The following is a 106507-nucleotide window of genomic DNA, read 5'->3' as shown; positions in this document are numbered from 1 at the left end:
AACACAACATTGTAAAGCAATTATACTCCAATAAAGATGTTTAAAAAAAAAAAAAAGCATGTCGTATACAGCATAAAGTTGGATCACGATAAATATAAAGGCAGGTCAGTGATGTGGTGACAGTGATGCTGTGGCCGGGCAGTCAGGGAGGGCAGCGTCTGAGCAGTCTGGTAGGAAGAGCGAACTAGGGGAGACCGGGCACAGGCAGAGATGGTACATGCCACAGCCCTGTGGTGTGCCTGCACCAGGGCTGCTGGGGGAGCAGGGAGGCTGGTCCTAGAGCCCAGAGACAGACGTGAGTGGGCTGGGGGCTGTGTGTGTAAGGCTTCCAAGGGGGTTGTCAGGGCACGTCCATGGCTCCCACAGACATCCACCAAGGAGAGCAAAGGATCCCCCACGGTGGGACTTTGTCTCTTCAGACTCCCAGGGCAGGGATGTTCCCCTCAGACCCCCAGGGTTGGTTGTGGCCCCCTTGGACCTCCAGGGCACAGCCCCTTGGCCTGGCCTCTTCTTATAAGGGCACTAATCCCATTCATGAGGCCTCCATCATCATGATCTAATACGTCCCAAAGGCCTACCTCCTAATACCATCACACTGGGATTAGAGTTTCAACATATGAATTTGGGGGCGGGGGACACAATCAGTCCATTTAAGATGAGATTAACATTTAAGTCAATAGACTTTGAGTAAAGCAGACTGCCTCCCATAATGTGTGTGGGCCTCATCCAATCAGTTGAAGACCTTAAAAGAAAGGACTGAGGTCCCCCAGGAGGAAGGAATTCTGCCTCCAGACACACTTGAACTCAAGACTGCAACATCAACTCCTGTGGGAATTTCCAGCCCACCTGCCTTTCCTGCCGATTTGGACTTAACCCCACAATCAATCAATCTCTCTCTCTCTCTCTGTATATGTCTGGAGAACCCTGACTAACACGGTGCCTGAGATGGGATTTGAACCTGGTTTGGACTCCAAAGCCCTGGAGTTTAATCACTACCCCATTCTGCCTTCCAACTGTTTGTTTGTTTGTTTTTTGGCAGTGCTGCGGCATGTGGGATCTTAGTTCCCCCACCAGGGATCAAACCGGAGACTTTGACAGTGAGAGCATGGAGTCCTAACCACAGGACTGCCAGGGAATTCCCCCTCAACTGTTGATAGTGCTTATTGACTGACTGGAAGAGTAATCTAGGGCTTGACTGAGCAAAGCACTAAGAATATAAAGTCCAGAGACTCTCATTACCTTGCCTAGTGAGGGGCATCCTGGGGGCTGAGACCCATGTCTTACCGATTCCACATTAGCACCAGCTTTCCCTGCTGGCAGAAATCAATGTCCCAGCCATGCAAGCGTGAACTGCCTGCTTAGGCCCCTTGATGCTTCTACTTTACTTTGGATGCAGACCTGTTTGTTTGTTTTTGGCTGTGCTGCATGGCTTGCGGGATCTTAGTTTCCAGCCAGGGACCGAACCCGTGCCCCCTGCAGTGGAAGCATGGAGTCCTAATCACTGGACCACTGAAATCCCCCAGACCTGTTTTTAATGTGTTATTTCTGTATATAAAGTAGCCAGCTTACTATTTTTTTCCCTTTTCACTGAATTTTGAAAAATTGCACACCACTTATGTGAGCAGTATAAACTGGAAAAGGCAGGTGCCTCTTTAGGAAACTGTGGGGTCTGAATATGTCTGTGTGTCTCTGTGATGTGTGTAATCAGAATACATTTGTGTGGGTTTGGGTATAGCTTCCTGCATCTGCACAGTGTCAACAATGCTTGTGAAGCATCTGCAAACCCATTCATTCATTTAGTAATTCAACACATCCCTGAAGGCTGAGTTTGAGGGGAAGTGAGGAGCAGTAGAGCTGGGACCCTTTAGGCTCCTTGCTGTCTTAGCTATTTGTCATTACAACCAAGTTACTATGAACCTAGTTATATTCTCCATTTAAGTCAAAGGTATTGGCATTTTTTATACAAACAGCTCTCACAAATCGATATCAAAAAAACAAACAACCCAATCAAAAAATGAGCAGAAGACCTAAATAGACATTTCTCCAAAGAAGACATAAAGATAGCCAACAGGCACATGAAAAGATGCTCAATGTTGCTAATTATTAGAGAAATGCAAATCAAAACCACAATGAGGTACTACCACCTCACACTGGTCAGAATGGCCATCATCAAAAAGTCTACAAATAATAAATGCTGGAGAGGGTGTGGAGAAAAGGGAACCCTCCTACACTGTTGGTGGGAATGTAAATAGGTGCAGCCACTATGAAAAATAGTATGAAGGTTCCTTAAAAAACTAAAAGTAAAATAACATACAAGGGAATCCCCATAAGGTTAACAGCTGATCTTTCAGCAGAAACTCTGCAAGCCAGAAGGGAGTGGCAGGACATATTTAAAGTGATGAAAGGGAAAAACCTACAACCAAGATTACTCTACCCAGCAAGGATCTCATTCAGATTTGACGGAGAAATTAAAACTTTTACAGGCAAGCAAAAGCTAAGAGAATTCAGCACCACCAAACCAGCTTTACAACAAATGCTAAGGGAACTTCTCTAGGCAGGGAACACTAGAGAAGGAAAAGACCTACACTAATAAACCCAAAACAATTAAGAAAATGGTAATAGGAACATACATATCGATAATTACCTTAAACGTAAATGGATTAAATGCTCCAACCAAAAGACATAGATTGGCTGAATGGATCCAAAAACAAGACCCGTATATATGCTGTCTCCAGGAGACCCACTTCAGACCTAGGGACACATACAGACTGAAAGTGAGGGGATGGAAAAAGATATTCCATGCAAATGGAAATCAGAAGAAAGCTGGAGTAACAATTCTCATATCAGACAAAATAGACTTTAAAATAAAGACTATTACAAGAGACAAAGAAGGACACTACATAATGATCAAGGGATCAATCCAAGAAGAAGACATAACAACTGTAAATATTTATGCACCCAACATAGGAGCACCTCAATACATAAGGCAAATGCTAACAGCCATAAAAGGGGAAATTGACAGTAACACAATCATAGTAGGGCACTTTAACACCCCACTTTCACCAATGGACAGATCATCCAAAATGAAAATAAATAAGGAAACACAAGCTTTAAATGATACATTAAACAAGATGGACTTAATTGATATTTATAGGACTTTCCATCCAAAAACAACAGAATACACTTTCTTCTCAAGTGCTCATGGAATAGTCTCCAGGATAGATCATATCTTGGGTTACAAATCAAGCCTTGGTAAATTTAAGAAAATTGAAATCGTATCAAGTATCTTTTCTGACCACAATGCTATGAGACTAGATATCAATTACAGGAAAAAAAATCTGTAAAAAATACAAACACATGGAGGCTAAACAATACACTAGTTAATAACCAAGATATCACTGAAGAAATCAAAGAGGAAATCAAAAAATACCTAGAAACAAATGACAATGAAAACATGACAACCCAAAACCTATGGGATGCAGCAAAAGCAGTTCTAAGAGGGAAGTTTATAGCAATACAATCCTACCTTAAGAAACAAGAAACATCTCAAATAAACAACCTAAACTTACACCTAAAGCAATTAGAGAAAGAAGAACAAAAAAAACCCTAAGTTAGCAGAAGGAAAGAAATCATAAAGATCAGATCAGAAATAAATGAAAAAGAAATGAAGGACACAATAGCAAAGACCAATAAAATTAAAAGCTGGTTCTTTGAGAAGATAAACAAAACTGGTAAACCATTGCCCAGACTCATCAAGAAAAAAAGGGAGAAGACTCAAATCAATAGAATTAGAAATGAAAAAGGAGAAGTAACAATTGACACTGCAGAAATACAAAGGATCATGAGAGATTACTACAAGCAACTATATGCCAATAAAATGGACAACCTGGAAGAAATGGACAAATTCTTAAAAAGCACAACCTTGAGAGATTGAACCAGGAAGAAATAGAAAATATAAACAGACCAATCACAAGCACTGAAATTGAAACTGTGATTAAAAACCTTCCAACAGGGCTTCCCTGGTGGCGCAGTGGTTGAGAGTCTGCCTGCCAATGCAGGGCACACGGGTTTGAGTCCTGGTCTGGGAAGATCCCACATGCCGCAGAGCAACTAGGCCCGTGAGCCACAACTACTGAGCCTGCGCGTCTGGAGCCTGTTCTCTGCAACAACAGAGGCCGCGATGGTGAGAGGCCCGTGCACCGCAATGAAGAGTGGCCCCCGCTTGCCGCAACTAGAGGAAGCCCTCGCACAGAAACGAAGACCCAACACAGCCAAAAATAAATAAATAAATAAAATAAAATAAATTAAAAAAAAAAAAAACCTTCCAACAACTGATGAGGATGAGTATAATTTTTGTGACTTTCTGTCTGAATTAAAAAAAAAAAAAATCCCACAAGGACTCAGAGGCAAAGAATATACAAATCAATTTTCACTGCAAAGTAAAGGAGCTGTTACAGTGGAGGATTACTGGACTGAATGTCAATATTATGACATAGTATGAGTGTGTTTCATGTTTGGTAATTGCAATCATTGTTGATTTTGTTGTGGTCATCCATGTACAATGCTTGGTGTCAGTCTATTTATCTCTTGTAAAAATAAAATACAGTGTGTGTGTGTGTGTGTGTGTGTGTGTGTGAAAAAAAAAAAAAAAACCTTCCAACAAACAAAAGCCCAGGACCAGATGGCTTCACAGGCGAATTCTCTCAAACATTTAGAGAAGAGCTAACACCTATCCTTCTCAATCTCTTCCAAAATATAGCAGAGGGAGGAACACTCCCAAACTCATTCTACGAGGCCACCACCACCCTGATACCAAAACCAGACAAAGATGTCACAAAGAAAGAAAACTATAGGCCAATATCACTGATGAACCTAGATGCAAAAATCTTCAACAAAATACTAGCAAACAGAATCTAAAAAAAAAAAAAAAAAAAAAAAAAGTTCATGAAGAACCTAGGGGCAGGTTGGGAATAAAGATGCAGACCTAGTAGAGAATGGACTTGACGATACAGGGAGGGGGAAGGGTAAGCTGGGACAAAGTGAGAGAGTGGCACGTACATATATACACTACTAAATGTAAAATAGATAGCTAGTGGGAAGCAGCCGCATAGCACAGGAAGATCAGCTGGGTGCTTTGTGACCACCTAGACGGGTGGGATAGGGAGGGTGGAAGGGAGGGAGACACAAGAGGGAAGAGATATGGGGATATATATATATATGTATAGATGATTCACTTTGTTATAAAGCAGAAACTAACACACCATTGTAAAGCAATTATACTCCAGTAAAGATGTTAAAAAAATAAAATAAAATAAAAATAAAAACCTAAAAGTACAGCTACCATATGATCCAGGATTCCACTCCTGGGCATATATCCAGAAAAGATGAAAAGTCTAATTTGAAAAGATACATGCACCCCAATGTTCATAGCAGCACTATTTACAATAGCCAAGACATGGAAACAACCTAGGTGTCCATTAACAGATTATTAGTTTAAGAAGATGTGGTATGTTTATACAATGGAATATTAGCCACAAAAAAGAATGAAATATTACCATTTGCAGCAACATGGATGGACCTAGAGAATATCATACTAAATGAAGCAATTCAGACAAAGACAAATACTATATGATATCATTTATATGTGGAATCTAAAAAGTAATACAAATGAATACATATATAAAACAGAAACAGACTCACAGATATAGAAAACAAACTTATGGTTACGAAAGGGGACAGGGAGGGAGGGGGAGGGATAAATCAGGAGTTTGGAATTAACAGATACAAACTACTATACATAAAATAGATAAGCAACAAGGATTTACTGTATAACACAGGGAACTATATTCAATATATTGTAATAACCTATAATGGAAAATAATCTGAAAAATATATATATATAACTGAATCACTTTGCTGTACACCTGAAACTAACATGACATTGTAAATCAACTATACTTCAATTAAAAAAAAAAAGATATTGGTATTTTTTAGAGCAGGCTGGCTGAAAGTGACATCTTTTTTTTTTTTTTTGCTTGTACTTTTTTTTTTTAATTTTTAATTTTTTAAAAATTTCCATTAGAGTTCTGAAAATGCTTATTCATTCAGTTCAGCAGTATAGTCAGTTACCAGAAACCTGTACTTGTCAGAGTCTTTTCCATGAATTTCTTAAAGATGAAACCCTTTTTTAGGAACATATTTGCAAAAGCATCAGAGTACACATAGAACTGTCTGTAAATGACAAAAGACTTAAAAATGACCACAGTTAAAAATTTGATGAAAGTTCATAACAATGCAGTTGACAAGAAAATTAGTTATTTCTGAGATATACATTTTAAGGTAATAACTAGGATTATGACTTATAACATTATACCAGAACATATAAGATTTTTAGAAATTTCATGTAATGTCTGAAACATTTATATTAACATATTTCCATACAAATAACCCAATGAAAGTTTAGTATTAGTTGTTTTGTTTGTTTGTTTTTTATACTGCAGGTTCTTATTAGGCATCAATTTTATACACATCAGTGTGTACATGTCAATCCCAATCGCCCAATTCAGCATAACACCATCCCCACCCCACCGCAGTTTTCCCTCCTTGGTGTCCATATGTCCGTTCTCTACATCTGTGTCTCAACCTCTGCCCTGCAAACTGGCTCATCTGTACCATTTTTCTAGGTTCCACATACATGCGTTAATATACAATATTTGTTTTTCTCTTTCTGACTTACTTCACTCTGTATGACAGTCTCTAGATCCATCCACGTCTCAACAAATGACTCAATTTCGTTCCTTTTTATGGCTGAGTAATATTCCATTGTATATATGTACCACATCTTCTTTATCCATTCGTCTGTTGATGGGCATTTAGGTTGCTTCCATGACCTGGCTATTGTAAATAGTGCTGCAATGAACATTCGGGTGCATGTGTCTTTTTGAATTACGGTTTTCTCTGGGTATATGACCAGTAGTGGGATTGCTGGGTCATATGGTAATTCTATTTTTAGTTCTTTAAGGAACCTCCATACTGTTCTCCATAGTGGCTGTATCAATTTACATTCCCACCAACAGTGCAAGAGGGTTCCCTTTTCTCCACACCCTCTCCAGCATTTGTGGTTTGTAGATTTTCTGATGATGCCCATTCTAACTGGTGTGAGGTGATACCTCATTGTAGTTTTGATTTGCATTTCTCTAATAATTAGTGATGTTGAGCATCTTTTCATGTGCTTCATGGCCGTCTGTATGTCTTCTTTGGAGAAATGTCTATTTAGGTCTTCTGCCCATTTTTGGATTGGGGTGTTTGTTTCTTTAATATTGAGCTGAATGAGCTGTTTATATATTTTGGAGATTAATCCTTTGTCTGTTGATTCGTTTGCAAATATTTTCTCCCATTCTGAGGGTTGTCTTTTCGTCTTGTTTATGGTTTCCTTTGCTGTGCAAAAGCTTTGAAGTTTCATTAGGTCCCATTTGTTTATTTTTGTTTTTATTTCCATTACTCTAGGAGGTGGATCAAAAAAGATCTTGCTGTGATTTATGTCAAAGAGTGTTCTTCCTATGTTTTCCTCTAAGAGTTTTATAGTGTCCAGTCTTACATTTAGGTCTTGAATCCATTTTGAGTTTATTTTTGTGTATGGTGTTAGGGAGTATTCTAATTTCATTCTTTTACATGTAGCTGTCCAGTTTTCCCAGCACCACTTATTGAAGAGACTGTCTTTTCTCCATTGTATATCTTTGCCTCCTTTGTCATAGATTAGTTGACCATAGGTGCGTGGGTTAATCTCTGGGCTTTCTATCTTGTTCCATTGATCTATGTTTCTGTTTTTGTGCCAGTACCATATTGTCTTGATTACTGTAGCTTTGTAGTATAGTCTGAAGTCAGGGAGTCTGATTCCTCCAGCTCCGTTTTTTTCCCTCAAGACTGCTTTGGCTATTCGGGGTCTTTTGTGTCTCCATACAAATTTGAAGATGATTTGTTCTAGCTCCGTAAAAAATGCCATTGGTAATTTGATAGGGATCGCATTGAATCTGTAGATTGCTTTGGGTAGTATAGTCATTTTCACAATGTTGATTCTTCCAATCCAAGAACATGGTATATCTCTCCATCTGTTGGTATCATCTTTAATTTCTTTCATCAGTGTCTTATAGTTTTCTGCATACAGGTCTTTTGTCTCCCTAGGTAGGTTTATTCCTAGGTATTTTATTCTTTTTGTTGCAATGGTAAATGGGAGTGTTTCCTTAATTTCTCTTTCAGATTTTTCATCATTAGTGTATAGGAATGCAAGAGATTTCTGTGCATTAATTTTGTATCCTGCAACGTTACCATATTCATTAATTAGCTCTAGCAGTTTTCTGGTGGCAGTTTTAGGATTCTCTATGTATAATATCATGTCATCTGCAAACAGTGACAGTTTTACTTCTTCTTTTCCAATTTGTATTCCTTTTATTTCTTTTTCTTCTCTGATTGCCGTGGCTAAGACTTCCAGAACTATGTTGAATAATAGTGGTGAGAGTGGACATCCTTGTCTCATTCCTGATCTTAGAGGAAATGCTTTCAGTTTTTCACCATTGAGAATGATGTTTGCTGTGGGTTTGTCATATATGGCCTTTATTATGTTGAGGTAGGGTCCCTCTATGCCCACTTTCTGGAGAGTTTTTATCATAAATGGGTGTTGAATTTTGTCAAAAGCTTTTTCTGCATCTATTGAGATGACCATATGGTTTTTCTTCTTCAATTTGTTAATATGGTGTATCACATTGATTGATTTGCGTATATTGAAGAATCCTTGCATCCCTGGGATAAATCCCACTTGATCGTGGTGTATGATCCTTTTAATGTGTTGTTGGATTCTGTTTGCTAGTATTTTGTTGAGGATTTTTGCATCTATATTCATCAGTGATATTGGTCTGTAATTTTCTTTCTTTGTAGTGTCTTTGTCTGGTTTTGGTATCAGGGTGATGGTGGCCTCATAGAATGAGTTTGGGAGTGTTCCTTCCTCTGCAATTTTTTGGAAGAAGTGACATCTTTTTTAACCATTAACTCCACAGACTCTCTATGAAGGCTCACTATGGCACCTTCACTTTCTGCCCCTGACATGTGATTTTGTAGATGTGGTGCCTATGAGCCCACAGGTTGGCATCACCCAGACCTGGGTTTGGGTCCAAGTCATCCATTGGTCAGCTGTGTAATCTTGGCTTCATGACTTAATGTCTCTCAGCTTCCCTTCCCTCATCTATAATACTAATCTGAGGAAAATAACAGTTCTGTATCTACCTGGTGGGCCTGTTTGGGAATTTAGTGAGATGATATGTACTATGTGCCTTGCATAAGTGCTAAAAAATTTTTTTAATAAATATTTTATTTAATATTTATTTAATAAATAAAAGCTTCCATAATATTATTTTCATCATTGTTACTCATCTCCATATATATATATATATATATATATATATATATATATATATATATATATTCTTGATTCTTCAAGAACCATTTTTTCCCCTTCTCTTCTTACCCTCCACATTATTCTAAATAGAACTTAAGGCAAATTTCAGCAGGTTGATGAGAAAAATAAAGGGAAAAATGAAGATGTGAACATAAAACAGAGGCAGTGAAGAGACTGATATAGAAATGGACATCCTCACTTTGGTGGGTCACAGGATTAACCCTGAGCTTCCTAGCAACCAATGAGGAAAGGGAAACTAGATCAATTAAATAGTTCAACATTGTGTCCATGAGATAAAATAAGCTAATGACTCAGGAAAAACACACTCTGGGCAGGATTTTTTCCTTCTCAATGTACTTCTTCCTTGACTCTGTGGTTCATTTTGCTTAAGGGAAGCCCATTTATGGAAAAGTGTCTGAATGTGACATAGGTTCTAACACTTAGTAGAGGCCCACCCCTGACTATCTTCAGCTGATCCAATAGAGAAGACCTAGTTCCTGGCCCAGAGAACTAATCTTGCAATAGGCCTGTGTTTCTGAAACCAAAAGTGTCACATGCAGATAATAAACAAGATATGTGCACACTGCGGTGAGGTTGTTTTGTAGCAACCCGTTTCCTCTCTTTTGCAACTTCAGGTTCAATGAAATTCAACGTAAACATGAGTCATGGAGACCCAGTTCTCAGACTGATATGATTTATGTCTGGGTCCTAAGTTAATTTGAATTTCCACTTCCACCTCTTGGAGAGCTTATCTAACTGAACAATTGGCAAAGCTTTATTGAGCACGTCTTACGTGCAAGGCGCCTGCACTGGGCCCTGCCTGGGAATCCAGGCTTCCAGTAAAGAGGTCAAGGAGGAAGTGCAGGTAATCAAGGCTTTGGGAACTCAGAAGAGGGAGCTTGCAAACTCAGGGAGCTGGAGAGGCCTGGAAACTTCTTGGAGGAGGTGGGACTAGAAGGATGAGAAGGGGCAGGGGAAAAAAGAAGGCACGGGTGATGATGAGGACCCAGGCTAGGCTGGTCCAGTGATGCTCAGGCACGAGGAGGAGGCTCGCCTACATGGAGTGGAGGTCCATGAATGGGGAAGGGGAAGAGAGTGTGGATGTCAGGCTGCTCTGTGCAGCCAAGCCTGCTGGAGCTGCTCCCTGAGCCCCCCACCATCATCCACCTAGCACAGGGGAGAGGGAAATACATACTTGTTCCTCATGACAACCCCCCAGAGGATCTTCGGGAGCAATCTAATACGGGACTTTCTGAAACAATTTGTTACTTGGGGGTTTATGGACTTTTTAAAGTACATGGTCTCACAGCCACATGTAAATCAAGGAAGTTAGAACACACCCTCTCACCATATACAAAACTAAACTCAAAATGGCTTAAAGACTTAAACATAAGTCATGACACAATAAAACTCCTAGAAGAGAGCATAGGCAAAACATTCTGTGACGTAAATCGTACCAATGTTTTCTTAGGTCAGTCTCCCAAAGCAAAAGAAATAAAACCAAAAATAAACACATGGGGGGGCTTCCCTGGTGGCACAGTGGTTAAGCATCTGCCTGCCAATGCAGGGGACATGGGTTCGAGCCCTGGTCCGTGAAGATCCCACATGCTGCGGAGCAACTAAGCCCGTGTGCCACAACTACTGAGCCTGCGCTCTAGAATCCATGAACCACAACTACTGAAGCCTGCACACCACAACTACTGAAGCCTGCGCGCCTATAACCCGTGCTCTGCCACAAGAGAAGACACTGCAATGAGAAGCCCGCACACCGCAACGAAGAGTAGCCCCCACTCGCGGCAACTAGAGAAAGCCCGCGCGCAGAAACAAAGACACAACGCAGCCAAAGATAAATGTTAAATAAATTTTAAAAAATTAAAAAAAAATACATGGGACCTAATCAAACTTATAAGCTTTTGCACAGCATAGGAAACCATAAACAAAATGAAAAGACAAGCTACAGAATGGGAGAAAATATTTGCAAATGATGTGACCAACGAGGGCTTAATTTCCAAAATATACAAACAGCTCATACAACTCAACAACAAAAAAATGAACAACCCAATCGAAAAATGGGCACAAGACCTTAATAGACATTTCACCAAAGAAGAAATGCAGATGGCCAATAGGCATATGAAAAGATGCTCAACATGGCTAATTATTAGAAATGCAAATCAAAACTACAATGAGGTACCACCTCACACTGATCAGAATGGCCATAATTAAAAAGTCTACAAATAACAAATGCTGGAGAGGGTGTGAAGAAAAGGGAACCCTCCTACACTGTTGGTGGGAATGTAAATTCGTGCAGCCACTATGGAGAACAGTATGGAGGTTCCTCAGAAAACTAAAACTCGAATTACCATATGATCCAGCAATTGCACTCCTGGGCATATATCCAGACAAAACTGTAGTTCAAAAAGATACATGCACCTCTATCTTTATTCACAATAGCCAAGACACGGAAACAACCTAAATGTCCACTGACAGATGAATGGATAAAGAAGATGTGGTACATATATGCAGTGGTATACTACTCAGCCATAAAAAAGAATGAAATGATGCCATTTTCAGCAACACGGATGCAACTAGAGATTATCATACTAAGTGAAGTTAAGTCAGAAAGAGAAAGACAAATACCATATGATACCACTTACATGTGGAATCTAAAATATGGCACAAATGAACTTATCTATGAAACAAACAGAACCATGGACATAGAGAACAGACTGGTGGTCGCCAAGGGGGAGGGGGCTGGGGGAGGGATGGAGTGGGAGGTTGGGGTGAGCAGATACAAGCTTTTATATATAGAATGGATAAGCAAGGTCCTACTGTATAGCACAGGGAACTATATTCAATATCCTATGATAAAACCATAATGGAAAAGAATATTTTAAAAAAGAATGTACATATATGTAAAACTGAATCACTTTGCTGTACAGCAGAAATTAACACAACATTGTAAATCAACTATATTTCAATTTAAAAGAAAGTACATGGCCTCAAAGGAAAAAGAAAAAAAAAAAACACCTTGTCTCTGAGTGTGGCTGAGGGTCAACATTAACATTTCTGTTGATGGAAATTGCAGGATCCTAGACACCGACTTTATGGGAAATCTGTAGTGTCACTTTGGATCATGTCAAGACTCTGAAATTGGTTGCAGGAATATTCTTTTTCCATTGGGGGAGGGGATGGAAATAACTATGATTATCTTTATTTGGGCATCTTGGGAAGAAATTAAGGAAGTGTCTTGACCCTCAATGTGCTGGTGTCTGAAACATTTGGTTCTTCTTCAAGCCACTAGAGCACATTTTTGAAAGAAAGTTCCCAGTTAGATGGGGTTGGGGGAGTGCTGGGCTCAGGAGGCTGCATCTGCAGAGCTCTTACAGTGGCTAAAGATTTAATCTCATATTATCTCTATTCTGCATGTAAGGAAATGGAGACTCAGAGAAGTTAAAACAAAAACTTGCCCAAAGTCATAGAGCTAGAAAGTGGCAGGAGTCCAACTTCAAACTTCAGGCCACTGCAAAGCCCAGCCCTCGCTCTGGCACCTTCCTTAGGAAAAAGAAACAAATCTAAAGGCAACCACAAATGGAATCACTAGGCGAACTCTACCAGTAGAGGATTCCTGGGCCCTTTTCCCAGAGATTTGGGTGTAATGAGTCTGGGGCCCAGGCACCTACAATTTCAACACCCCCAGGTGATTCTGATGACCAGCTAGATTTGGGGACCCTCACTGTCTAAGAGCCTTCACTGTAGGTCTGCCCTGGGTGGCGGGTGAAGGGTCACTACTGGGAGCCTCCCTCCGAGCAGCAGGGTGGAGACGCACAGACGATGGACTCTTGATGAGGAAGATGGGGCAAGAACAAAAAAAGAGGAAGATGTTTTTTCTGTGGAAACTTGTGTGAGAAGGAAGATGAGCACAGAAGAATGTGTCACACTTGTAGGCGCAAGAAGCTGTGGAAACTACTGCTTGCTGACTTCAGCTCCAACCTCCACCCCACTGCTGGTATCACACGAAGAATCTGAGCTGCCCTCCAGGGCTGGGGGCAGAGGTGTGGGGAAGGAAAACAGGCCCCAGCATGGCTTCTAGTCTGCGCCGTGCTCCCCCACAGCTCGTCCACAGACTCCTGTGCTGCAAAATGAAGGCGTTGGACTCCGTCCTCAGCCTATAAATCTGTACCCACTATGGGGGTTCTTAACCTTTTGGGGGACCTCCTTAGAAAATCTAATAAAACTAACTCCTGAGGAAAAAGCACATGTACTCAAATTTTGGCTAGCAATTTCGGGGAAATTAATGGACTTCCCAAAGCTCATTCATGAAGCCCTAGGGGTACATGGCCCCCCCCATTAAGCCCCGCCAGTCTGTCTGGTGCCTCTATGACTGCATTGTCCAGTGCGGCAACCTCTAGCCACACGTGGCCACTGAGAGCTTGAAATGTGGATGGTCTGAATAGAGCAGTGCTGTGAGTGCAAAGTGCACACTGAATTCTGAAGACTTCGTATGAAAAAAGAATGAAAATGTCTCAATAATTTTTATATTAAGTATATATTAAAAGAGAAGTTGGATATTTGGGGTTAAGTAAAGTATTTTATTAACATTAATTTTGCCTGTTTCTTTTTACCTTTTAAAAGTGTGGCTAGAACATCTGAAATGACATCCGTGACTGTCGTGTGTCTATCGGGCAGCGCTGCCCTGTGATGCCATCCTGTTGGCAGGGACTCCCTGCCCTTTTCGCTCAGTCAGCATGTGCCCTTCACAATGTATGCTTGCTTCACTGCAACCCATCACTTCCTCTTTCTAGAAGATGCAGTTACAAGAATGGACAGGGAAATCTTTGCAAGCACAAGCTGTAAGTCATGTCTTCCCAACTAGATAGAAAGCTCCTTGAGGGTAGGGGCATGTGTCTAGTTCTCCCCAGGGATGGGAACCCAGCAAATAGAGTGACCTATCTTTGGCCATTTAAGAGACAAGAGTTCCAGGTAACATTGATGTGTTACTTCCTAGGGCTGCCCTAACAAAGCACCACAAGCAGAATGGCTTAAAACAGAAATGTATTCTTTCACAGTCCTAGAGACCAGAAGTCAGAAATCAGGTGTCAGCAGGGTCATGTTCCCTTGGAAGGCTCTAGGGGAGGATTTTCTTTCTCTTTTCCTAGCGTCTGGTGGTGGCCAGCAATCCTTGGCTTGTAGATACATCACTCCAATCTCTGCCACTGTGGTCCTACGGCCTTCTCCCTCTGTCTCACATCTTCCTCCTTCTATGTCCAAACTGTCCTCTTCTCATAAGGACAACTGGATTCTCCAGTATGACCTCATTTTAACTAAATTTCATCTGCAAAGACCCTATTTTCAAGCAAGGTCACATTCTGAGGTTCCAGTGGACATGAATTTTGGGGACACACTATTCAACCCAGTACAATTGGTGAGTATCATTTGTGGGAAAGATATTTCCAAAGAATCTGGTTAGTGATCAGGTATTTTTCCCCAGCATCTTCTAACCCCAAGAAAGGGCATATCACAGACAAAACTATAATTCAGAAAGATACATGCAACCCTATGCTCGTAGCAGCACTATTTACAATAGCCAAGACATGGAAACAACCTAAATGTCCATTGACAGATGAATGGATAAAGATGTAGTATATATACAATGGAATATTACTCAGCCATCAAAAAGAATGAAATAATGCCATTTGCAGTAACATGGGTTGACCTAGAGATTATTATACTAAGCAAAATAAGTCAAAAAGAGAAAGACAAATACCATATAATATCACTTATATGTAGAATCTAAAATATGACACAAATCAATATATCTATGAAACAAAAACAAACTCACAAATATAGAGAACAGACTTGTGGTTGTCAAGGGGGAGAAGGGGTAAGAGAGGGAAAGATTGGGAGTTTGGGATTAGCAGAGGGAAACTGTTATATATAGGTTGGATAAACAACAAGGTCCTACTATATAGCCTGTGCTATACAGTAGGACCTCGTTGTTTATCCATTTATATTCAATATCCTGTGACAAACCATAATGGAAAAGAATATATGAAATTAAGAAAACACTCCCATTTACCATTGCAACAAAAAGAATAAAATATCGAGGAATAAACCTACGTAAGGGGACAAAAGGCCTGTATGCAGAAAATTATAAGACACTGATGAAAGAAATGAAAGATGATACAAACAGATGGAGAGGTAGAATCAACATTGTGAAAATGACTCTACTACCCAAAGCAATCTACAGATTCAATGCAATCCTTATCAAACTACCACTGGCATTTTTCACAGAACTAGAACAAAAAATTTCACAATTTGTATGGAAACACAAAAGACCCCGAATAGCCAAAGCAATCTTGAGAAAGAAAAATGAAGCTGGAAGAATCAGGCTCCCTGACTTCAGACTATACTACAAAGCTACAGTAATCAAGACAGTATGGTACTGGTACAAAAACAGAAATATAGATCAATGGAACAGGATAGAAAGCCCAGAGATAAACCCACGCACATATGGTCACCTTATCTTTGATAAAGGAGGCAAGAATATACAGTGGAGAAAAGACAGCCTCTTCAATAAGTGGTGCTGGGAAAACTGGACAGCTACATGTAAAAGAATGAAATTAGAACACTCCCTAGCACCATACACAAGAATAAACTCAAAATGGATTTGAGACCTAAATGTAAGACCGGACACTATCAAACTCTTAGAGGAAAACATAGGAAGAACACTCTTTAACATAAATCACAACAAGATCTTTTTTGATCCATCTCCTAGAGTAATGGAAATAAAAACAAAAATAAACAAATGGGACCTAATGAAACTTCAAAGCTTTTGCACAGCAAAGGAAACCATAAACAAGACGAAAAGACAACCCTCAGAATGGGAGAAAATATTTGCAAACGAAGCAACTGACAAAGGATTAATCTCCAAAATATATGAACAGCTCATGCAGCTCAATATTAAAAAAACAAACAACCCAATCCAAAAATGGGCAGAAGACCTAAATAGACATTTCTCCAAAGAAGATATACAGATGGCCAAGAAGCACATGAAAAGCTGCTCAACATGACTAATTATTAGAGAAATGCAAATCAAAACTACAATGAGGTATCACCTCACACTAGTTAGAATGGGCATCATCAGAAAATCTACAAACAACAAATGCTGGAGAAGGTGTGGAGAAAAGGGAACCCTCTTGCACTGTTGGTGGGAATGTAAATTGATACAGCCACTATGGAGAACAGTATGGAGCTTCCTTACAAAACTAAAAATAGAACTACCATACGACCCAGCAATCCCACTACTGGGCATATACCCTGAGAAAACCATAATTCAAAAAGAGTCATGTACCACAATGTTCATTGCAGCTCTATTTACAATAGCCAGGACATGGAAGCAACCTAAGTGTCCATCGACAGATGAATGGATAAAGAAGATGTGGCACATATATACAATGGAATATTACTCAGCCATAAAAAGAAATGAAATTGAGTTATTTGTAGTGAGGTGGATGGACCTAGAGTCTGTCCTACAGAGTGAAGTAAGTCAGAAAGAGAAAAACAAATACTGTATGCTAACACATATATATATGGAATCTAAAAAAAAAAAAAAAAAAAAAGGGTCATGAAGAACCTAGGGGCAAGACGGGAATAAAGACACAGACCTACTAAAGAATGGACCTGAGGATACGGGGAGGGGGAAGGGTAAGCTGGGACAAAGTGAGAGAGTGGCATGGACATATATACACTACCAAATGTAAAATACATAGCTAGTGGGAAGCAGCCGCATAGCAGAGGGAGATCAGCTTGGTGCTTTGTGACCACCTAGAGAGGTGGGATAGGGAGGGTGGGAGGGAGGGAGACGCAAGAGGGAGGAGATATGGGGACATACGTATATGTATAACTGATTCACTTTGTTATAAAGCAGAAACTAACACACCATTGTAAAGCAACTATACTCCAATAAAGATGTTTAAAAAAAAAAAAGAACATATATATATATGTATAACTGAGTCACTTTGCTGTACAGAAGAAATCAACACAACATTGTAAATCAACTATACTTCAATAAAACTTTTAAAAATTAAGAAAAAAAAGGGCAGAACAGAGTACTTAGTGCATGGAAGGCACTGGTCTAGACTCTAGGGACACAACGATGGACATGACACAGTCTTTGCCCCATGGAACCCACTTTCTAGTGATGGAGACAATCAATACATCCATACAAGGACTTCCCTGGTGGTGCAGTGGTTAAGAATCCACCTGCCAATGCAGGGGCCACGGGTTTGATCCCTGGTCTGGGAAGATCCCACATGCCGCAGAGCAACTAAGCCCGTGCGCCACAACTACTGAGCCTGTGCTCTAGAGCCCACGAGCTACAACTACTGAAGCCCGTGTGCCTAGAGCCTGTGCTCCGCAACAAGAGAAGCCACCGCAATGAGAAGTCCGTGCACTGCAACGAAGAGTAGCCCCCACTCGCCACAACTAGAGAAAGCCTGCACGCAGCAACGAAGACCCAAAGGAGCCAAAAATTAATTAAAAAAAAACACATCGGTGCATAATATCATGTCAGGTTGTGGTAAGCAAGATAGAGGGGTAGAGAATAACAGGGTAATAGAGGTGCTAGGCTATTTCTGATAGGATGGGATGGGCAGGGAAGACCACTCTGAGGCAACATTTGAGAGAAGAACTGAGGTGACAGTAAGTCACAGAAGTACCTAGGGGCAGAGATTCAGGGAAGAGACAAGAGCAAGTGCAGATTCCCTGAAACAGGACTGTGTTTGATGAGTTCAAGGAACACAGGGCAAGCACAGGTGATGTGGGTTGCCCACGAAGGTGCCAGGGCCAGGATGGAGCAGGGAGAAGGCCTGGGCTGGGGGCCTGGCATCTGGACCCTCCGTCCAGAGCTGCTGGACTTGGGTGGGGCTGGCAGTGGGGAGGGGCCTTCCAAGGCCTCTGGCTCAAGTGTTTCACTTCCTTCAGCCCCACTTCCCCCATTGTTTGGCTGGGGTGGAGGTTGGTTATCCCTGGATCTCACTGAATCAGTGCAATGCCATTGTCATATTGTTTTTTCCAGACAATAAAAACGGAATTGGGTCTTTTCTTTGCTACGTGCTCTTGAAGCTCAAGGTCCTAAAACCCTTTCTTCTATTTCTTCCTTGCTTCCCCCAGGGATTGGCCTGAGACGTTTCACTCTGTGTCTCCATGGTTTGAGGCTGGCTTCTGCTTTTCTCTGGAAGGAGGCAAGTAGCCCCCAGGCTCCTGCACAGGTGGGCTCTCCACCTATCTCACTCCTCCACCTCCTTTGAATCTTCACTCAGATGCCATCTTCTCAGGCGAGCCGCTTGAATTATTTAAGAAGTGTGCATCCCACTGCAAACTGCCTGTCCTCTTTGCTTTGTTCATTTCCCCCATAGCACACTGCGCAATTCCCCTGAGCGTGATGTGTCGTTTAGTGCCTCCCCCCACGCCCCACCCCCATCCTGCTAAACTGTAAACTCCATGAGGGCAAAGATCAGCACATTTTCTTCACTGATATAGACCAAGCACCTGGTAGAGTGCCTGGCACATGGTAGGTATTCAAATATTTTGGATTGAAATGAATAAACAAGTGAATGTGCTGTGGAAAAGAATCTTAAATAGCTGAATTAGAAGAGCCCAGAATAATTACTCCCTTGTACATTCCCCTACAAGGGAAATGAGATGCAGAGAATAGGAAGGAATTCTTTAGGATACTTCCAGAGTGTGCCAGGCTTGGCACCAGAAGCAGAGAGGCAGTGGGGAGTAGAGCTGGATGCAGAGCCTGCCCTCAGGGGTTCACATTCTAACTGGGGTGGGTAGGTCCCATCCTTGTACAACTCCAGGGAGCACCATTTTCATAGAACACCATATAAGTGGTACCCCTGGAGTTCTTTCAATATAGTTGCCTGGGGGTGAGGTAGGTGGGAGAGGCTGGGGATGGACCATGTTATAGGGCTCACAAGAAAGAGGGGACACAATTGTGCAGGATGTGACAGCTCAGAGGGAGGGCCCAGCCCAAGAGCATCACCAGTCCAAGGCCAGGAGGAGCACGGGTCAAGGATGGCCTCTATGGTGTTCTCTGTGCCCAGCACAAGGCCTAGCCAGGGCCAGCACCCAGTAGCTGAAGGCTTGATGAGTGGGCAGTGATACCCAGGCTCCAGTCTCGCTCCTGTGCCTGACCCCCTAACCCAGTGGGGCTCACTCCCCTTGATTCTGTTCCTCTAGCTGGTGACTCTTCACTCTGGCTGCATGAAGAATCTGAGTTTAAAAAAAACACACACCGGATGCTGGGGTGCCCTCCTCAGGGATTCCAATTCAAGTGGTCAGGATGGGGCAAGGTATCACCTCACCAGGTGATTCTAATATGTAACCAGTTTGAGAACCACTGCCCTAGAAGTCCCACTATTGTCTCAGTACTGTGGAAGGATCCAGGTTAAAGATTCTTAACCCTGTAGCTCCACAAACAGAATTCCAAGGAGTCTGTGGACCTGAATGGAAGTAAATCACACCTTAATTTTCACCAACCACTAACTGGAATTGAGCATTTCTTTCACTTTGGATGTGGGTGTCAAACAATAGTGTCAACTGTGCCTGTCACTTTGTCACCTATAGAAGTCACAAATATTGTCATATCACTTTATGGTTGTTGAGGGTATCTTGAAATATCATTTAAGTTCATCCCTACTTCAAAAATAAGGTAAGTATTACACTTGCCTTAGACTTTGTTATTTAATGCACCAATATAGATGCACATATAACACTATGTCACAAGTTTTGAAATATTCTCATTACTGGTATTTAATTTGATCATTTCCATTGAAATTCTATGTATATTATATGCATTTTAAAACAGTTTTCTGAGAGGGGGGGGTCCATAGGCTCCCCCAGATGGCCAGAGGGATCCTTGATCAAGGCAAAGATATACCTTCAGAGGAGGGTCCCTGCTGACCCCAGAGGAGAAGACAAGTGGCATGTAGTAGAAACAATAACTTGATCTCTTGTCCTGTGTGGCCTTCCGGCAAAAGTCACACCATTCGTGGTCAGGGCTATCTGACCTGCCCTTGGGTTGGGCGCCCTGGCTTATTCACCCCCATGTCCCATCTCTTGGCAAAAGTGCCCCTTCACCCCCCTTGGCAGCCCTGGAGGAGGCCCGCCTGTTGATGCCGGGCTGAGGCTGCCCTTTCTGCCGCATCAGCCCGCTGGGGAGGGGCCAACCCAGACAGCGAGGAAACGAGAAGAGCTTGGACTGGAAGAGAGCACTTGTTCCCTGAGCCTTGGCTAGTGCATGTTGACCGCTGGCTCCTTGCTGCCTTCTCACCACTCCTTCTTACCGCTATTATTAGTGTAATCATCTGCCAGAGGGAGGAAAGGGGAGACCCATTGATTTAGAGCCCTTCTTCAATTCAGCAGACGCAGGGCATCCAAGCCTGAGCCAGACATAGTCCCTGCCCTCAGGAGCTCAGAGTCTGGCAAGGGAATCAGAGCAAAGAATTCAGAGTAGGAAGAGATTAAAACCTTATAAGGTTTGGAGGCGAAGGCTGGTATAGGTGTGTAGAACAAATCAGAAAAACTAAATTAACTTTAAATGGTGCTGCAGGGCTGTTGGTGGGTTGCTCAGTGGAGCCAAGGCTGTTTAGTGGAAATGAGAAGTAGAGGCTCAGGCAAGAGCTGGAAAGAGGAGTCTGGGCCCACTTCCTGGGCTGCTCAGCTTGTGCTGAGAAGACACCATTTCCAGGCCGCCTGTATGCAAAGGCCTGTGGCCTACTTTCCATTCAGATTTCAGCGACCTCGAACGCTCCAGGTCACCATGGTTTGGTTCTTGTTAAAATCCTGCACATTTTCTCTGCTTGAGGAAGAAGGTCTTGGATGAGGAGAGGCTGGAGTGTTAGCTGCTCAGCTCACAGCAGTGTCCCTGGGGCCCATCCCCCGCCCCATGGACATGCACACTGCAGATGGCATGCACACTGGTGACCAGTCGGTGAGAGGTGGCAGTTTCACCACATGGGAACTTGACTTCTTGGCTCCACAGTCAAAAACAAGGCATTGTGAAACCACAAGAATAGTAGTTGTTGGTGGCAGGCAGCCTGGAGGGGGGTCAGAGAGCTCGGGGCAGATGTCTGAGCTGGGAGTGGGAGGTCACTGAGATAAGAGCCTGCATAAAACCCTGTCAAATGGCATGGCCAGAAAATGGCCCCCATGGGGCCCAGAGTCAGAGAACAGGGCCCCCAGACATGACCTTCATCCTCAGGGGGTCAGGGAATTATTTTAGCCCCTGGTGAAAGTTACAGACACTTCTCTGCAGGAGAATGCATGTGCACCATGGAAATCTGCACAGCATTCAGAGGTTCTCAACCAAAGGGTGGAAACCACATGTTTGCAGGAGAAAGACATAAAGCCAGAGGTGTGGAATGAATTCCCCACGACCCATCACACGGCTGGTGGCAGAGCCAGGGCCCCAGGTCTGATGCCCTTTCCCCTCCCTACACTGTCTCCTTTGGAGGGGAACTGGGATGGAGAGCGGGCCACACTTCTGGTTCCACACCACACCCAGGAGGCTACTTGGTAGAAATACACACAGGATATCATGGGCACCAAAGGTGGCAGAGGCCTCTAGTTCTCCCAGTTCTCACCCTCCCTCTGAATACTTGACTTCGCTGCAAAAGACCAACAGGTTTTCTCCCTGAGGCATAACCTGGGAATGTTATAAAGAGTCTTCTAGCCTCTTCTGTAGTCAATACCTTCCTCCTCAAGCAGAGAAAGTTTTCAGAATTTTAACAAGAACCAAACAACGGTGACCCCACAGTGTCCTCTTTGCTGAAAACTGGGAGGGAAGTGGGCCAAAGCCTTCACGCCAGGGCTGCCTGGGAGTGGTGTCTTCTCAGCATGAGCTGAGCAGTGCAGGACAGACCCCCTCCCCACACACCCTCCTCGGCAATGGTGGAGGGGCTGCTGGTGACAAAAGGAACCTGCAGAGGATCGCCCACAATCTCTCAACTGCCTCTACCTACAAACAAGGAGGAAAGGGTAGGGAATGTGCTTCTAGGGAGCTAATCCCTCCCAGAGTTGGGGCTGATCCCCAAAGGGCTCAAGAGTGATTCAGGCTACAGGTATCTGAGGCTGGGGTTCGAGAGGGCTATGCCCAGAGGTCCTGGATTTTCTGAGTCAGTGTTCATTTCAGATTTGCTATTTCCTTTCAGCTGTTGTGTCCTGGTTATTGGTTCAGAAAACACGTCATTATAAAGGGGCTAGGGCAAAGTCCTGGGGTGTCTGCCGTGGGCAGGGCTCAGTGGTATCCGTAGGAGTGCGTGGATTCGAGAGTTCTGTCCCCAGCATTCACTCTCTGGGTCTGATTGCCTTCTGTTTAATTTCAGTTCAGCGTGGACCAGTTCATTCCTCTTCTCTGTTTTCTCTCTTCCTTCTCACTCTTTTCTTCTGTGTTGCCTAATTTTAGCCACGACCAAAGGGAAGTCACCTCCCTCTTCCTGCCTCCAACCATCAATTTTTTATTTCATGGTCAAATTTGACCAATTTGGGGCAAAATATAGACTGATTAGTGAAGAATCTATCTTAGAGAATATTTGAAAAGGGGACTCTAGATAAGAATGGTCTATAATTGGCATGTCCCTTGACTAGTCTGGAGTCTTAAGAGAGTTTATTCTCTTTAGGTTTTCTTAAATCATTAAGAACCCCCACAACCCTGGATCTCATTTGCATAATTTATTTGCTCTCTCTCAGGAGTTTACTAAGTGAAAGTAGATTTCAGGTCCACCCCTGCCAAAATGAGTGCGATTCCTCTGAGTTCCGAATTTTATTTGGGGACTCCTTCTGTACAGAATTCTCCTGGTTTGTAAGTGCCTTTGAATACAAAACGGACATGAAGGAGAAGTTGCCACGGCCCCTTTTCAACACCCCAGGAAGCTCAGGTACCATGATGAGACTTGCAGAGATGATAAGCCTCCCCACATAGCTGATGCCTCTCAGAATTGCCACAGAAAAAAATTGGAAAGTCACTTAAAAAAATAATATATATATATATATACACACACACACACACACACATATGACTTTTATTTTTGGATTCTTGCTCATTGCAATAGAAAAATTCTGTGACCACTTCTGATACAAATAAGCAGCTCATCTTTAATGAAGCCCACATGAAGAAAAGATACTTTTCAAAGGCAAACATATTATTCCTCGTATGCTTCTGAAGATTAACTATGAAAAAAAAAAGATTAAATATGGGACATGAACTGCTGATGTGTGGTCACCTTTGAAGGGCACCATCGAGTTGGAGGAATTTTTAATGTCCTCTGTCATAACTCTTAAGTAATGTGCTTAAGTCAGTCCTGGAAACTTCCTAGGAACAGAGCACTGTTTAGGAGTTTTAGTATTTCTCGGACTGGTGGGCTGATGATGAGGCATGGCAGTTTGGAAATTACACAATTTCTGCTCACATGCATTTCTTAATAGTTCACTGAATACAGTTAAATGAATACTTTTTGTTCCCGTTGATGCTTCATAAAAATAGCAAAAGAAGCATCTATGCGGTTAGGAGAGGAAAAAAGCCCAAACAGCAAATTCTGTTCCATTCAACCCAACGTATGTGATAGTGATCAGAGGACATCTGTGAGAGCTCATTTTCCTTTTGACCTTGTGTACTTCCTGTGCTCAGCTACCTCAGCTGGGCGTGTTGCCCCTGCTAGGCTCCAGCTCCTCTGCAGCACTGCCATGATGAGATTGGTGGCAAGCACGGGCTATGGGTGTCTTCCTGGCACAAGCAAGGCACTTCTGCAGCTCACTACAGATCCACCATGGCTCTGAGAGGCCGCTGCCCCACCAGCATTTCACAGATGAGGAAAGGAGGCTCGGCCACCTGCCCAGGGCAGGCGGCTCTTGGTGGAGGAGCAGAGCTTAGGACCCAGGTCTGTCTGTCTCCAGAGCTTGTGCTCCTGCAGCCCTACCACCCACTCAGTGACTCGGCCTCCATTTGTTTTGTTCACCAAAATTTTTTTTAGCAGTACAGAAGTGAGAATGTCTGGCTTCAAGATGCCCGCAATCTGGTTAAGGAGAAAAGATGGATAAAAAGCATTTCCTTCTCTGTATTATGAGGAACCTGGCCTTCAGGGATTCTAACTGGGGCACCAGACCAAATGAGCTGAACTGCAGGACCCTGGAACAGAGCACTGTGGGAATTCTACTTCATTCTGGCCAGAGCTGTGTGTATGGGGCAGTGGTAGGGAAATGCAGTGGGAAACAGAGCAAGTTGGAGGGACTAGAATTTGTACTCCTGAATGATGGGCAAAGTATACAGTATAATAGCAACCTCAACAGCTAGTATTTATTTGAGGTTTACTAGGGCCAGGTTTTAAGTGCTTTATAGATTTTGATGCATTGAATCCACCTTACACCCCTCAGAGTAGGTACTATTACTCTGTCCATTTTTCATATGAGAAACGGAGGCATAGTGGGTAGGGAACTTGCCCAAGTCCCCTAGCTGGTATGTGGGGAGCAGGGATTTGAACCTGGAATGGCTGACTCCAAGCCTAAGCTCTTCCTCACTACTCAAGGAACAGGATAAGATAAGGCATACCCTCTCATAGACTTCACCGTTACTCTTGCCAAAACTGTAATTAATTGCTGTTTTCTCCACTAGACTATATCTCTGAGAAAGCAAGGATTAGGTCTATCTTGGTCTCAGAGGTAATTTCAGTGCATAGACTAGTGACTGGCACATAGAGGGACTCAAAAGTTTTGAAGAATGGATGAAATGCTTTGGAAAGAGGATTCCTTTTCATGAGCAAACCTCACCCATCCTCTGGGTCCACCATTCAATGCTGGGGAATATGAGCAAATCACCTCACTTCCTCCCCACCTCAGTTTCCTCATCAGCAAAGTGAGGACGATAACAAAGGTGAAACTTGAGAAGACAGTCTGGCAGTTCCTCAAGAAGTTCAACACATAGTTACCTCATATATGACAGCAATTCTACTCCTGGTATATACAAGAGAATCGAAAATACAGTTTATGTCCACATGAAAATTTGTACATGAATATTCATAGCAGCATTACCATAATAGCCAAAAAGTAGGAACAACTCAAATGTCCAACATCAGATGAATGGATAAATGAGGTATATGTATACAATGGAATATCATTCGGCTATTAAAGGGAAAGAAGTACTGATACATGCTACAACATGGGTAAACTTCAAAAAATGATTCTAAGAAGCCAGTCACAGAAGGCCACATATTGTATGATTCCACTTATATGAAAATGTCCAGAATAGACAAATCCACAGAGGAAGAAAGTAGATTAGTGGTTGACAGGGGCTGGGTGGAAGGAGGAAAGGGGAGTGACTGCTAATCGGTATAGGGTTTCTTTTTGGACTGATGCAAATGTTCTGGAATCAGATAGTGGTGACGATACTAAAAAACTACTGAATTTTAAAGGGTGAATATTATGGTATGTGAATTATATCTCAAAAAAATAATGGAAGTGAAAACAATATACTAAGTTCTGCATAAATTTAGGTGGGCTATTTTTTATGTTTAGTAGGAACTTGGAAGTCTGAGCATAAATCTCAAAATTTAAGTTTCTGTTTGTTTTTTTGCTTTTGCGTTTGATCTAGTTCAGGTGTTGATATTAAATCGAAAGGCAAGAAGGAGACAGGAAAGATGCAGGTTTTAGACTGGGTTCCGCAGGCCTAATATGGGGGGGATGGTGAAAAGAACACTTGGGCTGGGGACCAGCCAGCTCTAGACTCACTCAGCCTAACATTCCAGAATTCTCGCTGCCCTTTGCCACCATCTCCTCTGCCGCCATCCTTTTACAAGCCACTGTCATCTTGTGTCTGAACTACTGCAATTGCCTCTTAATTGCTTCACTCACTCCAGAAATATTTACTGAACACCTACTACTTTTGTTTGTTTGTTTGTTTTGTCCACAATGAGCAGCTTGTGGGATCTTAGGATCTTAGTTCCCTGACCAGGGATTGAACCCGGGCCCTTGGCAGTGAAAGCAGAGTCCTTACCACTGCAAACCAGGGAATTCCCCTGAACACCTACTAGTGTTGGCACTGTTCAGGTACTGGGGATCGGCAGTGAACAAAACATACAAAAATCCCTGCCCTAAAGCAGCTGACATTTCAGCAGAGACAGACAATAAAAAAATGAATATGCAACTTATTTGATGTGTTAGAAAATGGTAAGTACTCTGGAGATAAATAAAGCACAGGATGGAGATGGGGAGTGGTGGGCTGAGGAGTTGCAACTTTAAATTTGGAGGTGGGGAAGGCCTCATTGAAAGGATATCATTTGAGCCAAGATTGACAAAGAGGGAGTGAGTCATGCGGCTTTCTGGGGGAAAAGCGTCTAGGCAGAGGGAACAGCCAGTGTGAAGGACTCAGGTAAGAGTAGTCTGGAGTGGTCCTGTTTCTAGAAAAGCAAGGAGGCCAGCAGTGTGGCTGGGGGAAGGGAAGGAAGCAATGAGGTCAAAGAGGTAAGGCGGTGGGTGGGGGGGGGGGCACTAGGGTCTGAAAGGCATCCATTCTTTCCTTTCTGCAAAACCTTCCAGTGGCTTCTAGCTCCTACTCTATAAGCCTCTCAGACCCCAGCGCCCCCTCACTGCTTTGCCAAGTTCTTTCCCACCTCAAGATCTTTTCCCTTGTTGTTCCCTCTGCCTGGAAAGCCCTTCCCCTCCCCTATCTTCTCCTGGCTGGCTTGTTCTTATCATTCAGGTCTAATCTCAAACATCACTTTTTCTGTGGACCCCATGCAAAGTACCCCCTCCCCCTTTATCCCATTACTGGTTTTATTCTCTTCTTGCTTTCTGATGACCTAAAATGATCTTGCTTGCTTTACATGCGAGTGGTCTGGCTGCTCCTCCAAAAAGGACACACATGAGGTCAGGAACCTCCTCTGCCCCTGAACAATACCTTGGTATCCCTGGAGACTTCCTCCATAGTTATTTATTGAATGGGTGAGAGATTCAATGACTTCATCCTCCTGGGAATTTCTCTGATTAAAGGCGTGGCTTCTGGGTGTCACCATAGCCCCTAAGTTTTCCTGAGGGTCTTATTACTGTCCTATCCAGACAGCCTTTGTCCTAGGGGAAGGCTGATTGTACCTTGGGCTGGGGCCATCATTCTTTCCCTCTATCTCTCTTAAGAACAGTGCTTTGTGTCTTCCACCTTCTATTCATTCTCAAGTACTTGCAAAGTCACGCATGCTTTCCTCCTCCTAATCTTATTTTAGCTGGCCCTGTCTCTAAGAACTTGGGAGGCTTCTGAAATCACTGATCCCTGAGATTTGGGAGGGCCTCAGGGACCACCTGGCCAAGAGAGTCTAGAGAATTCATGTTACAGATGGGGAAACTGAGGCCTACAGTGGGGAAAGAATATGTCCAGGAGAATTGGTGGAAGAGCTCAGGTAGAAAACATCAGACTAGGAGGTCTAACTCTGTGGATTCATTAAAACCCCTAAAATTATGTAAATAATTTAATGGTTACAGTCATTTTTCTGAAAAGATTGTTCATCTGTTGTCTTACGGGGTTGCTGTAGAGGCCTTAGGAGTTAAGAACACTTTGAAGAGCATGGACTCCTTCGAGAAAATTATAACTGGACTCCTTGGGCTGTCATGTTACCATTCCCCTAAGTACATAGCAGTGCCAGCTCAGAGTCGACGCTCCAGAACTATCTATTGAATGAGTGAATGAATGAGTGAATGGATAAGGAGTGAATAGATTAATGGATTGACAAGTGAAACCACCTTCTCCATTGCTCTTTTTACCAAGTCGCAAATGCAAGAAGTTAACCTGAGCCCCAAAAGGACTGAGGACCTAGGACCCCTGTCCCTCTAGGATGATCTCCAGGCTGGCTGCATGTCTGTGCTCTCTGGGGCGGGCAGACCTGGAGAAGCAATCTCTGACCCTCCCTTGGACCGGACTGTCAGCTGACCTGAAGATGGTCCTATTGTATGCAAAAGACTCAAGCTCTCCATGTCTGACTTTGCCGGGGATCTAAAAACACAGCCTCTTGCTCAGCTCCAGCCCTTGGCGCTGCAGCTTGGGCAGGGACAAAGACAGGGACAGGAGCCAGAGAGAGGTGAGTGGCTCCAAGTCCAAACTTTCCTGCCTTTTCTGGGTGCGGACTAGTGATTCTACTGGGAGTGGTTGGCTTTGGGACACAATAAGGTTCATTAAAAGAAAATCACCACGCAGATCTTTGTGTTTTAGACCTCAGTCACATTGGCCCAGAAATACCCAGACCAAGGGTCTGGGATCAGCTGAGAAAGGAAGAGTTGGACCCTCAGGCTGGGAAGGCTGAGAGGTGGAGAGTGCGTGGGGGGCTGGGGGCTGCTGACTTGGAGATTTTACTGTTGCTGCCCTGATTCTGAGGACAGCTTGGCAATGACTTTCATTGGGAGCTCTGAGACTTTCCTGCAGCTGCTGTTCTGAGACCAAGAGCAGCTATTGGGAAAGAGCACCAGTCTTGGAGTCTGGAGGCTTGGACCTGAACTTAGCTATTAGAAGTTGAAAAAGTCCGGTCTCTGGAGATGGATCTGGGTTTAAACTCTGGCTCTCTCTTTGCCTGGCGTATGACAGGCAAGTTGCTTCACTTTCTGAGCCTCAGTTTCCTCATCTGTAAGAGGAGGACGCTGGTCCATTTTGATCCCCACCACCCTGTAAGCTCCTTCCCCGGTACGTGGGGACATGCTCAGGAAGAGGGAACTTTTCATGGTCCATTGGATTGCTCTAAGGCACCGGGTGCCCTCGACTGCCCCTGGATTAGGCAGGGCCCTTTCCCTTTGTTTAACGTTGAGGCTCCTGCCTTGCGAGGGGCCTAGGAAAGTGACAAGCTTACCATGAGGACCCTCCCTTCCTCCTTGTTCCTCATTTTCTTCCCCTTTCCCAGCTGACCCCCACAGCATCATCATCATCATCATTATTATTATTTTTGGCCACGCTGCACGGCTTGCAGGATCTCAGTTCCCCCACCAGGGAACAAACCCGTACCCACCGCAGTGGAAGGGCCGTGTCCTAACCACTGGCCCGTCAGAGAATTCTCCCCACAGCACTATTTTGAGGACACTATTTACCAAATCTTTTTAGACATGGATGGTGAGGAGTTCTGTGCCCGTCACTCCTTTTAATGGCTTCTCCAGGCTCCTTGGTGACCCCAGGGAACAAAGGTAACAATTCAGGGGTACAGGGTAAGCTGGTGGCCCAGCAGGAAACAGCTCTACTTCTCATGCCTGGATTCTATAAATACAGCTGGGGATTGATGATTGAGCAAATCAGCGATTACCGGGCAGCCACAGAACTCCCTTCTCGCCTACAATCCCGAGGCTGGGTGCAGGCCTAGAGTGAGGGGGGTTACAGTAGAGATGGAATGATACCAGAGGACGTTTCTCATACCCCACTTATTTTAGAGAAAGCTTTCTGGGTATCTTAAAGCTCCCAGATGATCACAACGTACGGCAAAGTTTGAGAACTAGGAAACTAGAGTAAGGGAGCTAACAAACCCACATGATCGACATAAACAACAGGGAGAATAGAAAGGCGGCGAATAGGGACAAAAGTGGATCAAGGAGCCAAGGAACCTGGCCCTAATCCCGCTTCTCCTCTGGGATGTTGCAGCCTTGGCCAAGGCACAGCCCACCTCCCCGAGGGGCTCAACTCCTGACTGGCACGAGGAGGGGCCTGGGCACAAACCTTGGTTAACATCAGAATCACTGGGGAGTTTATGAAAAAGAATACAGGCTCCTAGGGCCTAATTTAGGAGGTCTGAGCCTGGTTCTGGAATCGTGTTTATTTTTCCCCCCAAATTCCGTAGGTGATTCCAGTGTGCAGCCAAGTTTGGGAACCACTAGCTTTAGCTAGCGTGCACCAGAATCACTGGAAGGTGTTTCTTAAATACCAATTGCTGGGTCCACCCCCAGAGTTTCTGATTCTGTAGATTTGGATTAGGCTCCCAGAATTCACATTTCTAACAGCTTCCCAGTTGATGCTGATTTTGCTGGTCTGAACCACACCTGGCCCACACCAGACAAGGAGAGTCAACCTTGGCTGGACACTAGAATCACCTTGGAGCTCTTACAACCCTCAATGCAGAGGCTGCACCAATTAAATCCATCTCTTGGTTGGTACCCGGCATCGGGATCTTCCTTCCAACATTGCATTATGAAAATGTTCAAATATATGGTAAAATTGAAAGAATTCTACAGTGAACAGCCATACACTCACCACCTAGACTCCGCCATGGCCATCCGACTCTGCTTCCTTAATCACACATCTACCCATCTACCCATTCCCCAAACACAAGTGTTTCTTAAAGCTCCAGTTACCCAATTTCAGCTGAGTTTGAGAACCAGGTGCTAGTTATTTCTGGGCTCTTCCTCTGTAAGTCTCTTTCTGGCTATGCTCTGCAGAATTTCTGCCAAGAAAATAGACATTTAGCACCTACCGAGTACGATTAGGGATCTCTTTTCCTTGAGCTGAGTCTGGTGGGAGATTTCTTTTTCTGAAATGTTTTAAAGCCAGAGAAATCCAGGCCAAAGAACCTAGTGTATTTAGTATGTGGCCCTCTATTGGTGGGGAGGGTCCCGCTGTTGTCCCATCACCAGGACCTGACTGGATCTGGATATGACTTGCCTTGGATCCCCTATCTAGTAAAGACTGGGAGGGGATGAAGCTTCCAGAGAGGGCTCCTTTGTCACTGATTCCAGGGTACTGACCAAGCTGTCATTGTGAGATCTATGCCTGCCTCCAAGCTCAAGGCTTTGTAGGGGCAAGTAAACTTTCACAATACGTGATAAGTGCTCTGCCAAATCCCCCAAGATTTCCCAAGTGCTGGAGATGGCCTTTGAGGCCAGCCCTGGAGGGGAAAACAGTTTCTGCTGTGTGGAAGAAGCTTCTAGAAGGGCAGTATCTGACCAGTAACCATTCCTCCTCTCACACCACTGGCCACACAGCTGATCCTGTGGGACCTCAGAGTCTAGAGGAAGAGGGCAAACCCACAAGCACATAAACTTGCCCCAGGCTGCCTGAGGCCTGGAGTTTCCAGCTGGGCTGTGTACCTTTGGTTTTTCTTTTACATCCGTTTCTGGCAGCTGGGTTAGGGTGGGGACCAGAGCCTGGGGTTTTATGGGAGAGACAGTCTTGGTGGGGTAGAGTAAGTGAATGTGTGTTCTTTTATTTCCAGAAAAACAGTGCAGGGATTCCCTGGAGGTCCCAGTGCTTAGGACTCCGCGCTTCCACTGCAGGGGGGCCCGGTTTCAATCCCTGGTCGGGGAACTAAGATCCATCAAGCCGCACAGCGTGGTCAAAAAAACAAAACAAGGGGCTTCCCTGGTGGCGCAGTGGTTGAGAATCTGCCTGCTACTGCAGGGGACACGGGTTCGAGCCCTGGTCTGGGAAGATCCCACATGCCACGGAGCAACTGGGCCCGTGAGCCACACCTACTGAGCCTGCGCGTCTGGAGCCTGTGCTCCGCAACAAGAGAGGCCGCGACAGTGAGAGGCCCGTGCACCGCGATGAAGAGTGGTCCCCGCTTGCCGCAACTAGAGAAAGCCCTCGCACAGAAACGAAGACCCAACACAGCCAAAAATAAATATATAAAAATAAATAAATAAATAAAAGATTTAAAAAACAAAAAAACAAAAAAACAAAACAAAACAAAACCCAAAATACCAAAACAGTGGAAGAGTCAATTAACAAGGAAATCCAAGCCATGGTTCTTCTAGGGCTCCTTTCCTCCCCACTCTGTTTGGAGTGAGAAGTAGAGAGCAGACAGGTCCAGAGAGAGGCCAGCCCATGCTGTAGCTCTGTCATGCTGGCCACAGGCCTGAACTCTGTCTCCCGTGGGTGGGCTAGAAGTCTGGGGTTTCCTGGCTGGTCAATAGGGTTAGGGAATTCATTCTGAAGTAAAGGTGGGTTTTCCCTCACTCGTCAATGAAATCAGAAGACTTGCTCTTTAGAAATACAACTTTGTGTGGAGGTAGTTTCAGCTTGGCTAGTGACTGAAACTTGGGAGCTGGGACTTCCTCAAACACTTGACTTCAGTCATTTTAAAAACGTAGAATTCTTTTGGGACCCTCAGACATGAGTCCCTTTTGCTGGGGCTTTTTAGCATGATTGCATTTTGCTGAAATGGTTTGCTGGTGTTCCTTGGGACTTTATGGGCCAATGGGACCTTGAGCTCTGGGAGGACTGTGGCTGGTGGCCCCTGGGCCCCGATGCTCTCAGCACAGGACCTGGGTGGAAGAGGTGCTCCACAGGCAGTGCTGAGTCCATGAACACTGCACTGTTTTCCACAAATCCAAGAAGAAAAAACAAGTGGAAGTCCAACAATAGGGGAATAGTTTGTAACTCTGGCACAGGAAGCAGGATAGAACAGTATGCAGCTTTTTGAAAGGGCTAATTATGAAAACTAGGCAGGAATATATAAGAATATAAATGGTGGAAAAATATTATCTGGTAATTATGTTGTGACTGCCTCTGCTCTAAAACATGATGTGTATGTTATGGTTAGGAACTGAAAGGAAAGACAAATGGAAATAGTTGTGCTAAGACAGTGAGATTATGGGCAGTGACTATTCAAGGTTTTTCTTAAATTTTAACTGTTGCATCATTATTATAATATAAAAACCAAACCTCTGTGGGAGTGTTCTATGGTAGGCATAACCAGGACTTGGGAGGCCAAAGTCCTTTGCTTGTCCTGGCTAGATGGAACTCCTCCAGGAAGGGTCTGTGTTGTTCATGCCTCACCCTCATGGCCCCTCATCTTGCACACAGTAGGTGCTTGATAAATACTTGCTGAACTAGTGGCTCAGTGGGCAGCTTATTCCAAAGGTTTGGGTCTTCTTTGAAGGTACCCAGAAGTATTTTTTTGGTTGTGCCGGGTCTTAGTTGCAGCAGGCAGGCTCCTTAGTTGCAACACGTGGGCTCCTGAGTTGGGGCAGGCGGGCTCCTTAGTTGCAGCATGCGAACTCTTAGTTGTGGCATGCATGTGGGACCTAGTTCCCTGACCAGGGATCGAACCCAGGCCCACCTGCGTTGGGAGCGTGGCGTCTTAACCACTGCGCCACCAGGGAAGTCCCACCCAGAGGTATTTAGATTGGAGGAGAAAAAGACCTGGGGAAAGAATCATATCTGATCCACACACCACCAATCAAAGGAAGTTTAAGTACTGTAACCTCTTGTTTAGATTGCATGTAAGTTGGTTCTTTTCAGTTAAAGTGGTTTAGTAAGCGAATAACCAAATAATTTAATTTTCTTAAACTTTAAGCTTTTTTGTGTATGCATAAAATCACAGAAAGGAGGGGAAAACCCCTTGTCCACATGGGAGCTCATTCTGGGTTCAGAGAACAGCGAGTGAAAAAGGCCAGCCCTCAGGGAGGAGCGGCTGACTGACCTCTCCTTTCCACCCAGAGCTCAGAGTTGAGAACTGCAGGTTGACCTCCCTCTTGCTCCGAGTGTGGGCCTCTGTGAGGTTGGGAGGTGGGCATTTGCTGCCATTTTCCCTTCCTGAGTCCTGGTGCATATAGGTCCACAACTCTGCCAGCCTCTTGGGGGCCGTCGTGTCAGCACGTGGGGGAGGACTTGGCCTGGGGACAAGGAACTAGTAGGGTGTTTTTGGTTTGGCTTGGCATTTGCTAACTGGTAAAGGTCCTGCCTCTGAATAATCCCTCACTAACCACCCCTTGACTGAAATACAACTACTAATTCATTCTTGAGGGTAGGGTTTTGAGGGCTCCTGCTCAGGCACAGGTCTGGACACGGAGCCTCTCTGAGCCATTTCTCCAATGGAAAAAGTACGACTAGGTGGCTCAACACTGGGGGAAATTAACCACTGAATCCAGTTGGCGGATATTGGGAGCTATTCATGATGTGCCCCCAGCAAGGGAGGCCCAGAGCAATTCTATCTTTTCCAGAGAGTCTATCTGGACTACTAATTTTTTTTAAAAATAAATTTATTTATTTATTTATTTATTTTTGGCTGCATTGGGTCTTCGGTGCTGCACATGGGCTTTCTCTAGTTGCGGCGAGCCGGGACAAGCGGGGCTACTCTCTGTTGTGGTAGGCGAGCTTCTCACTGTGGTGGCTTCTCTTGTTGCGGAGCACGGGCTCTGGGTGGCACGCAGGCTTCCAGCATGTGGGCTTCAGTAGTTGTGGCTCGCGGGCTCTAGAGCGCAGGCTCAGTAGTTGTGGCGCACGGGCTTAGTTGCTCCACGGCATGTGGGATCTTCCCGGACCAGGGCTCAAACCCATGTCCCCTGCATTGGCAGGCAGATTCTTAACCACTGCACCACCAGCGAAGTCCAATATTTTCTTTTTAAATATTTATTTATTTAGGCTGCGCCAGGTCTTAGTTGCTGTACACTGGATCTTCATTGCGGCACGTGGGATCTTTAGTTGGGACATGTGAACTCTTAGTTGTGGCATATGAACTCTTAGTTGCGGCATGCATGTGGGATCTAGTTCCCTCACCAAGGATCAAACCCGGGCCCCCTGCATTGGGAGTGTGGAGTCTTACCCACTGGACCACCAGGGAAGTCCCGTGGACTACTAATATTAATTAATATATCCAGCCAGTTGGTTACTCAACTAGCAAGACCCTCAAAGAATGGAATACAGCACAGTAAATGACTCACTTCTTACCCATTGTTTTCCAAGCAGTGTACTAAACCCTTTACACACGACATTCTCAATCTTCCCAACAACCCTGTGAGGTGGTTAATATCACTACTTTATAGGAACAAAAACCAAGGCTCAGAGATGTGATTTGCCCAGTATCATGCAGCTAAATATGGTAATGCTAATTAGTAGCTAACAACCATTGAGCACTTACTACTAGAGGGCTTCCTTCTTCAACTCACTTAATCCTCATAATGTCCTTGTGAAGGAGATGGTAATCCCCCATTTTTAACAAGTGCAGAAGCTGGAGTTCAGGAAGGTTAAATGCTCCCCAAGGCATTCAGCTAGCAGATGTCAGAGCAGGGATAGGGACACAGGCAGCTCGGCTTAGCCGTGCTCTGAACCCCCATGCTGTGTACAGTTAAGTGTTGGATTCAGCTGTGTCTGGTCCACAAAAATGTCCTGAGAGCCTGCTCTGTGCCAGGCACATATGGCTACCCATATCAGACCCAGTCCCTGCCCTCACCAGCTTCCATGCTGGTGTCATTGCACCCAGATGGTGTGAAGACAGGCCAGAGTGGGGAAAGTGTTGGGACAGCCAGGAATAGGACATCCAGAGGACACTGGGCCCAGGCAGAGAGGGGTCCTGCCTCCCATCTCCCTCTGCCTGCAGAAGGCAATCAGGGGTGACCCTAGCCTCATCCTTTGTGGCTGCCCTGAGATAATAATTATCCTCTTTGAGGGACTGAAGCAAGAGGTTGGGGGTCTCTAGGACCTGCTTATCTCCAGGACTTGGACCTCCGTGGGGTCTTGCCTCACACGCCCATCATTAGTTTTTCCCTATCTCTGCTTCACATACACACTGCAGATGGATCCTATCAGAGAAAGCTCCTTCTAATGAGATTTTGAGGCCAGGATTAAGAGGCCTGAAATTGCAATTTCTGCGAGGGAGAAATTGTGCTTGACTAGGTGGTTCTGCCTTGGGAAGGTATGGAGGGGTGTGACGTGATCTGATCTGTGTTGTAACAAGCTGGCTCTGGCCACTAGGTGGTAACAGGATAGCGCGGCCTGTGTCCGGACTCTCTCTCTGTCTAAGGTCAGCCCTCTGGGAGCCCAACTCAGCCTGGGCTCTGGAAGCCTGCCCTGGATTGGAGGGGTCCCCTCCGTTCTACACCTCTGGACCTCGGCCTCAGCTGATCAAATTCTGTCCTCAGCTTCCTCACCAGTACAATCCTCAGTGGACTGTGACGGCATTAAATGCGTTGATATGTAAAAAGTGCTGAGAGCAACGCCTGCTCATCTTTTACATGTGAGTGATGGTTACTGTAAATACACGTGGCCTGTGACTAGATATGTACAGAAGCCTCAGTCCATCCCGGCTCCCTCCCCTTTACCAGCGAGCCTTGAGCCTCAAGTCTCACCTGTGGGGTGGGGCTGGTCAGGCCAACCTGGCAGAGTTGTGTGAAGATCAGCTCTCACACCCACACCCTGCCTGGCACGAGTAGGCCCCTCCTCACTCAAGATTTTTAAAAATGGGTTTAAGATTTCTCAGGAAGGTTTTGCTCCTGCTGTTTTTCCTTCCGGACTTCCCAGTTGTCCACCCCTCTCACTGCCACCAACCCCCAAGCTTCCCATCCTCCAGTTCCCAGACCTAGTGTGTCTCCTTGTAGCTTCTGTCTCCACTAAGATTCCCCTCTGTTCGCTATTCCAGTTCTCCACCTCTACCTTTAAGGACTACTAACTTCACTCACCACACCCATATGGTAAGAACGCCTGCTTACTGGGCATCAACTGGGTGCCTGTCTGGCTTTGTTCTTTATTGCCAGGTGCCAGGTCTTCACATGAATTCGAATGTGCTTGTCTGATCCTCGGTGTTCCTTGGAGGTTGGTGCTATTATCATCCCATTTAAAACATAGAAAAATTGAGGCACAAGTGGTTAAACAACTTGCCTGGATCACAGCTAGGATGTGTCAGGTTTAAACCCAAGCAGTCTCAGTCTAAGCCCCAGCTCCCAGCCACTCCATTTTCTTGCCACTATATGACCCTGGTGTTTAGAATCCAGAAGAATTGGGAAAAGGAGCATCATTTTTGTCCTGTGAATGTCAGAGTTTTATTTGTTTGCTTTTTTTTTAATCAAAAATTTTTTTACTGCAGAGTTGGACGTCTCAAATTTCCCCTGGGTATATTCTGCTGGTGTTTCATCTCCTTCTAAGGAGGGTATTCTCTAAATCTCTTTGAACACTCTTATACTCAGAAATTGGCATATTTTCTCTTGCTCTGTCACCTGTAGAGATGGAAAACTGCTGATCAGCATGTTCTTTCTCATGCTTGAAAATAGTCTTATGATGTCTCAAAATCTCTCTTAGCAAGAAGGACCTGGCCCCTTTTCCACTGGGCTGGTTTCCTGTCCCCGGCCCTGAGAAAAGTGTTCGGAGTTTACAGCCTCTCTTCTTCCACTGGTTACGTGCTGAGGGTCACACCTAGGGTGCACATGGGGTCCTCAGAATTTTGTTTTAGCTTAATTTGTTATTTTCATGTTCCAGAACATTCAGACAGGAAATAAAAGTGGAAAGAAGTAGTGAAAAGAATTTATCCCTAAGACCTCCTCTCCTGACATTTTTGTACAGATTAGAATTTACTTTGAACCCAAGGGCCTGCCTGTGTGCCAGGCACTGCTCGCGAGGGCCTGTGGCAGGAACACAGCCCTCACCCTGAGGTTCTTACCGTCTGAGCTGGTGAGCATCAAGAACAGCTTTGAACGATTTTCATTTCACCCACTATTTGCTGAGCATCTGCTGTGACCAGGGGTTCTTCTGCACACTTGGGGTACATCAGCGAACAAAGATCCCTGTTCCCATGGAGCTTACATTCTAGTGGAGAAGGCAATTAGTTGATAAATGCTATAGAAAAAAGAAAAGGAAGGGGGCTGGGGTGCAGGGTGTGGGTGAGGAGGCGGCAGGACAGTATTAGATGGGAATCAGGGCCTCCTAAGAAGGTCAGATATGAGTCAAGACTTGAAAAAGGGATTTATCCATGAGGGTATCTGGGAATCCAGCATTTCAGGCAGTGGAAATAGCTAAGGCCTCAAAGAAAAAAATCCAACACAAACATCAGGAAGGGGCCAACTGAAAGATAAGGAAGCTGAGAAAAGGCCAAGGGGAGGGAGGAAGGAGGCCTTGCATGCCTATGTTAATTGCACCGTGGCTGCCCCACTGGGTGGGATGATTTACCTGACCCAGGGGACCAGGCTCTGCCCAAACCTCTGGGCCAAGGGAAATTAGCCTCGATCCAGGCTCTTTCACAACTAGGCCATGGCCTTGAGTAAATCGCATACTCCCTGGGCCTCCGTGGCCACATCTGTCAAAGAAGACAGGCAACATCTAGCGGCTCCCTGGTCTCCTGCTTACCAATCCCCTGAGTGCACTTTATAGTAATAATAGCAATAACAATAATAGTTATAATAATAATGATAATAATAATAATAATAATAATAAAGTTACAAGTAAGATGGCAGTTGCAGCATTTTTCCGGGGTGAATAAGAGAATTATTCTTATTTTTGAGACTTTATAAAATCAAAACCAAAACCATCTAACTTCTGTGGTTTCTGAGGAAAAGAAAGGCAAGAGTATGGCCTTTGGTCAGGAAAAAAAATGAAGTGAAAGAGGCAAAAGGCTTCCTCTCACCAGCATTTAACCGTCATCCCTTTGTGGGAAATGGGCTCTGAGGCCCTCTGGGCTGCTCCCTGAGAATATTTCCTTAGCTGAGCTTCAGAACATCCGCAAGCAGCCAACTGTCAGTTTGGGAAGGTTTGGAAAGTATTATGTAAGGTGAAAAAACGGTCTTTGACAAATTAAAAGTAGATAAAACCTGGCAAAGTTTCCTAGCCTTTAGGCTGCAAGGTCTAGAAATGCAAAATTGTGTTCTCACAATCTACTGAGTTGCTAAGAGGGGTTTGAGAGCACCGTATTTCCAGACACTTGGTTTTACCCAAACTCCAGGATTCAGGGCCCAGTGTGTAGGGGCTTTCCCTACCCATGACAGACAGGAGTGTTTGGTTTTTTAGTGCTAGGGCAGAGTTGGGGTGGACCTGCTGGGGAAATATGACTAACAAGGAAAAGTCCCCCCGGAAAGTACACCCGGAGAGCTTATATGAGGGGTTACAGAACTGGTACAAGTCAGGGTCTGAAGTCTGATTGCCAAAAGTCAAATCCCACCTGCATTTATACCTCTCTGTGCCTCAGTTTCATCATCTATATAATAGGTGTAAAAATGATGCCTACTGCAGAGGGCAGTTATGATGATCAAGTGAATTAACATGATGAAGTCTTTAGAATTATACATATGTCCTAAAGAAAAAGCCAACAGTGGGTGCTTTTTCTTTGGGTTACATAGGTTCTTCCTAACCAATGTCTGAGTGTTTTTCATTGAGAACTCCTATTTAGGGACATTTTTGGTGCAAGCACACTGCAGGTCATGCAGCGCTCTCTCTCTCTTTTGTTTTTTTAAATTTTTTGTTACAGAAATATTTTATTATTTTTTTATTGAATATAGTTGATTTACAATGCTGTGTTAATTACTGCTGTACAGCAAAGTGATTCAGTTATATATATATATATATATATATATATATATGTACTCTATTTTAACAATATTCTTTTCTGTTATGGTTTATCATAGTATATTGAATATAGATTTCTGTGCCTCTCTTCTTTCTAACCAATATTTTTCTTAATCTTAAAAGGGCCTCCAGGGCTTCCCTGGTGGCGCAGTGGTTAAGAATCTGCCTGCCAATGCAGGGGACACGGGTTCGAGCCCTGGTCTGGGAAGATCCCACATGCCACGGAGCAACTAAGCCCATGAGCCACAACTACTGAGCCTGCGCGTCTGGAGCTTGTGCTCCGCAACGGGAGAGGCTGCGACAGTAAGAGGCCTGCGCACCGCGATGAAGAGTGGCCCCCGCTCGCCGCAACTGGAGAAAGCCCTCGCACAGAAACGAAGACCCAACAGAGCCAAAAATAAATAAATTAATTAATTAATAAAAAAAAAAAAGCAAGTTCTTTAAAAAAAAAAAAAAAAAAAAAAAAAAGGGCCTCCATTTTCAAGGCCAGCACTGTCTAATAGAAATATAATGCAGGCTACCATATATGATTTCAAGTTTTCTGGTAGCCCCATTTAAAAAAGTAAATGAAACAGGTGAAATTAATTTTAATAATACATTTTAACCTAATATATCTAATATTATTTCAACATATAATAAACATAGAAATTATTAATGAGATTTTATATTCTTTTTTTCTTACTATATCTTTGAAATCCAATGTATATTTCACAAATACAGCACATCTCAATTCAGACTAGTCACATTTCAAACACTTAATAGCCACATGTGGCTACCATGATGGACAGTACAGTTCTAAATGACAGGAGGATGGTTCTTGGCAGTGAGCTTGGATGGGCTAGTCATTCTGGGCCCTGACTCTCTTCCAGTCACCACTATGATAACCAGAAAGGCCTCTGGGAAGGAATGTCTTCTGGTCATATGGAACAAGGAGGTTCTTGATGCAAGCCCTAAAAGCCCAACAGTGTGGTTTGAACTGAGATCTATTGAGCAAGCTCTTGCTTGCCCCTAACGGTCTTTTTCTCCCACCCCACTAACCCCATCCTCCACCTCCACTTGTCTTGAGGATTAAAATCTAAAATAAGTTTATTAATGGTTATCACCCCCTATTAAAATGCAAATGTTGGGATAATACCTTCATTGAGTATCACCTGAGACTAAGGTAGATGAGATAGAGATGAGGATGGGAAGTAGAATGTCTTTTTTGGGTTCTGTTTGGAAGCTCTGGGAAGTAGCATCATAGGAAAGCCAGCAATGATAGGAAAGCCTTGCAGAACTAATTCTGCAGGGTCTTGGCCTTTAATGAGCCCTACCATCATGAGTCACTTAGCTCTAATGGGAAGCTCATTAACCAAAGGCAGCAGCTATGAGAGTGAGAGCAGACACCAACATTCTGAGCACCTTGGGTTCATATTTTTCTAGGTGAATGAGTCTGAATATAAAAACGACATCAGGAGTCCCTTAAAGTAAGAATTTTGCAAACTTGTCCTGCTCATCCATTCCTAGCAGCCCAGAAGAAGGAGAGACCATTCCTTCTCCCCATAGGGAAATGCTCTTTGATTCCACTGAAGGAGATTTCAGTTTTGTCTTTAAAGTAGGATGTGCCTTGGGAAAGGCTGGCTTGATTTCGCTCTTCATCTCTCCCTCTCCCCATTCTTTTGTTTTAGGGTGAATTTGCACATCTTTCCTCCAATCCATTATTATAAGTTTGTTTGAAGGGGGTCTCATTTTCCTATTTCCAAGTTCTTGGAAAGAGTGAAAGGGACCTCACTTCCACCCGCATGAGCCAGTAGTATTATTATCTCTGTGAATATTCTAAAATCTGAAAAGAAACTCTATTCTTGTTTCATCTGTGATGAGATTGGACTATCTACGTAACCCACAAATGTTCTTTCCCTTCAGCCTTCCTGACTGCCACTTTTCCCCAACCTATAGTATTCCCAGCTACATTGCCTTGAGGAAAATTACTTTTATCAGGCAGTTCCTGAGTGCTGATCTCTGACTCAACTTCTTTAGTCTCATTGTGTCCCAACGGAGGTTATCCAAAGAATGCTCTCCATTAAAAGTTTTTTTTTTAAGTTAACTTTTATCAACAATCAAAATACTTTTATTGGCACTTCCCTGGTGGCGCAGTGGTTAAGAATCTGCCTGTCAATGCAGGGGACACAGGTTCGCTCCCTGGTCTGGGAAGATCCCACATGCCGCGGAGGAACTAAGCCTGTGAGCCACAACTACTGAGCCTGTACACTAGAGCCCATGAGCCACAACTACTGAGCCTGCGTGCCTAGAGCCCGTGCTCTGCAACAAGAGAAGCCACCGCAATGAGAAGTCCGCAGACTACAACGAAGAGCAGCCTCCGCTCGCCGCAACTAGAGAAAGCCCGTGCACAGCAACGAAGACCCAACGCAGCCAAACATAACTAACTAACTAATTAAATAAATAAATAATATATATTTTATTGTTTTTTCCTTGATGACTAATATGATACATAATTTTATTTTACAAAATTTGGCATAGTCTAGAAAGGATAAAGGAGAAACATTTGTCATCCTACTGTCTAGAAAGCACCACTGTTAACTTTTTGGAAAGCAACAGTTATTTGAGCTCATTATATTCTATACTAGTCAAAACTATATCCCTGGAATAATCTAGGTGTGAAGATAAGACTAGCACATACAACAAAATAGAAGTATTCAATACAGATTTCATTCATTTATCCATTCATTCATTGCCTTATGGGAATGTACAGAAACATGCTAGCCTCATCTAGAAGTTTAGTCCATTTGGAGATGTCATCAAATAAAAGTCATCAAATGTAGAGTATATCATTGAGGTCAGAAGAGCAACTGATTCCAGCAGTGGATTCTATCTCTTTGGATGGAGAGTAGGCAGTATCTTTTCATTCTTTAGTGGGGGTTAAAAGTTAAGATTTCCCATGAGAAAATTTTTCACTACTTCAATGTAATAACTGTGACCAAATGGTGAAGCTTCTAAAAAGCATTTAACTAAGAGATTTTGTTCATTTTTCATGTTTGTTACCAAGGACCGCCCCCACCCCACCCCACCCTGACCCTGGCCAAAAAAAAGGAACCTAGAGTCTGGCAAAAAAATAAGAACCAACTAAAGTGTAGTAACTTAATTGGTAAATGTGGTCCGCCTCAGAAGATTGAAATCAATAGGCCGTTGAAGATCTGGTTGATGTTCTGTGGTTACAAATTAAGGGGCAAGAACTTCTCTCTTCCTTAGTAACCAATACCCTTAAATATAATTGCAGGTAAGTGAGTGGAATTTCAGTATGTGTGTGTTTTGGGGAGTAGGAGTGAAGTCGGTTGTGAAGCCTAGGAAATACTGAGTTTGGGAACTTGGATAGTTTGCTAGTCTGCAGAGGGAGCTCAGAGTCTTCGGGTGGTGAATTGATGGGTGGGTTATAGAATTGGCTGGAATCAACAACAAAGTTAGTTCTGGGGACCCTCGTGGGGCCAGGTAGTGCCACAGGGTAAGGTGTAAAATAAAAGCCATAAGAGGAGATGAGCAGGATCCCAGTGTGCAAGCAAGAGGTATGTGCTACCTGAATTACCAAAGGCAGGACATGGCAGGGGTAATCTCTGGAAGGAAGGTGATAAGGGATTTGTACTTTCCTTTAAGTCCCCTTTTGCCATTCCTCAACTGCCCACTTTTCCATAGTAAGCATTTATTAATTTTTAATACAAAAATATAATTTAATAAAGATATGAAAAATAATTTAGAATAGTATTGATAGATAGTATGTCTTAAGAAAAAGATAAGACTTAAGAAGTCAAATAAGGAACTCCTTTCTTGATTCATTTTCAGATGGTCTTATTCCCCCTAACCATGTGTCTGCTCCCATTCCCTCATGTCAGAAATATTTCCTAAGAGATTTGTTTCCAGTATTTTTGATGCCTGTGAAAATATTCCCAAGAAAAGTAACACATACCCCTGTTCCCAGTTATTTATATCAATAATATTCAGCAAGTTCCATTGCAACTTTTGGTTCTTCAAAGCCCTATAATTTTGGAATTGGAATGTCATATTCTACTAGACTCTAGTTAGTATTTGAGAAGTTCTTTTATGCCTCTTTTTAAAAATAGAATTTATTTTTTAGAGCAGTTTTAGGTTCACAGCAAAGTTGAGCAGAAGGTACAGAGATCTCCTACATACCCCCTGCCCCTTGTTTTTCTTCTTGTCAAATTGTAGATCCAAACTATGGGAGGAGGGGGGTCCTTCCCCTCCCCTATCTCCAGTCCAAGACTAAAACACTCAAGTTCCCAAACTTTTTTTAAAATAAATTTATTTATTTTATTACTTTGTTTTATTTATTTATTGTTTCTGGCTGCGTTGGGTCTTCGTTGCTGCGTGCGGGCTTTTCTCTAGTTGCGGTGAGCGGGGGCTACTCTTCGTTGCGGGGCGCGGGCTTCTCACTGCGGTGGCTTCTCTTGTGGAGCACGGGCTCTAGGCACGCGGGCTTCAGTAGTTGTGGCACGTGGGCTTTAGAGCGCAGGCTCAATAGTTGTGGCGCACGGGCTTAGTTGCTCTGCAGCATGTGGGATCTTCCCGGACCAGGGATCGAACCCGGGTCCCCTGCACTGGCAGGCGATTCTCAACCACTGTGCCACCAGGGAAGCCCCAAGTTCCCAACCTTTTATGTACTTGGCAACACCTGGGGCAGCTTCTGGAGTAGGACTGTAGAAACCTTCAACAAGGGGCACCTGCTCCTGGGAAACTGGATATGTGGCTACAGTGATGAGAAGGGTGGATCAAGGAACAGAGCTGCTGGGGATGCCTGTGAGCCTGTGTCCTCTCCCAGGGCACTCATCCTGTGGGTACCCATCCACTGATACTTGGTGAGAGGTCTAAGAACACAGTGGTAGCTGCTCGCATTGTACCAGAAGCATCAAGATACTTTTATGTCTTAGATACTGTCTTCCCATGCACTAAAGGGAGGGGGTTAGGAATGAGAGTAGAACCGAAAGAATGGGAAACCCAAAGGATGACTGAGATCCAAGAATAAAGAAGTGGTTTTTTAAAGAAAAGAATTTTTTTTTTTTCCTGCAAAGTCCTCTTTTAAGTCAGGAGATGTTTTCTTATTTATATGGACTCCAAATAAGATAAAGATACCTTTTTAAAAGGTTGATTTTTTAAAAGTGTCTTATTATGGAAATTCCAAAAAATATATTAAAGTAGGGAGACTAGTATAATAAGCCCCCAATTTTCCCATTGTTCAGCTTCAGCAATCAGCAGCCCACGGCTATACCTCTCTCATCGCCCCTCCTCAAACTGCATTATTCTGAAGCAAATTCCAGTCATTTTATCATTCTAAACAGGAATATTTCAGTACATGCCTCTAGAGACCAAAAAGACTAAAAGGAAGACTGCTGATGATTACAAATCTTCATCTTGTTTCTTCCTCATTCTTCCTCTGTCACTGGACTTTGAACTAGGAAACCTGATTTCTAGACCTGGTTTTGCCACTCACCAGCTGTGTGACCAGCTGCAAGTCCTGTAACCTTTCTGGTCTTGTTCTTTTCCCACCTGAGTGGGTGAGGTAGATGATTTCTAAGGTCTCTTCCAGTTCTAGAAATAAAAAATTATTGGAAAATTCATTCTTTTAGCCTCCAGAGACATAATATAGATTTGGTACAGGATCTATTTCCTGTTTGTTTGGGGTTTTTTGTGCAGTGCCCAGTTCAGAGTTAAGACCTTCTCAGTGAGGAACCAAGAAAGCCCCAGAGGCTGCTGAGTGGCAGAATCTTTAACTTGGAGCTTTAAAAAAGAACTGAGCCTTGGAGCCATCCCTTGGAGTCGTTTTGTGCTGCCCTCAGTATCTCCTCTGACAACCTCAATTTGTCTTAAGAACTGTTCTGCTGACTCGTGATTCTGGGGAGGTTCAAGTGCTCCAAACACATCCCCCTTTTCCAAAGGCCACCCTGATACCAATAGCTGGTGAAAGGCAATGTTTACATTGCTTTGGGGCAGGGGGGTAGTTACACTTTTAGACAACAAGGAACTGATTTCTGTCCTGTTCCAGGATGACCGTTAAGGCTTAAGGATACCCATTTTACAGGCAAATCAACTGAGTGTGAAGTAAAGTAGGTGCATTTATGGTTGCCTGGTGAATGAAGGAGTAAGTCTAGAATGGAATTTGTCTTTTAAAAATACGGAAAACTTATTGTAGAGGTTGAGGTTTAGGGATACGTCCTGCTCCTCCACAGTTTGAAGAGGACTAGGGAAATGAAGCGGGAGGAAGACCATTTGGAAAAAGAAACTTGGTTGTCAGTGTAGTGGAAGCAGAGTAAATGCTTATGAATGCTGCAAATGTTTTTAAAAAAATCACCACGGGGCTTCCCTGGTGGCGCAGTGGTTGAGAATCCGCCTGCCAATGCAGGAGACACGGGTTCGAGCCCTGGTCTGGGAAGATCCCACATGCCGCGGATCAACTAAGCCCGTGAGCCACAACTACTGAGCCTGCGCGTCTGGAGCCTGTGCTCCGCAACAAGAGAGGCCGCGATAGTGAGAGGCCCGCGCACCGTGATGAAGAGTGGTCCCCGCTTGCTGCAACTAGAGAAAGCCCTTGCACAGAAACGAAGACCCAACACAGCCAAAAAAAAAAAAAAAAAAAAATCACCATGACCCAGAGAATTAAAAAAATAAAGTACTCAAATGGGAAGAGCCTCCAAAATTACCATTTTAAAGCACAAGCTCTAATCAGATCTGAGGCGTTGCAGCAGCCTTGTTGAAGCTATTGACGGGGATTATTGTTTTGGTGCCAGGGTTTTAAATTGGGGGATAGGATTAAAAGGGACCAAAGGTGAGGGTTGTTATTTCAAGCTGAAACCAATATTCCATGGTGGGGAACTCACTGGGTTTGTGAGTTTGGGAGTTGGTTACTGCACTCGGAGGAGTTCCGGTACACACGTCCAGCTGGTTCTGAGGAGGGTCAGAATGTGCATTCTTTGTAGCCTTTGTGGACTTGCACCACAGCTACTCAGCAATTAGATCCTGAGGCCCGTCCTTAGCAGGAAATGGTAAAGGAATCAGCAGGAAGGCGAGAACAAGGGAAGGGAAACTCCTCCCTCCTGTCAAAGGACAGGCCAGAGTGAGGATGAAAATGGAAAGTGGGCATTGTAGGGTTAGACGTGTTGAAATGGAGAGAGGTTGAATCTTGACTGGAAGTAAGGGGAAAGTACATGCCCCAAGGACAAGGGCGTGTGATAAACTGTTGTGTTTATTATGTGACTTTAATAAGGAGCCTCTACCTCGTGTTCCTCAGGCCTCAGTCAGCACACAATCCCCAGGACATGGGGAAAATGCTGTTCCTTTACTTTGTTTTTTTGTATTTTCTGAGGTCCAGCAGCCCACTGACAGGACAACCTCCCCTTGTTTTTGATTTCCGGCTTACTCAAGGCCAGAGGACCAAAAGTCAAGTTGAAAAGTTTTACCAGGAGAAAAAAATTAAAGTATTTCTTATAAAATCATAAGAAATACTCGGTGTGAAGGAGCAGAGGACTGCAAAATCATTTTTCTGTTTTACCCAGTTCTTTGTAACCGAAAATCCTCACTAGATTCTTGAGGCAGAGGGAAAGCTGGTGAGCCAGCGGGAGAAACTGAGTCCAATAAGAAGAAACCGCTCATCTGAAATCTGACAACACTTTCTTGTAGATTAAAACTCAGCTTTGAAGTTTCACTTCTTGAGCTTCGCTCAGTGAGTTATGCTACTCCTGATGAAAAAGAAAATTAAGAATATTTTATGTTGAAGGGCATCAGTGATGAAAAGGCAGCATGGCAGCATCTAGCTCCCTTATCTCATCAACTGTGCAGTGGGCTCTTAATGTTAGCAATCTCGTGTTTAGATTGTTACCTGAAGAAAGAAAAAACAAAGTGTCTGTTACCAAAGAAAGAAAAAACAATCAGTAGAATGCTGATTCTACTCAGCAAGTGGCAAACAACAAAACTTTTGAAAAAGCAGACCTGGGGAGAGTCCACTGCAGTTTCATAATGGGTATGAATAGTTATTTTTCTGCCTTTTTTTTTTTTTCTAAATCTTTCTGGGGTTTGATGTGGATTTCTTTCTATTTGTTCAGGAAACTGTGACGTGTGTTCTGGGCAGGGTTTGAGGTTTTGGAACCTTTTCTAAAAGGGACAGAGAGCACCCTGCTACACTTCCCTGTCGTGAGGTTGGCGTGCAGACGGTGGAGCTGAAGCAAGGTGGTCACCATGCAGGTGCTCCTCCAGTACAGTAGGCTTGTCCTGGCTCTCGCCTTCATCCTGATTTTGGGTTCTTCAGTTCAAGGTAAGACCCAGGAATCTTGTCCCCCTATAATCTTCCTTGTAAGTCCTGGGGTCCACACAAATGCTTATATTCACTTTAAGATATGGAATGTATTATACTGTGGGAAAGGAGGCCAAAAAAAGAAAAAAAAAAAAAAAAGGATTTGGGGTAGCTGAACTCCTTAGTGTGAGATTGGTTAAGTTTGGTACCAAAAAAGGTTAAACTCTGAGGCAGGTGTGGCCTTATAAGTTCTTAAAATGATTGAAATGCAAACTATTTTATTGTCAGATGAAAATGGTTTATAAATTTTTAAACGCTTAAGAAAGGAATATAGAAAATGACCTACCCCCTAAGTGTCTACATCAATCCCAAGTTTTAACATAATATGGTAGTGTCATAATTATTGTGACACTGGGAAATACTATTTTTAAAATCAGAGTAAATTTGCGTGTATTTTTTCTCCTTTTTTAAACTTGGTTCTTAGTGAAAATTCAATTATATTTAGACATAGTTAATGAAAACCATCTCAGATTTTAAAGAGAGGCCAAAGAATTTTAGTAATTGTGTTGTTGCTCAGAGAAACATCACATTTGGAAATTTCTTATTAGGTCTATCATTTAGGGTTGTTTAGTCAGAATGAAACAACTTAAAACCTTTAATGACTAAGAAAATGAAAACAATCAGTTTGTAGGAAAAATACAATTTCTTCTCCTTTGGTAAATAAGTGATCATGTCTGAATAAGGCAGAAAGTCATGGCCTGATAAGTAGATGGGAGAATTTATAGTAGAAAAACACTAAGTTCCTCCAGATCGTAAAGGAAATATTGAGTCATGGTGATTGCACATATCCTGAATTTGTTTCTTCGAAGTTACTTCTAGTTGTCTTGTTTTTACTTCTGGTGGAAATGAAATAGTACACATGATCTCAGATACATTCATTATGTATTGGAAATTTATAAAATCACTTTCTTCTTGTTATGCAATTATTGAAGAAAAAACCAGTAAATAATGTTGCTGAAACTTTTCCATTAGTCTATTTATTTTTTAAGGTATAAAACATTGTTGAATGTAAGGAACAGGCTTTACTTGGATCTTTTAGGGAAAACCTTCAGAAAACCTTCATTGTTTCAGATGAAATAATTCCCTCATGTGTTCTGACAAGATCCAGGCAGTCAGGTCCATGTTTGTAGCACAGACTTGAGTGACCTGTTGGTGCTGGGTCTACCCTGACCAGAGCTCTGTGAGTCTTTACATCTTCAAAATTTCCCAGAAATGTCACATTCCCCACTAAGATTCAATAGGGAAAACTAAAATGAAAACAAAAGCGTTCTTTATGTAATAGGTATTCTTCAGAATGTAGTGAAGAAACTATTATAAAATTTTATAAAGTACTAGTATTTATGTCATCACCAGGTAGGTTTAGCTCTTTGTTGGGAAAGGAACCAAAAAAGAGAGAATGAATGGACTGAAAAACTAGGGAGTTTCCAAAGGAGAAGTGCAGTTGGTATTGGAATCAAGGGTTAGTGTTCACATCTGAATAAGAAGGGAAATAGATGTCCACCCACAGCTGCGTGTGTGAGTGACATCAGCTCAAGGCTGCAAAGAGGTCACTATTTCATCATACTTCTATGTGATGCCAGATATAATTCTGTAGCATTCTTTCCCCACTTAAAAACTTTTCTTTTCTTAACCCATTGATTTGACTGAACTGATCAAATGCACTAGGCTTTTGGCTTGTTTTTACTGAAACAAAACATCTTAGGTTATTGTATTAGTTTGCTAGGGCTGCCATAACAAAGTACCACAGACTGGGTGGCTTAAACAACAGGAATTTATTTCCTCACAGTTCTGGAGGCTAGAAGTCCAAGATCAAGGTGTCAGCAGGGTTAGTTTCATTCTGAAGCTTCTCTCCTCAGCTTGTAGATGGTCGTCTTGTCTCTGGCTTTACATGGTTCTTTGCGTGTGTCTATGTCCCAATCTCCTCTTCTTATAAGGAAACCAGCCATACTGGATTAGGGCTAATCCATATGACCTCACTATGTCTTAATTATCTCTTTCAAGGCCCTATCTCCAAATACAGTCCCATTCTGAGGTACTGGGGGTTAGAACTTCAACACATTGAATTGGAGGGACACAATTCAGCCCATATCAGTGACTATAAGCGAAGCTGAAGTAAAGACATGCTGTAAAAGTATGTCTACCAAGTGCAAAGAGATGGAAGTTTGGCAACGTGTGGGAGACCCTGGAGAGGACAGATGGCTAATCAATTTAATGTAGAGCTCCAGGGGATTATTGATGAGGCCTGTGACTCCTACTCTTATTGCCTCTCTTCTTAAAAGATGCCCATAAAGAGGGAAAATGGAAAATCCATGAGCAGGTGTGGCCAAGGGGGTCATTGCCAGACTATGTTTCCACTCTACACTGCCTCTGAGATCACGATAATGATATTGAGTCCACCTATGTGCACTGCTGTTTGATTGTAAAGTGATTCACATCCATTCTCGGGTAAACGATCATCACATTCCCTGGGAGGAGGAATTAACACCAATTTATAGAGGGGAAAATTGGATCTTACATTCATCATCTCATTTGCTCTTTACACCAACCTCTTGCAAAAAATTTATGAGACTTGCCCAAGGCCCATTACAACTAATTAATGGCAGAGCTGGTCATCTGATTTCAAGTTCAGAGTTAACTTTCTACTGCAATTTAGCTGTATTCTAGGTGGATTAGAGATTTTCTTTATTTAAAACAACCTTGTTTTGACTCTAGCCCTTGCTACAAAAACCACTGAGTTGAGGGACAGAGAGGGAGAAATTGAAAGTAAACTTGGAACTTTTTATAGCTTGTCAAACCATGCGAGGGTGGGGGAACTTTATTCATCTTGTGGAATTGATTGGCCAGTAGGAAGCAGCTCCAGCTTAGATGGTGATGTGTGTTTGAATGCCACCAAACTATGAATGAAATGGTCTCCCTCCCCCGCTCCCCACAACATGGCAGTTTCTGCTTAAATTTTTCTAGCACACTTGCAGCAAGTCTACATTAAGAATAGGAAATCAGTAAATTGAGATGATGTTGGGGAAAAATTGATATTACAATACGATATTACTGGGGTAAGTTATTTGCTCTGGTAATGTTTACTTATAGAAAGTATTTTGCTAAAGCAGGACTAGTGACTCTGTGTGTATGTGTGAAAGAAATAGGGGCAAAGACAGAGACAGAGACAGACAGAGAAAGGGCGGGGGTGGGCAGTGAGGGAAGTGATTGTAAATAAAAAACATTCTTCTCCCTTGAATCCATCACAAAATTAACCAGGAGATCTGTAAGTGGGGCCTCTTAGGAAGATAATTTTTCTGTCCATGAGCATACTCCCTTTTATTTTTTAAATTACGGTAATCTTAAGATTTGTCTCAAGCAAGATGGAATCAAGATACTCCCACACATCGGGGGCTGGAACTGTTGAATTTTCACATTCTGCCAACACCCTTGAATAAATATGTCAGGAACTTGGTATCTGTAACCATGTTCTTTATTTTAAAGCAGATTTAAAATCCCCAGTCTGTGTTGATCATTTTATAATGTATAGCAATACAGGACCATTACGTTATGCACCTGAAACCAACATAGTATATTAGATCAATTATACTTAAAAAAACCCAAAACCCCCACCTCTGGACTTCCCTGGTGGTCCAGTGGTTAAGAGTCTGCCTTCCAATGCAGGGGAGGTGGGTTCAAACCCTGGTCGGGGAACTAAGATCCCACATGCCGTGGAGCAACTAAGCCCACACGTTCTGGAGCCAGCCCACCACAACTACAGAGAAGCCCCTGCACCGCAACGAAAGATCCTGCGTGCCACAGCTAAGTCCTGATGCAGCCAAAAATAAAAATAAATAAATAAATAAATATTAAGAAAACACCTAAAAAAAAAAAAAAAAAAAAGAAAACACCTAATATGATTTTATTTATATTAAATGTCCAACTTGCTTAAAAATATAGAGATAAAAAGTAGATTGATTAGTGGTTACTTAGGGATGAGAAGCATGAGATACAGGAGCTGGCTAGCTAAAGGATAGGGGATTTCTCTGTGATAATAAAATTGTTCTAAATTTGTGGTGATAGTTGCACATACCTATGAATATGCTAAAAACCACTGAATTTTACATTTTAGAAGAGTGATTGTGTGCTATGTTACATACATACCAATAAAACTTTTTTTTTTAAATGATTGCATTTTTTTTTCCAATGAATTAATTTATTTATTTATGGCTGTGTTGGGTCCTCGTTTCTGTGCGAGGGCTTTCTCTAGTTGTGGCAAGCGGGGCCCAATCTTCATCGCGGTGCGCGGGCCTCTCACTATCGCGGCCTCTCTTGTTGTGGAGCACAGGCTCCAGACGCGCAGGCTCAGTAGTTGTGGCTCACGGGCCCAGTTGCTCCGCGGCATGTGGGATCCTCCCAGACCAGGGCTCGAACCCGTGTCCCCCGCATTGGCAGGCAGATTCCCAACCACTGCGCCACCAGGGAAGCCCCCCCAATAAAACTTTTTTAAATTAAAAAAATAAAATCACCAGTCCCAAACAGGATAAATATTTCTGTGGGGGAGGTGGACTTCTATCTTTGATTTCTTTATAAATTTTGGAACAGCTTTATTGAGATAGATTTCATATACCATACAATTCACCCATTTAAAGTGTACATTGATGGTTTTTTAGTATATTCACAGATATGTGCAACCATCACCATAGTCTATTTTAGAACATTTTCGTCACCCAAAAAAAGAAACCCCTCTTTATAAATTTTAAAAGCTGAGATTCTAAACTCTAGAGGGAATTTGTATTTTAGAAGTTTTCTAATTTACCAGAGTTGTGTTTCTTACACCAGTGAAAAGATGAGATCTTTCACTTAGATGCTTCCTCATTAAACTATTAGGTTTTACTTTTCTGTTTAACTTCTTATCTATGCAAGCACTCGTTTGATATTCAGCCATCCGTGACAGTAGAGAAGAATGTCTAGACCTGCTCTGTCTGAAATGGTAGCCACGGGCTTCTTGTGGCTACTAAGCACTTGAAATGTGTGAAATGTGGCGAGTCCAAAATGAGGTATGGTGTAAGTGCAAAATACACACCAGATTTGAAATCTTAGGATGAAAAAAAGTGTAAAATATCCATTAATAACTTATATTGATTATGTTAAGTGACAATATTTGAATATATTTGTTTAAGTAAAATATTTTCAAATTAATGTCACCTGTTTTTTACTTTTTAAAATATGGCTGTTGTAACATTGAAAATTCCATACGTGTACGGATGGTTCCTCTTGTTTCGATTGGACCGCACTGGTCTAGACGGCATGGGGTGTGAAGACATCGCCCTCTGCTGGAGCAGATGTTGAATTTTTACCTGACTCACAATGATGACGCTTCTAAGTAATAATTCATTAGATGCCAAGCTTAAGCTTCTTCAAGAAAGAATCAGAGGAGAAGGAGCTAAAATGTATTAAATACCTACCATGTGCAAAAGCTTGTGCTAGATGTTTCAGATACTTTTATCTTGTTTAAACAGGAACTCTTTGGGATACTATTATGGGATACTGTGGTGGAACAGGAATTTAAATTTGGTCTCTCTACAAGCTGTTCACTATCAGAGATAGGTCGATAGGTCATTGTCATCCTCCTCCTCATCAGAGATACTAGCATTTAAAGAGCTCTGACGGGACTTCCCTGGTGGTCCAGTGGTTAAGACTCCGTGCTCCCAATGCAGGGGGCCCGGGTTCGATCCCTGGTCGGGGAACTAGATCTCCCATGCCTGCCTCAACTAAGAGTTCACATGCCACAACTAAGAAGTCCGCATGCTGCAACAAAGATCCCACATGCCACAACGAAGATCCTGCGTGCCGCAACCAAGACCCAGTGCAGCCAAAATAAATAAACAAATAAATGTTAAAAAAAAAAAAAAGAAAAGGGAGAGATTAATTTAAATAAATAAAGAGCTCTGACCATGGTGCTAGGTACTATTCTACGAGCCTAATATTTATATCTCATTATTAGAGCTACTACTGTCCCCATTTTATGGATGAGGAAATTGAGGTACAGGGAGGTTAAGGTTACCCAGCTAGTAAGGGGGAGACATTGTGATGTTAACTTGACATCACAAGTTGATGTCAAGCCTTACCTCCTGCCTCCAAGCAGTGACAGAGTTAACCCATTCTGGATGACTAGCGTCTCAGACCAGAAATTGTAAGCTATATTCAGGAACTATGGGGAAGATTGTGATAGAATAGTAGTTCTAAAAGAAAGAATGAATGAAAGTAAGACAGACAGAAAGAAAGAAGGAAAACAATGGGAGAACATTTACTTTCTACATTAGAGTCTTTGTTTTGTTTATATTTTAAAAAGAATATTGTTTATTACAGCAATTTAGAAAACAAAGTGAGAAAAAAAATCACCAGAGTCTACCACTATAGTTATTTCTGTGTATTTCCTCCCATTCCTCACCCCCCCCCCCGATATCTATTTATGTAGTTGCATTCACAACTATTATGCATAGAGTGGTATTCTGCTTTTTAAAAAATATTTATTTATTTATTTTTGGCTGTATCAGGTTTTAGTTGCAGCACACAGGATCTTTTTTGTGGCACACGGACTCCTCTCTAGTGGTGGTGCAAGGCTCCAGCACACGCGGGCTCAGTAGTTGTGGCACAAGGGCTCTCTAGTTATGGCTTGTAGGCTCATAGTTGCAGCACGCAGGCTTAGTTGCCTTAACCACTGGACCACCAGGGAAGTCCCCTCTGCTTTTTTTAAACTCATTTTTGAACATAGATTTTCCTATGATGCTACATAGTCTTTTCCATAACTACTGCTTTTTTCCCATTTGTTTAATATTCTCTCATATGAATGCCTCATAATTAATCTGAGTATTTTCTCTTGTTTTGATTATTTAGTTATTTCCTGTTTCCCTATTTTAAATAATACTAAGGTGAACAGCATCATGAATTCTTTACATATTTTCCCTCTCTCTCTCTCTCTCCATATATATGTATATAATGTATATCTTAATGATGTAATAACTTAGCAATGCTGTATTTATAAAATTAATCCGAAATATTAGCTAGGACAAAGTTGAGTGTAAACAGACATGATAGAGATTCATGAGGAAAGAGGACATTTTGCAAAAGTTCTGTGGTTCTGCAATCTTTTAAGAACAAAGTCCTTGGCCATCCCATTAAGATGTAAAGTGAATTTGACCTCAGTAGAGGCTTCACTTTTCAACCTCTGATAGTTGAGAACAGGACACAACTTGTGCATACTCTCCTAGAAATACAGATACCCAGAGGGAAAAAAAGCAAAACTCCAGAACTTAGGGTCTTTGGGAGGGCTGGGTAATGAGATTAGGAGTAACTTTTTTTGTTTGTTTGCTACATTTTTCAAAATTTTCTATAATGAACGCACATTCCTTTTCTAAGATAAATATTATTAAAAATTGCAACAAAAGCAGTCTAGATGTAAGGAATATCTAAATAAACTCTCCATTTCTAGGAGAGAGTACTATAAAAGGTAGAGAGCCCTCTGGACCCTGAGTTAAAGTCAGGAAACCATTGACAAGTTGCTGTATGTATCCATTTACATAAAATTCTAGAAAATGCAAACTAATTTATAATGACAGTAAGTAGATTGATGGTTGAGGGGGGCTGGGGAGAGTCAGGAGGGAGGGAGGGAGAAGGGCAGGATCACAAAGGGGTACAAGGAAACTCTGGGGGATGTTGAATATGTTCATACCCTTGATTGTGGTGATGGTTCCACGGTGTATCCATTTGTTGAAACAAATTGTGCACTTTAAATATGCACAGCTTATTGAATGTCAAGTCCACCTTAAGAAAGCTGTCAAAAAATAAAAATAATTTTGAATAGATAATACATACATATGGCTCAAAAATCTAAAGGTTCAAAAGGATATGCAGTGAAAAGTCAATGCTCTTCCTTCCACTGTCTTCCAGCCACCAATTCCCTCCACAAAGATGATCAGTTTGCTGTGTATCTTTTCAGAGATGTTCTGTGCATGTAAGCATATATGTAAATATAGTGTGAAAAAACACAAACACACACAAATGGTAACAAACAATTCATAGTGTTCTTTACTTTTTTTAACTTAATAATATACCTTGGAGGGAATTCCCTCGCGGTCCAGTAGTTAGGACTCCAGGCTTTCACTGCCGAGGGAGCATTCAAATCCCTGGTCGGGGAACTAAGTTCTTGCAAGCCACATAGTGTGGCCAAAAAAAAAAAAAAACCACACACACACCCCTTGGAAATTATTCTATATCAGTGCCCAGAGAACTGCCTCATTCTTTTAATAGCTGTACAGTACTGTAGGCTGTGCCTTAATTCATTAACATTTAATTTTCCAGTCTTTGCTTCGCAAAAAATATTGCAGTGATTATCCACAACACTGTTTTTCACTTTATTTTATTTTGTTTTCTTAAATAGTTGTCATCATGTGCATCTCAATCTGTACAGAACAATAACGTGCTGGGCTTTAAAACTGTTGCAGGAAGGGGGACCCCTTCCAGGGCCCAAGAATGGGCTCTTGTCTAACACTTAGAAATGAATTGTCCAAGGAGACACATGTGCTGACAAAGCAAGAGACTTTATTGGGAAGGGGCACCCAGGCAGAGAGCAGCAGGGTAAGGGGACCCAGGAGAACTGCTCTGCCATGTGGCTCGCAGTCTCAGGTTTTATGTTAATGAGGTTAGTTTCCAGGTTGTCTCTGGCCAATCACTCTGACTCAGGGTCCTTCCTGGTGGCAAGGGCATCTCTCAGCCAAGATGGATTCCAGCGAGAAGGATTCTGGGAGGTTGGTAAGACATAAGGACTGGTGTCTCTTCTCTCCTTTTGACCTTTCCTGAATTCTTCCCATTGGTGGTAGCTTCTCAGTTCTATGTTCCTTACCAGGACCTCCTGTTGTAAGACAACTCATGCAAGTGGTTACTCTCATGCCTGGCCAGGGCAGGTGGTTTCGGTCAGTGATTCCCTTAACAAAACTACCTTTCCTGCTTTTCAAGAATTTTAGATGTGTCCCTTCAGGTTAGGTTATTATTAGTTGCACTTGTGTGAATCAAGTTTGTACTTGAGGTGGGGAGATGAACCTTTGGAAGGGTGGTGAAGTATTTCTCACCACCAGGCCTCCATCCTTGCTGGACTGAGGAATGAAGAATTTATTTCATGAATTAATAAGGGATCGCCTATATAACCTCTTAACACAAGATATGGAGCCTTTTGCATAGACATTAAAAGAGACTGTGACAGACCAGCTTTTGTGAATAGAGGAGCCTTGATTTTTTTTTTTTTTTTAGAAATTCGCGTTCTTTTATTTATTTATTTATTTATGTATTTATTTATGACTGTGTTGGGTCTTCGTTTCTGTGCGAGGGCTTTCTCTAGTTGTGGCAAGTGGGGACCACTCTTCATCGCGGTGCGCAGGCCTCTCACCATCGCGGCCTCTCTTGTTGCGGAGCACAGGCTCCAGACGCGCAGGCTCAGTAATTGTGGCTCACGGGCCCAGTTGCTCCGTGGCATGTGGGATCTTCCCAGACCAGGGCTCGAACCCGTGTCCCCTGCATTGGCAGGCAGATTCTCAACCACTGCGCCACCAGGGAAGCCCGAGGAGCCTTGATTTTTGAAATCTCTGACTAGATGTGAGGGCAAAGAAAGAGGCCAAGTTTTTAACCTACTTTTCATTCCCAAGAATACCCAAGAATTTCTTTTCAATACCCAAGAATGGCCCTAAAGAACTAGGGCTCTGTAGTATCTCGGGTACTAATTGGTACATTCCTTAACCTTTCTGAGCATGATTCGACTCATCTCTACCAGAACAGTCAGGATTCGGGGTCAGATACAGGTTTGAATCCTGGGTCCTCTACTTAGTACCTGTGCAGCCTCAGTTTTCCTTTGTATAAAATGGAAATAATAGTACAAAGATAATGATAGTTAATATTATCAAGTGTTTACCGTGTACCTGGCACTGTGTTAAGATCTTTACATGCATTTTCTCATTTAATTTTTGTGACCAGCTTACGAAAAAGAGACACTCTTAGTACCTCAGTTTTCTGGTGGGGGCTTGGGGAAGTTAAGGTTTCACAGCTCACCAGTAGCAGAGCTGGGACTTCACTCCAGGCAGCTAATAGCCAAAGCCTGTTCTAACCTAAAACTCTAGGCTACTTTAGAGGGGTGTTGTGAGAAGGACAAATGGTGTGTATAAAGGGCTAGCAAATAGTGGGTGCTCCTGTGATATTAATGATCATAAAACCTGTCCACACCTTACCTACCAAATTTAGAATCTATTTAATTAAAAATTTCTTAGGGACAGAGTGATTAGAAGCTGTGTAAGAGACATTTATTGACCATGTGGGTTCCTTGTTTGGGCAGGTTCTCCTGTGAGGAGAGCCAGATACCAGTGGGTACGCTGCAATCCTGACAGCAATTCTGCAAACTGCATTGATGAAAAGGGACCAGAGTTCGATCTACTTCCAGGTGAATCCAACAGAATCCTATCTCCAAGGACTGACCCTTTTTCGTAAGTGGACTTTCTTGATTTTACTTTCACCATCCGCTGCTGAGATCTTGGCATGGAGGTGGGAGGGTTGCCAAGAGTGTTTTTCTTCAGGCTCTTGCTTCCATGGTTAGGTTTTCACTGCACAGTACAGGGTAAAACTGTACTGTATTTACTGGTATATGAGATGCACAAGAATACATGATTCACCTACCTTTTTAAGAATTTTATTTATTTTTTAGAATTTATTTATTTTTGGCTGCGTTGGGTCTTCGCTGCTGCGCGCGGGCTTTCTCTAGTTGCTGAGAGCGGGGGCTACTCTTCGTTGCGGTGCACGGGCTTCTCACTGTGGTGGTTTCTTTTGTTGCAGAGCATGGGCTCTAGGCATGCGGGTTGAGTAGTTGCGGAGCGTGGGCTTAGTTGCTCTGTGGCATGTGGGATCTTCCCAGACCAGGGATCGAACCTGTGTCTCCTGCACTGGCAGGCAGATTCTTAACCACTGCGCCACCAGGGAAGTCCCTATTCACCTATACTTTTGCAAGGTCTTTTTCTTGTGGCAGAAACAAAAATTGAATACTTTTCACCAATAGGTATTGAAAATGATTGAACATTATTTTATTAATGTAAATAGAGCACATTGTATATTTATATTAAAATCCAATAGGAGTCTATCACCTGAATGGATAAACAAAATGTGGTACATCCCTTAAGTGGAATATTATTTGGCCATAAGAAAGAAGGAGGTACTGATAAATGCTACAACATGGATGAATCCTGAAAACATGCAAAGTGAAGGAAACCAGACACAAAAAGCCACATATTGTATGATTCCATTTATGTGAAATGTCCAGAATAGGCAAATCCATAGAGACAGAAATAGAGTAGTGGTTGCCAGGGGCTGTGAGGGAGGGAGGAATAAAGAGTGACTGCTATTAGATACAAGATTTTTGAGGGGTGATAAAAATGTTCGTTTAGATAGTAGTGCTAAAAAAAAAAGAAATTAGGGAAAGGAAGAATAAGTGGCCATGACTCATAAAAAAGAAAGTCAAAACTCTTCTTTTTTTAAAATTAAATTAAATTAATTTATTTTTTATACAGCAGGTTCTTATTATCTATTTTATACATATTAGTGTATAAATGTCAACCGCAATCTCCCACTTCATCCCCCCCGACTTCCCCCTTTGGTGTCCATAAGTCCAAAACTCTTCCTGATCAAATAAAACCTGCCTTATACTTGCAAAAAAGATCCAATAGGAATTCATAAGTAACAAAAATTGAATTGTATTAAAACCCATTATTTCAATGAATATCAAAATTATATGTAGCAAAGATACATTATGAAAAGAATTATCATAAAAGTTTTAATCATCAGGCTTAAATAGAAAAATCACTCCCTTGAAAGCCACATAAATCATCATGCCCAAACCAGGTAAGCCTATCATCACTTTGGGGATCCTGGTAACCCCCTTCATCACTGAAATTATGTCATCACCATTCTCAAAATGCAACTCTGCAACCCTGTGCTTTTAGGTCCACGGCATAAAGCTTGAACATGATAGTACAGCATCCTCCATTATTTTAAGTCACGGATTTCAACAGTAATTCATTTAAATCTAAGATATTAGAGGAACAACGCAAGTCCTCCAAAACAAATATTTTACACTATTTCTTCCCTCCTCAAATATGTATGATCTTCCACACTCTTTGACATAAATTGTAGCAATATTTTTTTGGATCCATGTCCTAAGGCAAAGGAAACAAAAGCAAAAATAAACAAATGGGACCTAATTAAACTTAAAAGCTTTTGCACAGCAAGGGAAACCATGGACAAACAAAAGGACAACCTACTGAATGGGAGAAAATATTTGCAAGTGATATGACTAATAAGGGGTTAATATCTAAAGTATATAAACAGCTCATACAACTCAACATCAACAAAACAAACATCCCGATTAAAAACTGGGCAGAAGATCTGAATAGACATTTTTCCAAAGAAGACATCCAGTTAGACAACAGGCACGTGAAAAGATGCTCAACATCGCTAATCACCAGAGAAATGCAAATTAAAACCACAATGAATATCACCTCCCACCTGTCAGAATGGCTGTCATCAAAAAGATCACAAATAACAAATTGCTGGCGAGGATGTAGAGAAAAGGGGACCCTTGTACATTGTTAATGGGAATGTAAATTGGTGCAACCACTGTACAAAACAGTGTGGAGGTTCCTCAGAAAACTAAAACTAGAGTTACCATAGGATCCTGCAATTGTACTCCTGGGTATATATCCAAAGAAAATGAAAACACTAATTTGAAAAGATATATGTACCCCAATGTTCATAGCAGCATTATTTATAATAGCCAAGATATGGAAGCAATCTAAGTGTCCATCAGTAGATGAATGGATAAAGAAGATGTGATACACACACACACACACACACACACACACACACACACACACACATTGGAATACTACTCAGCCATAAAAAAGAACGAAATTTTGCCATTTGCAGCAACATGGATGGACTTGGAGGGTATTATGCTTAGTGAAATAAGTCAGAGAAGACAAATACTGTATGATATCACTTATATGTGGAATCTAAAAAATAAAACAAACTTGTGAATATAACAAAAAAGAAACAGACACACAGATATAGAGAACAAACCAGTGGTTACCAGTGGGGAGAAGGAAGGGGGAGGGGCAAGCTAGGGGCAGGGGATTAAGAGGTATAAACTACTGTGAATAAAATAAATAATCAGGCTTTCCTGGTGGTGCAGTGGTTAAGAATCCGCCTGCCAATGCAGGGGACGCGGGTTAGAGCCCTGGTCCGGGAAGATCCCACATGCCGCAGAGCAACTAAGCCCGTGTGCCACAACTACTGAGCCTGTGAGCCTAGAGCCCGTGCTCTGCAACAAGAGAAGCCCCCGCAATGAGAAGCCCATGCACCGCAATGAAGAGTAGCCCCGGCTCGCGCCAACTGTAGAAAGTCTGCTCACAGCAAGGAAGACCCATTGCAGCCAAAAATAAATAAATAAAAATAAATAAATAATCTACAAGGATGTATTGTACAACACAGGGAATGTAGCCAATATTTTATAATAACTATAAATGGAATATAACCTTTAAAATTGTGAATCACTATGTTGTACACCTGAAGTGTATATAATATTGTAAATCAACTCTACCTCAACTAAAAAAAAAAAACTAAAAAAAAAATCTCTAGGATCTTCCCTTTCCTCAGCCAGCAACTTTCCTTCTTGCTCTGACACTCCTGTTAATATCGATGCACAGCCCCTGCTTCTGTGACAGTCTTGGACACTTTTGCTCTCAGATCCATTTCTTCTCCTTCCATCTCCCTGCTCTGTACTGGGTGGGGTGGTGAGGGCTGATCCCTATGGTCTGCATTTCTCAGGTTCCCAGATCTGTGGCTGAGTTTGGCCAGTGGGATGCCTGGAAGGGAGACTGGTCAGCGTGGGCGGCAGGGAGAGACAAGGATGTTTCTTCTCATTCCTGCCTTGGGTGGCGCCTCTGGCAGGGCTGTGTCTCATCCATGGCTTCAGCTTCCACCAGATGCTCTTGGTCCCTGGGCTCAGGTAGTACCACCTCCTCCACTGTCCCTCTAGCCCAGGGAGGGAAGTATTTTCTTGCTGTTCCTCATCTCTGGGTTTCCTTATTATTCCCTATTTGGCTTTGCTTCTCTTCCATCTCATGTGTAAGCAATTCCCTGTCTTAAATATTTAGATAAGTTTCTTGACTGTACTCTGACTGTGGCAGCTTCTAAGGCCACCCTTCCTTGTGCTGGGCATCCTATCCCCATGCACCTTCTCCAGGACTTTAATTCTGCAGTTAACCCTCTGAACCCAGCATCTTCTTCTCATCAGTATGCAGACATTCTCTAGTATCTCCTACATTTAGGTAAAATCCCCTCTTTGACTCTGCATCCTTCCCAGCTGTTGCCCCATTCTCTGCTCCTCTTCACAGTAACACTTCCTGATAGGGTTGCCGATGCTTACTATCTCCCCTCTCCTCTCCTCAACCCCTTCTGGGTCTACCTTCACCCAGAGTGCTTGGTAGAAGCACTTACTTTTTTAAAAAATTTAAGTTCTTTTTTTTTTTTTTTTATTGAACCTGGGCCCTCGGCAGTGAAAGCGTGGAGTCCTAACCACTGGACTGCCAGGGAATTCCCAATTTAAGTTCTTTTTTATTTTCCTCCACACTGGCAAAAGTTCTGAGGGAGCTTAAAGTTTTTTAAACATTTTAACTATCCCTCTTTCCCACCCCCCACTTCTGATTCACAAAGCAAAGGAGAGCAGGAGTCCCAATTTTTAATGGTTCCCCATCTCCTCATGTTATTTGATCCAAAAACTATATTCAAGTTTGTAGCAGTCATAGTTATTGTACATGTTTAGGAGGGAGGGAGGCAAGAAGGGATAGGGAGAATGGTGATCCAAAAGAATAAAAACAGAAACCAAATAGGTCACAATTACTTCCTGTTGACACATCTGCTGGTTACTTCTCTATGTTTAGCTTACTTGACTTCTCTCTCTCTCTCTCTCTTTTATTTATTTTTTTGCTGCGCCACATGGCTTGTGGGATCTTAGTTTCTCGGCTAGGGATTGAGCCTGCGCCCTTGGCACTGAAGTGCAGAGTCCTAAGCACTGAACCGCCAGGGAATTCCCACTTGACTTCTCAGTTGCCTTCAAAAACAGTTGACCACCCTTCCTCTGAAATACTTTTTTCTCTGGGCTTCCATGGCCCCACCTTGTCTTGGGTTTCCTTCTACTTCCCTGGCTGTTCTTTCTCCTGTGATTAATATTTAATATGTTGGGGTGGCCCTAGCTCTGTCGTGGGCTGCTTTTGTATCTGCATGCTTTTTTTGGGTGACTTCATCCTGTTCCATGGCTTTAAATACTATGTGTGTGTGTGTGTGAGAGAGAGACAGAGAGAGAGAGAGAGAGAGAGAGAGAGAGAGAGAGAGAGAGAGAAAGAGAGAGAGAAAGAGAAACTACCAAATCTGTGTTTCCAGCTCTGATTCCTTTTCCCTGACCCCGCAGCTTAAACTATCCAGCAGGTCACCCTCTATTACATTATTCCACTTTGTTTCTCTGCATAACATTTAGCCCCACCTAATATTTTCCTGATTTACTTATTCACTTTTTATTGTCTGTCTCCCCGCCAAAGTTATAAACCTCTGAGCAGGGACCTCATCCATCAGTCCCCATTCTATCCCAGGCACTCAGAACAGGGATAAGATATTCGATAAATATTTATCACATGCAGGCATGAAGGAAACTCTAATCTGTTGTATGGCCTGTGGTTTATTATTTTCATGCAGAAAATGACCCATAGGCTGTGAAACTCAACTTCTGTCTCTGATGCTTTGTTGCCTTATTCTGCCACTGATGGGTGGCATCATTGCTCTGGTCCTTTGGTGCTGAGTGGACTTCAAACTACCCCACTGAACCCAGTTGAATGAATGCACTTATTTGCGGGGAGGAGATTGAACGTTAACATGCTGGCAAATATAATGCTTGACTTGTTACAAAGAATTTCTTAAGCGTGAGCTTTGTTGAAGCCCTGTGAAGTTATTAGAGATTTTGCAGAATTTTTAAAATAGGAAAAATATATATCTAGGCTAACTTACTTGTGTGTCCTTTCTTTAGTGGGAGAAAGTGTAAAAATGGGATCTTTTCTGTAAAAAATAAATGACCCCTTAAGTAAATTCCAAATATAGGATTGCTATCTTAGTGATAAGAAAATTATCATTTTTATATGCATCTGCAATGAGTAGATGTGGAACTGATAAAGGCAACGAATTAGATACAGTAAGTATTGTAAATATGTGGAAAGGTCTGACTTATTTTTTGTTTTAAAACATTAAATAACTGGGAAACTTTTAACTTAAAATTTGAGCAACTGAGTGGCTACATTTACTTTCGTATCTTAAAAAATTTATTATGATTATCTTTTCATATCTCAAACTTTAATGCTTTTTTTCCCCATTTTTCTGTCATGCTTCAGAATGATGAAATCCAGGAACCTGAATGATGTCTTCCCTCTTTCTGAGGACTTTTCAGGATCAGGCTCTGGAAGTGGCTCTGGAAATGGCTTCCTACGTGAAATTGAACAGGAATACCAACCAGTAGAAGAAAACGATGCTTTTTATTACAACTTTAGGCCTCTGGAGAGAAATTTGCCCTCAGACAACCAGGACTTGGGTCAGGATGGACCAGAAGAGGATTTTACTATATAAAAGAGAGGGTTTCCCACCTTGATGCCAGGCAATGTATTTGTGTTCCATGGTTAAATGATTAATTTGAGGACAAAAAGCTTTATAGAAAATTTAAAACATCTGAAAAGGAAGTTTAGTTTTATTATCTTTTTTTTCTCATGAATTCTTAAAGCCTCCTTTATCTATCTTAATGTCCTGGAAAATACCTGCATTTCTTTTGTATTGTATTCAACAACATCACTATGAAGTTAACTAGACTCCCCATATGTATAAAATTGTTTTAAAGAATAAATTATACTGTTCTTAAAATATTTAGTTTGAGAAACAAATTGACAGGCACTATTTCATATCTAAATCTTCAGGAAGCTGACTCTGATTATGAAATCTAGATATGCCTCTTTTTTTGTGAAAAAATACAGATGAAACATACAGTGAATGTACAGAGTGGGTATTTGACATGTTTTACAGTGTGAAGTTAACTGCTCTAATAGTACCCCTGGAGGTGTTTGCAGAGCTAGTGGACAGCGTTTGCTTAGAAGTGTGATTGCTGTCACAATTAGAAACTTAACACCCAGATTAAAGCACAATTGTGCTCTCAATACCTCATACTGCTTTACTTTTTTTCCTGGATATCTATGTATTTTCAAACATTATTAAAGCAGAAGTATAATCAAAGGGTCAAGCTGTCTGGGCTCTCTTGTTCATGAAGTAATTATTTGTTCAAATGTTTCTAGATTCCCATCAACAAAATATCTGTAAAGTTATTTTACAGTGAGACCAAATTTTGTAACTGGAATCAAATCCTGTTAACTAGCAGATGAAGAAAACAATCATGCTACAGAAAGAGGGTTACTCTTGTCCAAACACTTCCTCTTTTTGAAGGCTATACTATACTCATCTCTGTTCCCCTTAATTCTGAAAAGCCTGTCAGCATCATTGTCATGGATCCTGTTCTGTACCATCTAGATCCCCTCTTCAGAACTGAGGACTTATTCAAATTAACCTCTGTGGAAGAGAGACACCTTGTCCAAGCCCACACCTCTTCCCACGGCAGCCTGCCCCCAATGCCTGGTTGATGTGGGCATATGAGTGCCAGACCCCTTCCCTGAACTTGGAACAATTCAGCAGGGCAATCACAGATTCAGACCTCCCTGAGGAGCCATCTGAGGCTTTGTTGGGACTGTTTTGCAGCTCAGTTTCTTCCTTTACTTAGTCTTGCTTCCTTCCATTCCCCACTGAGAGAGCTCCCTTAGGAACTTTCTGCACACCAGTTTTCATTTCAGAGTTTGCTCTATGGAGAATCTAACCTGTGAAAGTTGGTGCCAGGATGGGTAGAAAGCAGATGCTAAAATGGGATTTTGGAGCTGGATCACCTACTGTCTGGCTGGCAATGAGGACCCTATCACTGGCTGTAGATGCAGAACAAGCACAAGGGAGCATTGCAATTGTTCAAACTTTCACCGATGATGAACTGGGATGGTGTACCAGTGGAAGGAAGTGCACCAGGGTGTGGTATATGAGGTATCTGAGAAATATGGGGAAGTAGTAATTATAGAGACAATGACATTGGATGGCTCTTGCTGGAGGCAATTAATGAAAGACCAAGGATGATTAATTAAAGACTAAATGTGAAAACTACTGGACCTCCTCAGCAGCATATTAAGAAACTCTTCTCTGCAGTGGAAGGGCAGGAAAAGCTGAGGCCCAGGACCAGGATATAATCAGAAGAATAGCAGAGTTCAAGAATGTTAAGTTGCCAAGCTAGCCAAGTCTGTTATGCAACATCAGGGCCCTGACTGGGAAAATACTGGACGCTCAGAAATGAAGACCTCTGGGTAGAAATGTATCTGGGTTGATACATTCAGAATTCGAATCCCCAGACTTCCTCAAACCCTCTGAATCTATAGAAGAGGCCTGGGCTTCCCTGGTGGCGCAGTGGTTAAGAATCCACCTGCCAATGCAGGGGACATGGGTTCGAGCCCTGGTCTGGGAAGATCCCACATGCCGCGGAGCAACTAAGCCCGTGAGCCACAACTACTGAGCCTGCGCGTCTGGAGCCCGTGCTCCGCAACGGGAGAGGCCACGACAGTGAGAGTCCTGCGCACCACAATGAAGAGTGGCCCCCGCTCTCCGCAACTGGAGAAAGCCCTCGCACAGAAACGAAGACCCAACACAGCCAAAAATAAATATAAAATAAATTAATTAATTAAAAGAAACGTTTTTTTTTAAAAAAAAAGAAGAGGCCCACTCCTTAAGAATTAATGCTTTTCTCTGGCTTGAAGATGATTAAGAAGCCTCTGCCCTTTAAAACCACATGCACACTTCCTCAAGGTCTGCCCTGCCACCCTACCTAGCCACCAGATCCATAACTAAAGTTACAATATAAACCAAAGGAAAGTGTTGGGGCTGCTAAGGAGGAAAGGTGAAGGTTTCTGCAGAGCTTAGCTGTCATGCACCTCAGAAGCCAAGAAAGTGTCTATGTGCCTTAACTCTAAGAGTGCTAGATCAAGGGATGGAGGAAAAACATAAAGTTGGATAAGGAAGTGTTTATCAATATGGAAGTGTTTATCAATATGGAAGTGTTAGGGGAACCAATGACCAAAACCACCTGCCCTGGCCAGGCATGAGAGTAAACACTTGCATGAGTTATCTTACAACAGGAGGTCCTGGTAAGGAAGGACCTTACCACTGACAAGCTACCACTGACTGGAAGAATTTGGGAAAGGCCAAAGGAGAGAGGAGATGCCAGTCCATATGTCCCAGTATCCTTCTTGCTGGAACCCATCTTGGCTGAGCAATGTGCGCACCACCATGAAGGACCCTGAGTCAGAATGATTGGCCAGAGACAACCTGGAAACTAACCCCAGTACCCCTGAGGCTATGGGCCATGTGGCAGAGCCGTTCTCCTGGGTTCCCTTACCTTGCTGCTCTCTGCCTGGGTGCCCCTTCCCAATAAAGTCTCTTGCTTTGTCAGCACGTGTATCTCCTCAGACAATTCACTTCTTAGTGTTAGACAAGAGCCCACTCTCGGGCCCTGGAAGGGGTCCCCATTCCTGCAACAGAAGTACTCTTCTGGGATAAAGGTTTTATCACCCTGGCAAGAACTCCGGGAGAAGGTGTTGACATGCTTCTAGAATGGCTCTTAGCAGCTTGGAAAAAGTGACAGCTCCTCTTAAGTAGAAATGCTAGAACTACTATGGCAGGCAGTGGAAAAGGGGTCAAAAAGTTTAAGGAAGTTAGCATGCTAGAATGGACAGTTTGTGTAAGCCCTAAAAACCTACCAAATGACTTTGTTCCGAAGGAAGGCCAAAGCAATGAATAATATGCTGGTAAGAGGGACAGCATCTCTGAGCTATCAGTGGTAGCTCTCCTCTAAAGGGCAGAGGTGATGGTAGAATGTTGTTACAGAATTGGGTTCACAAATGGCAATGGGAATGATGCGGGGGGGGGGGGTCCCAAAATAATAGAGGACAGGTGGAGGTGTTCAGCCATCAGAAGCCAGGTGGTACAATTATCATAATGAGGAAGGTCAGAATGGAATGCAGGGCAAAGTTATAGAGTGGCATCTTCAGAGGTAAGATAGTTGGTAACAGTTCTGCACCCAATTCCATTGTGTGTTGGAGGGGGTGGGGTTGGCAGGGTAGGGGTGAGGAATTTCCCCACACCAACCAGAAAGTTTCTGACACCAGCTGGGTGTCCTACAATTCAACTCAATTCTGACACTATCTACCTGGAGCTAGCATCAGATTCCACAGGTTAAAGGCTCAGTCCCACAAGGCTTCCCTCCACTTCAGATGCCAATCGCAAACCTAGGTTGTTACCTGTGCTTCTGACCGACTGGCTGTAAATTGGAGCTTCCAATGACCACCTCCTCAGGTTCAGTTAGTTTGCTAGAGCAATTCTCAGAACTCAGAGAAACATTTTACTTACCTGATCACCAATTTATTATAAAAGGGTATAACTCCAGCTAGATGAAGAGATACACGAGGTGAGGTCCCGAACAAAGGAGCTTCTGTCCTCGTGGAGTTTGGGGCCTGGCACGGTGGCACATGGAAGCTTCTGGTTCCCTAACCTAGAAGCTCTCTGAACTCTGTCCTTTGCGGGTTTTTTGAAGTCTTCATTACATAGGTATGATTGATTAAATCATTGGCCACTGGTAATTGAACTTAATCTCTAGCCCCTCTCCCATCTCTCCCTCCCTGGAGGTCATGGGTGGGACTGAAAGTTGCAACCCTTTAATCAAACAGTTGGCTCCAGTTTCCTTACCTGCGCCAGTTTTCAGACCTGGAACCCACTGACTAAAAGAGAGGTTAGGTGCTCTGGAATAAGACCCTGTGACACCATGGCAAGTATATACAGCACTGATTCCTCTAATGCTTACCCAAAGGGACTGATGGCCATGAACTCAGGTACTATATTCTGGGGAAAGGAGAGTATTCAGACATTTCAAGGACAGTCAGTTACAGGGTCTAATTAACTTTGATACATGGAGATCCAAAGCATCATCATGGCCTCCCTGTTAGTGGGGCATTAGGTGATCAGGTATTAAATGGAATCTTGACCCAGCTCACAGTGGTCACTTTTCCAGTCCCTAAATGTGTAATTAGAATGGACATAATTGGTAGCACAACCCCACATTGGCTTCTTGACCTGTGTGATAGGAGCTATTGCAATGGGGAAGACCAGGTGGAGACTGCTAAAGCTACCCACCCCCATCTGCCAACAAATCAAAAACACTTCATCCTGGGGGGAATGTCAGAGATTAGTAGTACCTTTAAAAACCTGAAGAATGCAGGGATACTAGTCCCCAGCGTATCTCCATTTAATTGACCAGTCTGGATCTTGCAAAAACCAGATGGATTCTGGGGGGTGAGAGTAGACTATCACAAATTCAACGAAGTAGTAGTTGTACTTGCAGCAGCTATGCCAGATATAGTACTTTTGCTGGAGCAGAGTTACACAGCTTCAGGTATGTGGTAGGCAGGCACTGAGCTGGCAAGTGCTTTCTTTTCCATCCCTATCAAAAAGGAGAATCAGAAACAGGTTATGTTCTCTTGGAACGGATAACAGTATACATTTAGTCTAGTCTCAGGGCTATGTTAAATCTTCTACCCTCTGCCATAATATAATCTGAAGACACTTGGACTAGCTGGACATCTCACAGAATATCACAGTGGTCCACTGTATCGATGGATCATGAGCCTGCATCCAGACCCCCATGTCATGGGCCACTGATGGACTGACATCTCTCCCTCAGCTCAAAACTATGGCCGTATGGTGGGGGGTAGAGAGTGTTCTTTATGACTGACAAAGCAGGAATAAGATCAAGCTGGGTTCATAGGTGGGTTGGCCTCTTATATAGGTTCAAGTCAAAAATGGATGGCAGCTGCACTGAAATGCCAATCAGGGGTAGCCTTGAAAATAGCTGTGAGAGGAAATCCTCCCAATGAGCAGAGCTTCAGGTGGTGTACCTGGTCATTTACCCTGTGTAGAAAGAGAAGTAGCCCAAGGTTAGGATATACACAGTTTCATGGGTAGTGGTAAATGTATTGGTAAGTTGATAAGGGGCCTAAAATAGAAAATATTGGAAGACTGGGGAGTAAGAAGTCTGGGGTAAAGGCACATGAATGGACCAGTGAGAGAAGATGCAAAGTGTGAAAATCTTTGTGTCAAATGCCAATGCCAATCAGAAAGCATCCAGTACAGAAGAGGTACTAACAACTAGGTAGATTAAATGACGGGCAGGTATTAGTCAGCCTCTGTCATGGGCTACCCTAATGAGAGCACAGTGAATTAATGGAGGAGCAGCCATAACGACAGAGAGGGAGACTATGCATGGGTTCCCACTGACCAAGGCTACTTTAGCTACTGATGTTGCCAAATGTCCCATATGCTAGCAACAGAGCTCACTGCTGTGCCGCTGATATGGCACCATTCTTCAAGGAGACTTTGGGGGCAGGTTGACTATATTAGGCCACTTTACAGCAAGGAGATTCAGCAGTGGCACATGACGATGGGATCCACTGGTGACCCTAGATGCCACCAACATTATAGAATGAAAGAAGGGTCTATCGAAGGCACAGCTGAGGTACAAGCTTGGATATGATATACCGAGGTTGGCACACCAACTGCCAGGATGCAGTGTACATGCCAGATCAGTAACTTCTATATTGTTCTGTGCCCTTAATATGTGGAGAATATATGAGTCCAGGAGCCAAGGAGTGGAAGTAGGCTAGGACACACTTAACATCAAGGCTACTTGGGGAATTTGTGCTTCCTATCCCTGCAACCGTGTTTTGCAGACTTAGATGTTATGGTACCCTTGGGGAAATGTTTCCACCAGGGGACACAGTAAGAATCCTATTGAACTTTAAGCTATGGTTCTCATCATTCAGGCACTTTAAGCCCTTTGTGCCAAGGGATGAACAGTCAATAAGAAGTAACCATCTAGGTGGGGGAAATGGACCTGATCAGCAGGAGGAGAGAGGGCTGCTGCTACACAATGGGGACACGGAGGACTATCTTTGAAATCCAGGTGACCTACTGAGGCTTCTCTTAGTACTTCCTTACCCAGTTTTGATGGTAAATGGATAAAGTTAGCAGTTAGGCCTGAGAAGTGCATGGTAACCAGGGGCTCAGATCCTCATGGTTGAAGATCTGGGTCAATCCTCCAACTAAGCCATCTAGACCAGTAGTGGTGTTAGCTATGGATGAGAGAAAACTACATTGATAACAAAGGAGGAATTTGACGAGTTTTGATTATATCTTGTTACCAGTTGCAGCAGAAGCAGCTGCAGTTCATTCCACTGACCCTCCCCTCATAAGTTTTCCCTAAGAACCCTCCAGTGTCCTGAAAAAGCTGCTTCCAGAATTTATATGAAACAAATGGATCTAAGAGGCACAAAGGTGGACCGTTATGGATGCTGTGCTGTACTGTGTTGCCCAGATTCCCCCTTTAGAACTGGAGGACTTATTCCTCCAGGTACTGGGAAGGTTGGCTGATAGCTACAACTTCTTAGATGAAGAAGCCACATCATCCAAGGTCATGCTCCGTTCCCAGGATAGCTCACAGCCAAAGACTCATCTGTGTGGGGGTATAAAGGTTCGGACCTCATGCTCCACTTGGGACAACTCTGAAGGGACAACTGCTTCAGAACTCTCTATGGTGTCACACGAAGACACCATATTGTGATTCCATTGCAGCTCAGTTTATTCCTGTCTAATCCTGCTTCCTTCCAATCCTCCACAGGCATTGATCCGAAGGACACTCCCTGATAAATTTCCTCTATGGGTTTGCGTCTCATAGGACACAACTCATAGGAATTATCTTTATAGCATTTTACTTCTGGTGATAGTTGTTAAGTTATACCCTAATCTTTCCATTAATAAATTTATCTGTGATTATTTAACAGGAACTTTGCGAGTTTTTATGCCCAGTAGGACGTTACTGTCATGAGACCTATCTTTTGGGTCCCCAAAAATACATAGCAGAAAAAATAAGGCATGGTTTAGAAAAATATACATACTGTTTTGCATTTTCTAGTTAAGTGATAAGTTTTACACATTTGAAGAAGGGGTAGATAGTCTAGGCTGATTTTTATCAAAAAATGACACTTTTACTAAGAAAGATCTTAAACTTGCCACAAAGAAAATGTAGAATATTTCTATTTTTAGAGAGGTAATTAGACTAATAAAAGAAGTACGAGCTTTAGAATTTCAAAGTCCTGGCTTAAATACCAATTTCACTCTTTATTAGCTTTGTAACTTAAGGCAAGTTACTTAATTTTGCTAATATTGTCTACGGAGGGCAATGTTGTGAAGGGGTTAATTGTGTGGCCTCTGAAGCCAGATCACCTGGGTTCAAAGCTGTCACTTACTAACTAGGTAACATCAGATGAGTTAACTCATTTAACCTCTCTGTACCTCAGTTTCCTCCTCTTTAAAATGAAGATAATGATAGTGACTACCTTATAGGTTTGTTGAGATTAAATAAATTAATGTATGTAAAGTGCTTAGAACAATGTCATTGAGTGATGAATAAACTTACAAGCTGTTATCATTATCTGTACTATAGGTTAACAGTATTTGCCCATAGTGTTGCGGTGAAGATTAAATGAGGCAATACATGTGATACGATTAGCTCAAAGCCCCTAAAAAATTGTAATCATGAACATGTGTTATAGCTACTCCATAAGATTGTTTTAAAGATTCCTGGCATGGCCAGGTACTGTGCTAGGCACTGAAGATACAAAGGTGAACAAAGACACACCAGACAACCTTTGTGCTTGAGTTTAGAGCCTTAACAGGGATCAAGTGAGAGTGAATGTAATATGTTAGTCTTGCCTGGCACAAAGGAAGGTAGATAGATAGAAGTAAATATTCTCAGGCAGGGCTTCCCTGGTGGCGCAGTGGTTGAGAGTCTGCCTGCCAATGCAGGGGACACGGGTTCAAGCCCTGGTCTGGGAAGATCCCACATGTCGCGGAGCAACTGGGCCCGTGAGCCACAATTACTGAGCCTGAGCGTCTGGAGCCTGTGCTCCGCAACAAGAGAGACCAGCGCACCGCGATGAAGAGTGGCCCCCACTTGCCGCAATTGGAGAAAGCCCTCGCGCAGAAACGAAGACCCAACACAGCCATAAATAAATTAATTAATTAAATTAAATTTAAAAAAAATTCTCAGGCACACAGGGGAAATAGTATATAACCCATGTTCTTTCTCATTCTTACTCCTTTACCTTTTGGGTTCTATTTATCAATCATTTGCCATAATTATAGAGTTTGAGGGAAGGGAAGGGGTTGGGCTTCTTTCAATTTGTACCTTTTGTACCTCTCTAACTCACAGTCACTTTTTCTCATATTATACAATCAACAAAAACCTACTAAGGACCAAGACACCAGGAATAAACAGTTAAGACTACTCACGATGTAGGGGGGGGAACAAATAAATAACTGTAATACATTACATTATAGATTTTTTTCCAATTTATAATAGTTATAAACAAATTGCTAAGGCAGCAAAGAGAAAGGGATGATTGATTTTGCAGAAGCTTTTTGTCTCCATTCCCTCAGCACGTAGTCTGTTTTACCACTCAAATCACTGCTTAAAATATTAATACGATTGATCTTTCAGAATTCTGTTTGTCTTCTTAGGTTTATACTAAACCAGGGTTTCTCAGCCTTGTCATTATTGACATTTTGGACAGGATATTTCTTTGTTGTAGGGGGCTGTCCTGTGCATTGTAGGATGCTTAGCAGCATTTCTGATCTTAGTAGCACTCAGCCAGACTTGACAATCAAGTGTCTCCAGACATTGCCAAATGCCCATTGCCCCTCTTGAGAACCACTGCACTAAATCAATGATTATTTGTGGACTACAGTCTTATTAGTTATGTTCTCACCTTATAATGGAATAGTAATTATTTATCAGTTATCATTGGTACATAGGAACTAGGGACTTTACTATCATGATCATTCAGCTACTTGATATGTGATTTGATATAAAGGAAATTACATCAGTGATTTATGCACAAATCTACATTTTTAGATGTTTATATGTTGATTACTGGATGTTTTGTTTCTTTATCTTCACAAGGACAACATGCTATTAAAATGGGACTGTCAGAGAATAAGAAAGAGCTCTTGGAAATCAAAAATATAATAGCATCTATTGGTTATCTATTGCTATGTGATAAATTACCTCAAAACTTAGTGGCTTAAAACAAGAATAAACATGTATTATTTCAAATAGAGTTGCCATATGATCCAGGAATCCCATTCCTGGGCTTATATCCAGAAAAAACTATAATTCCCAAAGATATATGCACCCCTATGTTCATAGCAGCACTATTCACAATAGCCAAGACATGGAAACAACCTAAATGTTCATTGACAGAGGAATGGATAAAAAAGATGTGGTACATATATAAATGGAATATTACTCAGCCATTAAAAAAAGAATGAGGGCTTCCCTGGTGGCGCAGTGGTTGAGAGTCTGCCTGCCAGTGCAGGGGACACGGGTTCGAGCCCTGGTCTGGGAAGATCCCACATGCCGCGGAGCAGCTGGGCCCGTGAGCCACAACTGCTGAGCCTGCGTGTCTGGAGCCTGTGCTCCGCAACGGGAGAGGCCGCGATAATGAGAGGCCCGCGCACCGCGATGAAGAGTGGCCCCCGCTCTCCGCAACTAGATAAAGCCCTCGCACAGAGACTAAGACCCAACACAGCCAAAAATAAATAAATAAATAAATAAATAAATTTATAAAATCAGCCGGAACCATATTAGAGTCAGTGGAGGGTAATAAGAGAAGAGAGGAAATCCCACTGTCATTAAAAAAAAAAAAAAAAAAAGAATGAAATAATGCCATTTGCAGCAACATGGATGGACCTAGAGATTATCATACTAAGTAAGTCAGACAAAGACAAATATCATATGATATCACTTATATATCAAATTTAAAATATGACACAAATGAACTTATCTATGAAACAGAAAGAGGCTCACAGATATAGAGAACAGACTTGTGGTTGCCAAGGTGCGGGGTAGGGGATGGATGGACTGGGAGTTTGGAATTAGCAGATGCAAATTATTATGTATAATTGTATATGCGTATACATGTATATATATATACATGGTATATATATACCTATGTATAAACAACAAGGTCCTACTGTATAGCACAGGGAACTATATTTAATATCCTGTAATAAACCATAATGGGAAAGAATATGAAAAAGAATATATATATGCATAACTAAATCACTTTGCTGTACAGCAGAAATGAACACAACTTGTAAATTAACTATACTGCAATAAAATAAATTTTAAAAAATAACATGTATTATTTCATAGTTTCTATGGATCAGAAATTTGGAAGTGGATTATCTAGGTGGTTAGGGGGGGTCCCTCATAAGATTGCAGTTAGAATGTTAGCTGGGGCTGCAGTCATCTGAAGATTTGACTGGGGTGGGAGGGTCACCTTTCTTAGATGGCTCAAACACCTGGCTGGCAAGTTAGTCCTAGCTGTTTACAGGAGGCCTCAGCTCCTCATTATGTGGGCCTCTCCATTGGGATACATGACATGGCTGCTGACTTCTCTCAGAGTAATTGATCCAGAAAAGAGCAAGTCAGAAGCAGGCTTAGAAGTCATACATCATCACTTCCACCTTACTCTGTTGGTCATACAGACCAACCTTGATAGAATTTGAGAGGGGACTACACAGAGATATGGATCGTTGGGGAGCATCTTAGAAGCTGTTTACCATAACACAGTAATAAAAAAAAGTTCTAAGAGCTGGAACATAAAATCAGGGAAAATCACCTAGAGAGGAGAACCAAAGACAAATAGATGGAAAATAGTAAAGAAAAAGTAAGAAAATGACAAAATCAATCAGGAAGCCCAATATGACTAATAGAAGATTCAGGAAAAGAGGAGAGAAAAGAGAAGGGAGGACATTATCAAAGAAATTTAACAAGGTTGTAAGTTATAAAGTCAACATAGAAAAGCAATCTCTCTCTCTCTCTCTCTCTCTCACACACACACACACACACACACACACACTCAAGCATTGAACAACTGGAAAATGAAATTTTAAAATTCCATTTACAATATTATTAAAAACATAAATGCTTATGAATAAATTTAACAAAAGATGTATAAGCTCTCTACACTGAAAATTACAAAGCATTGCTGAGAGAAATTTAAAAAGACCTTAATAAATAGAGAAATATACCATGTTCATGGATTGCAAAGCTCAGTATTGTTAAGATGTCAATTTTCCTCAAATAGAGCTCAATCAATTCCAATAAAGATCACAGCAGCTTAAAAAAAAGTGGATTAACAATTCAAAAATTTATATGGAAACACAAAAATCTTAGAACAACCAAAACACTCTTGAAAAAGAACTAATTTGGAGTAACTACACTTCCTTACTTTCAAGGCTTACTATAAATCTATAGTAATCATGACAATGTGGTTTGTACAAAGATAGACAAACAGATCAATGAGACAGAATTAAAAGTCCAGAAATAAATCCATAATTATATAGTCAATAGATTTTTGACAAAGGCACCAAAGCAATTTAATGGGGAAAGGAAATTATTTTCAACAAATGGTGCTGGAACCATGTGGACAAAAATAAGCCTTCAAATCTTACCTCACATTATTTGCAAAATTTAATTCAAGATGAATCACATGCTTAAATGTAAAAGCCAAAATTCTCAGGTCATCCAAAAACATTATTAAGAGAATAAATAGTGAAGCTACACACTGGGAGAAAATACTTGCAATTAATATTTCTGATACAGAACTTGTATCCAAAATATTTAATAAACTTAATAATAAGAAGACAAACATCCTAATGAAAAACGGAAAAGTATTTCCACTTTTTCTTTTCTATTGAAGTACAATTGACTTACAGTATTAGTTTCACGTAAAGAACATAGTGATTTCTTATTTTTATATATTTTATCTGTACATTATAATGCTGACCTGAGCATCAGCAATAATAGCGATAAACTTTAAAACATGTATAAAGATGTTGTCCCGTGTACACAAAAAAGCACATTTAACCATAGTGTAGGGCTAATCCACAGATCACTGTTTTCACAGAAATTTCTCCTTTATAAAACTTTAGGATTTTTTTGTTTTCCTTCCTTCTACTTTCTTAGAGTTTAATTTGCTTTTGTGTGTGTGGGGTAACAAAACACATAAAATATACCATTTTAACCATTTTTAAGTATAGAGTTCAGTAGTGTTAACTATTTTCACAGTGTTGTAAAACAGACCTCCAGAACGTTTTCATCTTGCAATCTGAAACTCTGTATCCATTAAACAGCAACTCCCCTTTCTCCTCCCCTCAAATCTCTAGTAACCGGCATCCTATTTTCTGTTTTATGAATTTGACTACTTTAGGTAACTCATATAAGTAGAATCATACAGTATTTGTCTTTTTGTGACTGGTTTATTTCTTTTTTTGGCCATGCTGTGAGGCATGCAGGATCTTTGTTCCCTGACCAGGTATCAAACTCGTGCCCCATGCAGTGGAAGTGTGGAGTCCTCACCTCTGGACCGCCAGGGAAGTCCTGTGACTGGTTTATTTCACTTAGCATAATGTCCTCAAGTTTCATCTATGTTGTAGCATATGACAGGATTTTCCTCCTTTTAAAGATTAATATTCATCTGTCCATGAACATTTGGGTTGCTTCTATCTCTTGGCTATTATGAATGAACAGGAACGTTCATATGTGCTGTGAACGTGAGTATGCAAACACCTCTTTGAGACCCTACTCTCAATTCTTTTGGATATTCACCCAGAACTGGGATTGCTAAATCATATGGTAGTCCCATTCTCATTTTTTTGAAGAACCTCCATACTGTTTTCCACAGGGGCTGTACCATTTTGCAATCTCACCAATAGTGAGTGCATAAGGGTTCTGATTTCTCCACATCTTCACCTACACTTGTTATTTTCTTTTTCCCAAATATTAACCATCCTAATGAGTGTGAGGTGACATCTTGCGGTTTTGAAGTGCATTTCTCTGATGATTAGTGATGTTGAGTATCTTTTCATATGCTTGTTAGACTGTTTAATCAGTTTGATTTTTTTGTTACTGAGTTGTAGGAGTTCTTTAGATATTCTGGGTATCTTATCACATATATGATTTGCAAATATTTTCTCCATTCCATAGGCTGCCTTTTCACTCTGCTGTGTCCTTTGATGCACAAAAGTTCTTTTCTTTTTTTTTTTGGCCGCACAGTGGGGCATGGGGGACTCTTAGTTCCCTGACCAGAGATCGAACCTGTGCCCCCTGCAATGGAAGTTTGTAAGTTTGATGTAGCCCCATTTGCCTATCTTTGCTTTTGTTGCCTGTGCTTTCGGTGTCATAAACAAGAACTCATTACCAAGAGCAATGACCTGAAGATTTTCCCCTATGTTTTCTTCTAGGAGTTTTATAGTTTTAGGTCTGATGTTTAAGTCTTTAATCCATTTTGAGTTAATTTTTGTATATGGTATAAGATAACGGTCCAACTTCGTTCTTTTGCACATGGATACCCAGTTTTCCCAACACCATTTGTTGAAGAGACTGTCCTTTCCCCATTGAGTCATCACTGCACCTTTGTCAAAGATCATTTGACCATATATGTGAGCGCTTTTTATTTTTTAAATAGACTTTATTTTTCAGAGCAGTTTTAGGTTCATAGCAAGTACAGAATTCCCATGTATCCCCTGCTCCCCTCCACATGCTAAATATGCTTTTAACTTCCTGAGGCGAACATAGATTGCAGATTTTAAACCTTTCTTCTTTTCAAATATATGCATTTAAAGCGACAGATCTCCCTCTAAACACTGCTCACTGCATCCCATAAATTCTACTATGTTGTATTTTCATTATCCTTTAGTTCAAACTATATAAAAATTCCCACTGAAACCTTCTTTGAAGAGGTTTAGAATTATGTTGCTCACCTTCCAAACATTTGTGGATTTTCTGGCTTTTTGTTATTTCTAGTTCAATTCTGCTGTGGTTAGAGACCAAACTCTAATTTCAAGCCTTTTAAATTTGAGACTCGCTTTAAGACCCTGCCTCACAAACCTGATGCTGTTTTGTTATGATGGGAAAACCGGTAGGTTCAGACTCATTTTTTTTCTGCTTTGGTTATGTATAGAGTGCACTGCGGTGGCTCAACGCTAAGTTTTGAGATCTTAAAACAGTATTCCTAACACACCACTGTAAAGCAATTATACTCCAATAAAGATGTTAAAAAAGAAAAAGAAAAAAAAACACCAGTATTCCATTCAGGGCCCGTCCTCTAGGCTTACACCACCGTGATTAGGCTACGGTTAAAGACAGAGTACTTTTGAGCAGCATCATTGCGCTTTTCAGGAACGCCTTCCACCCCTCACGGAATGAGAGGGCGGTACAAGTGATTTCTCAGACCTCCACAGCTCGGGGCGGATAGTTTGGGAACTATCTGTGTACTTTACGAGGCAACGGATATAGTATACCCTTTTTTTTTTTTTTTTTGGTCTCCTCATAGGTGACAAAGCTTCTGAGTTCTCAAAACTCAGAAGCTGAGGGAAAAAAAGTAAGTTCGGTAGAGTTCGAGAATGGTGGTAGAATGCCTCATCCCCGAATTGACAGAGCACGTCTCTTGCAAGGCCTAACGAATCAGGGCCTCGGGTAACAGCGCCCCTTCAACTCCTCGGCCTAGTAACCCACCCGCAGAGATGGCCTCCCGCACGAACCTCTTCTTTCCTCCTTTCTTCTTTCCCAGCTGCTCAAACTTCCACTGGAAGTGGAACTGGGTGTGGCAAAAAAGCCCGTCAGCCAACCGCCGGTCAGCGAACCGCCCGTCACGTGACAGACAAGAGGGCACGGAGGAGCTGGGGAACCTACGTCCGCCCTGGCCCCACCCACTTGACGCCACTCAGTGGCCCCACCCCCTCCGCCGTGGGGTGGAGCACGAGGCCCCGCCTCCAAACGGCCTCTCCTCGGAGGGCCAGGCTGACCAGTAGGGCGGGGCGAGAGGCCCGGAGGGGGCCAGTGCTGGGCGAAGGGGAGGAAGGGAAGGGAGGGGTCACGTGCGGCGAGCGGCCCGAAGTCACGTGACGAAGACGCTGGGCGGAGGGAGCCGGGGGCTGGGAGTTCTCCTGAGGGAAGAGGAGTGAAGTGTGGGGCACGCGGCGGCGGCGATGACAATGGTGAGTGCGCGGCGGCCCGCGCGCTCGCTTGCAGCCCTCGCCCCGGAGCGCGCAGCGGGACGGCCAACGGCGGGCCAGATGTCGCGGGAGGGGCTGCGGGGAGCGGCTGGAGGGGGCAGGCGGGCAGGGCGGGGGGCCGGGTTAGGCCTGTTTGGCCGCCGCGGGGTCGGGGACAAGAGGGCTGCGCCGCCCCTTCCCGGTCTCGGCGATGCCCGAGCACCTGCGGGTGGCGGCGCGTTCTCCTGGCCATGTCGGAGCCTCTGCCCGCGTTCCTCGATCGGCTGTGGGGGCCCTGGCTGGGTATCCGGACCCCGCCTCTGCGAGGGCCCGCCGCCCCCTCCCCTTCCAAGGTAGCCAGCCCCTCTGCTCCTCCCGGGCAGCCTCGCTTCCTTTCAGGTGGGGTGACCCAAGAGTCCCCCAGTTCCGGACTCGGGGGGACTTGGTCACTATCTTCCAGTGTTGATCAGGAGCTTGATAAACTCCGTGATTTTTTTTTTTTTTTTAGCCTGCATACGGTGATATTCTGCGATTTCCTGAACCCAGTTCAGCCTTGATGTTGACACTTGTAGAATGGGAGAGAAAAAGAGAAGGACGTTGGAGGGGAGGACGTTTTTAATGCAAAAGGCAGTAGTTTCTTGCGCGCTGTTTTAAGCGTTGGGTCTCGTTTCCCTCACCAAGCCATTCTGGAAACTTACCGCTTTGGGATGTTGAAATGGCCTAGGGAGCAGAGGAGGAAGGGAAATCTGAGTACTCTCACCACAGTGGGAAGCACTAGCGTGGGCACGATGGCGTTTAGCTTTGTGTGTGTTGGCGATCTTCTCTAGATTTGATCTCATTTGGCTCATTTTATGGTAGTATTCATTTACTCGGTTCACTTAGCAAGCTTATGTTGAGCGCCTACTGTGTGCTCTCCTTAATAGTACCTGCTTTCCCAAAGCTCACCCGGTTCCGTAAACTGCTTGAGACTTTTGGCTTATAGACCAAGCTAGGTTTATTTAAAAAAAAAAAAAAAAGTTACTTTGAATAAATACATTTTAAAGTAAGAAATCGAGTTTTAATTTATAAAAGAAAGTGAGGACAGACATGTTCATTCTTAAACTTGGAACCTTTTTCTCTTTTTTTTTAACAAATAATTACAATACTTAGGTGCTCCCAGGGGTCCTGAGCAAGACTGAAACAGCCCTTACTCTCTTGTAGCTTGCAGTCCAGAGGGAGATAAACATTTATTTGTGTAATTATTTGTTTAATGTGGAAACAAATAATTACAGTTGTGATAAGAAGGAAGTATTGGGGGACCTTGCCTAGTCAGGGAGTTAAAGAAGGCTTCCTTAGTTGAATATAATTTGCAAAGAAAACTTAAAAGGCCCTCCTATCTTTTGCTTACATTTAAAATTATTACTTTTAATGAGCTTTTGAATTATGTTCAAGAGCAATTTTTATTTTCAAGTTACTCTTGAAACAAACACAATTGTAAAGCTTTATAACACTGAAATGGGCACAAGTGTAATAATATATGTATGAAAATTTGCTGTTTCATTGTTCGTGTATGCCCTAAGTGAATAAATTTTGAGAGCCTCTCTTCTGCCTCACCTTGAGTTGCATTTCTTTACAGCCACTGGATGTAGTGAAATTTCTTTAGCGAGGGCTAAAAAGTTTGTATTTTAACATATACACGTGTAATTTTGCTAGATGGTAATGCTCAGTGTTAGGTTTACAAATTATGTGAAAAATCTTAAATTAACCTAAATTCAGTGATATGTAGTTTAGGCTACGATTGGAAAACTGTGAGAACAATTGCTCTAATATTTAAGTAGTCATATATATTGCCCTCTAGTTATTTAAAGGCCGCCTAAGAGTTTGAACCTGTATATTGTCTAGTATTGCTGCTGAAAATCCCCTATTTTGAATGCTCACTTGAAGATATCTTTTCTAAAAGAACTTGGTAGTCTTTCTCTTAAAAGATTTCAAAACTGCCTTCTGTAATTTCAGCAGAAGTATATGTTAATATATCCTAACTCTCTTTACAGCTTTTATTCCTTTTCCTTCTTCTGGTCTTCACCATTCTGACCATTTTTTTTCCTCTTTATATATCAGAAGTATTATAATTTGATTGTGAATAATTTTAAGAAGATTTTAACTTTGTGACTTTTTGTTTGAAATACAGAAGATGCACATCTTGAAATAAAAACTTTATTTGGCCACACCATGCGGCTTGTGGGATCTTAGTTCCCTGACCAGAGATTGAACCCACGCCCTCAGCAGTGACAGTGCAGAGTTCTAACCACTGGACCGCCAGGGAAATCCCTTTTTTTTTTTTTTTTTTTTTAGAAATAAAAACTCTAGAAGACTTTGGGTAGAGAATCTTTCTTTCAACTCCTTCTAGAAGGAAAACAAGACAAACTTTTTTCTCAGATATTTTTCTCTCTGTTATCTACATGCACAATTTTCTGGAGGCTTTTACTAAGACTAGTTCATTTTTGATGTGTCCTGGTGTAAAAAACTGGATGTTAACCCAGTGCTAAATTCTCATGGCCTCATTAACTTAACTGTGTTAAAGTGCTGTAGTTTATCATTCAACCTTTTGTTTTTCTGCATATGCTACACTAGGCTTTTTTTATTCCTTCTGATCTCTCCCAATCTTAGTGTTTTGATTGTGTTGAAAAGTAAGTCCATTTTTAATTTTTAGTTATGAAATACTTCATGCATACAGAAAATAATAGAGGATAACACATAGTTTTTACATATTTTTAATGCCTAAGACTTACATTTTTACATATAGTGTCAAAATAAAACTTATTGTTTACAATTACTCATTGTTGTTAGTTAATTGTGAAGTTTTATGTGACTTTTAAGTCTGTTTTATACCATTTTAATTAGTGGCAATTTTGATTTTGTTATTTTATTTTTGATTATTTGATCTTTTAATATCAACTTTCAAAGCCCAGTTCAGCTGTATGCGTTAAGTATATGTATATGGGAAAAGTTACCATAATATTTCCTTTCATTTGTAAAACAATTTTTATAGTTTTCAAATCTCGTTTTCCTGCAACCAGCTCTAGGAAGTATTAAGGGGGAATGAGAAAATTAAATTTTATTTTCCTGCTTCTATTTTATAACCCGAATTTTGGACTGTCATCTTCTACCCTTTCATAATTGCTCCTCCCACAGCAGCACCCCCCCCCCCCCCCCCCCGCTTTGTTGGCTCAGTGCTTTGCACACAGTTGATAAATAGTAACTGATTTTCAGCTGCTATACATTCTCATATTTGTAACTCTTAGGAGAATGTGTACCATTTTGAGCAAGTTTTAAAGTTAAAACTTAGGGTATGAAAGCTAACTAGGAAGGGACAGTGCACATGCCCTATCATGGATGTTTTTCATTCTAAGTTAGTTCAGAATAGTTTTCTAATTAAAACTGTTTGTCATTTATAATATTGCCAGGAAAGATTAAAACATCTTGCCAAAAGGAAAATTTGCTGGTTATGTCTTTGGAGTATGTCATAAGTACTAATCTGGCAATTCTTTGAGTTGATTTCTTGAAATTATAATCCTTTTGTTAATAAAGGATTAATAAAAATAAAGAAGTGGGAATTCCCCGGCGGTCCAGTGGTTAGGACTCCGAGCTTTCACTGCTGAGGGCCCGAGTTCTATAACTAAGATCCCACAAGCTGCGTGGCACTGCCCAAAAACAAAGAAGCAAGCTCAGAATTTAGGAAAACACTATCTCCTTTGATCATAGTATCACCCTATGACCCACATAACCTTAGCAGGATCATTAGCTTGTTTGCTGTCCTCCTGAGGACAGAACTGAGCCTTAACGCAAGTTCCTTGCTCTAGATTTTGCTACTGCACCAATACTAACTTCCTGCGGGAGGGCTGGTCTTAACCAAACATGCCTAGTTTTAGCTCACTTCTTTTGCGTATTCACAAAATTTAAAGAAATTTAATTAGTCTCCTCCATTAGAGCCAGTTTTATTCCAAGGGCTTACACAATGTAACACATGCTGTTCAGACCTATATAGCAGTAGATTTTACCATAAGTAGTACATTGTAATAACTCATGAGTAATTGGGATTGTATGAGTTTCATTATAGCAGTATAATAAAAGAACCTCATAGATGTATTACTAAAGGTAACCTTTCAAATCCAGATGTTAGGATTAATTTTTTAGCCACGCGGCATGCATGCAGAACTTCCCCAACCAGGGTTTGAACCTGTGTTCCCTGTAGTGGAAGCGGGGAGTCTTAACCACTGGACCACTGGGGTAGTCCTTTTAGATCTTTGGTATATGTTAGTATTTGATTATTTATGGTGGTTGCCTGTGGAAATGATTGAAATTATAGCGTGTTTAAATTTGTTTTCTTTTTTGTCTTTTTATTTTATTGTGGTAGAAAACATAAAACATAAATATATCCTCAGCAAAATTTTAAGCGTACAGTACAGCATTAACTGTATGCATATTGTATGAAATTTTAGTTTTGATGTAGTATTTGATATAAGTTCTTATTTCTTTGTGAATTCATAGATTAACTGTAGGTTATAGGTAATTAAATTTGAATTAAAAAATGTAGTGACTGACAAAACATAATTATGAACATTTTCCTTTTATTTCAGAGTTTTCTTGGAGGATTTTTTGGTCCCATTTGTGAGATTGATGTTGTCCTTAATGATGGGGAAACCAGGAAAATGGCAGAAATGAAAACTGAGGATGGCAAAGTAGAAAAACACTATCTTTTCTATGATGGAGAGTCTGTTTCAGGAAAGGTAAATATTTTGTTTGGAGAATTACCTAGTTGTAGAGTATTAGAATTAGTCATGAAAGTGGCTTGTGCTGTATCTAAATTTGAATGATTTTATTAGAGATGGAAAATTTTTTTCAGAAGGTCAGTTAAATCCTTGATTCAGTAGAGTATTTACAGGAAAGATTCTTAAACTGCAAGGGTTATAGGCACAGAGTCTAAATTAAACTGTGTGCAAAATTTTGTGTGTTTGTGACTATGTGCATCTGTTTAACTTCAGACAGTTTCTACAGTGGGGCTGTGATCCACTCAAAGTTTGTTTCTCCTTTAACATAAAGTTGAGTTGTGGAGATTGGGGATAATTCTCTAGTATACCTTTCTAAAAGTTTCTTTCTCATTCTTTATAGTTTATCTGTCTGTACTACTGTCACTGTGTCTGTTGATCTCATTTCTTGATACTCTGTAGAGGACTTAAGTACATTTGGAATGTGTCCATGCATGGTCAGATACATTTATGATACCTTCTGTGGTTTAACTTTTTCCTCCTTTTCCTTACCAAGTTATGTATAAGATTGTTCTTATACCTTATGGAACATGATTAGTACTCATCAGTTTGTGATACTGAAGAATGGTAATATCCTAGATAAAATCAAGTCATAAAACATTTGAAATAATTTTTCTAAATATAAAATATTAAGAGTTTCTCTCCCCTGCTTGTTAAGGTGATACATACACATGGTAGACAGTTTGGGAAATAAAATAATTATCTATATTCCCATCATATGGAAATAATTCACTGTTAAAATTTGAATGTGTTTCCTCCTAGTCTCTCTGCATTAATGTATGTATAATATATTAAGCATACCTTTTCCCTATTATTGGATATTTAAATAGTTTCTACTGTATTTTTCAGACTGCTTGTAGTATATCACCGTATCTTTAGTAATACAGACATGTTTTTAGTAATAAAACTTTAGTACGTAAGTTTTTCTCCAGATTTCTGTAGGATAAGATTACTTCCTTAGAATGAATTCCTGAAAGTGAGTTGCTGGACCAGAAGACATGAATATTTGAAGGGTATCAATACATATTAACCTGGAGAATTTGCATCAAATCACATGTTCACTTAATGCCTTGTTTCACTCAGGGTAGTACTGAATATGGTCACTTTTTAATCTTTGCTATTTCTATAGGCAAAAATGATATTATTCTTTGATAGCATTTCTTTGGTTACTAGATAGGTTGAACTTAGGTTTATTAGCTATTTTACTGCATCGTCTATTCTGGTCCTTTGCCAGTTTACTTACTGATGTCTTAGTGTTATATCTGAAATAAATTTTTTGCTTTTCTACTTTACTCTCCCTTTAAAATGATGGGGAGAAAGAGAAGAGGCCTGAAAGAGAGCAGACAAAATCATTAAAAGGATGGAACATGTCAAACGAGTAAAGGAAATAGTGTTGGTTCTGTAAGAAGCTGCCAAACTGTTTTCCAAAGTAGCACTACCATTTTCAGCAATGAATGAGAGTTCCTGTTGTACCCCATTCTAGCTAGCATTTGATGATGTCAGTGTTGTAGATTTTGCCCATTCTAATAGTTTTGTACTGGTATCTCATTGTTTTAATTTGCAGTTCCCTAATAATATGATGTTGAACATCTTTTCATATGTTTATCTTCAAATATGTATCTTTTTTGGTGAGGTGCTTGTTCAGATCTTTTGCCTAATTTTCATTCGGGTTGTTTGTTTTCTTCTTATTGAGTTTTAAGAGTTGGAAACAGCCCTTTTTGGAAAACAGCCCTTTCTCAGATGTGGCTTCTGCAAATATTTTCTCCGTTTATGGCTTGTCGTCTTATCTTCTCATTTTCTTGTTACATGTGTAAATTTCCATTTCCCTGACATCTAATGAGGTTGAGCGACTGTTCATATATTTATTGGCTATTTGATGTCCTTTGTGAAATGCCTATTCAAGCCTTTGGGGTTTGGTGGGGGTTTTTTTGGCTCATTTTTATACTCAGTTGACTTTTTTTCTTATTGATGTGTAGGATTTTTTTTTTTTTTGGTATGTTCTTAATACGTGCTTCTCAATATAGAGTCCTTTGCATATGTATTATAAATATCTTTCTGGCTGGATTTTTCACTATCTTAATGGTGTCTTTGGATGAACAGGAGTTCTTAATTTTAATACTCTACAAATGTTAGTTGTTTTTTTTTTAACAATGATGTTCTTTCTTTAAATTTATTTATTTATTTATTTTATTTTTGGCTGTGTTGGATCCTTGCCTCTGTGCGAGGGCTTTCTCCGGTCGCGGTGAGCGGGGGCCACTCTTCATTGCGGTGCGCAGGCCTCTCACTATTGCGGCCTCTCTTGTTGCGGAGCACAGGCTCCAGACGCACAGGCTCAGTAGTTGTGGCTCACGGGCCTAGTTGCTCCGTGGCGTGTGGGATCCTCCCAGACCACGGCTCGAACCCGTGTCCCCTGCATTGGCAGGCGGATTCTCAACCACTGCGCCACCAGGGAAGCCCCTGTTAGTGCTTTTTGTATCCTCTTTAAGACATCTTTGTCTACCGTATGGGCATGAAGATGTTCTCCTGTTTTTCCTATAATTTAAAACAATTTTACATTTCACATTTAGATCTTCAGTTTTTTGGAATTGATTTTGTCTTTGTGATATGGGAGTCAAGGCTACTTGTTTGTTTGTTTGTTTTTCCCACGTGGATATCTTATTAACCCAGGATATTTATTGAAAAAGCCATCCTTTCCCCCACTACACTGCAGCATCACCTTTGTCACTAGCCAGAGGTTGTATGAGTCTGTTTCAACGTCTCTGTTCTGTTCTATTGGTTTATTTGTGACATATACTTTCATTTCTTTTTTTAAAAATAGCTTTATTGAGTTGTAATTCACATAAAATTCACCCTTCTAAAGTGTACAGTTCAGAGGTTTTTACTATATTTGCAGAATTGTGCAACTGTCACCACTATCTAATTCCATAATGTTTTCGTCACCCCAGAAGAAACACCGTACCATTAGCAGTAACTCCCTTGGTGCCATAAACTGAATGTTTGTGTCCTTATAAGATTCATGTGTTGAAACCTAATCCCCAGTGTGATGTATTGGGGGGGTGGGGCTGGGGGGGTTTGGGAGATGATTAGGTCATGAGGGCAGAGCCCTCATGAATGGGATTAGTGTCCTCAGAGAAATCCCGTGTGCACCTTCTGACATGTGAGGACATAGTGAAAAGACAGCCGTCTGTGAACCAGAAAGCAAGCTCTCCCCGGACACCAAATCTCCTGGCGCTTTGATCTTGAACTTCACAGCCTCCAGAAGTGTAAGCAATAAATTTATGTTGTTTTTAAGCCACCTAGTCTATGATATTTTGTCATAGCAGCCCGAATGGACTAAGACACCTAGCATCCACTAATCTATAAATGTGCTTTCTTTCTCTGTGGATTTGCCAATTCTGGACATTTCATATAAATAGAATCATAAAATATATGACCTTTTGTATTTGGCTTCTTTTACTCAGCATGATGTCTTCAAGGTTTATTCCTTTTTAAAAAAATTTTGGTAAAAAATATATATAATAAAATTTGCCATTTTAACCATTTTTATGTGTATAATTCAGTAGCATTAATCACATTCACAATGTTGTGCGATCATCACCACTATTTTTTTTATATAAATTTATTTTATTTATTTATTTTTGGCTGCATTGGGTCTTCGTTGCTGTGCTCGGGCCTTTCTAGTTGCGGAGGGCAGGGGCTCCTTTTCGATGCAGTGCATGGCCTTCTCATTGCAGCGGCTTCTCCTGTGGCAGAGTACGGGCTCTAGGGCGCACGGGCTTCAGTAGTTGTAGCACGTGGACTCAGTAGTTGTGGCTCCTGGACTCTAGAGCGCAGGCTCAGTAGTTGTGGCGCACGGGCTTAGTTGCTCCGCGGCATGTGGGATCTTCCTGGACCAGGGCTCGAACCTGTGTCCCCTGCATTGGCAGGCGCAGTCTCAACCACTGTGCCACCAGGGAAGCCCCCATCACCACTATTTTAAAAATTTGTTCATCACCCCAAACAGAAACTTTGTACCCATCAAGCAATAACTACTCTTTTCCCTTTTCTCCCAGTCCATGGATACCTCTAGCCTACTTTTTTTTTTTTAGTAAGTTTATTTATTTATTTATTTTTGGCTGCGTTGGGTCTTCGTTGCTGCTCGCAGGCTTTCTGTTTGCGGCGAGGGGGGGCTACTCTTTGTTGCGGTGCGTGGGCTTCTCATTGTGGTGGCTTCTCCTGTTGTGGCGCATGGGCTCTAGGCACATGGGCTTCAGTAGTTGTGGCATGCAGACTCAGTAGTTGTGGCTCACGGGCTCTAGAGCGCAGGTTCAGTAGTTGTGGCACACGGGGTTGCTCTGCGGCATGTGGGATCTTCCTGGACCAGGGCTTAAACCCGTGTCTCCTGCATTGGGAGGCGGATTCTTAACCACTGCTCCACCAGGGAAGTAAGTCCCTCTAGTCTACTTTTTTTCCTATAAATTTGCCTGTTCTGGGCCTGTTCTATTTCATATAAGTGGTCATATAAGATTTGTCTTTTTGTGTCTGCCTCATTTCATGTAGCATAATGTTTTCAAGGTTCATTCATGTTGTAGCATGTATCAAAACACCATTCTTTTCTATAGCGGAATAATATTTCAGTATATATCTGTGTAGTATATGGATGTACCACACTTCTTCATCCATTCATCAGTTGAGGACATCTCAGTTGAGGATATTTGGGTTTCTATTTGTTGACTGTTATGAATATTGCTGTACATTTGTGTGTTAAGTTTTTGTGTGACTGTGTTTGCATTTCTCTGGGGTGTATACTTAGGAATGGAATTGCTGGGTCATACGTTAACTCTATGTTTAACTTTTAAGGGAACTGCCAGGCTTTTCCGATGCAGCTGCACCATTTTATATTCTCTCCAGCAATGTATGCAGGTTCCAGTTTCTTCACATTCTTGGCAATACTTATTATTGTCTGTATTTTTTATTGCCATCTTAGTGGGTGAGAAGTGGTCATAATGGTTTTGATTTTTATTTCCCCTAATGATGAATAATATTGACATCTTTTCATGTGCTTATGGCTATTTGTATAACTTCTTTGGAGAAAAGTCTGTACCTATCCTTTGACCATTTTTAATTGGGTTGTTTGTCTTTTGATTGTTGAGTTGTAAGAGTTCTTCATATACTCTAGATACAAGTCTTTTGTCAGTTATGTTTTGCAAATATTTTCTCTATTTCTGTGAGTTGTCTTTTCACTTTCTTGGTGGTGTCTTGAAGTACTAAAATTTTCTGTTTGATGATGTCCAGTTTATCTTTTTTAAAATTTCATTTCTCATGCTTTTGGTGTCATCTGAGAAACAGTTGCCTATCCAAGATAATGAAGATTTACACCTATGTTTTCTTCTAAGAGTTTTGTAACTGTAGCTCTTACATTTAGGTCTTTTATCCATTTTGCGTTAATATTTGTATATGGTGCGAGGTAGGGATCCAATTTCATTCTTTTGTATGTTGAGATTGAGTTGTTCCAGCACTATTTGTTGAAAAGAATATTCTTTCCCCATTGAATTGTCTTGGGACTCCTGAAGCATATACTTTTTTAAGTTAAATTTAATTGCCGTCTGTCAAAAAAAGCTACAGAGAAGGAAACAAAATTACCCATAAGCATACATTCCAGAAGTAACTCCTGTTAAGAGTTTTTTCTGTAGTTTAAAAAATATAATTGGCATTATACTTGTATACAGTTTGACCATGCTTCCTTCATGTGACATACCATGCACATCTTCCCACATCATTAAATATTCTTTGACCTTATTATTTTTATACTTTAATTATACTCCATCATATGATATACTACAATTTGTTTAATTATTTACTTGTTTTTCTGAGATATTAATTTGGAAGGCAAGTAACTAACTCATCCTGGTCACAGATATGGAAGATATAGAAACATGAATATTTTAATTATGTAGTTTACAAACAGAAGTAACTGAACTTTAGTTTTATTGGTTCTTAATTTCTGTTGTGTTTTGAAAACACTATTTGGAAGAAAAGCTTTTAAGAGTCATGCTACCAATATTTTTTATAGTAAAGAATAAACCCGGAAGTATGCTTTTTGGTATGTTAGCTAATCCTTAAATGTTTCAAATTTTGTTTTTAATATGTATTTACTTTATAGATATTTTGTCAAATTAAAATGTATAAAATAAAGGTTTCCATTTGGCACATATGAATTTAGGGATTTTAGATTATATATTTAATTTGAAAAGTACGTAAGATAATCATACTCAAAATTTAAATCTTTAGACATTCTGTTTTTAGGATGAGTATCAGACTCAGGGCAATAAGCATTGCTTTTAAGATAGGAATTATAACAATATATTGTTGGTTATAAAAGGCTGAAAGTGATCTTTAAGATCAGTTCTTGGAATTAGTAATAACCTTACATTAAAATGCTGTTGTAGAATTTTTTAACTATTTGACCTGAAAACATATTTGAATAGTTGAAAGTTTTCCCTTTTATTGAGTCTTTATAGTTTTCCAGCTCTAAAGAAGGATTCCTTACTAACAAAGAAGATGCTTTAAGTGTACGTATAAGTAATAGGTTCATACTGATTGTATATGAGTAGGTTTTACTTTCTCTGGCACTATAAGGTCTAGGTAGGATCTAGGTATGTGGTGGTGTCTCAGACTTCAGAACTGAATACCTGAAATATTTATATATTGTATTCATCTGGAAGCAATCTGCTAGTAGGCCCACAAAGGATTGTTAACGTCTCTTACAATTTCATGTTTTGGCAGGTAAACATAGCCTTTAAGCAATCTGGAAAGAGGCTAGAGCACCAAGGAATTAGAATTGAATTTGTAGGTCAAATTGGTGAGTTTTAAAATAGTATTACTTTTTTTTCTTTGATAACTGAGTTTGAAGAGAGTTTGATTTGGCACTTAGCTTTATGGAAAGAAGGAATTGATTTTGCGTAATAAAAGAGGATTTATTTTATAAACATTAAATCATGTTTCTTTTAATTGTATTAAATGATATTTGACTAATCCTGCCTTTATTTGTGATTAAACTTAATTACTAAAAGTGAAAGGAGTTATGTAAGCTACCAGCCTTGAAAAATAATTCAAGTAAATTAGTTTACTCACTGAAATTTCCATCTGCCTACATTTTTCACTAGCTTTATTCACAATTAGCAGTGTCACCTTCATCCTTCACTTTCTAATTACCCATGCCATTTGTCTTCCTAACTTAGTGTGTACCTGTAGCCAGACTCACTTGTCAATAGAAAATTCCATGTGAAAAGGAAAAGTGTGATTTCTTTTTGACTTAGATCAACTTGTGTATGTTTCCATATGTGTATTTCAGAGACATTCTTGATTTAGTAGGAGTTAAACTGTATAAATCTTTTGGTACTGCAGATTCGGAAAAGAGAAAAGAAAATAGGTCCTAGCTTTCTAAGTTTTACTGTACATTTTTAAAGTATCAAAATTGGAATGGGTGGATATTTATTTACATGTCTATTTTGGATGAGATTATATTTAAGGGGCAAATTATAGTAATTAACTGATAGTTGATTTTAGTCTTTTGCGTATTATAGTTTTATCAAGGTAATATATTTGCCTAACTAAAGCAAAACAACAAGACAATATATTTTTTGCCTAGAAGGGAGGAAGTTCAAATAATTGCTGGAAATATGTCTGTTAAAACAGCTTCATACTGGGCAAACCCTAACTGCATTAAAGGAATGAATTCATTTTTTTATAATAGAAATTTTCATTTTGCTATGCTGCTTGAATTTTTTTATGCCTAAGTAGAGCATAATAGTGAGAAGGATAATGGAATTCAGATCATAGCTCTAGTATTTAAAGTGGAGACAAATCCAACTAATTCTTTCTGTAAAAATTATTTGCTTTGGAAGTAAAAGTTTGGGTTTTAATGAGATGGGTATTAAATATAATTGGTCTTTTTGCTTTTTAAAATTTCTTAGAACTTTTCAATGACAAGAGTAATACTCACGAATTTGTAAACCTAGTGAAAGAACTAGCCTTGCCTGGAGAACTGACTCAGAGCAGAAGTTATGACTTTGAATTTATGCAAGTTGAAAAGCCATATGAATCTTACATCGGTGCCAATGTCCGTTTAAGGTATGAACGTGTATCAGAAACTGTAGACAGAATCAAAACCAGAAAGTAATGACTACTATTGAATGTCTTATTAGAACTTCTAATTATAATTTTTGGACTGGAAGACTTAAGATTTTTAAAATTCTGTCAAATATTTTGTTTTTTTCTGGCTAATGTTCATCTGATGTAGTAGGAGCCTCTGTAGTTTTAGAGAATCCTATTATGAGAAGTTTTAGTCATACACTTCCCTGTATGAATCGTTCTTAGGTACTTCATTTGTCCTGTAAATGGAATTACTCTCTAAATCCATTAGTTTCCCAATGAATCTCATTTAGTGTATGGTTAAGAAGTGATCTAGAAAAAAAGAAAAAACAAAAAGCAGTGATCTAGAGAGATGTCCTCAAGTAGGCTTGATGATGGTACTTCAAATTGATCTAAAAATTATGTACACTATTCTTAAAATTGAACTTTGTATTTTTTCCATGGTGGGGGCATTTATTTAAAAATTAAAACTTCTTCATGAAGTAAATGGAGTAAATTGATCCCTAAGGAGTTCCAGCAAGGAGAAAGCAGAGTTGCAGTTAATGTTTGCTTATTTAAAACACTGAGATATATCACAGGAGATTTAACTTGTCCTCTCCATTAATTTTGTAGGTATTTCCTTAAAGTGACGATAGTAAGAAGACTGACAGACTTGGTAAAAGAATATGATCTTATTGTTCACCAGCTTGCTACCTATCCTGATGTCAACAATTCTATTAAGATGGAAGTGGGCATTGAAGATTGTCTACACATAGAATTTGAATATAATAAATCAAAGTAAGTACCTTTCACAAACAGATAACATAAATGTTCAGGGAAAATTAAGAAATAAACCTTTTATGTCTTTGTAAATTGGTCAAGGTAAGGATAGAATCAACATTAATCTGATGTTAACAGACCAACAGAATCTCTGAGCTGAAAGAAACTTTAGGAATTTGGTTTTGTTTCTGACTTAGTTGCAGATGTCTTTCTTATTCTATTCCTGGTAATCGGCCATTTTTTATAGAGGATCTCACCATCTCAGAAGGCATCTAATCCTATATGTCTCAAAAAACTTATCTTTTTGTCTTGAGATCATTTTAGCTGGTCATCTATTTAAAAGTAAGCAAAAATGCCCTTTTTCTGACTACATGAGCAATACATTTTTATTATTAAAAAAATTGACAATGTAGAAAAGTCAAAGGAAGTAAAAATACCACATATTTTCACCATTACTACTTAACCACTATTAAATCCTCTTGTATATCTTTCCATGGGAGGGGGTATATATGTTTATATATGTTGTGCATTTTCAGAAATGGGCTCTTATTTTATTTATTAATGCCTTTTAAAGCTTTATTATGGAAAATTTCAAACATATACCAACGTATATATCTAAAAATATTAATAATTTCTTAACCTCATCACATATCTAGTCTGTGTTCACTTTTCCCTAATTTACTCATAAATGTTTTTTCCCCATATGGTTTGTTCAAATCAGTATCCAAACAAGACTTGCTCAAATCCAGTGGATCCAAACACACTACATTTGGTTTTTTTATTCTTAAATCTCTTTTAATTTATAGGTTTTCTCTTTTATTTATTTATTTTTCATTAAAGTTTATTTGTTGAAGAAATGGATGTTCATTCTTTTATCCCCTTCCTGTGCACTCTTCTGTTACATTATTTTTATTACTTGTTATGTCCCAGTTTATATCACTGAAATTGTGATACACACACATTCAGGGTCTTAAATTATATTGTTGATAAAATTATTAAATGTTTAGGACCTAAAACTTGTCACTGGAAGCCTCCCTTCAGACTAACATAATTGCATTAATCAACTCTTGGGATATTATTTTGAGATCCAAACCTGGGAGAAGTTTAAAAAAAAAAAAAAAAGCCCTCTGGGAATTACAGGAATTCCTAGGTTTGCTGGGAAAAGTCTTTGATTAGTAGGTATTACAGCAACAAACTCAATTTATGGAGTCTCTCTTTGTGGCCAGGTGATTTGTTAGCTGCACTATTCTAGCACTTGGAGTAATACTGACACTAAACCCATGTGTAGAGTTTTTAATGTTCAAAACATCTTCATACACCAAATAAAAATTTTCAGGCATAAAAATCTTAATTTTCCATGCTTAAGTTCTTTGGAAACTAAGTTAACCTCTACGTAGGGACCAACAATTAATCAGGCTAATTCTTCCCTCTGAGGTGCATCGATGGTCAAGTAAAGTTTGCTTCCTTATTTTTATAGTAAAATGATGAGTACTTTTTTGAAAAAAGAACATTAAACACATGAATAGTCAGAATGGTATTCTTAAATAGTAATTATCCTACAGATATCTAATAAAGCCTTTCAGGACATATTTCACTCTTTTTGTTTGTTTTGTAAACTGATATTTAGTAAGTGACAAATACTCTTTCCCCAAAGGTATCATTTAAAGGATGTGATTGTTGGAAAAATTTACTTCTTATTAGTAAGAATAAAAATCCAACATATGGAGTTACAACTGATTAAAAAAGAGATCACGGGAATTGGTAAGTTGAAGAGTATTTGAACTGAAATTCATTTTAGTTGAAATTTTGAAACCTTAAAATATTGTTTAAACTTAAAATAAATATCCACCTTGGATACTAACTTTGATACTTAATATTGCTGGCAGTGAGTTACTCATTTATGTTTTTAAAAAACTTAATTTTTGAATAGATAATAAATTCACATGGTTCAAAAATAAAGTGTGAATGATTATACAGTAAAGAGTGTCCTATTTATGTACTCCAGCTACTCATAGGTGATATGTTTATAAGTTTTAAAATCCTTCAAGTATTTATCTATATACGTGCAAGTGCCTCTATATTACACCCCCCCCCTTTTTTTTTAGTTAAGTGGTTATATACAATACATACTTTAGAGTTCCTTACATATCAATGCGTGGAACACTTCCTCATCTTTCTTACAGTATTCCATTCAATGAGTGTACTAGCTATTGGTGGACATACAGGTTGTTTCTAGTCTTTTGCTATTATAAACAATGCTTTAGTTAATAATATCATTTCACATATGTGTTGGTTTGTGTGCAAGATAAAATCTTAGAAGTGGAATTGCTGTTTCCAAGGGTATATTCATTTGTAATTTCGATTCATATTATCAGTTTGTCCTCTTTATGGACTGTACCAGTTTGCATTACTACCAGCAATGGATGTAGGAGGGTGCCTCTTTCTCCTTGTATTCTCATAAGCATGATGTTATAAAACTTTTAGCTGATCTCATGGGTAGGGGGAAAAGTTTAATTCATTTTTCTCATCTGAGTGAGGGTGAGCATCTTTTCATGTGTATAAAAGCCATTTGTATTTCTTTTCTGTAAACCACCTATCCATATCCTTTGCCCCATCTCTATTGGATTATTAGTCTTTTCCTTTTGATGTGTAGAAACTCTTTATATATTAGGAAAATCAATCCGTTTTTCTTCTTTTCTTTTATTTTCTTTTTTGGCTGCATTGGGTCTTCGCTGCTGCGTGCAGGCTTTCTCTAGTTGCGGTGAGTGGGGGCTACTCTTCGTTGTGGTACATAGGCTTTTCATTGCAGTGGCTTCTCTTGTTGCGGAGCATGGGCTCTAGGCATGTGGGCTTCAGTAGTTGCAGCATGTGGGCTCAGTAGTTGTGGCTCGCGGGCTGTAGAGCACAGGCTCAGTAGTTGTGGTGCACGGGCTTAGTTGTTCCATGGCATGTGGGATCTTCCTGGACCAGGGATCGAACCCATGTCCTCTGCATTGACAGGTGGATTCTCAACCACTGCGCCACCAGGGAAGTCCCTCTCTTTCTGTATTAAAAGCAGCAAAATTTCCCCAGTTTGTCTTGCTTATGGTGGTTTTTGCCATCTAGAAGTTCTTGATGTTTATGTAAGTCAGATTTATCAGTTTTTACTCTTATGGATTCTGCGTTTTATACCACAGTTAGAAAGCCCTTTTTTACACTGAGGTTCTAAAAATAATTTTCTGTGCTTGATTCTACTAAAGTAATATATTATAGTTTAAGAATTTTGTTTAAACTTTTAATTCATTTGGAATTTGTCCTGATGTAAGAGATCAACTATGGATCCAACTTTACTTTTCTCCAGATAGCTGACCAGTTGCCCCCAAATCTTCTATTGGTTCATAACTGCTTTTTAATTTTAATTATTATTACTTTTTTGGCCACGCCATGTGGCTTGTGGGATCTTAGTTCTCTGACCAGGGATCAAACCTGTGCCCCCTGCAGCGGAAGTGTGAAGTCCTAACCACTGGACAGTCAGGGAATTCCCTGATTTTAATTAATATTTAGATTTAGTTTGTTCCCTTTAACTTTGCTGGTTTTCTGCTAAAAAGTATTTTAGGCAACACTTTTTAAGAATTTATAATTGGTAGTCATGATTTTAAATATCTGTAATTTCTTAATCTCCATTTTTCACCTGCTAATAAAAGTTAAAGTGATTAGGGACTTGCCTGGTGGCGCAGTAGTTAAGAATCAGCCTGCAAATGCTTAGACGTGGGTTCGAGCCCTGGTCCTGGAAGATTCCACATGCCGCAGAGCAACTAAGTCTGTGTGCCACGACTACTGAGCCTGCGTGCCACAACTACTGAAGCCTGCGCACCTAGAGCCCGCACTCCACAACAAGAGAAGCCACAGCAATGAGAAGCCCGTGCACCTCAATGAAGAGTAGCCCCCGCTTGCCGCAACTAGAGAAGGCCCGTGCACAGCAACGAAGCCCCAAGGCAGCCAAAAATAAAATTAATTAATTAATTTTTTTAAAAACCTGAAAACTGTCTATGGTTTAGAGAATAAAAAGACAAGCCACAGACTGGGAAAAAAAATATTTAAAAAAAAAAAGTTAAAGTGATTTAAAGATATTAAAACCAAACTTCAGGTTCCCATTTGTTGTTTAAAAAGAAATTGTTTATTTAAACATTTTTTTCTAGTTATAAAAATTATGTTCGGTTCTGGAAAATTTTAAATAAAAAATAATTTGTACTCATAATCCAGAACCGACCTTAGCCTTTGCATATTATATATTTTACAACATTGGGATCAGTACTATATGTTTTAGTGTTCCTTTTAAACTTATATCATTGACTGTTTAAAAGAACTGTATGTCAGGTATTCACTTTGATGTTTTGTCTATGTTAAAGTTAACAAGAGAAAACATTTTGGGTGTTGCAGAGAAAACTAGCATGTCAGTGCACTGCTATGCATTGCTAGTTTCTATTTTAGCAGATATTAGAAATGATAGAAGGCAGTCTGTGAAGATTATTTCTGAACTGTATACATACAGTTGACCCTTGAATAACATGAGGTTTGAAATGCATGGGCCCACTTATAGCGGATTTTTTTCAGTAGTAAATATTACACTACTACATCATCTGCAGTTGGTTGAATCCACAGATAGGGAGGAACCATGGATAGAGAGGAGTGGAGGATACAGAGAACGGACTATAAATTATACACAGGTTTTCCTGTGTGTACGGTCAGGCGCCCCAGCCCCTGCAGTTTTTCAACAGTCTATTGAATTACCTTTGGGAGGAAGGGAGTGAGATCTTCAGTTGGGTGGTAAGTAAGTGTAGATCAAGAAATAGAAAAGAATGATCAACATTTTCACAAAAGGGGAAAGTAAATTAGTACTAAAATAATGTAGTCAGAAAATAGGAAGAAGGTATAAGTCTGGAAATCATATTCTAGCAGTATTTAAATTAATATCATTTACATTGTTGCACTAGGACCCAGCACCACAACAGAAACAGAAACAATCGCTAAATATGAAATAATGGATGGTGCACCAGTAAAAGGTAATACACTTTTCATTTACTTTTAAGTTACAGGTAGTGCAGATAGCAGTGTTCATGGCAGATTAGTTTGAAAGTATTTATTCAGTGTGAATATATCTGTGAATTCTTAAAATGATTCTTAAAATGATTTTTAAGATCATCTTTGTATAAATGCTGAGAAGACTATAGTAGTACTTTCTAGTTTGAAATAAGGTTTAATTTTTTACTCAGTTTAAATTTAGAATTTAGAAGAGACATTTATGGATATCTCTCCCCTAGTTCTGAATTTATAATATTTTAATTATCTTTTGTTACAGTAGTTTCTCTCTGTAAATCTTTTTTACTCATGCTGAACATAAGGTGCAGTATAATTGAGTATTCATTTCTGTGGGATTTTGGAGTTCTTATATAGCCCTCAAGAAAATAAGCAGTTCTCTTACTAGATAATTTTCAGCATCTAAGATAATGAAGCCAGTATTTATCATTTTAAATTTATGTCTTTGGCTTTTTCTTACTCTGTTAGTAATTACTTCAAAGAGTAGTTACCATTTACTGAGTACCAACTATAGATGAGGCATTGTATTCTCAGGCGCTGTCAAGTTCCCTACCACCCTTTGAGTTAGGTAGTGGTAGCCCTTATTTTATACATGAAACTGAGATTGTAGAGGTTAAAAACTTATTAAAGGTGATATACTGTAGGGGAGGCAGAACTTTCCCTCTACCCATCTTAGATTTTCAGCTGGAATTCTTTAACAAAAAGATTAATAAGAGAAAAACAGTTGATAAATGCATGCAGTACACATCACCCAGGAGAAACCTCAACAAAAAAGTAACTCAAAGCTGTGACTTAGAATTTTAGCTTATATAGCATCTTGAAAAGAACAATAAATTTGGAGAGAAATGACTGGGCAAAGGAGAGCAGTTTAGGCTTCCCAGGGCGGCAAACTACGGGCAGGTAAATATGTGGGAGAAAACCAATGGAGAGGCTTGTTTGCAGATTCCTCTGGTGCCATCCTGGGCTGAAAAGCGGCTGTCTCCAGTAGAAGGAGAATTTACATCCTGCCTTTAGGCAGAACAGGGGAGTCTTTTCTGCTTTTGCTGCTGCTTAATTGCCTTCAGCTCAAAATAATCTGTATGTCAAAGAGGAATATTTTTCGGTGATATATTCTGGTTTCCTTCGATAGCTAATCATTGCACAGTTGGAGTTTGAGTCCAGGGGTTTCTGACTCCAGGACTCTTGTGTGTGTACTCTTATGTTATGCAACATAACTTTGTAAAATTCCAGCAGCCACAAATTTTTATGTAAAGTGATGGGTTGTACATCTTTAAGGAAATAGATATACATAGGAAAAGTATTACATAAAAAGGATTCAAAGCAGAATATGCAAATAATCATTCTTAGAGAAGCCATGAGAATCTGAATAGCAATCTTTTTGGTAATGAAGGAATGTCATCATTCTGAACATGTTTGTTGCTTTGGGTGAATTAGTAATAAGTATTCAATAATTTATACACATGATTAGAAATTATGGTACAGACGAAACAGATGGTTAAGTGACTTGGCTGGAGTTGGGATTCAAATCCAGGCATTTTGGCTCTAGAGCAGTGGTTCTCATCTAGGGGCAATTTTGGTCACCCCTCCCTGGGGACATTTGGCAATGCCTGGAGACATTTTTGGTTATCATATTTGGGGACTGCTACTGGCATCTTGTGGCCAGGAATGCTGCTGAACTTCATACAGTGCCTAGGACCTTATCCACGGCAAAGAATTATTGGGCCTCAAATGTCAGTAGTGTCAAGGCTGAGAAACCCTTGTCGAAAGCTTTTGTTATGCTGTTGCCTTGTGAGGAACTGAAGCATTAATGTCTTCTCTATGATGCTTAGTTTTAGGTGTTATGTAACTATTGATATATTTAATCATCCTTTAGAATTAAATGGAAATTGCTTTTCTTTCAGGTGAATCAATTCCAATAAGATTGTTTTTAGCAGGCTATGACCCAACTCCAACAATGAGAGATGTGAACAAAAAATTTTCAGTAAGGTACTTTTTGAATCTAGTCCTTGTTGATGAGGAAGACAGGAGGTACTTCAAGCAGCAGGTATGGTGCCACCCAGATGTTATTTTGTTCTTTGTCAATTCTAAAAACACCTGGAAAGCAGCCACTTTTCTAAGCTTTATTGTACTGAGCAAGTGGGGGTTTCTAAGTAAGTGAAAACACTGACAGTATGATATAGAAGTAAGCATGAATGGAACTATGTTGTAATCCATCTCTTCCCGGTCAGTCTGCAGGACTCCAGAATGGGCTATAATTTGGCAGGGTTTTTTGTTTTTGTTTTTGTTTTTTAATTTAATTTAATTTTGCGGCATGAGGCATCTTAGTTCCCCTGCCAAGGATCGAACCCGTGGCCCCTGCAGTGGAAGTGAGGAGTCTTAACCACTGGACTGCCAGGGACGTCCCTGGCAGGGCTTTTATTGAAACCTTTGTTTTTTATAAAAACAATACCTGCTATTTGTTAAAAAAAAAAAAAATCAGGCAATAAAAAACAGAATGAAGTAAAAGGTCAACAAAAATTCTGCCACCATTGTGATTAGTTTTCTAGACAAATCTGTATATGTGCTTTTAGATCATTATTATGCATATTGTTCTTTTTTAAAAAAATTTTTTTTTTTTATTTATTTATTTATGGCTGTGTTGGGTCTTCGTTTCTGTGCGAGGGCTTTCTCTAGTTGCGGCAAGTGGGGGCCACTCTTCATCGCGGTGCGCGGGCCTCTCACTATCGCGGCCTCTCTTGTTGCGGAGCACAGGCTCCAGACGTGCAGGCTCAGCAATTGTGGCTCACGGGCCTAGTTGCTCCGCGGCATGTGGGATCCTCCCAGACCAGGGCTCGAACCCATGTCCCCTGCATTGGCAGGCAGATTCTCAACCACTGTGCCACCAGGGAAGCCCACATATTGTTCTTTAATTTGTTTTTTCAGTCAATAGTGTCTTGAACAGCTTTCCTTTAGCAACAAATAAAGATTTCCTTTATCACTTTTAAGGACTGCATCAACTTGATGGATTTGGGGGTTTCCATTTTTCCATAATTAAACAATCCTCTTATAAATGTCTTTGAGATGACCCAAATCTAATACTTTTTTAAAAAATTTATGGCTGCGTTGGGTCTTCGTTGCTGTGTGTGGCTTTCTCTAGTTGTGGTGAGCAGGGGCTACTCTTCATTGCGGTGCGCGGGCTTCTCATTGCAGTGGCTTCTCTTGTTGCAGAGCACGGGCTCTAGGTGTGTTGGCTCCAGTAGTTGTGGCTCACGGGCTCTAGAGCGCAGGCTCAGTAGTTGTGGCGCACGGGCTTAGTTGCTCCGCGGCATGTGGGATCTTCCCGGACCAGGGATCGAACCCATGTCCCCTGCATTGGCAGGTGGATTCTTAACCACTGTGCCACCAGGGAAGTCCCTAATACTTTTTAAATATAAGATGTTTATCATAAAACTTATTCTCATTTGAAAATCAAAAGCCTTTGGTGAATTTTGAATAAAAGATTGTGATTAGAATGGTCTTCTGTATTCTGAATCAGATTAATAAATATTTGAATGTCAGTTGACTGTTCAAAACTAAATTAGAAATTATTCTGGAAAAAAAAAAAGAAATTATTCTGTGTTGAGTACTGTGACGAATACAAAAGCTACCTTTTTAAACATGGTTTGTCCTCAAGGTCCTCACATTGCCGATATGTGGAAAGAGAGATTGTATAATTAACAGAAAACTTAAGTAATAGTTTGACAGTAATTTGGAAGAGAGAAAAGTTACTCTGCTAATGCTGCCATAATGCTATATAATTAAACATAGGTGATTTATAATTTCAAATTAGATTATATGAAATTTACAATTTCCAAATCAGTTACATATTGTGGCCCTATTGAGTAAGTATATGCTTCCCACGGGCATTCATTTGGATGTTTAAATTCTGCTATGTTGGTTAAAAAACAGCCTGCCATGACTTTATGAAGCAAGTAATTTTAAGAATTTAGAAGAGAAGAGATCTCAGGATGTATTGGTTAGGGTAAGACTTAGATAGGCAGAGGAATAGGGATTTGAAGAATATAAAGGGGAAGATGGAGGGAAAGTTTAATTTGAAGTGCATTAGAGGCAGAGAGTAACCCAGTTTGGCTGGTGGGGTACTGGGGTCTAGGTGGGGAAGAGAGTGATGTTGATAAATTGGATAAAGGTTATTATGGAGGGCTTGAATGCCGGGTTGGAGATTTATCCTGGAGGAACTGAGAACTATTGAAGAGTCATCCAAGCAATGTTTTAGACTAATCTGGAAGTGATAGGAAGGATAGCTTAGAAAGGGGTATCAGGCAAGGGAGGGAGAGCCATCTACCAGGAAGCTATTTTAGTATCTCAGGTTGAAGTGACAAGGGCTTGAATTTGGATAAGGGCAGTGGAACAACAAATAAAAGATAGATTTTAGGAATTCTTTAAAGCAGTAATAGCTAGAACTTTGTGCCAGATTGGATTCATGGTGGTGGCATGCATGGGTGTTGGTGGGGGGGAGCAGAGTTGGCAGAAGGGGAGGCCCAAGATTAGAATTGGAAAAAAGTGAGTCAATAAGGAAAGAGGAGGGCTTTTGTAGGGAAGAAGTTAGTTTTGTTATGGTTAAAATTGAAGTGGCATTATTTCCATGGTGAAAATATAAGGAATAATATGAGGACATTAATTTGTTGTCTTGCATTTGTCTTCTAGGAGATAATTTTGTGGAGAAAAGCTCCTGAAAAACTGAGGAAACAGAGAACAAACTTTCACCAGCGATTTGAATCGCCAGAATCACAGGCATCTGCTGAGCAGCCTGAAATGTGAACTGAATAGGAGAAAAAAAAGAAAAAAACTCCTATATCTGTTGAGATTTAAGTTCGGCAGGTTAAAGATGGTTGCAGCGTGTAGGGCGGGGAAAAGGCCAAAACTCCATTTATGATAGTCTTCCTTTATCTTACAGTGCTGAGTTTATTTTATGACATAACTAAATGTTCTTCATGTATATACATTTAAAAAAATGCTTTCTTTGAAACACTGGAACTTTCTTAAACTGCCGTGTTGTTTTTTTTTTTAACCACACACTTTCATTTAATGATAAGCACTCAGCTGTACATCAGCATAAACATTAAAGATTTTCATGTGAGTAGGTTGGTATTTGTAATTTTGCTTTCTTTCTGCATAATGTTGATTACAAATTCTTTTATTCTCCTTTTTCATGCTAATGATAACCTCTTATTCTCTACATGCAAAAAATTAAACATTTTGTGTTCAAATAAAATTAGAAAAACCTGAGTGGCCCTTAATCCTGCAAAGATTTAAAACGTGGCATCTCAATATTTTTGAAAACTACATTTTTGTTTTTCCATACGTGTTTGAGAAATGCATACAAGTGTTTCGCTGTAGGTGCCTCTGAGTCTACCATTTCATGGCTTCCTGAATTTTGTTCTCTTTGAAGTCTTCTGTGGTGTGAATATTAAATTTTTTTCCATAAGAGATTATGTGGCATGTCATTGCAGCTTTTTTTGGGGGGAGGGTACCATATTAAGTAACCATTTTGCTACTACTGCCAGATAGGTACCACGGTATGTTTTCTGCAATGTGGAGTTGACTCTATGTTGGCATTTTAGTTTGTTAAAACTATAATTTTTCCATAAATATTTTGAAAAAAATTTTTTTTGATTTAAGGAATCTTTTTAGCACATATATGCAAATATAATTTTCTTGCAAATATTCTCTTCCCTTTTCAGGGGAAAATTTGAGGATGGGGGACTCAGGAGAACTGGTGAAGTATGTAGTTACCCAGATCTGGACAATTTCATGTTTGTTAAATTGGAAACTTGACTAGTTCAAACTCAAATTTAAACTAATTCATCCACTCTGTTTAAATTTTTTTAATATTAAATTCAAGTATTATTCAAAGCCCCTAAAAAAGAAGGTGCAGTCATCTGTTTTTATGCTATGCATGAGGTCTGATCGCAAATACACTAAATGTGGGGTGTAGGAACTAAAATGAAGCCTGTTGTGTGAAACTACTTTCACTTATGGTTCATTGGTTTTTGTACCAATATTTTTTTATACACTTCAGTGCAAGTCTTGTCAGTTAACCTTACTTTATGGGTAAGCTAAGTAACCCAAATTACATTTCTTTAAGCCTGTTTTACTACTATGGCACTTTGAAAAATGGTCAGTAACCAACGTCTTAACTGGCAAAAGGTTCCAGGTACCATGTGCTGGAGCATCTATTTTAAATGTGGATATCTGTGAATGGTAATGTTTTCCTTCATGTAAGTGCCTGTTCAGAGTTTCAAAATTTTAAAATGCCAAATATTTTCATGGTCACTTGCATGTAGTAATCTGGAAAATATTCAAAGAAAAATTGAAAAACAATTGTATTTAACCAGCCTCAAATTGTGCAACCATGATGTATAATAAAGAATTTGAAACAGATACTGAGCTTGCTATTTGAATTATTAAAATATTTATATTCTCAAATCTCTTCTCATTGTCATATTTATCTTTGGGGACAGGATTGCTCAGTAGTTTAGGAAGCTATAATTGTGATGATTAGAAGTTTTTATAAATATTCAACTTCAATTTTAAATATATAATGCTTTTAATTAGGTGGCTTAAAACACTGTCATAAATAGGATGCTTACTCACTTTGCTTGAAAGTTTGTTGCATAACCGATTTAAAAAATAAAAATTTGAACTCAGTATTTGGTGAACTGTAAAAAGTTGGCCAGTTAATTAGAAATGAACTGAAAAAGAAATTTGTGTCTTTAGTAAAGAGTACAACATCTAATCCAGTGGTTCTCAACCCTGGCTGCACATTCAAATCACTTTAGGAGTTTTTAAAAATAATCATGCCAGGTCCTATCCAGGCCCATAAAATCAGAATTTCAGGGGCCCGGACATCAGCATTTAAAAACTACCCCAGGGCTTCCCTGGTGGCGCAGTGGTTGGGAGTCTGCCTGCTAATGCAGGGGACGCGGGTTCGAGCCCTGGTCTGGGAAGATCCCACATGCCGCAGAGCGGCTGGGCCCGTGAGCCACAATTACTGAGCCTGCGCGTCTGGAGCTGTGCTCCGCAACAGGAGGGGCCGCGATGGTGAGAGGCCCGCGCACCGTGATGAGGAGTGGCCCCCGCTTGCCACAACTAGAGAAGGCCCTAGCACAGAAACGAAGACCCAACATAGCAATCAATCAATCAATCAATTAATCAATAAAAAAATAAATCTTTAAAAAAAAAAAAAAAAAAAAAACTACCCCAGATTGGGGCTTCTCTGG

The 106507-nt window shown here is 41.0% G+C and overlaps 2 protein-coding genes across 3 annotated transcripts; both read left to right on the top strand.

The window, feature by feature from the left end:
- Positions 1 to 47885: 47885 nt before the first annotated feature.
- Positions 47886 to 65464, top strand: SRGN (serglycin). The gene is made up of 3 exons (XM_007167773.2): positions 47886 to 48030; positions 58427 to 58574; positions 64572 to 65464. Exons 1-3 carry the CDS (start codon positions 47955 to 47957, stop codon positions 64801 to 64803), a joined length of 456 nt encoding a protein of 151 aa, XP_007167835.1. The 5' UTR covers positions 47886 to 47954; the 3' UTR covers positions 64804 to 65464.
- A 14883-nt stretch (positions 65465 to 80347) lies between these two features.
- Positions 80348 to 105668, top strand: VPS26A (VPS26 retromer complex component A). 2 transcript variants are annotated; one of them, XM_007167771.2, is made up of 9 exons: positions 80348 to 80478; positions 85092 to 85241; positions 92046 to 92121; positions 93236 to 93392; positions 94026 to 94190; positions 95827 to 95933; positions 99146 to 99214; positions 101150 to 101292; positions 103932 to 105668. In XM_007167771.2, exons 1-9 carry the CDS (start codon positions 80470 to 80472, stop codon positions 104043 to 104045), a joined length of 990 nt encoding a protein of 329 aa, XP_007167833.2. In that variant the 5' UTR covers positions 80348 to 80469; the 3' UTR covers positions 104046 to 105668. The 2 variants fall into 2 exon arrangements, with proteins under 2 accessions (XP_007167833.2, XP_028018776.2); XM_028162975.2 differs by lacking the exons at positions 80348 to 80478; positions 92046 to 92121 and having other exon boundaries at positions 85105 to 85241.
- The last annotated feature ends 839 nt before the right edge of the window (positions 105669 to 106507 follow it).

This window comes from Balaenoptera acutorostrata, chromosome 16 (assembly GCF_949987535.1).
Source record: "Balaenoptera acutorostrata chromosome 16, mBalAcu1.1, whole genome shotgun sequence".
NCBI lineage: Eukaryota > Metazoa > Chordata > Mammalia > Artiodactyla > Balaenopteridae > Balaenoptera > Balaenoptera acutorostrata.
Note: the sequence above shows the minus strand (reverse complement) of the source record. Positions and strands in the feature narration are given on the sequence as shown.

Bases quoted from the DNA above. Each gene is read 5' to 3' on its own strand.
- SRGN (XM_007167773.2), top strand. From the start codon at position 47,955: ATGCAGGTGCTCCTCCAGTACAGTAGGCTTGTCCTGGCTCTCGCCTTC. The intron at 48,031-58,426 runs GTAAGACCCAGG...TTGTTTGGGCAG, and splicing joins TTTGGGTTCTTCAGTTCAAG to GTTCTCCTGTGAGGAGAGCC. The intron at 58,575-64,571 runs GTAAGTGGACTT...GTCATGCTTCAG, and splicing joins CCAAGGACTGACCCTTTTTC to AATGATGAAATCCAGGAACC.
- VPS26A (XM_007167771.2), top strand. The intron at 92,122-93,235 runs GTGAGTTTTAAA...AAAATTTCTTAG, and splicing joins TGAATTTGTAGGTCAAATTG to AACTTTTCAATGACAAGAGT. The intron at 95,934-99,145 runs GTAAGTTGAAGA...TTGTTGCACTAG, and splicing joins AAAAGAGATCACGGGAATTG to GACCCAGCACCACAACAGAA.